This window comes from Syngnathoides biaculeatus, chromosome 2 (assembly GCF_019802595.1).
Source record: "Syngnathoides biaculeatus isolate LvHL_M chromosome 2, ASM1980259v1, whole genome shotgun sequence".
Taxonomy (NCBI): domain Eukaryota; kingdom Metazoa; phylum Chordata; class Actinopteri; order Syngnathiformes; family Syngnathidae; genus Syngnathoides; species Syngnathoides biaculeatus.
Genome location: NC_084641.1, coordinates 15,602,303 through 15,746,481, shown reverse-complemented (window position 1 = coordinate 15,746,481; position 144,179 = coordinate 15,602,303). Strand labels below are relative to the sequence as shown.

Sequence of the window (144,179 nt, the reverse complement as noted above, 5' to 3'; positions counted from 1 at the left end):
TTCTCCTCACTCGCGTTGCATCTGTGCTAGGGCTATCCCGGCTCACTCTGGGCGAGAGGCGGTGTACGCCATGAACTGGACGCGAGCCACTTCATTCTGAAAAAACAAAAAGTAATTTGCACTCACTTTCTCACCCATGTGCAATTTAGAGTCTTCAATTACTGCCCCAAATGCATGTTTTTGGGACAAACCTGAGTACCTTGAGAAAACTACACAAGCACGGGGGGAGAAGATGCAAACTCCACACAGGTGACGCTGGATTTGAACTCGGATCCTTATAAATGTGATGCAGAGGTGCCAACCGGTCATGCCGCGTGTCACTTGTGATCCATCTTTCCACTTTTGTCTTCCCTCAAGTGCAATTGATGAAAAGAGGATGCAATTTTATTGGAGGGCAAATGATGGCAAGTTATCCAAAGGTTCTCCCAATGCAAAGAATTTGCTACCGGTCGCAATCAAAGGCTATGCTCTCATTGTGACATTTTACACTCATCTTTGGAGTGCGGTTGGTCATGGGTTGGGAGTTTGGCTGTTAGGCAGTAGTGCCAGAGAGCCCTGCCTTCCCGCTCTCATCTCACCGCCCCCCTCAGACTTTTAATGCATCACACCACCCGAGGGGGGGGGGGGGGTCACTGATTCATGGAGTAGGGCCAATGACTGCGGGTCAGGGACCTGGCAGTCCTAGTAACGGGGGAGGTGCATTTTACACTCAGCTACATGGCGGCGCTCCAGAGGCCGGGACCCCGGGCTGGTTGGGTGCTTACCGTGAGGGCTCCCCTCTCATGGGCTGTGGATGCTCCCAAGGCCCCCCTCTACCCCCCCCCCCCCCGCCTCCCCATCATTCTCTTGTCGTGAGCCCCTATTCCTCCCCCTTCCAACAAATAAGGGAACTTCTCGTGCTCTTGGGCTGGGCTGGAACTGGACGCATCGTGGGCCCTGCGGGTTGCGTGGGGTGGCTTGGCGCCTGGTGCGGTGACAGTTGACTGTTGCCTGTGGTTTTTGGACATTCGATAGAACAACTCGTGAGCGTAGATAGAACGGCTTGATGTCATAATTTAGCAGCGAGATTTGAAGAATTAATAATAATATATATATTTTTTGTGTGTGTGTGTGTCTCTTACTGTGCCATACATTCAGTTACTTTCAAGGATCGTTCATACAAACTCCTCTGGTAAACTTCTCTTTGGACATTCATCACCTATCATTATACTGTCCTCTCAGGGGCTCCATCCTCCACTTGGGTCCCACCATTTTTGAAGGATTATCCCCTTCAAACTTCATGTCAATAAAAAGGTAATATTTCTGGTGGTGCTTGTCCAGCTTTTAAGTGCATACTCGCATTGTAATATTTTCTACATTTTTTACATCATAGTGGCTTTTTATATTGCACGTTGTATTACAAAGTTAATGTCAACAATATTCTACCATCACAAATGTCCTATAACAGCCCCCACTGCCGCACTGCTAATCGCAGGATCTTGAGAGGCTGCAAAAACACTTCTTTCACACGTGGAATAAAAATCACAAAAGGCAACTATTGGTGCTTGATTATAACGGAAAAAAAAATGCAAAAATGGGTACAAACTCGATTCTGCATGCATTGCTTCCAATAAGAACGCAGGTTTTAATGTGTGCTGTTCCAGTGTTTATGAATGGATCACGTCCGAAAAAGGAGTTTTAAGAGTTTTAAAGGCCTCATTCTTGGTTGTGAGCTGCATTGCTAAAAGACAAAAGGCCTTTGCCCATCGGGGTAGTGCATATTCTCCTCCCAAGGACTTTTGCAATGAATATTTTGTTGAGGCTGCGGTGAGAGTCTTAGCCAATGTCCCTTCTTTCGCCTTTCACCGTAGAGGACGTCGAGGTGCAGTTTTTAGAGAGGTTTAATGATTCACCATGGTAGGAAATTCAAGTGGGTGAATCTACTTATTTCTTTACAAGACAATAATGCTCGTTTTGTGCAATCCTTTTATCAGAATGATGTGGATGAGGATTTGTCGTTTTGTGTGACTGTATGTATGTTGTGCAGCCTGTTAAGTGTTGTGCAGATGCAATTCAGTGGCAGGTAGTCGCGATCTTACAAAATCAGACCCTTTGTGTTTCCCCAAGTTCATCACAGTAATACAAGTATTTGCAGCAAAGAACTGCAGAATCGGAGTCTATAATGTGTGCACTTGTTGCACGTAATGATAAACCTGTAGTCACACAAAGTATGCCGGCGGTGGGATAAAACAAGACGTTGCCATCATCCCTTATCTTTTTTTTTTTTCGACAGTTTCTCCCAGAAATATGCAAGAGCTCCTTGGTTATGGTGACCCTGATGTGATGCAAGAGAGGTAAAAGAAGTCCGGGACTTCGAGAAAAACCACAAGAGTCTGGGACTCGGGTCAGGGACCCACGTCCACACCAGGTGACGACCTGACAAAGGAGCCACGTGTCCGACCGTCTTTCCTCTTGGGCCCACAGTCAAACAAGGTAAGCAGACTCCTTTTCAAATTCTCCACATTGGCAACGCTAAATTATAAGAGGAAGGAGGAGCGGAACGGCGTAAAAGTGTAATAGTGTGGACATTAGTAGGGTATAAAATCTGGGATTTACCTACTAGAATAGTTTGGAACTATTCGTGGTTTCGATACGGTTTAAAATCTGGGATTTACGTATCAGTGTGGAAGCGGTGTGAATGTGAGTGTGAGTGTGAAAACTAACATTATTCTGGGTAAAAAGTGGTTGGGACACGCACGGGTGGATTTAAAGATGGCGAATGAGAGGAAATGTGAAAGGGGTCTCGGGTCCAGAACTTTAGACGAACGGACTGAAGTCTGGTCGGAGATTAATGGTCATTACGCTAAAATGGAATCACAGTTGATTAGTGGAATAGAAAGTAAGAAAATTAAGAAGTAAAAAGAACGGAGTCAGAAGTTGTTTCTGAAATTAAAGAGGGATGAATTGTTTCGCGGAGAACCCGGAACATGGGACATGGCGACGTTAGCGCGGCAGTTACAGAAAAAGGAAATCAGAATGTTGGCAGATATTCGAGATATGAAGGAGGATCAGAGCCAAGTCGGATGGCGACAGCGTAATAAACTTGAGAAGGAAGTGAAGAAATTGGAGAAAGATAGACGAGGCATTCACCAATTGGCAACTATTGCTACTGCGCTGGCGGTGATAAAAGAGGAAAAGAGTGAGAATGTGGTGAAGAAAGAGGATGAAGTGATTGAAAAAGTGGAAGAAAAGACGGAATGTCTGAGAGGCATTTATCCACAGTTGTCGGACTCGCGACAGTATGTGTTTGCGCCGCCACCGTATCCGACGGCGCCAGTCATGGCCCCCGTCGTCACCTTGGGGGGCAGAATGGTTTTAGATGTAGAAGATGAAGGTTCACGGAAGGCGCCAGCGACCATACAGTTGATTGAACAGGCTGTGAATAATGAGAGAAAGAGAGTGCGCGGGAAACAGCAGGGGAGTGTGGAGTCGCCCGTGCTGGCGCCAGGGGCGGAGCTAGCAGGAGACGGGGACACCACTCGTGCTGTGAGTAGGAGGACTCCGAAGCTGATGAAGAAGGAGGCATCGCGGAAGTTGTTTGAAGGACAAAGGGTGCAGAGTGAGGAAAGAGAGATGTTAGAGGAAGTGATGACGGGGACACGGAAACATGGGCAGGCAATGCCCAGCGACGCTGATCACAGCGAGAAGGAAATGGAAAGTGATGCGGAAGACGAGGTGGTGTTACGTGAAGAGCGGCAGATGCTCAGAGTGTTGAGTGAAGGACAGAGGCTGGGCGATAGTGAGGAGAGCATGTCCAGGGCGGAGCGAGGCTATAATACGCGTAGTAAAGGGAAAATGATGGCACAGCAGGAGCAGCCTCAAACAATGGCACCCCTAGTGGTGACTCATGCTGGCCGTCACTATGAGCCTTTGGTGCTTCGGGATGTGGCTGCATTGGTGGAAAAATTGCCCCCCCTGCATAAAGGGGCATGAGCCTGGATTACTAAATTCTTAGCTGCCATGTCAGGACAGGGAGTAGCATTGGGAGATTTTAGACAAGCCATTTTGGGATCATGTTCCCTGATTCAATTACAGAATATTGAGGGGGCAGCTGGCACCCGCCAGCTGGGGAGAGAAACGCCCCTGGCGGAGATCTCGGAGGCGTTGTTTCAGGAGCTGAGGGCGGCCTTTCCCTCCCCAGTGGATGTGGTGCCAACAATTTTTAATTATGGAAAAGATGTGACTCCCGAGCAACATTATGCTCAGGCATTGGAGCTGTGGATTGAGACCACAGGTAAAGACCCAGGCAGGTATCCTGAAGCTGAGATGATGTTCAGGACGGCGATGCTGAACGGCCTCTCAAATGAGGTGCAAGCGATTATGAGAATTGATCCGGACATTTTGGTCTGTCCGGAACCGAGATTTAAGAGGCATTTGATACACCATTGCCGCACCTACATGGAAAAAGCAAATAAAGATCAAAAGGAAACTGATGCTCTGGCGAGTAGTTTGGTTAAACTACAGTTGGCAAAGTTGCATGGTGAGGCGAAACAAGAAAAGGTTAAACAAAAACAGATGTATCAAACTCCAGTGGGGGCTGGACGGGGCCGAGGCCAAGGGTTCCGTGGTGGATACAGAGGGCGTGGTCGTGGCGCCCCCCCAGGTCGGGGCCGGAATGGGTTCGCTCCAGGGACTTGCTTCAACTGCGGGTCCCCTGATCACTGGGCACGTTATTGTCATGGCAACCCACCACCACCAGGGGTGGAGCAGCAGAACCAGCAAGCAGGGCCACCACACCAAGGGGGATTGCAGCAGCCCCGCCCGTGGCCACAGCCGAATCCACGGGGTCAGTATTACCAAGCCGACCCGTGGTACGGCCCGGACGAATAGGGGGGCCTGGGAAGCTCGGAAAGCACTGGCCAGGCAGAGCCAATGCTTCAGTTGACAGTGGCGGACACTCCGGTCCAGATGTTGGTGGACACTGGAGCAACACATTCATCAATCAACATGCCACTGCCAAGTACAGCGTTGTCGAGACAAGTTACAACGTTGGTCGGCTTCTCGGGACGTCCTCAGACTCTGCCCTTTACCCGGCCATTGAAAACGGAAATCACAAACACTGGACAAAAACTATATCATTCATATGTTCATGCAATGAAGACACCTATCAATTTAATGGGCAGAGACATGTTGTCAGCATCGAGAGCCCAGATATTGTGCGGCGAGAAGGGACTTACAGTGACATTTCCTGGCGGACAGGTTCTGGAATGCTCCCAGCCTGTGACACCTAGGGGTCAGTGGTTGATGGCACCACTCCCCACAGTACCTGAAACGGCACGGATCTACTGGGCTAGATTGAATCCTGAGACTCCACTTGGGGGAGGTGTCTACTCCACTTACCTCCTGTGGAAACCGTGGATCCAGGCATTGGCACCGTACCACCCCCCAGTGGACCCATTGCATTGCACTCTATATTACGATAGGGATTCGGATGAAGTATATAGAGATGCGTTTGAAGAAATTGAGGGAGTTGATTGGACATTACAGTCACCATGCATCTTTGTAGGCCCAGAAGGAGTGGCAGCGAATGTGCAGTTGTCGCCAGAGCAAGAACAATGGTTCAAAATGGGTGAGGAAGGTCTGCCCCATGTAACACTGGCTGTGTCGCCAGGCCATGAGCCCCGCCAATTGGGGCCCATGGTGAAACGATTAACACAACAACATGACTGGATGATGACTGAGATTCCAGATGTGTGGCATTCGGCTGCAACCAAAAGTTACAGGATAATGGCAAAAATGGTAGATGAGTCAGACCTTGAATTGGTCTTCCTGGACCGCCATCATGGGCGAGAACAGACGGACCATGAGTCTGCACAGGCGATGCTGGATCAAATGCCACAGACCTTGTGGTCACAGGGTCCATTTGATGTTGGTTTTTGTCATACGGTTCAACCGATCCAATTGGAAGTTGATTGCTCCATTCAGGTCCGCCGTCCTCAATATCGATGGCCGAAGGAAGCAGACAAAGGTATGGAGGACACAGTGGCAGGATTGTGGGATGCGGGGGTGTTGGAAACATCGGCGTCCTCTTGGAACACACCTCTGAGGCCGGTCCAGAAGGCTGATGGGGTGACATGGAGGATGGCGCACGATTTGCGGCCAGTGAATGACATAACTTTAACTCCAGTTTTGCCAGTTCCTGACCCCCATCGCATCCTGTCCTCCCTGGATCCTCAGAAACAGTGGTATATGGTAATTGATTTGGCGAATGCATATTTCTGTTTACCACTGGCTGAGTCAATACGACACGTGTTTGCATTTTCTTACAAAGGGGTGAAATTGCAGTACAAACGACTCCCACAGGGCTTCAAGAATTTGCCAGGAATCTTTAATCAGCTCTTGAAGGACTTGTTACTTTCATGTAAACTACCCCAAGGCTCAGTGCTCCTGCAGTATGTGGACGATCTCCTCATTGCGGCCGAAACATCCAACCAGTGTGTGGAAGCCACACGAGCAGTGCTGTTGAAGCTTGCTGACCTGGGCTTCAAAGTGTCAAGGAAAAAGTTACAGTGCTGTCGCAAGTCTGTGGTTTTTATGGGGCGTGTCATCACACCAGCCGGTTTGGCTATGGTCCCTAATCACCGCAGCTCCATCTTGCGACACCCACGTCCAGAGACAGTGCAAGATATGCTGTCTTTCTTGGGATTGTGTGGCTACAGCCGGCCTACATCCCATGTTATGTGGATAAAACAGCAGGCCTGCGGGCCCTGGTCAAACAACAAGAGGTCCGAAATTTAAGGCCACATTGCAGTGGACCCCTGAGGATGATTCATTGTTTGTGGAACTAATTCAGGAATTGGCATCAGCAGCAGCTTTGGCTACCCCAGATTACACTAAGGTGTTTCATTTAGATGTAGCCATTAGTGAGAAGACAGTGAATGCGGCATTGTACCAAAGTCATGGGACAAACAGGGCAGTTTTATTGTATTGTAGTGTGCCATTAGACGGAATTGAACAGAAACAAGCAGACTGCGTTAGGTACGCGGCGGGCCTGGCAAAGGTCCTACAGAAAACGGCACATGTGATCGTGGGGTATCCCGTCCAGGTGTTAACAGACCATGCGGTGTCAGCTTTTGTCGCATCGGCGGCATTACGTTGACACCCCTAAGACAAACACGGATGATGAAGACATTGGCGGCACCAAATGTTACGTATGTGCATGATGGTGTGAACATGGCTAATCACCTCCTGGAAGGGGCACATGAGTGTGCTCTGAAAGTCCAGAAAGATCAAAAGGTCCGTGAGGACTTGTATGCGGAACCATTGGAAGGTGGACGGGTTATGTTCACGGATGGGTGTTGTTGGCATGCCAAGGATGGGACACTCCACGCGGCAGCGGCAGTGGTGGAGTGGAAAGGTTCTTTCTTCCTCCCGGTGACAGCTCAGAAGTTGACAATAAAACCCTCCGCCCAGGCGGCTGAGGTGTTGGCTCTGGTGTTGGCCTAGGAACAGTGTCCAGGACAGCAATTAACTGTATATACTGATTCGGCATATGCAGCGTCGGCTGCCCTGATTGACCTAAAGGGGTGGCTGCACAATGGCTGGCTAACAGCGAAAGGCAAAGAAATTGCTCATAAAACTTTGATGGAGCGATTGTATGAAGCAATTAAGGGTCCCCACGAATTGGCGATTGTAAAGGTCCCGGGACACTCAAAGGCCAACACCATGATGGCAAAGGGTAATGAGAGGGCGGATGCTCTCGCGAAAGAAGTGGCTGGGTACACCCCTCAGGACGAGATGATGTTAGCAACCACGGCTGTGGTCTGGGATGGGGAACCCCCGGATCTTCCAGTGGCACCCGAGGTTACACTGGAGGACATTATGGATGCACAAGTGTGTCTACGCAGGTCACAGACAAGGCGGTTGCAGATTCGTCATCAGCATCACCGGAGTTGGACATCACTCCGTACGTCTACCTCCGGGTGCTTTCCCGGAAGTGGACTGAACCTCGCTGGAAAGGACCGTTTAGGGTTCTGGCTAGAACTTCACACGCCGTCCAATTGGAAACTAAAGGACAAAAGTGGTACCATTACTCACAGTTGCGCCCGGCCCCAGACTTTGTGCCTGCCAATGATGAGCTTAAAGGTTGACTGCCCGGACGGGCAGGTCAAGAGAGGGAATGTGAAGATGGCGAGAATTGGATCAAAGTCGGACTCGAAAGTGTCCGAACAAAGACGACGACGATGCAAATGTTTAACTTTATTGACTATTTTGCTTGCTGGCTTGTTTGTGTGGACTATGTTGGCGTTTGAACATATGGTGCAGGATGACAGAAGTGATGGAGCGAAAGGAGAACGAGTGATGGTGTATCATTCCTGTAATGGAACGGTATGGTATGAAGCAGAGCAAGATGGTGGTAAGACGCTGACAAAGACACAACAACTACTGCTAAATCTGAAGTGTAAACAACCCACACAGGTGAACGCTTGGGTGATAATTTTCAACTGGACTCAACAATGGCTTGATTTGTTAGATAAATTGGACAATTATCAACCACGGTACCAGGACTGGCCCTTGGTACGCCCACAGGAACGTAGAAGGAGAAGAGAGGTAAAGTCAGAAAATGAGTGGGAGAAAAAGGGCTACCAGCCTTGGATAATAAGGTGGGCATACAATAATTCGGTGAGAGTAACAGTGGCCCATAATACAACTACCCAAGTAAATATACCAATAAAGGCACTGAGAGGGTTTCGGGAAGCATGGTATACATCAGTGATGGCAGACATGTCATTAGTAACTGGAGACATGTTCCCTGGTTATTGGTGGTATATAACAGGACATGTGACAATGTGGGGGTGGGATTCCCTGGTTACCACACAGGCGGGTGATTATTGGACACCGTCAAAGAATAATATTGCTAAGTATTTCCATAATAAGATTCTCCTAAGAAAAGAAGGGGAGATATTGGAATTGACAATTGCAATGGGTAATAAGTCAATTGCGCCACCAAACCAAGAAGTGTTAGTGCTAAACACATCATGTTGGGGGTTTAAGTTGTGGGCATATTCGTCTGGAAAAGATCCATATTTTCCAATTATCATTTGTGAGAATGGGACTATGACAAAAGGGGAAGCACCAGTGTTAAATGATTATACCCGTCAAACGGGTGCCACGGCCAAAACAATGACGACAGTGGATGACTGGTTTATGAGTCACACAGGTATTTCTATGGTCACTAATAATTGGCTCCTGATGGCTGAACAGGCCGCTAACAATACTCACGACAATTGTTTGGTATGTTTAGGTGCAAGGCCAGTTTTGAAAATCATAGCAGCAACTGCCATATCTAAAACCTGCCTCATGGGTTTCCTGTATAATAAGACTCTCCAAGGAGAGTGCAGCCGATTGGACTTGGCCTTTCCACTGACAGGAATGGAAAAGAAAAAGCCTATTTTTGACACCCATGTTGCACAACAAAATTTCACCTGCCTAAAGTTAAATGGGACTGGCCCTGGGATTGGAAATATCCAGGAGTCATGGTGTAATGAAAGTGTGTCTTTGCCAGCAGGAATCCCTCTCGCTCGTGCTGATGTTTGGCTGTGGTGTGGAGCGAAAGTGTTGTATGATAGGCTTCCCACCAAGGCCTCAGGTAAGTGCGCCCTAGTAACTCTGATCATGCCAATTAGTGTGACAGCATTAGATTTGACCAGAATGGATTGGGAAGGCGTTGGACAGTGGGGAAGAATCCCCTTCCTTGGGAGGAAGAAAAGGGACATGCAAGAATGGTTGAATGCAGGAGACCCCACGTACATCGATGCAATTGGAGTTCCGAGAGGGGTCCCTGATGAATACAAATTGGTGGATCAAGTGGCGGCAGGATGGGAGAGTATTTTCCTGTTCGTTACAGTAAACAAAAATGTGGACCGAATTAATTATGTCCACTATAATGTCCAACGATTGGCGAACTTCACCACCTCAGCACTCCAGGCAGTGCATGAGCAATTGGCTGCTACGTCTCTTATGGCATTCCAAAACAGAATGGGCTTAGACTAGTTGTTAGCTGAAAGAGGAGGAGTGTGTGGTATTTTTGGGGATCAGTGCTGTACTCTGATTCCCAACAATACGTCTCCTGACGGTCGCCTTACCAAGGCTTTGGAGGGTCTGCGCACGCTAAGTAACAAAATGAAGGAGCACTCAGGTGTGGACACCAGTTGGTACTCTGACTGGTTAAACGTCTTTGGCAAATACAAAAGCTTGATTGCATCAGGACTGATTTATATCGCTGTGTTTGCTGCTATTATGGTGTTATGCGGATGTTGCTGTATTCCATGTATCAGATCATTAACTGTTAAGACAATTGAACGCACGTTGGGGCCACTCCCTCCGGGTGGCCAGTACATGATGATCCCTCAGAAGGACCCCCAGGAGGCGGAGACAGCTGTGGCCCTCCGGGACTCCGGGATGTGAGTATGTGAAGGTGGCCTCAGGGACCTGAGGCCATGAGGAGGGAATGAAATTTTCTACTGATTTTCTACTAGAATGAAATTTTTTACTGATTTTTAATTTTCTACTAATTTTTAATTTTTTTGCTGATTTTTAGCTTATGGTTATTGATTTTTAACTCGTGTTTAACAAAATAAGGCGTTCGAGTGATGACCTCAGTCGTCTGAGGTCATGAGAGGGACTAAAGGAATTAAGAGTTTGAGCTTAAAGTAGTTCATTAGATGTTGCTGCATCCTGTGTATGAAAGTGTGTGACTGTAAAGTGCTGAGTGTGTGACTGGTGAAACGAAACAGGGTATGTGGTGCAGGAATGGAATGTTTTAGAACAGACGGTGCTAAATGCAAGGAGGATGCGGACACGGGAGGAGTCGGAGGCAGTTGGTGGAAAAACTACTGTCAGGAAACCACCACCAGGACGCGATTCTGCAGGGGAGGAGTCGGGCCAACATCCAGCAGACCAAAGGAGACCAATGAGAGAGCGCCAAGGATACCTGCAGGAGACTCAGAACCAATAGTGAATCAGTAGATTGTACTTTAAAATTGTACGTCGGCTGAGGGAACAGAGACGTACAGGGTTGTAATGAGAGGGACCCGAGACCCAGGTGTGTGTTGAAGGAATAAATCCACTCGTGTGTGAAAATGCCGGCTTCCTGATACCTTTCTATTGCAGAACGAGCGCGCATATTGTTGGATGAGTGGCAGTTGGGTAAGTCACAAATTGGAGTCAGATTACTAACTTAAGTTTATGATGATTTAGAAATAAAATATCCAACATTGGTCAGTACTTTTCACTTCACACATATTCTAATCACAGCTCCTGTATTTTAAAACCATCCACACAAGCACACATGCAAATTGGCGAAAGCTTACTTGCATACTTATTGAAGCAATATTCATCCCGCGCTGCCAAAGTGTGTTTTCTTTTGTAGCTGATACACGCTTAAATTCTTTTAATCATATAAAGCACATTGATTTACCATGTGTAGGAGATGGCCTATATAAAAAAAGAGTGCTTTGTTTTTCTCTTCTGTTGTGGTGGTAGTGTGGGCATCCATATTTCATTTAAAGTATTCAAGGTCAGTTTAAATCCATTCTGGGATGCTTTTTGGGCCTCAGATTTCTTCATATTAAAAAAACTATACTACTTATAGGAAATAATGGAAAACAAATGACCACCTCCAGGGTCAACCTGTCCCGAATAAATTAATAAATAATCAATCAATCATAAAGCATGTATAAATTGGGAATAAAATGTAGAGAATAAAGGGAACACATTTTAAAATTTTGTTAATTGTAAAAAAACTATATATACATACATGTATATATATATATATATATATATATATATATATATATATATATATATATGTATATATATATATAAAGTGGAGTGAAATTACCAGTACATTTATATTTTTATTTTAATATTATTATTATTTTTTTTACCCAGGTAGAGAAAAGTTTCAATGTTAAAATGATACTGGGTGAAAGAGGAGAGTTTTATTAATTGTTCAATAAAGAGTTGTTGCTGTAGCTCAAAAATCACAGGAATTAATTATTGTTTGATATCAGAGCAAGAACCATCAGGATTTTGAATGACACCTCATCAGTGATTCTTAAGGTAGTTTGAGAGTATCAATATGAGGGGCAGTCCACTAAGCTGTAGGATGTGGCTATCACTGAGCCACCCCTCAGGGTGTACTTTTTTATTTTTTTACTTAATATTTTGAAAGCAAGGGGAAAGGTAGCGATGAGGAGTGATAATTCCTTCATGGCAGCTGGGCTCTCTGCAGATGACCAACAAAGTTTTGTTCCTGGCAGCTATAATTATCACTCAGCTAGACTCAATGATTCTGTTTGATATCTGCCAAGGTAATTTAGTGGGAAAGATTGGACCGATATTTTTATTTATTTATTTTTAACATTCCCTAAGCATCGAAAATGACCTTGTGCACGGAATGAAGATTTCAGCACCAGCGGTGTTCCACATCATGTCTTACTGCAGCAATATTTATTCAAAGGCTTTGGAACCGACAGAATACATAAGATCCTTCAGCAATATTTACCAGACTGGATTCGGCATTTAATAATGACAGTTTTAAAAAAAACACATTGAAGTACAATTTTAAGGTCGATGCAAAGATGTTTCTTGTCAGTTTAAGAGGCTTAAAGAGAACAGGAATAAACACACAATTGGATAAACGGTAGCTGTGCGCTGTAGATGCGCGACACTTCTGTGAGGAACCTTTTCAAAGATGGATGCGGTTACGCTGACACCGTCGCTGTTCCTACCAATCCATTTTTAAAAAACGAGTCAGATGAGTGCTTTTAGGAGGCAAAAAGTGCTACTGTGGTTCTGATGCCAAAGCCTTCCACGAGAGCAGCTCACAAAAAAACATAAAACTTTCAATAAAAAATATCATCCATACCAGAGATGGATATTATTAATAAAGAAACTCCATCCTCTTTTGCTAACTGTCTTGGGTCCGTTGTTGAAGTGGCTACTAAATCCCCGGTTTAAAGCCAAGCCAGCCAACTACAAGCATTGTTCAACTTATTGTCACAATGTTGTTTGTCTTGAAAAGTCTACCTTGAAAATGACTTTCTAACCATAATTTCCATTGTTTGTCATCTTACTCAGAGTGTGGAAAAATTCTAACATCAGAGTGGAAAAGAAAAAGAAAGAAAGAAGGAAAGGAAAGAAAGAAGGAAAGAGAAAAAAGAAAGAAAGAAAAGAAAGATAATCCAATTAACCCTTAAATGACAGCCAAGAGCTACTATTTTCTGACTTGCGCGGTTATTGGGACACGCCCTCACATCATGCTGGTCCAATCAGTATTAGTATGAGTAATATATACTGTAGACTATCACATGATTCGTCACTTTAAACTGCACCCTTCGCACAGTTGAAATTGCACTGGATATAAGGGTGAATCGTGAACGGGGAAGGGGACGCCGTACAATCTTAGCATAATGTGGGGGGCTTTGACACACTGGTTTAAATGCTGGACGACTCTGCATATTGCACAACTGTGACTCTTTTCAGGAGTCGTTCCCATTAATTGAACATTTATTGTTAATCATTCTTGTTAGTTTGTTCTTCTTCTCAGTCCTTAACATGAATGTCATACCAAGGCGGCACTGACTGCCGACTGCCGCAGTCAAATTCCTCGTGTGTTGTTACATACTTGGCCATTAAATCCAATTCTGATTCTGTTTCTGATTAAATGTATCCAAGAAACTGTTGGAAATAACATTTTATGGAAGCTGTGAATGAAGGTCAATGCTTTCTTTTGATCATGGTTAGGCCTGCAGAGAATTCTCTGAGGGCACCCATTGTACACCCAGTTGTGTACATGCATTTTAATGTGCTATGGTTTTCCATAGAAACATGTACAGCAGTCCAATTAACTGTTTCCGTCAAGCCATGGGGACAGCTTGACTAAAAGGTGCATGCAAAAAAATCTGACAGTATTGAATTTCTCATGTTCATGCATTGATTTTATTTGGGATTATGCCGTCCATATGAATGTAGTCAATAATACATCACAAAACATTTGTGTGAACTTATGTTTTTAAATTCATAACCACGATAAACAATACATTAGATGGGGATTTGTTTCCTGAGCACATCCTTTGGCAATGTTTATCATCCTCAGCCTGTAATCAACAGCCACAAGTCTGCCGCTGTTGCTTCTTTCCACAGTTGCACATTAATCATTTCCACATGGGCCACCCCGGCTGTCACTTGCGTCTGAAAATGACACCAGTGCTTCATTTTGCCGACATGTGACTAACTTTCACCTTCAGCTTAGTGTTGCACCTGAATAACATTTCATAAACTATGAATAATTCAATCAATAATTCAAAAAAATTCCCAAAACAAGTTAAAGGTTTAAAACCAAACAAACAAAAAAAGCAGCTTACAAACACACTATTAAAACTGTGTACTTTGCAAGAAACTTAATGTAAAGATGGAAATAATCAAATAAGCATGAGAAAAAGAAGAGCTTTTACCCTGGTTAAATACATTCACACATGGGCCAGACGTCACTTCTGTTGACAACTTACACCATTTTTGCGCAGCATAATAGGTAAATGTTGCTAAATTGATGAGTTAATTAACAATAACTTTCTTAACAATCTTAGCTATGAAAGGGAGTTTTGAGATGGTTCTGTAGCTTGGTAACATGGAAGCGTCCAGTATTGCTGAAACCATCAACGTGCTTTCTTGACTCAATATCATCCGACTTTTTCAAAACTATTATGAAATCAGTGCTAGCTGATTTGCAACAAATAATATGAAACAATAAATAATTGCTGTTCATAAATACCTGGAAAGCAAGCAAAGCAAAGATACATAGTCCGAGACATGATCGATTCCGAGAGTTTTTACCTGACCTTCGACAGTCATATCAAATCAATTACTAAACACGCCTTTAACCACCTGAAGAGCATATCTAGACCGAAGGCTTGCATATGTCAAGCAGACCAGGAGAAGCTCATCCATGCTTTTATCTTAAGTGGACTTGATTACTGCAATGGCCTTCTGATTGGGCACCCCAACAAAGGCTTGTTCAGAAAACTGCAGCTCCGGTTCTGACCAGAACAAACAGGTCAGAGCATATTTCTCCAATTCTAAAGTCTTCACACTGGCGTCCAGTCAGTGATACAATAGATGTTAAAGTTCTGCTAATGGTCTATAACTCACTAAATGGCTTCGGCCCTGAATACATGAAAGAAATGCTAATGGAATACAAATCCAGCAGGGCTCTGAGATCGACTGACTCAGATCTAATAATGGAGCGCAAAGTACAAAGCAAACATGGCAAAACAATATTTAGCTGTTATGTTACAAAAAATGGAATAAGTTACTGACAGAGGTTATTATGTCAGTCCCAAGTGTGAGTGTTTTCAAATCCAGATTAAAAACTCTTTTTTCCTCATTTGTTTTAGAGTATTTGCACTTTTCAGTGATAGTTCTTGGACTAAAAGATGTTTTAAGTGTACTTTTTAAATGTTTTTCTTCATTCTAATCATTTTAATCATGTAAAGCACATTGGGTTTACCTTGTGTATGAAATGTGCTTTCCTATGTCATCTGGTGGTGTTGTGTCCTCCCTTTTAGATTTTGTTCCATATGTTTAGGCTTTGCACCCAGTAAATTCCAGCAATAACTGTTATCCTTTTCTGTTTCCCCACAGTCCACATCCGTCCTTTTTGTGGATCTAAGAGGCTGTCTGTTAGCATGCTCTTGCTCACCATTTTGAGACATCAGTCGAGTGGGTTCATTACTCGACTGTCCATTTACATCCACGTACACTTCAAGATGGAGGATTTTCTTTTCCAGGACCACCATCATCTGCAGCAGTTTGTGAAAATCCTCAGTGAAATAGGAAAGCTTCTTGTTGCTAATAGCAGGCTTGTGCTAATTAACAGGCGCCGCTCACGTAATGGTAAGGTAGTGTAACCCACTTAAAAATTGCTATAGTTAAAAGTTAAAATAAATAGATTAGCAATGAGGTTATAGGTTTTCTTTATGCAATGTGGTGGAATATTTATATTTATTTATTTTCTGTATGGGCCCTGAAATTAAGTCAGATAACCTCACGTGTGCATTTGTGTACCTGTAATGTTGACTTTGTTTATTTGAATGAGTGTTTGTTTGGTATACATATTTGATTTTCCCTCCTTTATTTTGTTGTGAAATGTTCACACTTTTTGTTACATAACCAGGTTTATTATTTGACTATCTGCAAGACAGTTGAAAAAGTGGGGAGTTTATTTGGTATCTTGATTATTTAAATTAGGATTATGACAGGAAAAGCTCAGGAGTTAGTTGACATGATGATTAGGAGAAAGATTGATGTATTGTGCATCCAAGAGAGGAAGTGGAAAGGGAGTAAGGCAAGAAGCTTAGGAGCACGGTTTAAATTCTTTTACCATGGATTAGATGGGAAGAGAAATGGAGTCGGGGTTATTTTAAAGGAAGATCTGGCTAAGAATGTCTTGGAGGTGAAAAGAGTATCAGATCGAGTGATGGGGCTGAAAATCGAAATTGAGAGTATTGTGTATAATATGATTAGCGGCTATTCCCCACAGATAGGATGTGACCTTGAGTTGAAAGAGAAATTCTGGAAGGAACTAGCCAAAGTAGTCCTGAGCATCCCAGAGAGAGAGAGTTCTGATTGGTGCAGATTATAATGGACATTTTGGCGAAGGAAACAGGGGCGATGAAGAAGTGATGGGTAACTACGGCATCCAGAAAAGGAACTTTGAGGGACAGATGGTGGTGGAGTTCGCAAAAAGGTTGGAATTGGGAATGGTGAACATTTATTTCCAGAAGAGGGAGGAACATATAGTGACCTACAAGAGCAGAGGTAGAAGCACGCAGGTGGATTATATTTTATGCAGACGACGTAATCTGAAGGAGGCTACTGATTGTAAGGTTGTGGTGGGAGAGATTGTGGCTCAATAGCATAGGATGGCGGTTTGTAGGATGACTCTGGTAGCGGGTAGGAAGATTAAGAAGACAAAGGTAGAGCAGAGAATCAGGTGGTGGAAATTGAGGAATGAAGAATGTCATGTGACCTTTCTGAATGAGGTGAGACAGGCTCTAGATGGACAGGAACAGCTCCTGGAAGACTTGAATACTACTGCCAAGGTACTCAGAGAGGCAGGCAGGAAGAGTACTTGGGGTGCCTTCTGGTAGGAAAGGGGAGAAGGAGACTTGGTGGTGTAACCCCAAAATACAGGAAGTCATCCAAGGAAAGAGATTAGCGAAGAAGAAGTGGGACATGGAGAGTACTGAGGAGAGTTGGAAGGAATACATTGAGATGCGTCGTAGAGCAAAGGTAGAGGTGGCGAAGGCTAAACAAGAGGCATATGACGACGTGTTCACCAGGTTGGATACGAAAGAGGGAAAAAAGGTTCTCTACAGGTTGGCCAGACAGAGGGATAGAGATGGGAAGGATGTACAGCTAGTAAAGGTAATTAAGGATAGCAATGGAAATATGTTGACTGGTGCCAGTAGTGTGCTAAGTAGATGGAAAGAGTACTTTGAGAAGTTAATAAAGGAAGGGAATGGGAGAGAATGTAGAGTTGAGGCAAGCGTGAATGACCAGGAAGTGGCAATGATTAGTAAGGGGGAAGTTGGAAAGGCACTAAACAGAATGAAAAATGGAAAGACAGTTGGTCCTGATGACATACCAGTGGAGGTATGGAAACAATTTGGAGAGGTGGCTGTGGAGTTTTTGACCAACTTATTCAATAGAATACTAGCAGGAGAGAAGATGCCAGAAGAATGGCAGAAAAGTGTGCTGGTCCCTATTTTTTAAGAACAAAGGCGATGTTCAGAGCTGTGGAAACTATAGAGGAATACAGATGATGAGCCACACAATGAACTTATGGGAAAGAGTAGTCGAGGCTACATTCAGGACAGAAGTAAGTATCTGCGAGCAACAGTATGATTCCATGCCTAGAAAGAGTACCACAGACAGAATATTTGCCTTGAGAATGCTCGTGGAAAAGTCCAGAGAAGGCCAGAAGGAGCTACATTGTGTCTTTGTAGACCTAGAGAAAGCCTATGAGTAAGTACCAAGAGAGGAACTGTGGTACTGCATGCGCAAGTCCGGTGTGGTGGAGAAATATGTTAGAATAGTACAGGACATGTATGAGGGCAGCAGAACAGCGGTGATGTGTGCCGTTGGTGTGTCAGAAGAATTGTGGAGGTGGAGGTGGTAAATAGTACTTCTTCAGGTCTCTGAATCTTATTTGCTTACCGGAGAATGCGACAGCATGACCTTTCCACCCTTCCGATACTCAAACCACTTTGGATGGTTAAGAATGGCTAAGGGTTTCACATGTTTAGTCTATTATTGGACAGCGAGAACGGGCGAGCATGGCAATGGTTTTAACACAGTTGAGAAGAAGTTTCTTTTTCCTCTCACCTCATCATCTTATAGCTAAACTCTCCTGCGTCTCATTTCTCACCCATTATGTGTGCAGAGTGCTGTCACGATGACTGGATGGAAAGGAGACTCAATTATACCACATAATAGGAAGTGAGTTTGAGATTGAAGCGCATTAACACGCACATTCAGCACTCTAACCAAGCCTGAACCCAAATATCCATAGCAGTTAACCGTTCAATTTATTCACCTTGGTTGTTCACCTTAGGCCAGTTGACAGAGGGCTGAGGATCATGCAGTGGCATTTAAATGAAGGTCCTTTGGTGTCACAAGAGTAAATGAGCCTCGTGATTTTCTATTCCTTTCTACCTAAATATGACAGGCTGTTCAGGAACCCCAAGACCTTTACCCCTAAAGGCTATTATAAATCTACGTGGGCCAACATTTGATTGATGTTGGAAACAATAGATTCCGTCATCATTTATCGCCATCCTCATTTATGTACATCTATTCTTGGCTTGGTTTACCCGAAAGATGGAAGAGCACATTTATTAAAACAATGTACAATGGAAGATCTGAAACCCGACTTACACTGTAGGCTTTTGGCCTTCTTTAAAGGGTATGGAAGGACTGCAATGCACTTTTTTGCTAATATTATACAGTTTTAATGCTGAATACGAATCTTAAATCCGTTATGAAGGAAACATTTTTATTTTTCGATTATTTGCAACAAATGATCACACATTGCTGGATTCGCCAGATAAAGATGGAAACGAAGGGGAAACACCCGATCAGGGTTAGGTGTTAAAGGCGTTAAAGGTTATTAATTTGAGCCAGTTAGACAGCACACACGTTCGAATTCAGACGAAGTAGCTGGCGATGAAGATGGCGACACAGCAGTCAGACCCATCGTGAAGGATGTGCCTCGTGTTGGAAATATCGACTGGTAAGCGTTTGTGAAGTTCTTGTTTGCTTTAGTTAATCATAAACTTATAAATAGTAAAGGCTTCGATAGTCTGAATGTATATACAAAGTTTTCGGTCTTGTTTAGAAATTATGTGTATTTCGTGATTTGGTACGCGACAACTACTTTGCGTGTATAATGCTTATCATTGCACCAAAACACACAGAAGCCGATAACGTAGTCTAAGTTGGTATATTTTCGCAAATAAGTAATAATATTATAGTATAATGCTGCTTTCTTTCGGCTTGGCCTGTCAGGGGTCACCACAGCATCTCAGATGAACGCTCATATTTGTTTGGCACAGTTTTAATAATAATAATAAAATAAAATAAGAATCATTTTTACGGATTGGTTTTAGTTTACAATCACTGAGGAATTCTCAAAAGAAATGGGTTTTTCTTCGGCGTGAATACAAAAAACTCCCAGCTTATCGTTGTTCCAAAGACCCAGTTTTGGGAATTTTGTGGACTGGCCTACCACCAGCACATTTGAAAGTGGAGTAAAATTACCAGTACAATGATGTGATGTACAGTATATGTATCAAAGTTTAAAATGGAAATCTGATCTCTCAGAAACAAATTTTGGGTTTTTAACTACAATATACATTTGTAAATAAACTAAACTTGTAACCCAGATTTACAACAAAACAACAAATGTACACATGTAGGCAGTTTTAAATCTTCCTTTCTTCAATTTCATTTGGAGAAGTAATATTCATCATATTGTCAATAGTCTCCTACTTATTTACATACTGATCATTGCACAGTCACCGAATGGCCACGCTAGGCAGTCACATTTTCCATGGGTGCCCCGAAAGGAAACCCAACAAATACATCCTAAACGCAGTAATCCAAAAACTAAACAAGTCCTAAACAATAGGAGCTCTCAAACCATATATTAAACAATGAGTGGATTAAGGCATCTGCAGTGGAAAAACCCAACAAATAATCCTTCAGAACTACCGTGTCTGTTCTGATTACCGCAGCTCGGAAAGCACATCTGCTCTCGATCCAATCGATTTGATTTAATTAAGTTTGAAGGGAAGGCTTTGCAAGACTGCAAGTGGGTAAACCTCTTCACACCTGGCCTACATCAAGACACAAAAGCTGAGACCAATCCGAGACAGAGGAAAGAAAAATTCGCTTTTCACTCCACTGTCCAGGTCTGGAACTGTGAGTAAAAAAAAAAAAAAAAAATAATAATAATAATAATAATAAATAAATAAATAATTATATATATATTCGTGAAGAAAATAAGCATTTGATCACCCTGCTATATTGCAAGTTCTCCCACAAATCATGGAGGGGTCTGAAATTTTCATCGAAGGTGGATGTCCATTGTGAGAGAGATAATCTAAAAAGAAAAATTCAGAAATCACAATGTGATTTTTTTAATGATTTATTTGTGTGAATAAGTATTTGAACATCTGTCTATCAGCTAGAATTCTGACCCTCAAAGACCTGTTCGTCCGACTTTAAAAGGCCACCTCCACTCCATGTATTATCCTGAATCAGATGCACCTGTTTGAGGTCGTAAGCTTTATAAAGACACCTGTCCACCCCATTAATCAGTAAGACTCAAACGTGTAGCTTGGCCAAGACCAAAGAGCTGTCCAAAGACACCAGAAACAAAATTGTACAACTCCACACGGCTGGAAATGGCTGCGGAGAAATTGCCAAGCAACTTGATGAAAAAAGGTCCACTGTTGGATCAATCATTAGCTAAACATGATGGTCAATCTTAGTCAGAGTGGAGGCCCATGCAAGATATCACCTCGTGGGGTCACAATGATCCTTAGAAAGGTGAGGAATTAGCCCAGGACCTCACCACAGGACTTGGTCAATGACCTGAAAAGAGCTAGGATCACCGTTTCCAAGGTGACTGTTGGTAATACACTAAGACGTCATGGTTTGAAATCATGCATGGCACGGAATGTTCCCCTGCTGAAACCAGCGCGTGTCAAGGCAGGGCCCGTTTTAAGTTTGCCAATGACCATTTGGATGATACAGAGGAGTCATGGGAGAAGGTTTTGTGGTCAGATAAGACCAAAATGGAAATTTTTGGTCATAATTCCACTAACCGTGTTTGGAGGAGACGAATGATGAGTTCCATCCCAAGAACACCATCCCTACTGTGAAGCATGGGGGTGGTAGCATCATGCTTTGGGGTGGGGGTGGTGGGTGGGGGGCTTCTGCACATGGGACAGAACGACTGCACTGTATTAAGGAGAGGATGTGTTGTGAGATTTTGGGGAACAACCTCTTTGCCTCAGTCAGAGCATTGAAAATGGGTGGCTGGGTCTTTCAACATAACAATGACCCAAAGCACACAGGCAGGAAAACCAAGGAGTGGTTCCGTAGGAAGCATATCAAGGTTCTTTTGTGGCCTAGCCAGTCTCCAGACCTAAACCCAATAGAAAATCTTTGGAGGGAGCTGAAACTCTGTGTTTCTCACCGACAGCCCAGAAACCTGTCTGATCTAGAGAGGATCTGTGTGGAGGAGTGGGCCAAAATCCCTCTTGCAGTGTGTGCAAACCTGGTGAACAACTACAAGAAATGTTTGACTTCTGTAATTGCAAACAAAGGCTATTGTACAAGATATTAACAGGTGGTTTTCTCAGGTCTTCAAATACTTATTTGCAGCTGTATCACACAAATCGTTAAAAAATCATACATTGTGATTTCTGGATTTTTCTTTTTAGATTATTTCTCTCACAGTGGACATGCACCTATGGTGAAAATTTCAGACCCCTCCTTGATTTCTAAGTGGGAGAGCTTGCAATATAATGGGGTGTTCAAATATTTATTTTCTTCACTGTATATATACACACACGCACACACACACACACACACAACCACACACACACACACACACACACACACACACACACACACACACATATATATATATATATATATATATATATATATATATATATATATATATATATGCTCACATATATTTTTTAGCCGCTTATCCTCACAAGGGTCATCGGGCAGGAGGTGATTTACACCCTACACTGGTTGCCAGCCAATCGCAGCGCACATAGAACCAAACAACCACATGCATTCACTTTCACACTTAGGGGCAATTTAGATTCTCCGATGAATGCATGTTTTTGGGAAGTGGGTGGAAACCCGAGTGGCTGGAGAAAACCCACACAGGCAGATGGAGAACATAATTGTACTTGAAGATTGTGTTTCCTAATTGTGAGCAATGTCAATTTAAAAAAAAAAAAAGATACCATGATGTTGGGTACGGCTTTCAATATCTGCCATGTCAATGTTATATACAAAATAACCATTTTCAAAATTGTTCCAAACCAGAGTTTCATTCCAATCTGCTGTCTGGCATGCCGTTTTTTTTTCCTTTCCCCTTTTAGCAGAATGCATCATATCTGTTTCAAGCAATTAGTGTTCAAACAACATTGTAAACAAGCCTGCAGCACAGAGCCATGTGATTTTGTTTTAAATAATTATTTTTAAAACAAGCGTTTTTGAAAGTTCTGAGGGTAAAGTAATATTTTCTACAGGTCAAGGATGACGTTTAAATAAAGGTAACTATTCAGGTAAGAAATAAAAGAAAATTCAGCATTCAGATATAATTGGAAGGACTGGTGGGTCGAGTCCCTTTAGTTCTCCAAACTACGTCAATGCTTTTGAACTAAAATACATGCCCCCAGCAGCTTTGAGCAGCAAAGGGATGAATGAGACAAAACTTTTAAATATTTTATTCATTTTTATTGGTATCTCGACACAAAGCACCTGATCACTTTGACATATTTTCTGGCCTTGTGAGCCTGTGCCATGTTGGCTGCAAACTATATATATATTATATATATATATATGCTCACATATATTTTTTAGCCGCTTATCCTCACAAGGGTCATCGGGCAGGAGGTGATTTACACCCTACACTGGTTGCCAGCCAATCGCAGCGCACATAGAACCAAACAACCACATGCATTCACTTTCACACTTAGGGGCAATTTAGATTCTCCGATGAATGCATGTTTTTGGGAAGTGGGTGGAAACCCGAGTGGCTGGAGAAAACCCACACAGGCAGATGGAGAACATAATTGTACTTGAAGATTGTGTTTCCTAATTGTGAGCAATGTCAATTTAAAAAAAAAAAAAGATACCATGATGTTGGGTACGGCTTTCAATATCTGCCATGTCAATGTTATATACAAAATAACCATTTTCAAAATTGTTCCAAACCAGAGTTTCATTCCAATCTGCTGTCTGGAATGCCGTTTTTTTTTCCTTTCCCCTTTTAGCAGAATGCATCATATCTGTTTCAAGCAATTAGTGTTCAAACAACATTGTAAACAAGCCTGCAGCACAGAGCCATGTGATTTTGTTTTAAATAATTATTTTTAAAACAAGCGTTTTTGAAAGTTCTGAGGGTAAAGTAATATTTTCTACAGGTCAAGGATGACGTTTAAATAAAGGTAACTATTCAGGTAAGAAATAAAAGAAAATTCAGCATTCAGATATAATTGGAAGGACTGGTGGGTCGAGTCCCTTTAGTTCTCCAAACTACGTCAATGCTTTTGAACTAAAATACATGCCCCCAGCAGCTTTGAGCAGCAAAGGGATGAATGAGACAAAACTTTTAAATATTTTATTCATTTTTATTGGTATCTCGACACAAAGCACCTGATCACTTTGACATATTTTCTGGCCTTGTGAGCCTGTGCCATGTTGGCTGCAAACTATATATATATATATATATATATATATATATATATATATATATATATATATTATATTACATGCATTCTGGGAATGCATGTGATGTACAATCATTTGTGTAAGTGAAGACTATGAGATGGTGTTTTGTTAAACAATCACATAGTTTTGCCCAAGAAAATCATGTGAGCCTAATGCGAACAAACAGTGCACATTGGCATAGACGTGATGAATAATAGTTTCCCCATGGAGCTTTGATCAACAGATATTTATACACAAATATACAGGCACATTATGGCAACAGGAACATTATTCTTTACCCTATAGCACTATATTCCTCATCCAATTAAAGGAGTGATTTTTCCACATTCTACTGAGTCCCTAACAGTACTCTTTTTGTTCATTTTTGCATGACTGTATTATAATGTCCTCGCAGGCCAATTTGCGCACACTACAGGGAGCTGTAATTAATTAATAATGACCCAAAAGGTGTTCAATTTTTTAGAATTTATTTTATTGTCGGGTGGCACGGCTGGGTTTGTTGATCAGCTGGTAAAGCTTTGGCCTCACACTTCTGAGCATCCGGGTTCGATCCCCCCTGCCGGTGTGGAGTTTGCATGTTCTTCCCGTGCCTGCATGGGTTTTCTCAGGGCACTCCGGTTTCCTCCCACATCCCAAAAACATGCAACATTAATTGGACCCTCTAAATTGCCCATAGGTGTGATTGTGAGTGCGGCTGTTTGTCACAATGTGCCCTGCGATTGTCTGGCAACCAGTTCAGGGTGTACCCCGCCTCCTGCCCGTTCACAGCTCAGATAGGCTGCAGCACGCCCCGCGACTCTCATGAGGATAAGCAGTGAAGAAAATGGATGAATGGATATTTTATTATCATATGTTTTATGTACCATGTCATTGAGTACTATTATTCTTATCAAAAACAGATTAACTGCACTCTATTAATTTAAATGAGGATGACATAACATAACATATGAGTGTTTTGACATGAGTGTGGTCATGGAATGAATAAAACTCGTATCACAAGGCACCACTATAATTAAATAATCATGTTCACGAATTTATCTCATAGTTGTTGACTACTCCATGGCTATCAGATCTTGTATCCACTTAGTACTTTGGCAATCATGAGATACTAATCAAACACCAAATGCAGCCAAATGTTCATTATGGTTGTTATAGGACCGCATTCACATGAACTAATGCGCTTCAAACAGCTTCTCCAGATGGGTCGCTGAAGTGCTGGAACCAATCCCAGCTGTCATCGGGCTGAACTGGTTGCCAGCGAATCGCAGGGCACATGGAGACAGACAACAGTCGCACTCACAATCTCACCTAAGGGCAATTTAGAGTCTCCAATTATTGCATGTTTTGAGGATGTGGGAGGAACCCAGAGAAAACCCACACCAGCACGGGGAAAACATGCAAACTCCAGCCAGGCAGAGCAGAGATTTGAATCCCAGTCCTGAGAACTGTGAGGTCAGTGCTCTACAGTTGTTCCACTGTGCCGCTCCATGCATTAATTGGAGACTAAATTGTCCTTATGTGTGATTGTGGTGTGAGTGCTTGTTTGTTTCTATGCGCCCTGCGATTGGCTGGCAGCCAGTTCAGGGTGGACTCCGCCGCCTACCCGATGACAGTTGGGATAGGATCCAGCACTCCTGGAAACCCTGAGAGGATAAGCGGCTCAGAAAATGGATGGATTCTGATGTTTTTTGAAAATGCTGCTGGACAGAAAAAAAGTTTTAAGGGACAGACTGGACAAAGAGACTAGATCTGAAAACCAAATCAGAACTAAAGTGAGACACTCTAGACATTGCAACACAATTACGATAACATTTATTTGTAGATTCACCTGGTGAAGACAAGCAATAACTAAACAAGAAAACCAGATAAGAGAGGAAAGGAAAGGGCAGGACTGTAAAGAGGAACACCATTGACCACCCAGGACCCAAGGAGGTCCTGAGCCCTACCAAAGTGCCCTGACCACTCCCAAGGAGAGGGGCAAATGAACTGGATCACTGATCCCCAGGCTCACCCACCCCAACCCAGCGAGTCCCACTGTGTCCACCACCCCTTCATCCCTGGAGATCACAGGTGCGTAATGCAGGACCCTGGTTCACAGCCCACCAAAGCAAGCCTGATATTCCAGGTTTTCCACAGATGTTCAATAGAGCTCGTGCACCTACATCACCGAAGTCCATATTGACAACTAACAGAGCATTCTTCAATGCTAAGTCGGTTGGAGAAGGCACGAAAATATGTCTTACAGCACGACGCCCAGAGTTTTGTAAACATTTAGAAGGTGATAATAAATGAAGATACGTGGAAAAATGAGAGACACTTAGCGTAGAGGACCCATATTTAATGCCGAAGTCGATGTTTTCACCGATAAGAAAGTGGACTGCTTCCGCTCGTCTTGATCAACTGGATGTATCCGGTGAGTAAGTCATCGGGTTTTACACGGAACAGTTTGAAAGCGTAGAAAGGTCTGGATGCATATAAATACATTGTTGCTGGATCTGTTATCAATCAAGAATAAATCCTCCATAATGATGGAGCCACTCGGATTTTTTTTCAATGCAAACACATATATTTAAATAAATGACCCCTGGATTTACACAAACCTGGATTCATTAACTATGATCGGAAAAAAAAAAGACAAGGAGTCATCTCCTCCATAAACGAAGCGTGTTGCACTAACACATTAACCTACGTAAACATCACTGTGACCGACGGTTTATTTTCTTTTTTTTTAAATACGCGTAGGACTCATTTGAGAACAATGCATATTAAAAAAAAAAAAAAGTCTGTCAGAGAGAGGTTTACTGAAGTTTAACGTGTGGCATTTATGTTGGAGATGACTCCATGTCTTTTTTTTTTTTTTTTTAACGGATTCTTCTGAAATGAGCCAACTTGGCATGATAAATACTTTTTGGGAATTTGAAATTGAGAAGAATAATTCCTACCTGAAATGAAGCGATCGCTACACAGTTGTGTGTATTTGGTTGGGCACCACCCATCACGTTTATTTGCCGAAATCCATTGATCAATTCTGGACTTTTCAGCTGGCATTCCAGAGAATGATCTCTTTGAATATCTGTCCAGTCTGTTGTGACAACCAACAACACAACAAGTCTCGGGCATTGTGTATATTCAATGTCTCCCACACTGTCGAGCAGCTCTTTTGGACCGGCAAAATGGCGCCGTGAAAATGGTAATGTCACGTGCCCGGGCTCTATAGGATTTCGATCAAGGCTTTTTAGAATATTCCAATGATATGTTTAGCCATTGTTAGGTGTTGTAAGGTGTGTTATTGGGGCGGGCTGTTATCCTCTTGGATAACCCGCAGCTACGGGAAAGCTTTCTGAAACATGGCAGCACATTTTGCTCAAGGATACATTGAGCTTTCACGGGATATCAACGCACCCTGCAGAGATTCAAGACACCGTTTTTCAGATGTAGCAATTCCACAACATAAAATAACCTGTTGTATATTGCCTGTAAGTAAGGTGTCCTTTTCCGTTGAGAAGAAATGTCACCTTTTAAAAGTAAGTCAAACTAGCTTTATGTATATGGACATAACATGTAGCGCACAATGAGAAGTATACTGTACCTACTGTAAAATATGAAGTAAGTACAGTTATGTTCTGCTGCTGCCCCTTGTGTCTTCACTAATTATTTCCACATTTGCATGGTGTCCAGCTTTGCATTGGTGGGTCATGAGTCTTTGTTTCCAGCTTTTAGTTCAGTCTTGCTCAGGAAATAGTTGACTCTCCCCCCAGACACACACACACACACACACACACACACACACACACCACACACACACACACACACAACACCACACACACACACACACACACACACACACACACACTTTCACTTGGAAAGCTGTGAAGACAAACATTGCTAGATCTTTTGGTATGAAACTTGCACAGTACAACAAATGGTGTGCAGCATGTACCATAACTCATTTACCCTCACTGCGGGAATTAATTCTGTTAGAAGAACTGTATACCAGGCGGGATCATAGTTTGTCTCAATGAACAAAAAGTTAGTCTTTCTGTGGTGCTGACAGATGAGTTCATTGTCAGAAAACAGTATTTTCCTGAAAACACTAAGCCGAACACAACAAAAAAATGCACATAAAGAAAGCAAAGCGACCTCTTACTGGCATAACTACATGTCATTGATTACTGAAGTGTAAGAAGAAGAACAATTGTCTTTTTTTTTTTTTTTTTTTTGAGAAGTGTGTGGACACAAAATCTTTCCTCTGGATTTAACCCATCACAGTTGGGAACACTGCAAACACGCTGTTAATGACACACACTCGAGCAGGGCGTTAATGAAGTGCAGTACAGGGTATCAGTGTCTTGCTCAAGGACACAACAGTCATCAGTCCGTGGGATGTTGGGGGTGGATGGTCTGTTGCCGGATTCTCTCGAGTTCTGTTCATGAGTAACAGTACAACTGTTGACTGGGAGTCAAGCCAGTCAAGATTATGAATGTGTTTCTTTTCAGGTATGCCCATAGCTACATGACTCATAATCAGAATCAGAACCAGAATAATCCTCATGGGCCAAGTAGGGAACTTGTCTCTGGTAGTTAGAACCAGACTAAAGCAAACAAGGCACCACAACAAAGTACAGAGAGTCTTTAAGCAATATAGCTTCTTCAGTAGTGAGTAATACTAATTATGAACAGTTTTGCAAATGATGCAGAGTAACATATGTACGATGATGAATACATGAGTGATGGCAGTACAAAGATATGCAAAGGTAACGAGGTGTCACTATGAAATTCCAAGTCAAACATTTAAGAGGTTAATGGCAATGGTATGTTGCTTTTCGAGTATGTGCTCGTTTTTGTGTGCATTGTTTAACCGTGCCTACCAGAAGAAATAAGTGGGAAAAGGGGCTGTATAGGGTGGGGTGACTACAACAGAATTTTGCATGACCTTGTCTTACTTCTTGGAATATGCAAATCATGGGTAGAGGTTTACCGATTATCCTTCTTGCAGCACTGACTGTCCGTTGCTGTTGGATTATTTTTTCTCTGATGCAGCTGCACCGAACCAGAGTGTGATGGATGAACCGAGAACTGATTCAAGGACTCTTGTATAGAATATTTGCAACATAGGCTTTGCTTCCGCAGCAACCGCAGGAAGTACATCCTCGGCTCCGGTTTTGCGGGATGGAGGTGATGTTGGCTTCCAACTTCAGGTCCTGAGAAGGTGTAATTCCCAGGTACTCGAAGTGTGTGCCATCCAGGCGGTTGGTGATCACCTTGGACATCTACCTAACAATTCCGGACCCTGCCTGTAACGAGAGACACAAGCTGTTGGCTCTCTTCTTTAGCCACGTTACCCTGGTAGATGCAGTTCACTGTGGACTTTTAATTTTAACCCTATTCAAACCCAGAACCTTTGATCGTAAGGCACTCATGCTAATCAAATGCTCCACTGTCCTGTGAAGAAAACATCCTGTTATTCAATTCAGAAAACCGAATGCCATCCAACTTGGAATTTGTGTTACTTTCACCTTTTTTTGTTTGTTTTTTACTTTTCATCAATATTTAATTTTATAGACTAACACCATACCATTGAGTGTTCAGACTGGATATAGGTGAGTGTTTTGTTTGAAGCCAAGATTAAAACCCATCACTGGGTCAACTATTAAAGTGAAGGAAATTAAGACGAAATCATACCAAAGAGTACCATGTCAAAGAATGAAGACCATGATTAGATTTCAAAGTATGAGGCAGAGGCCTTTACGTTTGGAGAGCGAAACCCAATTTGTTGCCTCCCGCGTCTGGCAAATGAAAATGCTGCTTGCTGCTCTGTTGCGAGCCAGCCAACATTCATCAACTTGCATCATTTTTTCATTTGGCGATGCTGCAGCAGCAAAACGAAATAACATCTGGCAGTGACCAACAAGTCAGTGCTATAATGGTCACCATGTTCACATATGTGGGTTGGAGATTGTCTGCAGCTTGTGGAATAATACGGCCAATACTGTTTATTTGTTCCTTCTTTTGTTAGTCTTCTGGGGAAATGAGCACGAGTCCAAATTTAAAGTCTCACATCTGTCCACTCATCGGAGAGACAAAAGACTTTTGATTTGCTGTACCAAAAGCTAATGCTAATCAACATTAGCATTACTAATGGCTGAGAACTAAAAAATAAATGAATAAATTCAACAAAGCGACGGCTCGTAACTTGTAAAACTCAAAGATTGGGGCGTTAATATTTGTTTTTAATTATTTATATTTTTTGAAAATACAGCTGGAATGGGTATTTGGGTTACCGCAGCCAATCCCAGTTATCTTAGCCCTTCCTCTGTGTTCATGTGCATGTGAAAAATCAAGGGCTACGGGGTGAAAGAAGGGCTAATTGGTAGAATTGGGATTGGCCCAAACGAAACAATATGTCCACTCTGGCATAATGATGCTGGATGATGCTCCGTACTCTCTTAACATTATTAACATTATTGCTACTTTTAGAAGGCGTGTGTTATTAACAATCTTGCTTAACCAGATTGGCGAATAAGCATTTTACATAGCTCCTAAGTAATGATGACACAACTGATGCTGGGAAGTCTAGTCACCTCACCACTAACAGCTAAGACTATATGTGCTGGCATCAATGAGTGACAGGCTGTACTCATCATAATTGTACTATACTTATTTATTTTGGTTTCCACATAATCACTTAAGCGTTACTTCTTTGAATGAACAAACACACTGCTGCCTGTGGTTGAAGATGCTGACATAATTAGCACATCAGCTAGTTGAAAACATTGCTCCACGTCGCTTCAGAGAAGCCGCAACACAACCGACGGATGGGTAGTTGCCGCCTCCGTGGCCAGGGCAAGAACGAGTCACCGCTGATGCAGCAGGTTTCTTGGTATGATGGCAGAGTCGGCGTCTCAATCTCGCGCCAAGGTAGGTCAGCCGAAGAGGTGCCGTCTAATCCAACAGTTGTATCCCAAAATGGGTTATTTGAAATCATATTCATTGTGGCAAAACTGGAGTAGTTGGCAGGTATATTAATCCCGTTACTGCTCATAAGTCAAGGTACCACTGTACACGGATAAAACCCATTTTACTATTATGCCTACGCCATTTACTAGTAAATCTAAGTCTGAGTGTTTTGTATTATCTGTACATGGAAGGCTCCTTTAAAGTTGCCTGTTGAGTTAATACAGATTTTACGATGCCTGTTTTGGGGGTTAAAAGAAGCAAAGAAGGGAGGGGTGCTTGAATAACAGGCCTGGGTCTACGGTTGAGTGATGGAGCTCTGTTTTTATCTTAAGGAACACGAGCACAAATTGTTCCTCCTGCTCCCAACCTTCAGCCAAACAACTCACTTTAAATGGTTCCTGTTCTCTTGGGCACAATAAACAGATTTACATAAAAGGTTTCTAATTACAATTTGTCTCATCATCTTATCATGTTGTGTCAAAGCATTTTGTTAATAAACATTTTTCCTTTGTCCGGTATCCACACATAACCAACAGAAGAGCAGATTTTAGTTTTCCAACCTGGCACTTTAGTTTCAAGCTGAAAGTAATAATTACTGAACCTTTTCAAATACTATGTTGAGTGTATTGTTTTGAATAAATAAATATGACTTGTGTCTTTGGTGTCTTCATCAGAGTAACTCAGACATCATGAAAATGCAACAGAATAAGGAAAACTGTCACTGGACATAGAGGATTTTGGCATGTCCCTCACGTTGCATGCTAGGGTTGCTGCAAAAAGTGGTTCAATGACAATATTTTTTTCAATATAGTTTATAGTTTACAGTCCATAGCAAGTTATGTGAAAAAAACGTCATTTTGATCATCTGTATTCTGTTTTCATGATCACATTGAATATTTTGCCCGTCCAAAAATAGCCCAAAATGTCACATTTTTCTGTTTGCAGTTACTGACAATGACAATGCATTTCTAACGTAATACTGTAACATCTACTTATTTCAATGAATATAAATTTAATTGAAAAATGTTAACTTCATTTGGGGGTGAAATGGGTAAGTTTCAAATGCACCTTAAAGTGATATTACCTCAATATACTTAAATGTAAATGAGTAGACAGCCACCATTATGGTAATGCATTCATTCATATTAAGGTTTGAAGGTTCTGGTAAAGGAGCATGCGTGGTCAAGATAAATTGTGTGACTAATGTGAGTTCATACATGTTGACTGCTGTTATTGTTTTTTTTTAATCATTGGAGAGTTGACTCTTTTAACTTTTGACAGCCCTGGTTCCAGACATAAATTGAAGAGATTTATTCCTTCACCTGCCCGAGTTTGGCAAATGATGCAAAGCTTTGCACATGACTCAGCTGTGTGAGCACACAGCAACCCTGAAGTGGGCCAAGACTTAAATAACTTCCACATCACAAACTGACGGAAATACGATCAGTTCGTTCGCAAGTCCTGCCGTTTATCTGTCTTTTGCATTCAGTTGCTGCTTTAATTTGTGGGGAAATGGGATTCCTTGAAAGTATAAACCAGATCATACTCATTTGAGCCTTTGTTTTTTTTTCCGCTCTTCTCATAGAAAATACTTTGATATTTTATTAAAAACATTGCAGAAAAACTTTATACATGTGTCCAGCCAGAAATAGCATCTCTATTATCACTTAAGGCAAAATAGCACACAAACACTGTATAAGAAACCAACATTTTTAAAATGTCCTTATCTTAATTTTTTTTTCCTTCGATAAATAGATGTAGCAGATGTAGTGTTTTCCTATTCGTAGCATAGGAGATGCAAAACAAATTAACATTGAGTTATTCTGCTTTCATTTCATAATAAATAGACTATTTACATTCATTAACTTGCTTTTAACCCAAAATATATCACAAGCTTGACACAATACTTAACATATTGCTAGCACATGAGTAGAATTTGAAGTATGTAACATACAGTATGTTCCATCATTTATTCTTTTACAACTAATAGTGATGCTGCCTGGATGAATGTATTTCTATATTTCTGGCCACATTGTTGGTGCAGGCAGAAATAAACAGTATAAATACAGTTTTAAAAATCTACCCCAACACACACACACACACACACACACACACACACACACACACAATTTGAAGCAAAACCACCTGACAGCAGACCAAATTGCTCAGTGTTGGACGTTTGGAACAGAAAAAAAAAATCCTTGCAAACAACTAAAAAGGATCCCACAAAACAATATAACAATATTTACAACATGGCCTGGAGGCCCAAAATGCGCAACTCTCAAAGGCATAAATTGTTTTGGTTGTGCAGGTAAAAAAAAAATTGAATCATGGGAAACAGGATGTGCCATACAGTATTTACAGCTCAACAGAAATCTTGGAACAAAACAATCAAAAACAGCAATAGGATGAATCTCTTTTTCTTCTTTTTTAATGGTCACAGTTCTCTTTTGATAGTGATAATATTCATTACCTAGCGAGGAGTCTGAAACACTTATAATCAGTAAAAATGAGATTCCAGAGGATATTTTTGTATCTCAGTTATCGCAATGCATTAGGTTGCTTTTTTTATATGGTGAATAGCAACTCAGTCATTCACTGTTGTTGCTTTTGTGTTGATAGAGCTCCATGAAGCTTATCTCCATATTACTACATTGACATTCACAATTCATATTTTCTTTGTTGAAAAAGATATCTTTGTTTTTTTTTTTTTTTTTTTTTTAACTATGTATGCTTGTCAAGAAGGCAGCGTAGCAAAATAATTTCTCTGTGAAATTTTGGAGTCTGTGCTTCACATCACTACCATTTGTCTGTGTCAAATCAGTTCTCCCTCTCCGTGGGACTCTGGTGCGGTTCGATCCCAACAGAGCTATACCCGTGTGGTGGAGTGGCCGTGGGGCAGGTTGGTACTGTTTTGGCTGCCTCCAAAAGTATTGAAGTTGTGCAGAGGCTGCATGCCAGCCAGTGAGTTCGGGATCATGGTGATGGTGCTCGGCGTCATCAATGGTATGTCGTCGGGGGAGCGGCGCAACGTGAGGGTGTAGTCGGGTGGGCAGGTGAGGCGCAGGGTGTCGTGGACTTGCATGGACTCACGCTGTTGCTCGTGTTCCAGCTGCTGCTGCTTCATCTGGAGCGTCATCAATTCCTCGCTCTGCAGGTTGGCCACATCATTGGCGGTCGAGGGCGCGTTGACCGGCGTGGAATTGCGCTGCGGGGTGGCAGCGTGGCGGGTTGAGTCGGCACGTCGCTTGTCTTTTTTGTAATATAGCGCAGCGAAGGCCAGGATGTTTAAGAAGAGCAGCGAGGCGCCCACAGCAATGGTGACGCTAAGCTCGGTGGAATAGTCCCGCTTGGTCTCGATCAACACAGTTGACTCGTCAATGAAGTCGTCGCTTTTGCGCTGATCCGTGGTGTGCTTGGTATTGCTGGATGGCACCCCAGGATGGCGAGTGGTAGAGGGCCAATTGTTTTTGCCAGGAAAACGTTTGGTGTAAGGGTACGGTGTGGTGTCTTGTGGCGGTATTTTGGTTGTGGTTGACACGTACTGGAAGAATTCATTGATGTTGTGGAGATGCGGCACCAGCTCCAGCCAGAAGGCGACCTTGGTGGCACGATAGTGATCTCGGACCCTTGGTTTGAGACCAATGTGGAGGTAGAGCTGGTCCTTGGGATTATACTTTGTCCAGGCTACCTCCTCAAACCTGTTGGGCTTTGTGTGAATGAACTTTGTATCCTGTGGAACTGGTTGATTTGGGTCACTGAAAAACAAACAAACAAACAAACAAACAAACAACAAACAAACAGACAAACAAACAAAAAACAGAGGGACGATAGTCAAATGAAAAAAATCCAGATTTACACTTACTACTGTGGCAATACAAATTGACAGTGGTAAAAATAAAGGTACACTAGGGGGTAAGCAAAAAAGGGCAGAACATTAAGAAGCAAAATTAATCACTGTGTATGCTACTGTTCCAAATTATTAGATTGATGCTGTATTTGCCCACAAAATAAATGTGATTTACATTTCTTGCACTATTTCTCCCACACATTATTTAAAATACGGTGTTATCAATGATTCTGCACGACAGCTCAAAAGAAAATAAAGGGGCCGAAAAGAACTTTATGCATCAGAGTACATTTAGATCTTGAAATAATACTATTGGAATCCCCCCAAAAATCATTTATCAATATATTTACAAATTATTGGCATAATAAGGTATTCAATCTCACCCAACAACTTTCTCAACCATTAAAGGTTTCTGAATAGCACAGAAAGGTTCTGCCTGTATCTCATAGGATGCAAGAATGGCCTGTCAGAATTGTTGTTTGGAGGCAAACTGCCAAGTTCTGCTCGGCTTCTTGTCAATAGCATTGAGGTAAGGGGATGAGGGCGGCCACACCATGAGTTGAACTTGGTTTTACTCTAGCAACTATAGCCTGATTGGTAGCACAAGATGATTTGTTTTTTTTTTTTTTTTTATCAAAGAGTAATATTCTAGTTTGGAAGCCATGGTTGTTCCTTTAAAGCAATGCCAGGACACGCCACACATTTAAAAGAGGTCATTTTGAGATTCCTTGCCACCTTCTTGCTGACATTGCAACTTTGTCTTGACATGATGGCATCCCAGCTACTATTTAGAAGTCCATACATTTATGATCCAAAGTAGCACCCAATTTACTGGTGAATAAATATGAATCGTTATATAATTCTGAGCCAACTGTAGACATTTCACCTTGTGAGATCAGTTAGGGGTGGCGTTCCGAATAATCTCAGAAACTTTATATAACTGCTAGTAATTTGAATATACTCATTTTCTCTCTGAGTCATAGACAATTTAATGAGCTGATAATTTCCTTGAAATATCCTGTGGTTTCCTTCCTTTCACAGTGGATTGGACAATTCATCAGAAAGAATTTTCTGGTTTTGCTACTCCGTACCAAACCTCCTTCAGTAATTTCCCTGTAATTAGGCTCACCTGGAGAATTAATGATCCAAATGGATTGAGATTTGTGTATGAGCTAGCTAAAAGAGAGTCGAAACAGCATGCAAACCCTCCAGAAAAACTAAAACTATAATGCTCATTGAACTTTAATATTATATGCATAATTGGTTGTAATGCAGTTTATTAACTGTGGGTCGCAGTTTCTTTGATCCTGGAATTGCTAAAGTTGGATCACGTCGAGCCAATGGGCAGACAATTTGATGCATTTCTGGAAAATTTGCAGGTCTCTCAACGAAACAGTAATACAGTATTAATATGCTAGCACTCATGCATTGAGGATTGCTTGTTGTGTAGTGTTCAAGGTAGACTGCGTTGTCCTGGACAGCACTTGATCAAATAAATATAGATTATCTGAGGTCTGAAATTTGATTGCCCAGGACATGGACCTTAGTATTCTGAGTCCACAGACAGCTATAACGTCAAATTACGCTTGATTTGCTTCAGTTACGTGATCTACAGAAGAGGAAGAACACCATCTACCGTAATCACCTTTCCAGAATACACCACTAATATTATAGAATAAATAATCTGAGGTTATCTTGTGCAACAACAAGCCATTACATCATCCAAATGATTTGTTTAATTTTAAGATCAGACTGCCACTACTGTCGCTTTAAGATTAGAGTGAAGGGTTCCACATTACAGTGTCTGCTCTCTGAATGGTGACTACATTTGGGATCATACACACGCAGGGCTGCTAGCATGTGGTGGGATTCTACACAACGCCTGTCATGGCAGCCGTAACATATGCTGCGATAATATGGCACTCCTCTGCAGAAGAATTAGCAAACATTAACACAGCGCTAAAGACCTAGCCAGTAAACTGCAAACCTTTCTCACATAAGGTTCCAGAAACCTTTCAATCAAGTCTGCAATGCCACTGACATGACTATCATCGGTGTTTGTTATTGTGTTTTCTGTGAATGTATTAATGTGAAAATAATACTTACCCTGTTTTGGCAAAGTTTGTCCAGTAGGTCATGACGACAGCACTCAGCATCACATCATTCTTGGAGAAATTGCAGTTGAAGAGATCTGTCGGGCCAATCATTGGGATACCGAATACATAGGGTACTTCATCACCGTGGGCTGAGTCGGCCCAGCTGGGCTTCATGTCGCTCTGACAGTGGTGGTAAAAAGCATAAAAGTAGGTGGGGGACCCATATTGGGCATGGAGATCAGCTGTAGCCACTGCAGGCGCCACCCACTGGTGGTCTGTGAACAGTGCTACCAGGGTCTTGCGGCGGTTCTCTGGATTCTCCTTGTCTGCCCAGTCAGTGTACATGAACTTGATTGTCTCACGTAGAGTGTCCTTGCCCTCGGGGTAGCCATAAAGATGGTCCACAAAGTCAGACACAGCAAAGTCAAAATCATTTGCGGAGACCCCATCCTCACTGTCCACTATCCCGTCCACAAACTTGAATCCCTCGCCTTGATTGACACCCAACATAATGTCGTAGTTGAGAAACTCGCCTTGTTCCATGAGGATTTGAGGATCGTCAGGTATTACGTCGCCGTCGATCACAGGACCAAAGGCAATGTGGTACTTGGCAGGCGTCACATACTGCTCAATCAACTCCTTGTAGTTCTTGTTCTGGAGGCACCCCACCAGGTCTATGGTGTCCAGCATGTTGCAGCCCACCTTCTCAGCCAGGACTCGTGTGTACTTGGCAGGCTGGTAGTTGACTGCCCAACTAGAAAGTGCTGTGCCGCTCTGTATGATAGCTTTCTGGAACATATCTGAAAATGCATCAAAAATTAGTGCAACTCGTGCAGGTCACTCCTCAACATATACAGATCAAAGTACAATTATGTCATGTTTAAAGACTGACTACTAATGTCAGAGCGCTCCACTCTCCTAGGTGAGCTATGAAATGCCGCTTAAAGTTGGATTTAGTGTTGGCCTTGTAACGATTTCTGCTAAAGGATGATGTTTCCGGGATAGGTTCAGGGATTACACAAAAGGTTTTGGAATTTACAATAATGTGTTTGTACAAGCAAACTCAGCCACAGCAAGTTAAGTGAGGGATTAAATACAGTAGATGAGATAAATGCAATTTGTTCTGTCGGAATTATAAAAAAAAAAAAAAAACAGTTGTACATTCATTCATTCATTTTTGTACCGGTTGTCATAACATGGGTTGGGAGTGTGCAGGAGGCTATTCCAGCGCTCTTCAGGCAAGAGGCAGGGTACACCCTGGACTTGTCGCCAGCCAATCACAGAGCACATACAAGCAAACAATCATTCGCACTGACATTAACACCGACGGGTGATTCTGAGTACCCAATTCACCTACCATAGATGTTTTCGAGATGTGGGAGGAAACTGGAGTACCTAGACAAAACCCACGCAGGCACGGGGAGAACATTCAAACGGGCCAACAAGCTAAATTGAGAGTTTCAAATTTAATTGGAGATGCATGGTCGTAGATTACTATTGATGAGAAAAACTTGAAAAAAAGAATGCTACTCAGACACTTTAGATGTTATCTAAACAAAACTGACCTGAGCGCAGATTAAATCTCATACTACATAATCCAGGGTATGTGCTGTGTTAAATGAAATCACGAGATGAATAAATGCTCACAATACCACACCAATATCTACATTAACCGAATTCAGAAATCCTAAAATACTGGTCCATGTATCTCTATGATAAAATTGACAACAGCCTCACTATTGGGAAATTTATTTTTGCAGTATTTATACGCATGCAGACAAGTTAAGATGATGACTCAAACGAGGCTGACTTCAAAAGGTTTTGGCCTCACATTAGATATTCCCTGCCCCCCTCCCCTTACCGCCCCACCTTCAGGCTTGTTTAGCAGCATCCAAGCTTTTGCTACTGCCACAGTTAATTAAGATCTTGGGTATCGGCCAAATTTGGTCCCCTTTTGAGGATGAGGACCTATCAAAGCCCCTCATTTAGTCAGTCAAACGCAAAATGGAAATAACTAAAAGGAAGGATGTATGTGAGGGTACGTTTAATGAAAATGGTGCATGTACAGGACTGCATCTACTTCCTTTGAGGTCAAATCAATTGCCATTTAGTAAGCCCTTAACTACAGTTCCCTTCTGAAGTCATTGCAAAGGTATAGTTTTAGGCATACAGAGGGGTTAGCATCCTTTCATCCCAGCTAAAATTGCAGTCTTTTTTGTTTGAACTTAATTTACTGATTCCAAATGTTAGCCACAGACTGAGTAAAAGTAAGTTAAGTATATAACTTTAACTTTCTGTAACTCTGAATTCAACCAAAATCTCATTCCCCAAAACTGGGAGAAAACAATGGATGACCATTGTAGCACCATCTGGATGTAGCATAGCTTGTCATCAACTTTAGCAAAAAAAAAACAAAAAAAAAACGTCTTATTCTTTATCTTGACAACCTGTGAGAGTTTGTTACAAGGAAACATAAAGCAAATAAATACATCACCCTTATGAAACAATCAAAGGATCATTTTGAAAGACAAAAAAGAAAAAAGTTAATCCAAACAAAGACAAAACAAAACATAACAAAAAAGTTATTCAAACCTTGTGGGCTTCTTGGTCAAAGTTTGACATATCCCTTCTTCTTTTTAATCACTAATTACAAATTCTCTGGCTTCACAGTAGGACGTGTATACTCTATTTCATGCTGCATACGGCTGTCAAAGTGGCCAGCTAAATGCGGGCCGGCTGACAAATGCTCCAGTCGTTTTGATGGCATCGAGTAGACGCCTTCTCTCGGTTGTTAACAATTTGTTCCCATTAATAGCCCCACTCCCAGATGTTATAGGAGCAACGGGAATGACAAACATATCAATGAGGAACATAATGACAGAATCTAACAAACATAGAAAATATGATGCAGTCAAAACAAATCTTCCAGGTGGTCAAATCTTTTCCTTTCATTTCCTTCAACAAGAGGGAATAAATGAGACCTGTTTATGGTTGCTTACGGCTAAAATTTATTGTGATGACTTTATTAAACTTGTAAAGAAGACTACAAAAAAACCCATCCTAAAATAAGACCGGATATGACAAAATGATGAAACATGTTCATGTGTGGGCAAATCTTGTCAAAGTGAATGTGAGAGCAAAATTGTACCTTCCGAGTAATGCGAGAGAGTCAGCAGGCTGACACACGAGGCTCCAGCACCAGAGCCGAAAATGGTCACTCGTTTTGGGTCTCCTTTGAAGGCCTGGATGTTTTCCTTGATCCACCTGAGAGCCTGAATTTGATCAAGCAGGCCATAGTTGCCCTTGGCTGCCTGGTCTCCTGTGCTCAGGAACCCTGCAGTGATGAAGAAAAGCAGGCGATAAGCAGGCGCCACTTTCTCAACTGATAGTTTTGTATGAATTTGTGAAGCGGATATTTCCACTTTATAACTGAATGGCAAATCAGAGAAAATCACAGGGTTAGGTACCGCATCTAAATTTCAAGTGCCGATAGTTAAAGGTCAACTAACATTCACATATACGTTTTAAGATAAATATTGTTATGAAAAATACCTATAATATGATTCACTTCAAGATCTACAAGAACAAGACATTTTCAGATTTTTCTGACGCCTCTTCCGAGACTGAAACTCATTTCGAAGAAGAGAACATCTCAGAATCGAGTGAAGTGACTGGGGCAATATATCTTTTCGAGCCATATTTAGATGATATGCGGATGACTTCTAACTAACAACCAACTCCTTGACGAGGAACCCAATGAAATCTTCAAAATGACAGGTCCATAATTGTTCGATTTCCCAACTCTTTTACAAGTCTTGTGTATGGAGTGTATTCAGGAGGACCCCTGCCGAGTGAAGTAAGTACTTCAGGGGTGCCCAGACACCGGTGGCCGGTGGGAGGGGGGTGCTCCTCCCCTCACGTGGCCAAACTACTTCCCCGCTTGATCCTTCACCGTGTCGAGGCTAACGCCGGACTGGCGTACTTTACGAAAGTTATGATACGGCTCTTTTATCACTTTCTGAGAGAAGGACTATGTGGTCGGACGCAGACGAAGCTTTTTATTATTGCTGCTTTCGGAGAAGTTTTTCGAGTTTGGTGACTATACGTCTAGTTACCTACTTAGCTCGTGTTACACGGTACTAAACTGTCTTTGTACTTCTATTTTGTTATTGTTTTGTGTTGTATTGTGTGTGATTACATTTTATTAAACGCAATACAACTGCTTTGTTATATTTTGCCTGTTTGAGCAAGGTGATTTATTCTAAATTTACACACAACATATGCTATAAACTGGGAGATAAAATAGTCCTCCACAACTAATTTTTTTAAATAGCTCTGTACACACCTACCTGTCATTTAGAACCCACAAAGCCCTTGTCCTTTGCCCCTGTGCAATCCATTTTTCATGATGAACCGGTTGGTTTGGAAAAGTGTAAAGAGTGAATCCATCCTCCCGAGTGTTCGCGCAAAATCCATCAATACAACGAGCCAGCATTTTGGCTAACACGAGGAAAAAACCGAATACATTTTTGCCGGTACAATAGGTATAAACCAATACAAACACTCAACCCCGCTATTCCAAAAAACGTCACTTCCTAGTTCTTCCCCAACACAAATACCTCGAGAGGATTTTCATAGTGGGAGATTTAAAAATCCATATTTGACAACATCCCGATGTGTGGTGAAAAAACGGATGGGTCCATTCTGGCTGACTTTTTTTTTTTTAATAAAAACATACAAAAAATTATTCATTATGTATCAGTTGACCATTAAATAAAAATCATTATTGTGCTTTGTTGTTCTTTCTAAGAGTGTACTTCAATATTCATCCAAGTTGGGATTGGCTCAGGCTTTAAGTAACTGTTGATATGAAATATGCAACAGTAAACTTAATCACTGGCCATGCTAACAAAGATTTTAGTAAGAATCAAATGAAGGTAACACGTGGCTAGATAATTTTCATATAAGTCACTTGCTACAAATTTGTCCAATGACATACCTATGAAATCATCAGGTTGTCTGGCTGCATGCTCAAGCACAATGTTTCGGAACTGACTGACAAAAAAAAAAGCAAAGTTCCCTAAAAAGCGTGCCTGGGGATATCACCTAGCCCCTCCTTGCTAGGACTACAGCCTTGGCCGCCAATCCCTGACAACAAAAGTCTATGCCCATGAGCCACCCAGAATTACAGTGTCAATTAAAAATGAAAAGGCCACCGGGTTGGAGAAAAAGATGAAATAAGGGAGGAGAGATGAAGCCTGTGGCTCAGTGATCGAGAGCGGCCTTTAGGTTTCTCAAAGCAAGTTTCAGGGACGATAATAAATAGGTGGATCAGAATTACAGAGCTTCTGGCAGCTTTCTACAGACCGCGAGGTTACCACCAATCTTGGACGTGGTCTTGCTTTCCATCTCTACCCATTTGAAGATTATGCTGGTTTTGTAAATTCTATTGCTTACTTTCTCAAGTTCTTCTCAGCAGACATGCCCACAAGGCACTCCTGCAAATGTGTGAAGATTCTTTAAAAAAAAAAAAAAGATGACGGTTTAAGAGCTACTATAGTTTGGAGCCAATGTAGCACAGCAGGAGTCCATTGGTGAGTTGTACAGGTTCACTCTTCAGTCCTTCGCAAACATCATTACAAATCATTACGATTAGCTTGCTGGTCTAAATGATTTTCTTAGTGTTGTTAAAACACCATATGTTGAAGTAAATAAAGTTGGCTATAATCCTGTGGTTAACCTCTCATCAGTGCAACAAATTTAGGAATGCTGTTGCTCGGATAGGGACTGATGTTAATGCGGACAAACATAAAAAATGGATTGACAGAGAGAAACAAGAGTTCAGAAATTGTACACTTATTTCCCAGCAAATCAAATTTTAGTGAACTTGACACATATTAATACAGTGAAAGGAACTGAATGTTTCAGTGCACCAAGAGATTTTGAACAGTTTGGGGATTACCCCTTCCTATTCTAAGATCTCTGTGTAGAACGCAAGGTCCATAAAGACATGGATGAGGGAATTTGGTATGGATGTGCTTGACAGGTTTGCATTCAACCCAGGAGAACGCATTTGAGATGATCTCGAGTGGACAGTGAGCTAAGTGTAAATACAAAAGTTGTAAAACTTCACGAAATAATAATAATTTCTGAATGAAAATGTACCTAAAAGCTAAAATGTTTGCTTTAAGATATATGAATGTCTGGGACAGGCCTCAGGTTTCCTCGAAGGCAATCTAACAGACATGGGCTCGGCGAACAGAAAATTGCCTTTTGTTGTTATTCTAGGAATGATGAGGCCCATATCGTAAAAGCATGTCTTGTAAATAAGGAACCAAATGAACAAGCAATTATTTTTTATTAACAATTCTTGGTTAATTAATTAAAAATGTTCATTACAATTAATTAATCAAATGATATCAAAAGTGTCTTAAAATTGATTCTGAGGTATACAGGTAGCTGACACTGGTTCAATAGACAAGTCTACACTATTGGTTGACGAGTTGACTTTACAACTTTGCATTGACTTCTAGAACTTGAATTTGATTAATTGCAAACCAATTGTCTATGGCACCTTGTCTTGCAATTGGGACTGGCCAGAAGACTATTGACTTGCCTCTCTGGGACCATCACCAGACTATTAATGCTATGTGGAGGAGACGCAGCTTTCACGTCTGTGCAATTCAGAGTCAACTTCAACTTGTTGTCAATAAGCATGGTAGTTAGCCTCAGATTGCTAGCTTCAGTAGGCTATTACTCTGGAAAGAGTCATACAAGGAAGACCACGGGATTGGTGGCGAGATATTCGGGTAGCAGCGAGAAGTGAAGCTAAATCTTTCTTGTAGAGGCACAGGAAGAACAAACATACCCCACACAGGGAGCCCACAGCCTGGATTTGAACCTACAACCTCCATCTGTGAGGTGAATGTGCTAAGCAGTTGTCACCTGCGCTTCTACAGTGAAACAGAAAATTGCTTGGCTACGCTGGTGCTCCTTTTGTTTTTGTCCAGTTCAGCTGTCAGGTCAATCAAAACAGAGGATGTGTACCCCTTTTCTGCCAGAACAGTTTTACTGTGTCACATTGGAGTTTCAAAGCTTTCTTTGTGATTTTTAGGAAATATACTATAATTGATGCTTATTGAGAGTTGATTTGTAAAAAAGACAAAGCGCTAGTTATAAATCGAATGAAAGAAAAAATGAGAAAAATAAATAAATCATTACATATCTACAACTAAACAACATTAAATAGATCATCGATATAGCTACATTTTTTATATTATTTCTAGAAATTCTGAAATGATTTGTTGCAACAAGTGATTGGCCCCACACCCAATGAAAGAGCTCCAGGGGTGTGTTCCCGCGGAAACATGCGAGTGAATTGACACCGTTTTAGACTGACACCCCATAATTGCTGTGCCTGCCCAAGGGAGGCTGAGGATACCACCCAATCGTCAAGGAAGGGATCGGACCCAGGGGCTTGCCCGAGAGTCACCTAGTGGACGGGACGCGTCCCACACCGAGGGACCCAGGACGGTCTGCCATTACCCACGAGGTGCCCCATCAACTGGCCACCCAGCAGCCCCTGTGCCAACCGACAATAACCCCCCACTCCAGGGATGCCAGGTCCCCCACCAACCCAGAAGGTGCCACACCCACATCAGTCAGGGATAAAGAAAAACCCCACAGCAGGCCCCGCACACCCGACTTTTTTCAACCACAGCGTTGATTACAAAGATGACAGCACCCCGATCAGCACCTCGACTAGAACTAGACCCACAGCAGTGCATTAAAGTATTGACAGATATCACATTCATGTGAAAATGGGAATTGGAATAGGACAACAACAATCTGTGCTTCGTCCATCCTTCATTAACAGAACTAATTTCAAGCCAATTCCTTTTTTTGTAGTGGTGATAGTTAGTATTAACAATTTGCGAGAATTGGGTTCAGCATGTTCTGTGTACAGAAAAATAATAATGTTGCAACACAGCTCGAGTAGACGAGATTCAGAGCAATGTAAAATCCAGCCCATTTTACTGCTGGGGTTATTTATTCTCCCCAACGACCTGAGCTTCCCTATGACACTAATGAGATGTAAATAACATTGGAGATATGAGAGCTGTGCTTATGGTGTGACACCTATGATGGAACATCATTGTTAGTGTATTCTGGAACCCAGACAAAAAAAAATGCTTGCTCTTCATTTCGCACTAGTGATGAACAAAAAACAAAACAAAACTACAATTATCTGACAAAACTTTCTCCCTCCTCGCAGTACAAAATGTGATACAGAGTGGTGTATGCTTGTCAGTGTCAGAGTATCTCTGTCCTATCATCAATGACTTTGCTGAACAAATGTTTTGAGTCCATGTAAGCCAGAGTCCTTGATTTCTTTATTTTGTATTTCCTTCCAACAACATCATTAGAAAATAGCATATTCATTTTAGCATCATCCATACAGATGCCTTCATCCATCGCACTATTCAAGAGAGAGACAGTGGACGCTGACAACTTGACGGTTATACTAGTGAATTGTGCTCTGTGTCCAGAAGATATTTACCCCCTTAGCTGAAAGATGAAATGCTAATTAACAAAGGGAACAACAGGGAAGGAAGGGAAGTCTGAGATGTGCTGAGCAAAGCCAGCTCAGCTCCAGCAGTCACTTAGAATCCATGCCAGTGAGGAGCCAAATTGAGTTTCAGAATTTGGAAGTGTTGATACCTGCAAGACACTTCAGGACATGCCTTTATATATGGATATATGTACCTGTATATATGTATATATATATATATATATATATATATATATATATATATATATATTGGCCCCTCCCAGGATAAGGCAAGCAGACTTGGGCAACCGCGTTATCTCCGTGATTCATTTTTAGTTCCCCTTTGTAACATGTTGAAAAAGCTTTCATTGAATTGTACACGGGGTTGGGAAAGGTTGCAGCGTTGGCCTCACAGTTCTGAGGACCTAGGTTTAAACTTTGGCCCTCCGTTTGTGGAGTTTGCACGTTCTCCTCATGCCTGTGTTTTTTCTGGGCACTCCGGTTTCCTCCCATATCCCACAAACATGCAACGTGAATTGGAGACTCTGAATTGCCCCAAGGTGTGATTGTGAGTGCGACTGTTGTCTGTCTCTGTGTGCCCTGTGATTGGCTGGCAACTTGTTCAGGGTGTACCCCGCCTCCTGCTCGATGACAGCTGGGATTGGCTCCAGCACACCCACGACCCTCATTAGGATAAGCAGCTCAGAAAATGGATGGATGGATGAATTATATGGACTAGTGGTCAAAAAAATGGTGTAGAAATCATTAAAATTTTAGTTTCTTTTATTTCTATCACACAAATATGGCAGCTAAATACGGGTGTCTAGACATTTTATAGCCATTGTAGATTTGGTATCTATTTATTCATGTACACTTTTCGATTCTCATCAATGTATTTTGAATACATTTTCCACATACACAGCTCACTCTGCTCAGTTTGATTGTATAATCTTGTCAATATGCACGTATAGTGTAGATATTTTTAGGTCTCCCTAGGGTTTACCTGCTAGGCACCCGCCTCAGGGCACCTAACAAGATTTCAGAAATCCAGAGATCTGGTACAAGGAGAATGCTGACTGATTTGTGCAATTAATACAAAAATCCAAGCTTATCACAGATAAATACAATTATAGAAAATCATAAAGCATTGAATTATTTGTGTGTCACGTCAAAAGTAATGAAAGCGTACATGTAAATATTTCCGACTTTAATCGATTGGCTGTTCCTTTGAATAGATAATCAACACACAAAGCTCTTTTGGAAGTTTTGGTTTTAATGTGAACATCTTTGATGTATCACTTCTGTTCCAGTAACAAGGGGAAAGATGTTTGTTTACTTTCGAGAACGCTGGATGTTCTGCACCAGATCAGAGGAAACAACAAAAGTTCATCTGCTCATCTAGGACAAGCCTGTTTTTTAGAAACATACAAATATACAGTATGGATGAACACTGCATACATAAGAGACCAGGACCCTAAAATTGTTAATTTTTCTTGTTAAAATTTTTTTTTTATATCCTCCACAATAAAAGCCTCAAGAGTGAGATAACACATTGACATATTTGACACAACTACCACAAGTATGGCGGACTGAATATCATCCAAAATTGGTTATTGCTTCACTGGAAGTGTCACAGTACTTCATTGTCATGCTGAAGGCAGGTGGTCCCGAATGTTACAAAACACAGGAGTGCAGACAGGAGAATAAGAAAATAATTGAATTCTCCCAAAATAAGACATAAAACGGAACACGACAAAACCTTTCAGCAGCAGGGCACGGCATGACCATACTATGAGAAAAAAAGGATTACAGTACATGACCTGGGAGGTGATGCGCTGGTTCGGAAGGGTTAAAGCAAAAAAGGAAAAAAAAATCTCATCATTCTAACTTTTGTTGAAACAACATCCAGACCATTTATTTTATTTGCCGCTTATCCTCACGAGGGTCGCAGGGAGTGCTGGAGTCTATCCTAGCTGTCATCGGGCAGGAGGCGGGGTACACCCTGAGCTGGTTGCCGGCCAATCCCAGCGCACATGGAGACAAACAGCCGCACTCACAATCACACCTCGGGGCAATTTAGAGTCTCCAATTAATGTTGTATGTTTTTGGGATGTGGGAGGAAACCGGAGTGCCCGGAGATAACCCACGCAGGCACGAGGAGAACATGTAAACTCCACACGGGCGGGTCTGGGATTGAACCTGGGACCTTAGAACTGTCAGGCCAACTGTTTACCAGCTGCATCACCTTCCCACCGTCGTAACAACATTTCTTTGCAAAAAAAAAAAAAAAAAAAAAATCTCATGTTCTTGGAAAGCGTATTAACTGACCTAAATGGTGTCACACTTGTCGGGAGTGTGCATTTGAGAACACTGGGTTATGCGTGTTGCGTCATGAAAGATTTGACAAATCTTCGATGCCAATGCCAACTTGATTGTTTACTATTGACTGCTATTTGTTGGTTAAGATCATTGATGTTTGATGAAACAACACATTGACTACTAAACAATGTATTTATTTAACAAACAGGAGCCTCAGTAGACTGTGGAAGAACCACACACAGCCTCAACAGCCTGGCATCAACTCCTCATGCTGTTCACCAGCCTGACCACACACTGCGGTGGGATGCCATCCCATTCTTCAACCAGCGTTTCCGGCATATCATCCGGCGTGGCTGCGTTGGCCGCTCTGGCACAAACTACACGACCAAGCTGATCCCACAAATGTTCAGTCGGGTCGAGGTCAGGGCTGCTGGCAGGCAGAGCCATCCTCTCCGCTTCCAAATTCTGGCAGAAACCGCTGATGAACCCCTGATCTGCGGGGGTGAAGTGTTGTCATCTTGGAGGATAAAATTCATTCCCAGGCTTGGCAGACTGGTTGCAGAATCTCTTGAAGGAGATGTTTGGCATTATGAGAGAAGATTGGACAGATTTTCAAGGACGCCAGCTACAATTCACTTTTGGTGCACGTGACAAATGCATGTTCATTCTAATCTATGGTCCGACATTTGGACCATAGATTAGAATGGTCTCTATGTTAAATTTGGATTAGTTCGAGTAGCTCAAACGAACACACCCCTTCTGACACGGAAGCTCTTTTCGAAGACGAGAACATCACACAACCGAGTGAAGTTACTGGTGCAATATTGCCCCATTGTTTCGAGAAATATTCAGATGATATGTGATCACGGCCAAACCGCCTCTCCGTCCGATCCACTTCCGCGGCTGAGATGAGCAATCGTGGCCCGGCGCCGCGACGAGCCACCCCGGCCGCCGGCCTTGTCAGCCGGGGTGGCTCTTTTTCACCGCCGAGATGGCTTAGTACGAAGCCAAGTCGGGCCACCTTACAGCGTTGTTGTAGCACGCGGATGAGTGCGCCATTGCGGGCAGCGTTGTTCATAGCCGTTGCCGTCCGCGAGCCTGACGTGGCAGCCTTCACAGCGAGCCAACACGGCAGCCGTCCGATGCGCACATCGACACATTTAGGACCCCTGTCATACATACGCAGATCTTTTGTGACATTATGAGAGACGGATTACGTGGTCCGCCCCAAACTATTATTTTTTTTTAGTAGCTGTATACACACCTACCTGTCATCTGGGGCCCACGAAGCTTTGTCGTTTACACCCGTGGAATCCGTTTTTCATGACGAACAGGGTCTCTTGGAAGCTTATGAAGAGTAAATCCATCCTCCCGAGTGTTGGAGCAATATCCAGTAATGCAACAAGCCGGCATTTTGGCTAACACGAAGGAACAACGAGCTACCTTCCTGCAGGTAAAACTAATAGAAACAAACGAGTCCACTGGAGGGCGCTCCTGCCCCATATGTCACTTCCTGATTCTTTTCGAAAACAAATCCCTCAAGAGGATTTTAATGGTGGGAGTTACAAAAAGCCATATACGACAAAATCATGTTTTGTGGTGAAAAAACAGATGGGTCGATACCGGTACTGATACTAAAAAAATCATCCATTTCATGACACTTGACCTTTAAAAGTATTTTGTTACTTAATGTTTCCCAACTAACTTTGTGACTTTCAAAAGGAACCAATTAAATAAATGAAAGAAAATAAGTAACGCAAAAATGTGGACATGACATGGATCATTTTTTTCTAAACTGCAGGCGAAACAATAGTTAAAATGATTGTTGCTAACAATTAAAAAATAACATGTAAGGCATTGCTCAGTGTTCTTGCTTTGACAAACAGAGTTAAGTACTTGGAATAGAACATGTTATGTAAGGTTTGAACTCATATCGTGGTAATCTTGTGAGACATCAGCTTCCTAGTCACTCGGCGTCTTGCTTTGAGACATACAAGCAATCTGAAACATTTGGAGAGGGTTTAGTGCAAACTACACTATGGGTCGAATCCTGAAAAGCAGCACAAACTCAGCAACAGTCTTACGAATCCTTGGTTGAACTGCCTTCAAAATCGCTAGGCTTCTTGTAAGTAATCGCAGGTACAAATGGTTGGGTATTTCGATAAGAAACAGCATTGGCAGAATGAATTCATTAGGATTTCAAAGGGACTGCTGAGATATAAACATTGAGGGTCATTTAAATGATAGGAGGTGGGGGAGGGGATCAATTTCGATCAGATTCGGCTAGATGTAATGCATCTCTGAGAGGGGGCCTTCGTAAAGGTTGGCCTTATCTTTCCAATGTGAGTTAATTGGGTTGTGGACATAAAGAAATGCTTCAATTGACGTTGGTAGTTCATCCATTTTATGATCCATTCGGTGTTCCAACAATATGTGTGTGCAGTTCTTGAGAAGTGCTGAAAAAAATACAAAAATAACATAAGGTCATCCACACAAAAAAAAGAAAGAGGATTCATGTGCCAGGGACATATTTCTCTGCAGTGAACCGCACTCAACTGTGGAAAAGTGTGATTGGTTACACATTCATTCAGCCGGGACGCTACCCTAGCGATCCACCAGCGTATGGTAATTAAATTCTGCGGAGCTAATTAGAATCTATTTGACATCCGTAGGGAGACATTTGCACAGCTTGCAGAGCTGCACAAACAACTCACAGGCACAAGCAGCCTTGTGCACTGCAGCCATTTTAAATGGGCAAAGATGCTGTTACAGCAAACAATGCATATTATCGGCTTTAAGGAAATAAAGCATGTAATTACATTTTATCACGCAAAGGTATCACAGGACTATTGATAAATTGCCTGCGTTTCTACTATAGTAATTGGCACTGGGGGCTAATGATAAACATTTTTGCAATGCATACCCAATATATATATATTTTTTTAAATATCCATTCACCCTCTATATTATTTATGATTTTCGGGGCTTAGGGAGCTTCAAAAGAAAGAAAGAAAAACTGACTCAACATCTTTACTTATATTACAGTAACAGTCCTGCCGGACGCCTCCCTGGTGAGATGTTCCGGGCCCGTCAAACCGGAGAGAGACCCTAGGGACAACCCACGACACCCCGGAGAGACTACGTCTCTCGGTTGGCCTGGGAACGCCTCTGGATCCCCCTGGAAGAGTTGGATGATGTGGTGGGGGAAAGCAAAGTCTGGGCATCCCTGCTAAAGCTACTGCCACCGCGACCTGACCCGGAAAAGGAGTAGAAGATGGATGGATGGATGGATGGATAACACATTGGGCAAACAAATCGGAATCAACCTGTGGTGTGAACATCAACATGCTGCCTCCAGCGAAGTCAGACGAGTGAATCATGAATCAGTGACTGAAAGTCAAAATCAATGATGCTACAAAACATAAAATTAAGACTTTCAAAATGCAGTCAGAAATTAGCTTCAGTTGTAAAATGAATAAATACATAATTTAACTGTATTTCTTTTGTTTTAAATGAAAATAGTGCACAGTTGGACCACAATTGGAAACTGCTCATAGTGACTAAAAATTGTACAATGCAAGAAAGCTTATTTATAAAATAGAAATTTGGTGTTGCTGAAATCTTATTTTGTTGCTACATGGGGTATAGCGTTCATTTTCTGTGTGGAATTTTTCTATTTAATAATATTTTATGTTACAGAGTACCCAAGGACACTGAAGATTCAAGCTTTTTGAAAAAAATGAGGGAGGAAAAACACATTTTAAAACATGAAAGCATCGGTGTAAAAGGAAAACTACTGGCAGTATGAACAGATATATTTTTGAGTTAGGCTTAGAAGAGGGAATTACACTTTTTTGTTGCACAGGTCAAGTGTTACTGAGTTTCACAGGAGGGGAGCTGAGTGACTGAAAGCTCTGCTCCCACAGTCGTAATGTGGGCAGAAGGGACAGTGAGGTGGAAAGAGGTTGAACGGGTAGCGATCTGAATAAGGTTGGAAAGTTGGATGGGGCAGGGGGGCAAGGTTATGCACAGTCTTGAAAATAAGCAGAATAATTTTGCAATAGATTTCAAAGTGAACCAGTAACCAGAAGAACTCTCGGCCGTGCTGGTGGAAGGAGAATTTTTGTGTGAATGGAATTCAGAACCAATTGGAGTTTACAGAGTGATTTTTAGGGGGATCAAAAGAAAGCAATTGCAATATATCAATCTGAGGCGATGGGTCTGTGAACACGGATGGGAGGCAGGCAACGGCTGAGCAAAGAGCCAATGTGGTACATTTTTACGTAGATGGAAGCACGTCAGGGGCGGCACGGTGGTTCAGCTGGTAAAGGGTTGGCCTCACAGTTCTGAGGTCCTGGGTTCAATCCTAGACCGGCCCGTGCTTGCGTGGGTTTCCTCCAGGCACTCCGATTTCCTCCCACTTTCCAAAAACGTGCAACATTAATTGGATACTCCAAATTGCCCCTAGGCGTGATTGTGAGTGCGCTGGTTATCTCAATGTGGCCTGAGATTGGCTGGCAACCAGTTCAGGGTGTACCTCACCTCCTGCCCGTTGACAGCTGGGATAGGCTCCAGCACTTCCCGTGACCCTCGTGAGGATAAGCGGTGAAGAAAATGGATGGATGGATGGAAGCACATCAGTTGTGTGATGGTATTTAGAAGGACCTGAAAAATAAGGTACTGTCGAAGATGACACCTGGGCAGTGGTGTACATGAAGGAGTTGACTAAGGTAACGGAGAAACTCAACCCAAAAAGAAGGACTTCAGGTTTGTCACTGGTAAATTGGACAAAAATGTCCCTGAAGTTGAACTTAAGTTAAAAAACAAAAAAACGTTGATGGGAATGAAAAAGTGTCTACGATGAAGAGGACTGGCCGTAGCACAGAGTCCTGGGGTCCAAAATTGTTGTGGACCGGACCATTACTTGAGCAATTTTTACATTGGGAACCATTCCAGCTGTGAGATAGAAATGTATGATGGCAGTTAAAACATGAGGGAGCCGAATGAGGAGGCAGGTTTGACCCAATGCTGTCAAAAGGCTGCCGAGCTGACAGTTGGAAGTTTTTGCTTTAGTGTGTCAGACTTTTCCGAGGTAGAGGAAAGAGAGTGACAGTGAGTGACAGCGGAGAGCGTTGAGTATCAGAGCCCGAAAGAGGAGATTTGCTGGAAGGGAGTTGCTGATAGATCCTACAGATGTTTGCAGTGTGAGTTTGTGAGTGGAGGTTGTGGTGTCGAGACTCATCTGACTTTTTTGTTGAGCGGTGACAAGAAGGATATGAGGTTGCATTCACGGCTCTTGTTTCATTGATGCTTCATCATTTCACCGATAGGAAACTTATTATCGAAACTCTCTGAGATTGATATCAATAATCTATAGAGATAACATGTACAGTAGTTCTTTTCAAAAGCCTGGTTTTTGTGATGTAAAAAGTGAGACTAAGAGAAATTATTTCAAAACCCATTTCATTAATAGTATGCACCCAAATGTGCACACCCTCTTAAAAGTGAGAACATTCGGCTGTGTTTGGAATTGACCAATCCCAATAACCCCAATTATTTATTTATTTAGATTCAACCTTCATTTAGCCACACAAGGAAATTGAGAGCAGATTCTTATTTCTGATGCCAACCTGACGACGGACAGCACAGTTAAAAAAGAAAAAGAAAAAGAAAAGCAAATGCATAGAGACAGCTCGAATGATTAAGTTCAATATTCCAGCATTTCTTGACCTTTTCTATCTCGCTGAAGCCTGAAGGTTTTGTGCTGTAACGGACTGTGCTATTTCGAATTGTTCGCATTGCTTTCACCTTGTCTAAGGAACAAGAAAGTGATTATGCCACCAGCATGCTTCACTGGAGGTATGTTGTTCTTTTGGTGATGAGCAGTGTTGTTTTTGCGGCAAACGTCATACGTACCTTTTGGAATTACAGCAAAAAGCTGAACCTTGGTTTACTCGAATCATAACAGAATCTCCCAGATGCGTGAAAATGTGGTATGGTATGTAACAAACACTTTGCATTGTAAACAGGGTTGTGCAGACTTTTTATCCTGTGCTTAGTGAAGTCACCTTTCGCTATTCTGGTGGTTAAAAGAGTGGATAAATGAATAAGAGAAGCAATCAAGGAAAAATGTTCATTCTACACTGTCAAACAATTAACTTTGCAAATAGCGTACATATTATTGACAAGAGTAAAGGAGGCTCAGCTCCTGAGGCATTGAATTCAGCGAGTGCCCATTAACGTCAGAGCAGTTGTCAGATCTGACCATGTGTCATTCTCAAATAGCGTCTTCCGCCTCCGCTCTTTCATTTGCAACCGTGATGGGCCGGCCCGGGGCAGGCCTGCTGCTTCTCCAACACCCACATCATTAAAGTGTTATCATCATGGACATGTGATGGCACGCATTCTAACACAGCCTGTTAGGAACTGATAAGTCTGGCATAGAATATCTGACAAAGCGCCTACTAAATATTCAGAATGAAGGAATCACAAGCAGGCCTGGAAGTCTGTCTTGCCCTGCTCTCTCTACCCCCACATAGCCTTTCTCCATCACTGAGTAGAGCCGGAATGGCAGCCCCCTACTTACATTTCCAAATTGCTTCCGAAACTTAGCCAGCCATGGCAGCTCAGCACTGGGCAGAGGACGGAATGAGGGCAAACGCAGAGGTATAGGTTTCCCGAAATAAAATGTTTCGGTGAATCATGTCTTCTGAAAGTAAAGCTCTTGCAACAGAGTCTTGGCAATGGCTACACACCAACGGTGAGGTCGCCCCTGCAAGGACAGGAACTATATTTGATTACAAGTCTACATGCATTTATTGTTGTCCATTTTTTATTTCACCCGTATTTCATTTTACCCCTCCTTCCTTTTCCATCCATCCATTTTCTTTGCCACTTATCCTCACAAGGGGCGCGGGGAGTGCTGGAGCCTATCGCACCTGTCAATGGGGAGGACGTGGGGTACACCCTGAACTGATAACCAGCCAATCGCAGGGCACATAGAGACAAGCAGCCGCACAATCACAACTAGGGGCCCTTTAGAGTGCCCAATTAATGTTGCATGTTTTTGGGATTTGGGGGGGGACCAGAGTGCCCGGAGAAAACCCACGCCGGCACGGAGAGAACATGCAAACTCCACACAGGCGGGTTCAGGATTGAACTAGGGACCTCAGAACTGTGAGGCCAAGGCTTTCCAGCTGCTCCACTGTGGCGCCTCATCTTCCTTTACCCATCCATAAATGTATCTTTTTGTACTGGTTATCATGATCAGGGGGCGCGGGCTGACACAACCACTCACACCTACTGATAATTTGGAGTCATGTGTTGGGACCTTAGAAAGGAGCTAGTGTAGAACTCACCATTAGGCTTCCTGCCTCTGCTCCTTTAACTCCACCCCATGTTTGTGTGTGTGTGTGTGTGTGTGTGTGTGTGTGTGTGTGTGTGTGTGTGTGTGTGTGTGTGTGTGTCCTTGTGCAGGATTGGTGAGATGACTAGAGCAGGCACATTAGATGCATGCGATTCTCATCTAGAATAAACATTAAGCCAAACCCGAATGCCCCCTCATTGCCAGATCTACCACTTTCAAACTGTTATGCATACAGCTATGTATGTAAAGTATTCCAAGTGTATGTAGTATCTTTTGCATTTTTGTCTCTGCCTCGTTCCCTTGGCCCCAGACTATTTCACGAGCACTCCTTGCGCGCCTGCCTTGGACCCTGCGCTTGTTGAATTGGAACACAGCCACACAGAGGCCACTGACCACCCGGAACTTCACACCCCCGGATCACTACAATGTCCATGACAACCGCAGAAAATAAACTTCTCCCACCTTCCCTACAGCCTCTGCATTTGGATCCTCCACATCCCTCAGTCGTAACACTCACAAATTATGACCAAAATAAACAAAAACAAAAAACAAAATAACAATCAAGATTACTAGGCTCAATGATTACTTCTAATTTTAAGGAAAACTCATTCATTTTATTGCACTACTTTGTAACAAGCGGTACGGTGGATGACTGGTTAGCACATTTACCTCACAGTTCTGAGGACCTGGGTTCAAATCCAGCCCCGCCTGTGTAAAGTTTGCACATGTTCCCAATGCCTGTGTTGCTTTTCTCTGGCTTCTCCAGTTTCATCAAACATCCGAAAAATATGCAAGGTGGGTTAGTTAAAGAGTTTAAATTGTCCGTAGATGTGAATGTGAGCGCAAATGGTTGTGTGGTGACCACTTCAAGGTGTACTTCACCTCTTGCCCATAGTCAGCGGGAAAAGGATCCAGCACTGTATGTTGTTCTACTTGAGCACGGCTCACTTGTGGGAAGTGTGGGCAAAGCCCTCTGCAGTTGTTTTTCCCCTCTCTATTTACTTGCAGCATTTTTTTTTTAAATTGGGGTCAGGCCGACGGAAAAGTTGAAGTCAAGGCAGCCGCAACAATAATTGTAAATACTGTCTTAACATGACATGCTGGCTCTCCGCCAATGTGCTGAGAAGGCCATCTTCAAAGTAAAAGCTTCATATATTATGACTTTGGACTTTCAGGACATTTAAAGTGTTAAGCCTTAATGATGCATTAACCACTCGTCCGGCCTTTGTTACAGGCACTGGTTCAAATGAAACACTTTTTATATGCAGGAGTGCCCACATTTTAAATGTAAAAAAAAACTCACCGACAATCAGGCTTATGCAATCGCGGCAGCAAAAATCACGATTAAAATTCGATTTAACTGTGCAGCGCTCCTACTTGCTGCAAGACAGCAGTGCTCACCACTTGTCCACTTTTCTGCCCTATTTCCTTGATTTCTGGACTCAACTGTCATGATACTTTGAAGCACTCATTAACTAAACACAAATTTAGCTCCATCTTGTGTCTTTTTGTGTGATGTCGATTGACTTTTTTGGCAATGACTGATATTGGGGGGAGGGGGAAAGACAGTGACTCAAAAATGAAGAGAAACTGCAAGGCATCACAATCACTGGCACGATGCTATCCTGTGATGCATAGAACATATTTCCATAGAAATGTAGTTTGCAAGTGTTTGTGTGACAGATTCAGCCCACAGAGATCCCAACTTGGTGACGTTGTATTTTGCCTTTTCCAAACCAGCGCGGCATCCAAAGGATTTAGAAGCTGTTAGCTTCAGGTGACAATAGTACACAGGTTAGTTTGGGAGGGGGCTCTCAGGAGTGACACTTGGTCTTTGTAGGGAACAGCTAGCGGACATTGATGGAGTGCAGGCAGCTTCGACACACATTGCTGTCACGTCCTGACCGTCATTTGTATTCGGGCCAGATTTCCTGTTGCAAACCCAGGAGTGTTTGCAGATTTGTGCTGCAACAAGCGATAACACAGTACTGTGGATGGGAAGAATCGCTATACCCTCATTTACTCTTGGAAATGAAATGGTACGAGCATTTCATCGCATGACTCTGCTGATCAAAATTACCACAATATTATCACAATATTGCAGATACATGCACCTAAAGTATGGCAACAAGTTTGAATTTGGGTGCAAAAAGGATGAAGACAGCGACGTAATGCACTTTTGTGTACATTAGAAACTGTAAATGGCAACAAACTTGCATTTTAATTAAAAGAGGACCTCACAATATCAACTTAAAATTTCAAAGACAACAAAGAGAGTGATCACCAAAATGACCCCCCACTCTCCCCATAAAAGATCTGTTGCCCACCCAAATTTTTTTCACCTTCCTCTTTGTTTATGTGTTCACACCGGATGAAAGGAACTCAAAATACACAGCGAGAGAAATAAAAGGTATTCTCGGTTAATAAAAATGAAGGAGTTAAGATGCTAATTGGGGATGAAGAATGTAACTTTTATTGAAAGTCTTTTCAGATCTCTTTCATGTAACTTCATCCCAAAACCACACAATTCCAAGAGATTTTTTTTTTTATTCAGAAATGCAAGTGCAAAATATTCACGATAAGAGCATTACGCCCAAATCAGTTTGGTGCTTTATAAATGAAAAACAATATCATAACAGGTGAGAGTACCAGAACTACAGTAGCTTTAGCTTGCCCTAGACTTAAATTAAGCCTTAATCCTAAACTTTTAAAGGAAGGCACCACCACAATGATTGTGTTATTGTTTTTGTTACATGTGAATTTAGACTAAAATGCCCAAGCTCAAACCAGCAAAATATGACAAAGTTTAAGACAATTTAATCACACACACAAGAACACAACACAAAAATAATAAAACAACAGACACAGAATAGAAGTTCAAAGACCGAGTAGTTGAGCCAAGCTATGAATAGTCACCAGAGTTGAAGAACAAGGCAAATGTTTTTTCCAGCGAATATTCCAAGTCAACAAATGTCCAGAAATGTCCAGGAATGAAAGGCAGAATGCAGTGTGGCGTGTACTTGTCTACTTGTTCAAAGAGTGTTGGCCCAATTGTTTGGGTCCAACATCGATAGGCAATATGATAGTAGGTGTGGCACTTTGCAGGATTTTTTTGTCAGAATTCCTCAACTGTCCCTCTACCATATGAAGCATTCTTAAAACGTGATAGATATATTCTATCACAGTTCATCTGTCAATGTGTTTCATCCCTATTCACTCTGATACAACGGCATTTGAGCGAAACTGCTTAGGCTAGATTTAGGTCACAAGGCATTATTAAATCCTCTTGTTCAACAGCTGCCCTTACACACATGCAGCCACAAGACACACTCTTACACAAAATAAGCCACCACTGTCACTCTCACCGCGTACCATCTGTCCTCCAAACGCCATTTTATCAAATGTTTTGGAGGTCAAAAAGGATGTACTTGATGCGGCCAGCCCCCAACCTGTTTTGAACACAAATGGGACATTCATTATGGTTGCTCATCACTGTAAATAAACAGCAAGAAGTCGCTAGCTTTAATGCAGTACGCAAGAATGCTATCTTAACTGCATCTATCTTGGTCATTTATTTTCTTGATAGTCTTAAAACTATCAGGGATGGTTTTGCTTTGATTCAAAGTGGATAAACTGGCAGATACCCGATTGTCCAACTGAGTGTGGCATATGTCGGCCAAGTACAGACAAACCGGGGTGGACATACCATGTGTGCTATTCCAGTCAGGATCAAGCTACAAAATGTATTGTTTCCTTTCCCATTTACGTTGTAGTTGGTGCATGTGATTCCGGAGGTGTGTAGACAACAGCAATGACTTTGCATCTGCTGTGATTAACTTTGTAATAGTACTGTAATGCAGTAGCATAACGCTGCCAAACAGCATAGCCCGTTTATTTTTACTAAAATGAACGTTATCCACATAGCCACCTTATCCATTTCTCAATCCCTCTATCCTACCTTCATGTGGCAGACAACACAGGAGCATCGCGGCCACAGCGAGACATAAAAGACCTTCACACGCTGTCAGACTGCAGAACAAATGACAACACAATTTGTGAACCACACTGTGCAATAGTTTTTCATTCGTAATCCTGCTTACTTGAATTGTTACACTGCAACCGCCTATACTTGAAGTCAATACCTCCATCTTTGCACGTTATATATGTATCATTTCTTCATCTATCATTATTTAAAATCTTTCTTTTTCATCTTTCATACTCTTTGTATAAGTGGACAGAGACTAGCTAAGTAAGAATTTCATTGGTCCTAGCTATTGTTGTGTTATTACTCTCCATATGAAGACAAATATCTTGGATTTCTTTCTTCTTCTTCTCTCTCTCTCTGTCTCTGTCTCTGTCTCTCTCTCTCTCTCTCTCTCTCTCTCTCTCTCTCTCTCTCTCTCAATCTCTCTCTCTCTCTCTTCCTGTCCCAACTCAACCGATCAAGCCAGCTGCGTCTCGGGTGTGTTTGAGGTTTTTCTCAAGAGTTTTTCATTGCCTGTTCATGCAGCGTGGATCTGCTGCACCTAAAGTACTATATGCAACTTCCTTTGTCAAGTAGCTGAATCCTGTGATATTTTTGCCTTCTTTGTAAATTAATATAACTAAGCAAATGTGGGATTACAGTATTCAGTAATAGTACACTGACATTATGCACAGTATGTCACACTGACAGTGCACTGTCTTCTTCAGAGCGGCATCTGCATGCTAGCATTACCATTCTTGGCTATGACTGCCCACGGAGTCATGCAAATGAAAGTTACCATAAAAGAACAGAAACCAGAGGAAGACAAAAGGAAGGAGATGAGGTGAGGTACGGAATGCTATGCCAACAATTTTTTCAGATTAAATCTCAGTTCACTGATCCCCCATCAGATTGAAGGCTAAAACTCATTCACTGTTATCCTTAGCTTTTTTTTAATATTGCCATGTTTGTGACCTTGTAAAACATCTGCAAAAGTGCATGTGTCAATTTGCTGCTAATTGATGGTGGGTGGACATTTGTCTTTATTACAGTCTTTATCCTAGTGTACTAATGCAACCCAGTCTTAGTAGACTTGTCTCTTTGAGAGTAGAATTTCTGGTGTGAAAGAGACAAGACAAGCCGGTATTTGTCATCCCAATCAGCAGGATTTTATGGATGATGAACCAATATGAGAAACAAATATGATTTTAAGGCTAAAATTATATAACTATATCACAATAATGATCATACAGGGAGTCCTTGGGTTAAGATGGTCATGACCTATGACGTTTCGACTTTCCAATGCCCGTCCCTCATTGGCCATTTTGTCTGGCTAATGCTTGTACGTGTTTGTGCGCTGGGAGTATCTTTGCATTTTTTGCCCTCCTTTTCAGACATTATCGCCCCAAAGACAAAAGCTGTGTCTTTTCGCAATGCTTCTGCAGCCAAAAGAAAATCCGTTAACATGGAAACGAAGCTCAAGATCATAAAAAGATAGGTGAAAGGAGAGACACCAACACCACCAAGGCTTCAGTCGGTCGACCGCGGTGACAATTATTATCACAAAACAAGGTTCTTTCGAGATGGGGAGCATTGAGGACCAGGCTCCTTTGCGATAGCTAAGCACAGCCTCCCCTTCTTGTTCCCCATCCACCTCTCAGCAGTTAATGCTAAATACATCATCTTGTTTATTTCAATGTACAGTGTTTGTTTTTTATACAAAGTATTTTGATGTAAATTCTGACTTTGAAAGGTGGAATCCGACTTAAGTCGAAATTTGTGTAAAGTCACTACTGTAGGAACAGATCTCAGCCGTATACCGAGGACTCCCTGTAATTTAAAAAGAAATTACCAGCAGACTTTTAAACCATCCATTCTCCTCTGATGAGATGTTGATGCCTCATTCAAAAAGATGTATGAACTGACAGCACAGGGCAAGCAATGTCACCAAAAGAATCAGTCATGCCCACGGGAATAACTCTCATAACAGATGCTAACGTGACTCTCTTGGGCTTAACCACCGTGACGCTAACTGATAAAAGTAAAGGTGGTGGGCTAATTCCCTATGTTAAGAAGAGATGGCACAACCCCAGACATTTGACGGTAAAACCTGAGAGACGCTGTCGCAATGCGGATATACGGGCTGTTGGCGACAAGCCATATCAAATACGTAACCAGTGAAGTTCTCACATGCTATCGACATCCGTATTTATATTCCAACAAGGGATAAGTATTTCTACACCTTCAGTGCGGCACGACAAACTGAGCACCATGAAGCATTTATTGCAAACCCTAAGGATGTCAAACCATGTTAACCATGGAGTACACACGTGCTGCTCTCCACCAAAACGTAAAAAGTTCAACAAGACATAACTGGACTACTACTTTTCTCTGTGATTATGCGAAGGAGGATATTCAACCCTTCACCCTCCTTTTGGCAAAACCAAACTCAACCATGCTAAACCCAAATGTGAGATAACCTGTTGCAACCTGGTGATTCAGGAGATGGTTTTGATAACTTATTGACCTGCCACTTCTTGCCCACTCCACCGTCCTCACCATCACCACCTCACCCCCCTCCGTGATTCATCTCTTTTAATTGACTTTCATGGCACCTTAATTAACATTGTACAGCACTATACAAAGTGATAAATGTTTCCCACTTGCCATCCATTGCAGGCTGGTCATCCTGAAAGGGGGATCCTTCCATCTGCCCCTTCTTGAAGTTTCCTATTTCTCCTAAAATGGGATTTTCAGTTCTTCCTTGCCTGATTGGGGGATTTAGAGTGGCGATATCATCAGTCTTTGTCCCTATGGCTCTGTGAAGCCATTTGAGACTATTGTGATGAAAGGATATACAAATAAACTTGACTTGGCAATATAGACTTTATCATGAAGCGATTCAAGCTTATGGTATCACAATCACATCGGACAACATCATCAACATCAGCAATTCTAATACAACATAGGCTAGGTTGTCCCAGTGATTGGATGAAAGTCAAGAAGAGGATTTTCTGAGGCTTATGGGTTTATTGTCTAAAAAGAAAACAGAGTGGCCACCCACACTACCACCATTTTTTTTTTAGCTGACTATATGTGGCTCATGTGATTGTCAATGTTGTCCATCCCTAATCTAGATGCATTTGACATCTGATGGAGTAAAACTTTTTCCTTCTGTTTAGTTATTCTGTGCATCCATATCCATTGAGGTATTCTGTACATCCCTTCATCTTCTACTGCTTATTTGAAATTGGGTCCCATGGGCAGTGGCTTTAGCAGGGACACCCAGACTTCCCTTTCCCCAGCCACCTCATCGAGCTCTTCCGGGGGGAACAAGAGGCATTCCCAAGCCAACCACCTTAAGGCCACAGTTATACTCAGCCGCCTCAGCAATTAAGGTACACAACATTGATGTCCATCACCTTCCCCGGAACATGTGCAAAGTTCTTTAAGAGGTGGGAGTGGAAACTTCTTCTGACAGGGGATTCTGATAGCAATTCCATGGAGACCATCACAATATGTTTGAACCTGCCACGTCAGACCAGCATCTTCCCCCTCCATTGGAGCCAACTCACCACCAGATGGTGATCAGTTGCCAGCTCCACCCTTTTCCTCACACGAGTGTCCAATATATATGGCCACAAGTCCAATGACAATCCCGCAAAGTTGATCATTGAACTGCGACCTGGGGTGTCCTGGTGCCAAGTGCACATCTGGACCCCTTTATGCTTGAACATGCCAACTCCTGTGGCCAAGGATTGGATCGCCAACGTCTTTTCCCCAGCTTGTACTGCTTCATTATTCCATTTACATTGTGCACTGCACCAGTACAACAACAAAGGTTCTGTGGCAAAGCAGCCCCAGAGCATGATGCTACCATCAACATGCTTGACAGTTGATGCTGTGGTCAAGGCTTGAAAAAGTTTACGCTGACTCTTCCAGACATGTCTATTGGCCTTGTGGCCAAATTTGTGTCTGGTCTGACTAAAACTTTTATCCAGCAGAAATTTGTTTGTCCTTTTGGCCAGCTGTAAATTTCAGACATGCTTGAAGATGTCAGTATCTTAGCAGTGGCTTCATTACTCATTGGCTTGCTCTCAAATCCATGGGGATGGAAAACTCGCAGCACTGTAAATGGTGACATTGGTTTTTCAGCTTTTTCCAGTTCATGACACGCTGAGCCTTGGGGCTCTTCCTTTGATAGATTATGCAACATGAGCTAGAAAACAAATGGTGGTGTATCTTTATTTTCCTGCAAGCGTAAGGCTCAATAGCCTGATTGCAAATTTGACTGACCGGTTCTGCACCAAGTATGGTGGATCAGACGTACTTCATTCATACACTATATGAACAGCAGATATCAAACACTCTGAATCATAAATGGAAACCAATTCATCAAATTGTTATTGTTAGTTTTATTGTGATTATTTTTTAACCATCTCATTTACTTTCATAATTTAGATTGAATGATCAATGGATGGTTTCTTTCGGCTTGTCCCTTTCGGGGTCGCCACAGCGTGTCATCTCAGACGAACGCACATATATGTTTGGCACAATTTTTATGCCGGATGCCCTTCCTGACGCAACCAGGGAGTGGAGGCAGCAGTGGGATACGAACCCACAACCCCTGGTTTACCAAACCTGTGCTCTAGTGGAAAATGAATATATAATTTAAAGTGAAGATTTATTCTAACATGAGTGTCATGGGTTTGCGTGAATCTGACCACAGCTGTAGTTTTGAGTTTTTTTTCTTAATCCCACATGAAAGGGTAAAGTACTGCATGGTTACAGATTGCATGGCAGGTTGCAATACTGAGGCAGGATTTAATTAAAGATGTATGCTGTTGGTTATGGGCCAACTGAGATACAGTGCCTTGTGAAAGCGTTCGGTCCACTTGAACTTTTCAACCTTTTTCCACATTTCAGGCTTCAAACATTGAGATATAAGATTAAAATCTGTTGTCAAGAATCAACAAGTGCGACGCAATCAATGGAACGAAATTTATTGGATATTTTCAACTTTTTTAACAAATAAAAACCTGAAAAGTGGGCCATGCAATATTATACGGCCCCCTTGTAATAATACTTTGTAGCGCCACCTTTTGGTGTAATTTCAGTTGCAAGTGGCTTGGGGTATGTCTCTATAGGGTTTTGCACATCGGAAGACTGAAATTCTTGCCCAGTCTTCCTTGCAAAACAGCTCGACTTCAGTCAGGTGAGATGGAGATTGTTTGTGAACAGCAGTTTTCAGCTCTGCCCACAGATTCTCGATTGGATTCAGGTCTGGACTTCGACTTGGCCATTCTAACCCCTGGATACGTTGATTTGTGAACCTTTCCATTGTAGATTTGACTTTGACTTTATATTTTGGATCATTGTGTTGTTGGATGACAAATCTCCGTGCCAGTCTCAGGTCTTTTGCAGACTTTAACAGGTTTTCTTCAAGAATGGCCCTATAATTGGCTGCATTCATCTTCTCATCAATTTTAACCATCTTCCCTGTCCCTGCTGAAGAAAAGCATGCCCAAACCATGAGGCTGCCACCACCATGTTTGACAGTGGGGATGGTGTGTTCAGGGTGATGAGCTGTGTTGCTTTTACGCCAAACATATCATTTTGCATTGTGGCTAAAAAGTTCGATTTTGGTTTCATCTGACCAGAGCACCTTCTTCCACATGTTTGGTGTATCTCCCAGGTGGCTTGTGATAAACTTAAACGAGACATTTTATGGATATCTTTGAGAAATGGCTCCTCCTTGTTGGAGGTGCAAATTTAGAGGGACGACCGGATCTTCGTAGATTTGCAGTGGTCTGATACGCCTTCCATTTCAATATGATTGCATGCTTGAGATGTTTAAAGCTTGGGAAATCTTTTTGCATCCAAATCTGGCTTCAAACCTCTCCACAACAGTACCTTTGACCTGCCTGGTGTGTTCCTTGGTCTTCATGATGCTCTCTGCACTTAAAACAGACCCCTGAGACAATCACAGAGCTTGTGGATTTATGCACACAGGTGGATTCTATTTATCATCATCAGTGAACACAGGATCATTCAGAGATCCTCACTGAAGTTCTGGAGTGAGATTGCTGCACTGAAAGTAAAGGGGCCGAAAAATATTGCACGCCCGACCTTTCAGTTTTTTATTTGTTAAAAAAGTATAAAATATCCAATAAATTTCATTCACCTTCATGATTGTGTCCCACTTGTTGTTGATTCTTGACAAAAAAAATATTTTATATCTTTACATTTAAAGCCTGAAATGTGGCGAAAGGTTGAAAAGTTCAAGGGGGAATGTTTTCACAAGGCACTGTACTACTGTATTTGCTTTTTCCGACTGTGTAAGAAAAGTGGATTGTTTAGAAAAAGAATGTGTGACAGCATTGAGACAAAAATGTTTGGAACATCCTCACATGCGAGACGTTCTTTTCAAGTGAAAAGGCCTGGCTGTGTTGATGTACTGTACTGTCTTGTCTGTGGGAAGTCCATTGTGCACACAGACCCGTGTGCTCTCCAGCCATAACTGAAGTGCAATTTCCACCCTCGAGCCACACAATCACATCTGTATATTCACAGGCACGCTTGAGTCCCTGCGACTTAAGTCCCTAAGCCAGTCATCTTCCCCTGCTACTGTTTAGTGTTTCATATTACCACTTCTACCTCAGCTGTCATTGAAGATTGCCCACCAGGCTATCATCTGAAGTGCCACAGATGAGTGTCTGTAAAACAATAAAATGCTAATGTTGTCTTTCCAGGGTTGTGTAGTTAATGGCAAAATGACAACACAAAAAGATGGAAAAATGATTCCAAGAACACTATGATGAGTTGTGTTTGGGTTGAGTCCGTTTTTTCCACAATTGCACATAATTTGAGGATATGGCTTGAAAGGAATACCGTGAAGGCACAAACAGACAGCACACCAATGATATGGGCTTTCAAAAGTATTTTGAGCTGAGTCACTGGCTAGCTACAGACGAGAGCTGAGATACAGCTTAATCTAACTGACAGAGAAATCAATGACTTGAGGAACACAAAACATCTTAATACATCGCAGCCTATTATAACAAAACCCAGAACCCATGCAAATGTCACACCACGGAAGGACTTTAAAGTCATTCACACTTGTGTGCATGCACACACGCACAAACAAACAATCTCCCCCCAAAATTTTGGTGCAGTGATGCTAATCCCTTTGTTTTTCTGTAGATTGAAAAGATTGAGAAAAGATCAACATCTCTGATTTAATTTCTAGGTAATATCTTAGAGCAGCTTTTGTGTCAATTCACCCATTCTTGAATTGTCCAATACTTTTGTGTCAATTCACCCATTCTTGAATTGACACAAAAGTATTGGACCGTGTGACTGTGTGTGATTTCCTCGGGTTAGCGTGGGGTTCATATTGATAATGTAACCAACAAGATACCAAAGAGATGAAATTCAATTAAGAGTCATCACGCAAATAGTGGTCATATAACGTCTTGGAATATCAGTATGAAAGAAGAACGAAGAGATTTTGATCAGGTAGATCAAGAATAACTGGAGCAGTCAATAACAGAAACTTTGTTAGAGCTGCAAACAAGGCCTCAAAACAATGCTGACTGACATCAGGAACCACGTCCAAAGGACAGGAGTTACATATCGACATATGATTTCATGAACAAGATCCGGCGGCCTCAGCAGAAACATTCATCAGTTTATGCAAGACGTGTATAAAAAAAAAAAAATGAATGGGGGATCATCAATCATGTAATAAATAAAAAATGTGCAAGTTTGTGGAACGTGGTAGCAAACTGCAGTACACACAGCATAGGATAACAACGCAAACTCAATACAGACTGAAACCCAGAACTTTTGATTATTAGCCTGAAATCTTATCCACATGTCTACCATGTCCATGTTTAATCAATAATAATACAAGTTGTGGTACAAATGGGAAATCAGCTGTCGGACTATTATTTGGACTCTGTGTGCTGACATGTTTTGAGGAGTAGGAATATGCCCAAATAATGCAAACCATGCTTTTTGTCTTTCGCCCGTTGTGTTAAAGATTCCATTTGTGAAGCCATTTGTTGTTTGCGTTCATTATCCTCCACACATGATGAGCCTCTTTCACTTGTGGAAATAGATGAGCTTGCCACACTTCCATGCTGCAATTGCTTGAAATTCATTTGCAACAGCAATTTTCTAAACTATCCTTTCAGCAGAACTTTGTTTATGCTGAATGAAGGCTTCAGAAAAACCAACAAAAACAAGAAAAGGGTTCTGTCAGAGGTCTGAACCACGATTTAGCACACATAGTCTAAGGCACAGACTGAGACCCATTTGTCCAAGTATTGATTGTCTTGTCAAAGCCACAGAAGCTGTCCCAATCATGTGTGGCAGTCCTGTTTTTCCAGTCCTCTGAAGTGCAGCTGCAGCCTCGCTGTGTCATGTCAGAAGACATCACCTCATCATCTGAGTCATGACCACAGTGGATAGTCGCCTGTGACAATTGTCATGAGACAGCGGCTGCACATTTCCTGCTCTTGTCACTCCATCACCGGGAGGCAGAGGCAATGTTGGAGCGGTCATGACCTCCTGCCAGCCATTTTTGTCCTTGCGGAGTCAGAAGAGCTATGAACGAAGAGAAAGGGGAGGCTGCGGGAAGGCCGACTACCTGCCCTCCGGTGAATGAAGATGCTCAGAAAAAGAAAACAATATCATAAGAAGACAAAATACTTGTTTAGCTAGATAGAAGCATGGTACAAGAAACCACATCTCTCTCAAAATATTGATAAAGGAAAATATATCGGGACCATATCAATGATTAATACAATGCTGTATACAGAAGAGAGTACACAAGAACATCTGAGCTAAATCCCTTGTCTGCTTTTCACCTATGTTTGGACTTTGAAAGGTAATCAAAAGCCTTTTTGTGCTGTTAAAATATTCAGACATTGATGAGTCTTCTTCTTTTCAGACTTGACCAACTCCGCCAAAAAGAGTCTATAACTCTCCTGTGGCTCTCTACATTGAGCCAACCGCTCAAGATATGTATCACGAGTTTGAACTCATTTTGTGGTTACTTCCCTTTTACAAAGGGGTTTTGTTTGGTTAGAGGGTCTTTAATGTACGGGGAGTGTTATCCTGCACCTGTTCCATATAGGAAGTTACTCGATATACTGTAAATAAAACTGAGTTTTATCCAAGTGAATTGATAGATCTGATGACTGTATTTCACTTTTCGAGTGGGCAGCCAGAGAGTCACCTGACATGCCGTGATGGTGACGGTCACGCTCGTGACCATTCCCCAGCACTTCGAGAATGTTTAGTGCATATTGAGTACAGCTATCATACACTCAAACGCAGAACAGATTTAAAATGGTGTAGTGCACAGTTCAAAAGCACATGAAAGAGCAGCCTGCATTTTGATGATTGAGTTTTTCTGTCTGTACACATCAGTTTCAGATGGGACACTTTTTTTTTCCCTTTTCAGTCGCCATCTAAGCTATTACAGTTTTCATTTTCTTTGAGTTGAGTGCTGCTCACAGCAGTACAGTACACAATACAGAATAGTACTAGACACACTGCCATCCATTGATTAGGAGGACTCCATATTCTGTTTTCTTTGGACATGGCCGTAAAATTGAATTATACCACTGCTGGACTGCGGTGTATGTTTCTGTTCAGTCCCACCTTCCTGACTGGAGAGAGGTCATTTGCTGAATTTTCAGTCTCGCCAGTCTTCATTCACTGGTTGACAAATCAATCACTTTTCAGTTTCAGTTTCAGAGTTCATATACTGTAGACAACCGTTCACCATTCAAACTGTGTGAATTACTGTAAAGAGGAGTAAAGTGTTCCTGCCACTGCACTGTACTATATATTATACCTTCTGTGTTGACTAAATTAGACGTTTAAGTCTGCTGTCCTTCTACGAGAGCCACAGTGAAGAAAATAAGTATTTGAACACCCTGGTATATGTCAAGTTCTCCCACTTAGAAATCATGTAGGGGGCTGAAATTTTCATCGTGGGTGCATGTCCACTGTGAGAGAGATCATCTAAAAAGAAAAATCCAGAAATCACAATGTATGATTTTTTTAACAATTTGTGTGATACAGCTGCAAATAAGTATTTGAACATCTGTCTATCAGCTAGAATTCTGACCCTCGAAGACCTGTCAATCCACCTTTAAAAGTCCACCTCCACTCAATGTATTATCCTGAATCAGATGCACCTATGTGAGGTCGGTAGCTGCATAAAGACACCTGTCCACCCTATACAATCAGTAAGACTCAAACTTGTAACATGGCCAAGACCAAAGAGCTGTCCAAAGACACCGGAGACAAAATTGTACAATTCCACACAGCTGGAAAAGGCTACGGAGAAATTGGCGAGCAGTTTGGTGAAAAAACGTCCACTGTTGAAGCAATCATTAGAAAATGGACGAAGCTAAACTTGACGATCAATCGGAGTGGAGCCCCATGCAAGATATCACCTCGTGGGGTCTCAATGATCCTTAGAAAGGTGAGGAATCAGCCCAGGACTACACAACAGGACTTGGTCAATGACCTGAAAGGAGCTGGGACCACCGTTTCCAAGGTGACTGTTGGTAATTCACTAAGACGTCATGGTTTGAAATCATGCATGGCACGGAATGTTCCCCTGCTTAAACCAGCACATGTCAAGGCCCGTTTTAAGTTTGCCAATGACCATTTAGATGATACACAGGAGTCATGGGAGAAAGTTTTGTGGCCGGATGAGACCAAAATGGAACTTTTGGGTCATAATTTCACTAACCGTGTTTGGAGGAAGACGAAAGATGAGTTCCATCCCAAGAACACCATCCCTCCTGTGAAGCATGGGGGTGGTAGAATCATGCTTTCGGGGTGGTTTTCTGCACATGGGACAGGACAACTACACTTTATTAACGAGAGGATGACCGCGGCCATATATTGTGAGATTTTGGGGAACAACCTATTTCCCTCAGTCAGAGCATTGAAGATAGGTCTTGGCTGGGTCTTTCAACATGACAAAGACACGAAGCAGAAAGCCAGAAAAACCAAGGAGTGGCTCCGTAATAAGCACAACAAAATTTTGGGGTGGCCTAGCCAGTCTCCAGACCTAAACCCAATAGGAAATCTTTGGAGGGAGCTAAAACTATCTGTCATATTGATACAACCAATATGTAACAGAGATGATCATCTCAAGGGCAAATAAAGGTGTAGAAATACAGTATGTGAAGAATGTAATGAGCTCTTAGAATAAAAATGGGTAGGTTTGACGATCAAGAGCGCCACAAATATTTGAAGGGGCAAACCTGTCTGCAATAGAATTATTTATGAAACATTTTATGCCAGCATGTACAGATAAATTTTGCCGTCCTGTTCTACATGCTGTATAGCTATTCATGAATTCATTTGAGCAGACAGAACTCAAACTTTCCACATTTATGATATTCCACAGCAAGACTATTAACAGTGACAGAAATATGCGTGCCCTTGGTAGTGCCATGCAAAGACACCCATTTTAATATCTACTCATGCACTTCAAATGAACTGTCAGAAGTGCTTGTGAATATAAGTAGGTGGATGACATCCATCACAACTGCAGCCTCATCCAGAGCTAAGACAAAGTACTACTCATGCATGACTAGTTTCAGGTTCCTGTGCGCCGGGACAGAGAGGCCGTTTCAAAGATTGGAGCCTTACTATAATCTTTAGAAGCATTAGCAAGCTCTATGGTGCACTACTTCTTCAATGTCTGCCAAGGGATTTTTTTTTTTTTTTTTTTTTGGGGGGGGGGGGCATGCTTAATTTCAACTGTATAAGTCACCAAAGCAAAGCAACTAGACGAGCAACAGGGCTCTGTAGTCGGAATATTATCTCATTGTAAGTAAGCAATGGTAGCGGCACGCCCGGATTTGTCTTTGTAGTGAGAACCTGAGCAATCACATGCAAAACCCCATTAGAGGAGGCAACATTTCCCACATCCTCCACTTCATTTTATGAAGACTCTTTGGAAGACAAAAAAGGAAACATAACTCAATGTTTGGTTCCTAAAAGACTCAAGAACCAGTGAGCATAACCCTATATAACACCGTGACATCACTTCTTATGCAATGCTACATACATTATCTGGACAAAGGATGTGTCACCTCTGAGCGGGCGTGCAGTCACCATTTACAAAGAGGGAGGCATAAATTGTTTGGGAGCAAGACAACTTTTATGAGCAAATGACCATCTTCTCGCGTTCAACTGCACCTCTCCTTAGCGGCCAAAGAATTAAGTAATCAAACTGTCAAACTCGGGTTGAGTTAAAGTACAATGACAGTAAAGCATGCATAAGTAGTCAGATAATGAAATGCCCAATGGCAACACTGAACATAAATCACGTAGTAAAAACATCACTCTTGTTCGACTAGGTTCAATAATACCCAAATATAGTTTCCATAACCATTGAACCCATGATAAAAAAATAATAATATTTAATCAGCCAATGTATTTCCTCATCTTTCAAAACGTGGATTTTTCCACGGCTTTTGTAGCGATTACTGCAATCAATCACAGCTCTGCGATTCCTTATTGATTATTTGAATTTGGGATTTTTGGGAATCATAGCTCAACCTGACTACTCAATTCATTAAGCCTACAGATTGATGGACGATTATGACAATAATCATTAGCTCCTTTCGGTGGATCCGTCGCATGGGAATAAGGAAGCCACTCGCAACATTTATAAGCGTAAAGCATTATAAAGCGAAGTGACAGATGAAGTACAGCATGTTCATCACTTCTCGTTGATGACGCTAACCTACCAGAAACACACTCAGTGACTCAATTGACCATCAATTAAGTCGGTAAAGAGGCCTCCGATCTTCTCAGTTGCCTTCATCGTGTCTAAGCGGCAGGTTATTCAAAGCCTCACATTATCCTTCAACATTCCATCTTCTGCTCTGCTTTTTTTTTCCCCCTCAGTGGTTTTTGTCAGTCTTCTTATCTGCACTCCCCCTCTTTTTACCCCTTTCCACATGGCACCCCTCTCACAGAACACCTTCTCCCCTGTGCTCACAAGGAACTAAATATAGTGAGTGGGGCAGACAGTCTTGGTCTTGTAATGAATGGCAAATAAAGCGGAGCGGATCGGCACCGGCATGCGCGCAGAGATTCAGACGTGCGCCACTGTGACAGGAAAACCTGTGCGTCAACAACACTGAAGGATAAATTCCAGGCAACGAAAAAGAAAAGAGGATTTATATGTACGCAAAGCGCATCTCCCAATTGAAAACAAAATAAAAAAAGAAAGAATACACATTTTAAACTTTAAAGTGAAAATAGCATTGCAGTCAGTAAATTATATATATAAACCTAGCGTATAGTGAATTGGATTTATGAAACCAGTGACTTGCTACAAAGAACACATTTTATTTCTGCAAGTAACAAAAATATTTTGCGCTCGAAAAAAAAATGCTTGGTTGAAGCTTACTTTCCCAAAATAGTCTTTTTGAGTCTTCCTTGTATTTGTGAAATTAAAGCCAGAGTTAAATTATCTTTCTGCAGTTCACCCAAAATGCAACCAATTACATTCGAAAAATGAACCAACTGATTTAAATTGAAATTAAATACTCATTATTTATTTTCCTCTCTCACAAAGAGCGACTTTGGAGCTGTGGGTTGCTGACCCCAGCAAAAGTTAGCCCGGGTAACACATGATTTAGTGCTCACTTTTCCTAATCCAAGATCGTAATCTTGTTCTTGAGCGGCATGCGCAATCTCTTCAAGGGAACATGCAATCTAGCATTCATTGTTTGGGATCTCAGTTTATCAGGCATTTACATTGTTGTGCAGAATTAGTATGAATGCATACATTTGCAAATATTCTTGATCAAAAAACTTGCTTCGTCCCATTTACTAAGCAAGCTTTGTAAATTTGCCTGCACGACGCTAAACCCAGTGTGCCACTTTTGGGAGCACATGAGCGGCGCTAACGTGTGGGTGATGCAGAGTTGCCATGGCCACGTAACAGAGATGTTACTCTCCCTAATGCAGCAAAATGAGTTCAAAATTGGAATTAGGCTAAAATGATCAAATGTTGTTTGTTTAACAAATGAAACTGCGGCATATTTGCACTCACACAAACAGCAAACGTATGAGCTGTCGCTCTCAAAGCATTCAAATCCATGAAAGGTGCATCCGATGTCTGGGAATAATTCAAATGAGGGACATTGATTCACAAGTAACACACACATTCACACACTATTCCTGACTTAAGCCATTAAATATGTGAAAAATGTAATTAAAGGCAGCTTAACAGGGGGCTTGAGTGTCTGTCTGTACTGCCTGGATTTATACCCATATACAGTAGCAAATGTGCTCCTACTTTATGATCAGCTCATTGGTAAGTTGATCATCCAATGTCACGTTAAGACTCAATCAGCCATAAGTAAAATAATTAAAAGGTCCCATTGGGGCACTCACCCAGAACGCCGAGGCGATAGTTGATTGTGATGACAATGACGTTGCCGTAGCTTGCCAGGATGCTGCCATCAATCATGTTGCCGGTTCCCTCCATAAAGGAGCCCCCATGAATGTAAACCATCACCGGCTTTAAGCCATTCTCGTCGTGAATATCTGCAAATAAGAGGCACGTTTAGGATTTTAAGTTTGAAAATTGACTTTGACATTGATGTCACTGGTACATCATCCAGACTGGTCCGTGGTACGTTTACGAAGAGCTGTGTCATTCATCTTCCACGCTGCTTATCCTCACTAGCGTCACAGGCGTGTGGCATCTTACTCCAGCTGACTCCTTGCGAGAGGGGGGGCACGCCCTGAAAGGGTCTCGGGCCAATCGCGGGACACATACAAACAAATAACCATTCACACTCGCATTGACACCTACGGGCAATTTAGCGTCTTCAATAAACCAACCATGCATGTTTTTGGCATGTGGGAGGAAACCGGACCACCCGGAGAAGTCCCACTCAGGGACGGGGAGAACATGCGGTCTCTACCCCATTGGGGATTTGAATCCAGGTCCTCAGAACTATGAGGTAAATGTGCTACGCACTCGTGCTGCCGAGGTACGTTCGTTTTGGCTAAAAATTGTTAAGCTATGGAAAATAAGACACTGATTGATTTGTAAAAGTAATATACATAATGTCCCTAATTGACTTGACACTTTCATACACATATACCTACAAATTCCCTATATATTCATTTTTCATTACAAAATAAAACAGATTTCATGCACCATTCCAAAGAGCAGAAGATTTAGGTAGCGTTTAAACGCCCTTTCATTTCTCTCCTCATTAATTTACATCAATTAACTCATGAAGACACAGACAAATTTAATGTTCAAAGTTTACAAAATTATTTAAAAGAAATGGCGTGCGTTCAATTTCATGTCTTATTTTTGGTCTGAAAAGCTCTGTTCGCTATGATTACCCCGGTCAAGGACAAATTGTCCAAGTTTTTTTTTTTTTTTAGCTGAATCCAAATATCACATTGGTTTTGCTCAGTCAGATCGACTTTTACACACATGTCCATGTGTATTTTATTTTATTTTACAATTTTGATGATATGTAGAGGGTTTTTTTTCGCTTGATATGAAGGTTTCTTAAACTGGAAGTGTGGCTCCATAGGTGGGTGTGAACCTTTCATTGTCAGGAATGAAATGCGCTGTAAACTGAGATTTTTTTTTCTCTGACAAACCGATCTCACATGAGAAATATTCACAAATATCTATTTAATCTGAAAATTAGATTTAAAAAAAATCTACTTAGCATCGAAACAGATGTCATTTGCTGATTCAGGAATGCAAAATCGTGGTCAATCAGGTGCAAAACACACAACGTAACCCCTTGTTTGTAACCCATTGTTACTATTATTCACGCCACAGCATTCTAAAAGTTGCCTTTATGAAGGTGTTGTGTACTTGTATATGATAAATAACGTCTGCAAACCTTTGTCTCACCCAAGATGTAGCTTTGGCGCTACACAACCTTCTGCAGAGTGATAGGAAATTCCCAACCGGTTTAAGCCGACAATCACAACATCTGTCTGCTCTGCAGCTCGGCCCATTTGTTCCTGTAGTTTAATTTGCAGTTAGGCCAGTTGTGATTAAACCTGCCGATTAGTCGCTCGGTTGTTGGGGATTATAAATGAAGCAGCATGTCTTTGGCATTAAACAGCACAAAATGAGTCATCATCTTCTCTAACTGATCCAGTGCATGCCACGGTGACGTTAAGGAAAGGCTCTTCCATTTGCTAAATGAATATATAAATAAGGCAGCACGGTGGCGCGACTGGTTAGAGAGTTGGTCTCACAGCTCTTGTGATATGTGGTGAAAATCAAGCCCCGGCTGTGTGGAATTAGCATGTTCTCCCCGTGCCTTTGTGACTTTTCTCCAGGGACTCCACTTTCCTCCCACATCCCAAAAAACGTGCATAGATGGGACACTCTAAATTGCCCCTAGGTGTGATTGTGAGAGTGAATGCTTGTTTGTTTGTTTTGGCACATGCCCTGCGATTGGCTGACGACCAGTTCTGGGGGTACCCCGCCTCCTGCCCGAGAAGCTGATAGCTGGGATAGGCTCCAGCATTCCTGTGACCCTTGTGAAAATAAGGGACTCAGAAAATGGATGGATAGACAAGGCTAAAAGACATTACTCTGCTTGTGTTGTTATGTAGTAAAACAGGTTGTCAGAAATCTGCAGTGGTTTAACTGATCCAAAGGCGTGTTGATGACTATGATAAAGAAGGGGGAACGTCATGTTCTAATCTAGTCAGTGTGACCTTCATTGTCAAGCAAATAAGGGCCCACTAGACAATCCAAATGTCTCTATAAAAGGCTACCCTTTATCGGACTTAATAAATATGAAATAAATGTGATATACACACTACTCACAAAAAGTTACCGACATTCTTCTTCTTATTCTTTCGGCTTGTCGCCACAGCATGTCATCTTTTTCCATCCAAGCCTATTATGTGCATCTTCCTCTCGAATACCCACTGTCCTCATGTCCTCCCTCACCAGATCCATCAACCTTTTCTTTGGTTTTCCTCTCGCTCTTTTGCCTAGCAGCTCCATCCTCAGCACCCTTCTACCAACATACTAAGTCTCTCGCCTCTGAACATGTCTAAACCGAAGTCTAGTCTCTCTAACCTTGTCTCTGAAACATCCAACTTTGACTGTCCCTCTAATGAGCTCATTTCCAGTCTTATCCAACCTTTTCCTTCCAAGCGAGAACCTCAACATCTTCATTTCTGCTACCTCAGGTTCTGCTTCCTGTTGTTTCTTCAATGCCACTGTGTCTAATCTGTACATCATAGGTGGCCTCACCACTGTTTTATAGACTTTGCCCTTCATCCTAGCGGAGACTCTTCTGTCACAGAAAACACCAGACACCTTCCGGCAACTGTTCCACCCTGCTTGGACCCGTTTCTTCACTTCCTTACCACACTCTCCATTGCTCTGCATTGTTGACCCCAAGTATTTGAAGTCGTCCACCTTCGCTATCTCTTCTTGCTGGAGCTTCGCTCTTCCTCCTCCGCCCCTCTCATTCACGCACATATATTCTGTTTTACTACGACGAATCTTCATTCGTCTCCTTTCCAGTGCGTACCATCATCTTTCTAACCGTTCCCCCGCCTGTTCCCTGCTTTCACTGCCGATCGCAATAGTTAAAGTTACAGATATGAAGCTTTCAAATGACATTTCATGAAGAATATAATATGGTAGAACCTGAACTTATTTTTTTTACATCACTTATCTTCTCAAGGCCCATCCTTTTTCTACAATCAATAATATTCTAAGGACATCCAAAAGTATGCCTTCCTCTCACTCTTTCAATGGTTTTTGATATCTTGCAACCTGATGATGACAAGCTAGCACTCTCAGCTCAGTGGTCACTTCCCTGTTAGGAACACCTAACCTGTTTGAAGCATCACAGCGACGAGGTGCTGTTGATCATTCGTTAGGTGTCGTCTCGGTTTGATGATATCAAGATGTGGACAGCATAATCAAGAGGACTGTTTAAATAGAATTTTTAACTCAACCAGAAGACACGTTGATCCTATCATGGCCCAAAAGCACCTGTTGTAAAATTCTCCTTGTTGACATCAAGTTGTGCAAAAAAGAGGATCCATGAATTTACCCCTTAAGTGAAAGATCCCAACATTTTTGTGAGTAGTTTAAATAAATATCACAGACCTGTAGGCTACCATTTTTATTTGGTGCAATGCACCAAGGGTTTCAGAGTTCACTGGTGGACTAGTTTTGTTTGGATATTACTAAATACATGATTTAGGTTCAATTTTGGTTTTTGTTTTGCCCTGGATTGCTTGTGCTCTTTCTTTTGTTGCCTAATCAGCCAATAGTTTTTAAATGTCCCCTCTGTATATAATATCTATCCCTTCTCAAGTCTTATCTTATTGTTGTAAATTTTGATGTACAGCATTTAGTTACCTTGTTTTAGTATAGTTGTTCTTTGTTCATTGTCATTTTTACCCTGTGCTAAGATTTTACATTTTGGAAATGTAATATACCGTTGATGGAGTTTTTCTGCCAGAACCTTTGCATTTGGTCCACCAAGCCTCAACGCCACAGCAACCATAACAGAATGAACCAACTAACAAACTGCATATCAATTCCAGAAACTATGATTTTTATTGACCGATTTACTGTAGGTGTGTCAAGGCAATTACTTTTCCAAGAGCCGAAAATCCTGGAAGAGCAAAGCTAAGATTGTGAGGTAGGTGGCCAAGGCCCAGGGACAGGTTTCAATATGCCAACCTTCATTCGATCAGCCTGCTCACAATTATTCAAGTGCCTTTGATTCAGTAAGGCCTCTTTTCCTTGCCTTTTACTATTTTTTGCTGTGCGTGTCTGGTGCTACTGCTTCTGTTCTTTCTCCTGTGTAACCTTCTAGGTGGGAAATGGAGAGAATCAGGACAATTCCTGGTGGGCCATTTCACTTTCACTTCACTTGAGGGCAATTGGGGGAGAAAAAAAAGACACTTGTCCCATAAGTTAAACTGATAGTGCAATGCAATACATCGGACGGATTTTACCATTGGTATGTGTTCTGCCATCTCAAATAGAGTTGGTTAGCTCTCCTCAGCTTGCTTTTCTAATTAGTTACCTTCGCCCCCTTCTGGGACTATAGTGTCACAATAAAAACAGTGAGGATGGACAGATAGAGGAGTCCAAGATGGGTTGAAAAGGTCAGGCTGAAGATAAAAAGGCCAGTAAGGAGGACGATGTCAAATATGCCACAGACCTTTTGTTTTCAACAGGCCCAAAGAAGTGTTGCCAAACTCTTTACAAGCTAAACATCAAATGAATTGACCCTTCTAATATTTTTTTCTGTAGCTCCTGAGCAACAGTTAGCCCAGCCCACTGCTGAAAAGGAAACCACAAATGCAAAAAGGAAAGATAGGGAGATATTTATGTGTGTGTGTGTGTGTGTGTGTGTGTGTGCGTATGCACGGTATGTGTGTGTGTGTGTGTGCGTGCGTGTGTTCATGTGCGTGCACGTGCCAGAAGAAACAGTACAATGTCAACTGAACTGAATTTGTTGGTATTGCAAGTGAGATTCCGTTCTCAAATGCCTAACCTGGATAAATAAGGGGTTGTGTTTTAAAGATATCAAAAAATAATTAAAACTTAGATTATGAAATACAATAAGACATTAACATGAAACACCAGCCTTTTTTTTGTCTGTCAATATAATGTAAAATCAGATGTCAGTACACAGCAGTCATCGAATCAGTACCGTGTACCTCCATCACAGTCTGCTTTGGTGTTGCTACAAAAGAGGAAAAACTTCGACTGACATGGACAATCAAAACTGCTGAAAGGATTGTTGGAGCCCCCCTACCTACCCTCGAGGGGTTGCACGCTGCTGGAACTAAGACAAATGAATCCAAAATGCTTCTGGACCCTCCATATCCTGGTCATCGGTTTTCCAGGTCCTTCCCTCAGGTAAGCGTTACCAATGCAAACTAAAAGCAGCAGACATTTTAACAGCTTCTTCCCTCTTGCAATCAACATCATAAACAGCTCAACTATTCTTTGTGTGTCTTTGACACACTTGGAAAAATCTGAATCAGAATCGGCTTTTTTTGCCAAGTATGTAACAACACACAAGGAATTTGTCTCCGGTAGTTGGTGCCACCCTATTACGACAAACGTTGACTACGGAGAACAGAACAAGCGAACTTGCAAGAACGAAGGACATTACACAGTCATTTGATATGGAATTTTTTTCCTTTTTAAGAAATCAGAATGACTAAGATTCTCATTGGCACCATCCCCCTCATTTGCTTAAACTACCCCCCGAACTAATAGGTGCAGTGTAACCACAAATCAGATGAGGGGCAGAAGCCTTTTGTGATCAGGAACTGCTACTCGCAGGAACTCAAAGTTCCTGGGCTGGTTGGTGGAAAAGCCCCTAATGGTTGAGTGGATGGGGGTCTTGTCTTCTTTGTGCCTCCTGAACTAAGCACTGTTAACTTCAGGACTGTGAGCAAAGGAATCTCATTGCCATTGGAGATGTGGCCCATCATGGTCATGTCCTCTGCAACTATTATTATATTTGACGGATGGACAGGGGCACTGTTGTATTTTTAGACAGAAGAGCAATGTACTTGGTACAGAACGTTGTGGTGCACTGATCCAGAGAATAGATATGGGCTGTTAGAAAAATACACTTCATTGCACAAATGTGTTGTATTGTTAATTAAAACCTCTTGGAATCTCGTGTCTTTGTTTGAGCATAAAAAAGTAGACCTTCATGCTTTTGCTCTCTCTGACATCTCAGTGAAAGATTCCTGTGGGTGGTGGTGGGGGGAGGCGGGCGCCAGTTGCACGAAGCAGATGATGAAGAAATGTCTGTTCATGTGTGTCTGTACAGTATGACCTTGCCTAAGGAGAAATAGATAAACACTTATAAAAGCAGCCTTTAGGCTGAATTTGAAGTGCATTCTTGAATACAAGTTTTTTCTAAATTGTTTCGCTCACTATCCTCAAAGTGCTGGTCGTGGCTCTCGACAGGGTTGAGGTTGAATTTGAATAGGAAGGACCAAACATCCCACTTTCATTTTCACAGAGAGATTTCTAATTACTGGAACAGCTCTGCCAGTTTTGGAGGGGCAAATCAAAGAATGAGAGGTTGGTGGCCCAGGCCAGGTGGCAGTGGAGAATTCCTGTGGAGCTTTCAAGATGTCAACCACTAACATTCAACTGCCCTACATTCAGTAAGTCAACTTCTGCTTCCTCTTTTAGCAGTTTTTCTTGTGTAGCCAATGCTACAGGATTTTTTGTCCAGTTTTTCCTTCCAGCGGTTGCGAAATGGTGAAAATAAGGGGAATTCCTGCTGGCCCACTTAAATTTCACATCACTTTAGGGTGGATTGGAAAAAGAAAAAAAGTAGTAATTGTCTTGTTAGACTGGCCCTCCACATCATTTTATGCTGCCTTTGAACGTTTGACAGGATTTTTCCTTGAGTTTTGCTGAAATACAGAATACATGAAATACAGGGGCAAACATTATATATGATGGGGCACCTCATATTTTCTAAACAAAACATAATGGGCAAAGGAAAAGAAGTCTAAATGCCAACATGCTTCCGTAAACAAACACAGTGCGTCTTAGCTTCTGGCTGGAAGATTTTATGACAAGCAATATGATTTTGGCAGTACATCAAATTTGTGACCTCATTTGAAACGACATCACACCAATGTGAATATCAAAACATCCAAAATAAAAACCATCACAGTGCACAAGGAATTTCCTGTGGAATTTCAACAGCCTCTCCCGGGCTCCTTTGATGGAGAGCAAATATCGATGCTATTACTGTAAAATGCCCGTTGAAATGTTCTGATAGGAAACATGGCAGACACCCAGTGTGTACCCAACTGGTCACTCACAAACATCTTTGTGACGTCCTTCAGATAAAGCAAGTTAGCTGCAAATTACCTACTGATACATCCCCCCCCAGTTTTTCCAGTTGAGTCAATGTCTCCCTGTTGTGAATAAAGTGATACGTTCACCGGAAACTAATTTTCCAATCACTTGCAAGGTTGGAAGTACATCACAGATCTGATGCAAGTTGTCCATAGTTTAGCTCTCTCCAAACTCACTGCGTTGTGGAAACATATTGTTGGTAATCATCCCTATGGCCATTATTTATCAAGGAATGCAAAGAACAGATTCTAAATTCATTTGTACAACTAAAATTTACAATGTCTGCACATACAAAATGTCAGTACGTATCAATGATATGTATGAATGTAAGATTTTTCTCTATAGTGAGTACATAGAAGAGTCGCCAAAAGGTCTCCAATGGAATCGAGCATGTTCAATTTCACCGCAACTCTCTGGCAGGTCGCCAATTAGTCTCCAGGTGAGTGAAACGGGCTTTTCAATGCAGGTGTTACCAACAATGGGAAAAAAGGATCTCAGATCAGAGGGAAAATTAGCCGCTGCTATTAATTCTATCAATCAGTGAAAAGAGTCACTCTTGGAAATAAAAATAAAATGGTTCAACATCAAACTCAATGCCATAAAAAGATGTCATGGCCCACACATGAGAATTATGTTTAGTCAATTAGGGAAAGTACACGTAAGTATGGATTTATTCCCGTATTGCAAGCACTACTGGGCATACGTCGTTATATGTCTCCAATATGTTTATTTAATTTCAGTTTGTTGGTGATGGTGCCTTAAATGTCTCCAATCTACCGCGAAAATGGCCTGCTGACCAAAGGTACGGCAAGGATGTGCACTTGGATTGTTTTTGTGATCTAGATTCACCGTTCTCCCACAATATTTTGTGTGTACGCACGGCCAGAGCTGTGTAAATGTATGCGCGCTCCCAAGCATAAATCCAAGCTGATAAACCCCATACTTTGCTTGGAAATGTTCATACATACGCTTTATGTACACTTCTACGCATAAATGAGGCCCGGGTTTTTCTGACCCATTGCAGTTAGTCTCTCTAAGAAGAAGGGGTCATAATGTGAATTAAAAGTCTTATAAGTGTGAAAATGAAATCAAATGCTGTTGATTGCAATTTAATCAATGTACTTGAAATATTGCACTCATCTTGTTTTTTTCTGCTTTTTTCCACACTCTGTATTGTAGCGGAACATTTCATGTCATCAATAAGACAAAAATGTACTGCATCTTCCAATCGGTACAAAGCCCTTCGGACTATAAAGGATCAGAATTTCCCAACATAATCATTATATAAAGTATTTGTTGTCATTTTGTGTGACATGCTTGTATAATCACACACGGACATCACTCAATTTTTTTTCTCTCCCTCTCCTCAGACACAGGCTCAATTTATCGTCCTAAATCCCTTATCTGATGACAGGCTGGAGGCTATAACATCAACATTATGCCCTGCCTGTGTCAGATGCATGAGTATTTCAATAAGTGAGATTTCTATTTATGCTCATTTTGTTTTTCTACCACTGACAGGCAATAAAACATGCACAGCTGAATGGGCATCGGGCGTAACACACCAGTCATACATGAATCTTCGCTATTGAAGCCGTTGTGTACTTAATGGATGCAAGATAAAACGGCATCTGAATATGGACCGTTTGTGGATTAATATGTTTATTACTACTGCATTTTGCTTTGTACCGTAAATACCCATAATCACAATTAAAAAAGCATGGGTTCACCTTTAATCACAACCGTAAAAGGCATGGTAATGGAAAAACATCTGCAAAAACTTCGTTCTTCACTTTCAGCAATTGGACAGAAACAATAATGCAGAGTTTTGTTTTGTCTGCCACGTGATCTTAAATACAGTACGAGCACCTCATTAAACAGTGGAAGTACTCAGATTCTTCTCAGAAGCATTGTCCACATTTTTTTGCTCAGCACGACTCAGTGTTTCGGCGCCACATCATTCGGAGACAATCTATTGTGCGGCAGAACAATAAACAGAACTCTTTGGGGCTGTTACAGGTTTTATTTAGGTAGCAGGATATTCTGAGATACTTTACACACGTTTTAGTCCTATCTGCGCTGTTTGTCAAAAAAGAACACAACTGTGGATGTAAAAAGTTTCCACAAAACTGATTCAAATGCCACATAAGTTCCCATTTTTTTTGTACCATTAATGTGATGTAAACGTGCACAACTTAATTGTTAAATATAAATCAGTTTTCAAAAGGAAAAAAAATATATAACTCTTATAATGGGGACACATGTTCGCATTTAAACTCATGCGAAATGGGAATCTGCACACAACTGCCGCCATTTCAAATGGCTCTGATTGACACCAAATGAAATTCAGATGCTGCTATAAGTTCTTCCTGACATCAAAAGGTGAACACTGACTGGTCTTTGGAGGTCTCACCCTCGTGAGTTGTATTCTCGGCGTGGACAGCCTGAGTTTGCGACCCACAGGCTCTTTCACTGATAATACCTGTATTTACAAAGCAATTTCCCTCCTATTGATGTTTTTTTTTTTTTTTTTTTTTTTTTATCAGAGAGAGCAGTACTGGACAGTATTGCATGTGTTCTGAGGACCTTTTTATGCTTTCTGTGGCAAACATTAAGACGGAAATTGGGAGCAGGGCTTTGGGGTACGCTGCACCCTCAGCCTGGAATCTGTTGCAGAATGAACACAAGCTCAAAGAAAGGCTTGAATATCAGTGATAAAAAAGAAACAAAAAGGTTGAGCACAAATTTAAAGTTAGACCACTTGATAAATCCCACCAATTATGTCGGAGCACCTGTTGCAGCTGAAGATAAACCGCCTCAAAGCCTGATCTGCCGCCATGATGTTTCACTGTTGTTATCGTGTCGTACTGCTCATCACGGCGGCTGTTTCATGCTTTGTTGCGCTTTATCTTCAGATAAAACGCGGGCCTTGGTCAAAGTGGAGAGAATTATGTGGGGTTCTAATTTTAAATTTGATTCAGCCTTGCGTCAAACAAACACTTTGGAAAATAGGACCAAAATCTTCAATTTTGGGTTTTTGCATTCATTACACATTTTACGACTTGTTTGGTAAATTTCAAATGTGTTTCTTTTTCCTTTGCAAGATTGAGGCTTCCATCTTGCTACCCTATCCCATAGCTCAGACTTGTGAAAAAGACAGGAAAGCTTGTTATGTTTTACTGTATATTACATTAGTGTTTGCGTTTATTTTACAACTGTAGGACAGTTAATGTGGATATTATGAAAAATTGACTCGATCTCTTGTATATTAATAATTTGGTTTTCTGGCCGCTTGCTGACCAGTCACAAGTAGAACTACACAACAACACAAGCAATGGCAGTATACCCCCACTTAGAATTTGATGCGAAGAGAGAGATTTTTTTTTTTTATGTCAGCTGTGCAGCGTGTTCAACCACCTCACAAAGTTGAGGGTTCTCACTTTTCATTGTAAATTATTATTTAAGCTAAGTATTGTAGTTCCTTCAATGAGTCAGTCCCAAACCTCCATGATCAAGTGATGATGGCGCACTTGGTATGAATAATCAACCCACAATGCATGACGGGTTCAACACGCCAGTAAAACTATTCCTAATGTGTCAATAAAAAAATAACAGCTTTTAAATATGCTTTTTAGAAAGGAAAATAACAAAAATAGTGTGGCGGCAGTGAAACCTTGCATTTCTTTGCACTTTTATGGTACTCCACAATCAATGTGAATAAACAAATGTGCGGGCTACATCAAAGCAGATGTGTTTAAAGCCGACTTCATTTGCTACCAATCAAAATGGCTCTTCTCATTCCCTTTAAATGCGGTGCTAAGACAGACATATTGTGCATATTGTGACAGCGGCTCATAACCATATGAAACGTACTTTTTCAGAATTAAGCCTCTTTCTCGTTTTTTGATGAACACTTTACTATAACTGTATTTGAATGTTGGTCATCATGGTGGTATTTGGCAAGCTAAGTATTTTTTTGACGTGGTATTCGATGTAAAAAGAATAAAAACCCCTTCTCTCGTCTGTATAATAAGAGATGCCCTTATTTCCAGAAGTGTAATAACAAACTGCCTCCATACTTATGTCCAAATGGTGATGCACAAAAAGGCTTTGGGACATGAGATTCCAAGATGGCTTCCTAGATTCATTGTTTAGCACAACAAAAGTAAATAAATGAATAAATAATTAAATGAGCCAAGTTGAGTAACTAATATACCACTGCTAGAATGAAAGAAAGAAAGAAATGAACAACTGTCCATAATAAAGTGAAGCAGAAATGTTTTCTTTTTCTAAGGATTTGCCCATCTCCCGACTGACCTTTGACTAAAGACCCTTTAACTAAAAATATCCCTTTTCTTCCCAAACAATAAAAAAATAAACACCTATGTATTTTGTGTTATTATCATGCAGGGTGGAGTAGGGTTAGAAAATGAGCATTATTTTTTTCCATTTTAATCTGACAATGCAAAATAACATGCAGAGCTGCTGTTTTTAGTCTATATTTTACTCAGGAGAAAAAGGTCAAATGTTATTAGTGCGATGTCGTTTTGAAGTTAAGCGTGGAAAACCAACTTGAAGTAGGAAAAGGGTTTTCCAACCATGCAATGAAGTTAGGCTTTTATTTTGGAGGGCAAAAGTATAAAAGAAAAATACCTTGATCACTGCCACCATCATTACTGTTGAAATCTGCACCTTTTCTGTGATAGTTCGCTCCTAGTGTTGAGGAAAAACATAAAAGAATAAAAAAAAAATGCAAGAAGACATCTATAATTTGGAAAAAATTAGCTGTGATGTTATTTGGAAATGCAATTACATTTATTGATTAAAGCTGAACGTGCAGTGCATGGAGAGAGCAGTCTTGTGCAAATCAAAATTGCCCATTTTGTTTTTCCCTTGCTTTCTTAAATATGAAACTAAAATGAGAAACAAAACTTGTCTTTTCTCCTTTCTTGTTTCATTTCTCCAGTGTTTAAAGGTTACAACTGTCGTGGCTGCACGCCAAGCCTGCAAGTAGATTTTGCCTCCTGAAAAGAGCAACAAGGCCTGTCAGTGCCCATGCTTACTGTACATGGGCAACATTATTCAAATATGAACAGCAATTGCTATTATGAGTTCTGTGAAAAAACCTTCAAATTAAGTCAGTGCTTTATGTCCAAGACAATGATCAAAATTCTTCAGCAGCATCGTATATTCTATTAATGAAGCAATCAGAGGCAGGGCTCGATGGAACACTTAACTAGATTCTTCCACAATTACAGCATTTTCTTCTGCTTCCTCTGACAATTTTTTTATGCTAGTTGTCATTTTATGGTCCAGCTATATCACTCTAAAGTTCTTACAACACCAACAGGGTCACCAGATGTATTCATACTGTATGTACACTTGGATGATCCGGTTCGACTCTCTTTTTAATAGCATCAAATTTGTGACCTGAACATTGTCGGAAGGATTCTTCTGGTCCACCGCATCCCAGAAGTCAATACCACAGAAGGTGGTTTTTGGTGCTTGCGACATTAAGGCCATACATATGAAAGTCAGTCGGTCAGTCAAAAAAAGAAAAAAGAAGATGAGAAATGAAACCTTTTGGGAGAAATTCAACAAATCATCTTGCATATATGTAGTGAGAAGTAATCACCATGAGCTTGAGAATGAGCAATTAAAAGTAAAATGAAAAATGAAATGAACATGAAAGAAAAGAAAAGAAAAGGAAAACGCAGCGCAGTATATAACACAAACTGGCCATTTGCTCACCTGGTGATCCTGTTGGGTTTTATCTCAAGCCCATAAAGTGCAAGAAGGTTGGTGGTTTTTAATGAAAAGAACAGCTTGCTTCAATACCTGACATTTTTTTTTTTTTTGGGGGGGGGTGTTGGGAGCTTTCATTGAATAAATCATGAGCACAGCTGGAACATGATTCTGCTTGTGAAGCGGCAAGCCAGGCCAAAATTGTGTTAATATTTAAACACACATTTTAAACACATTATAAACATTGGAAACCACAAAAAAAAAAAAAAAAAAAAAAAAAAGGCTGTTTTGATGCTTGTGCCTGCTGCGTGACTCCTGGCGGTCTGTGTGAGTGTCTGGGGGCGAGCCGTGGTAAACAGAAGCTCCGGCATGTTTTGGTCAAGTGTGGTTTACTCTTTCCCTGTCGCTCAGTAAACGGGTAAAAGGTGCGCCGCATCTGCCACTCAAAAATAGTACTGATAGCTCAAAAATAAATGACCACTTTTCATTCTTTTCCTTCTTTCGACAGCTGCTGTCGATCTGAGCCACAATGGAATAATAGATATTAAATATCGTCTGAATAGGATATTCTCTGCTTTGTACTGTAAAGCACTTTGTTGTTGTGATTGTTTTAGTAAGATGCCATATAAATGTCGTATTATTTGTTGGTACACTCGAGATGCATAAAACATTCACTCAAATGCCAATCTTGCCGAGGTTACCCTTGTTTCAATCAGTGGCGCAAAGGGTGATTCCAGGGAAACTAAACAGTCTCCAACATTTAATATTTGTAATATTATGTATTGTTGGTTGCTTAATACAACCTGTGTGGTGCAGTCGCATTTTGAATGTCTGCATGCATGGTTTGTTGGATATAGGTCATTTGGCATGTGCAATACAGATTATAAACAGAAAGTAAGAATGGGTCTTGGGAGGTATTTTTGCCTTTTAATGTGACAGCCTGTGATAGCATTGGCACTGGCGTTGGCTGTAAAATGGACTATAGGTTTCAAATCTCCACTCAAGGAAAAAAAAAAAAAAAGAATGTATGTCACTTATCTGTCAGTCCACTTGAGATGTGGCAGAATAAGAGCCCCCACCCTGATCTGACTGACAGGCGATTACAGAAGGCCAAATCTCAGGTTGGGTTAGGTGAATAAAAGATGATGTGAAGAGAAGGGAGCACTTCCTGTACAAGGATGGACATGTCGTTGCTGCTGATCTTAAAAACATTGCTTAGACCAAGTCCCTGACACAATAACAGCAAAATAAAGAGAAAAATGATAGTTCGGGATATTTACAGAGCAGACCAATATTAAAACTAGGCATGCTTCCTTCTTTTTACAAATAAGTCTCAGGCCCTCTTCGAACTGCCAGCTCCCGAAACTTCCACCCACACGAAGTTATGCGCACCTGCAACTACATAAGCCAACAAAGGTGACTGAATTTCAGGCAGAGAATTAGTCATCTGTGGCGTGTGATGATAACAAAATGGATAACAACACATGCAGGTTGTAGTTGCTTAAGATAATTTCATAAAGAATGTTGACACTCCTGGGCACAATTGTCTGCTCTACATCATTCCTGTTTTTGCCTCGGTAAAGTTAAATTTATCGATGCAAGCATGAAAACACGATCCATCTGTAAAAATTCTTCCTACCGTCCTCAGTGGGCACGTAGACGTTCAGATAAAGGCAGTCTTCACTCTGCTCTTGCACGTATGTTACCAGTGTATCCAAATTGGCCGTGAACCACACAGGGAGCATATCATTGTGCAGGAAGCGATCTTCCAAAAACTGAGGACAAACGGGACCAAACTGAGTTGCATTCCTGATGCCCGGCCAGGACATCGGGGGCTCCGGGGCCTGAAACCGCCGTTCACCCGTTGGGGCCAATGCATATGGAATCCCCAAATATTGTTCCACTGGTCCCAGGATCTCATTGGGTAACGTGACTTTCACTCCTCGCAACTTCCCATAGTTGGTGGTGACAACAGGGTTCTGTTGACTCTGGATTGTGAGTGCAGAGATGGACATGGACCCCATCCAGAGCAGCAGCCCAGCTATGGTGGAACACATCCATGGGGGGACTGTGCAAGCAGACATGATCCTGCTGTCTTGAGTCTAGTCTGTAGTGGTTTAAGTCCACACTCGGGTTCCTCACTGCTGCTCTGTCTCCTTCTTTTCTCAGGCAAAAAGCTTGGAGACAGCGGCCTGACAAAACAACATGGCTTGCTTAGAATTTCCCATCCTGGGTTCCTCGGGTCCGAACATCCAGCAAAGAAGATGATCTTAGACACAGCTGCCTTTGCACCAGCTTGATGGGAACCTGAAATACACAGTAAAAACATGAGTGACATTAGTTTTAATTGTAACCACTCTCAATGCTAAGAAACAAATATGTATATGATATCTCACACAAATCTAACAATACTAGTAGCCCTCAATGCTGGAGAATGTGTCAAAAAGGAAGCCAAACAGAATTGACCTGGGAATCCTCTGACAGACGCAGGGATGGTGTTCTTGCTTCCTTTGTTCAAAGAAAAAAAAAACAAAAAAAACAAATGAACTAAGTAACAACCCCTCAAACTCACACACGCACACACACAGCGGCGGCTCACGCGACAGGCAAGCTAGGCGATGGGTCAGAGCTCTCTGGCTTCAGGGAGCGCCTCAAAATGGGGGGGAATAAAATAAGCCTTTAATACACTGTGATTAATTCAAACTAATATTATTTACTCTTACAAATGGAAACACTAATTTCCAGTTTATATTACGACCCGGCGGCACGGTGGTGCAGCTGGAAAGCGTTGGCCTCACAGTCCTGAGGTCCAGGGTTCAATCCCAGGCCCTCCTGTGTATAGTTTGCATGTTCTCCCCATGCTTGCGTGGGTTTTCTCCGGGCACTCTGGTTTTGTCCCACATCCCAAAAACATGCAACATTAATTGAAAGACTCTAAATTGCCTGTCGGTGTGATTGTGAGTGCGAATGTTGTCTGTCTCCATGTGGCCTGTGAATGGCTGGCAACCAGTTCAGGGTGTACCCTGCCTTCTGCCCGTTGACAGCTGGCATAGGCTCCAGCACTCCCGCGACCCTTGTGAGGATAAGCAACTAAGAAAATGGATGGATGGGTGGATGGATGGATAATGCTACCCTTAAAAATAGACCATATCTGAGAGTGTGAGCGTTGTTTTTGAAAGTTATTTTCTGAGTCATACATGCTGCTAACCTGGCAACAGGTAACTACGCTATGAGGCCACCTCGGGAAGCAGCCGTCACGCAGTGAGATGCTGACATGACTATGTTTCAATTCAACATTCAAAGATCATGCTCTGGATCAAATCAGGAAAGTGACAATGGCATCACGTGGCAAGGGAGACACAACTTTATGCGTCAATGCAGACAGACGCAAGTGATGCAAACTTCACAATTGAACTCATAAACAGTTGGTCAAATGAACAAATATCCATGTCTGTTATACACCGAATTGATACGATATAAAAATGGTAAGATTTGAAGACTTTAATGGGAAACTAAGTCATTAAAAAAATATGTTTGTGACCATGTTAGCGAAGACATGCCCATATAAGGCTTTAACTTGTTGCTGTGCAGGGCGTCCACCATCTTTAATGAGGCAGATGGGCTCGTAAAGTAATGCAAAACGGAACAGAACCGACAGAATTTCATAATGGGGAAACTTACATCATGAATCAAGTAAATAACTCAATTGGCCCTTCAAATTCACAAATATATTTGGGGTAACAAATAGGCACCCAAAATTGATTTTTTTTTTTTTTAAATCTAATGATTACATGGGTTTACTCCTATAGGCGGATTTCAAATGTAGGGTTTTCATTTCATATTTTAAATTATGATAATGAAATATTGAATATGTTACTTTATTTTTAAATGGGCTATTATTTTATGCATCAAAGAAAATGTGAAGAAAAATGCCATTTGATTTATTATGCAAGCCCGTGCGCACACAAACATTCACACACCAAAGACCATTGACTTCTTAATGAAATGTATCACGCGTGGTCTTCAAGGTCGGTTCAGGACATCGCTTAAGTAGGCAGGACACAATTAACATCAGACTTCATTTAAGGACAAGCCTGTACCTTTTCAAAGGTGATCTAAACCTGATTTTTGCCCGAAAAAGAACCCAGTACAACAGGGCCATTCATCTGGGTTGGGTTAATCATTCTGGATCTGGCATCAGATCAGACACCAGGAACTGACCATGCCCAATCTCAACAATGACTGAGATTCCGCATACTGTGATGCCTTTTCAAAAAAAAAAAAAATTCCAGAAGCCCTCCCCTTCTGCACTAAAAATATGCAGGTGGACTATTTTTGACAGACACCAAGTCAATCTGTACAGGGCATACTGGGTATGCACTAAAGCTTTTTTTTTTTTTTTTTTTTTTAAATTATAACCCCGCAGACCATTAATGGGCAGACAAAATGCTCCACTTCTGAAAGCCTCCCAGAAGGATTTAAAGCAGTGAGGAAGGCAAGAACAAAGCCACCGCATCATCAGGGGCTAAAGGGTTCCACATGCTTTAACTCGGGTTGATGGAATATCATGTCTGAAGAGTGTCCTCAAGCTCACAGGGCAAACTTCTGTCTCTTACATCGTGATAGACAATGTATTCGCCGAGTATAGAATTTACTCACTTCTTGTAGTACCTGATCTGAGGTCCAATCCACTGCAGCCTCGCAAGATGTTTTGGTTGGAAACCATAAAAGGTATGCAGTGTTTATAATCAAGACATGTTCATTTTTGTCATTTTAGGCACATGTGCCACACAGGCACAGGGAGAACATGCGAACTCCACACAGGCGGGGCTGAGATTGAACCCGGGTCCTCAGAAGTGTGAGGCCAACGCTTTACCAGCTGATCCACCGTGCCGCCATCAGCTATAGATATTAAGGTAAAATAATAGCGTGGACACAATAGAAAATGGAAAATAATCTACACTATCACAGTGGCCAAAGCGCTTCACAAAGCCTCACGCTCACCAATTCACACACGCATTCACACACAATGGGCGACTGCTGCCCTGCATGGCGCTGCCAGCGCAAGAGGGGTCGAGAAGTACTGTATAAGAAAGCCTTAAAGTAAGCCATTTGGAGTCACCAGGGCAACAATCGACGACAATCTGGTACTTATGACAGCCATTTAAAAGCATTTGAAGAAAGAAGAATAGGTACATACAGTATGTGACCTGCCTGGAAGCACACATTTTAGTTTATCAGTCAATATAACTTAAAGTGCAAGACAGTTGGATGAGTTTTGCCCTATATTTACAGTAATATATCATTTTCCTTAAGCATTTTGAGTGCAACCACAGGGGTATCCATCATTTGCTGCGGCTGTGAATGATTATGTAATGACAACATTAACCGCTATACAGGAGAATAATAGCAGCCACATCTGTGGGCACCTCACACGTTCAAGCAAACACATCAAAAGGTAAAAAGGATGAATGCAGCAGGCGACACTTCCCTCGGTTGCAATTGTTGCTCATCGTTTCAACCGAGGAGAAAAGCTTTTTGTTTTTTCATGAACCAACTCTGGACATTACTTATGTATGTTTACATAGTGATAAATTATTCTTTATGGTGAGTTAGGGGGCTCTGAATGCGAGGTGTGCAGTCCGCCACCGCTGCCAGTCTCCACAAACGAGGACGGCCTACATTGTTCTCACTCCTGCTGATTATAACGGCAAAGTCTTATGAATACCAATGAAGGATTTCACTGTCATTTGCATTCCAATCACAACATCATCCAGCCCGAGCCTCAGGTCTTATCTGGAAAATGACTGACACTTTGAACTACAGCTGCTTACAATTATTCACATATGCACTTCACGATATACAGTACGACTACATGCAAGGTGTGTCAGAAAAATTGCAGGACAGGTTTCAAAAGACTGAAATCCACTCTGAGTGTACTTCTGTGTGATTTATTTCTGTTGAAAGAGGATGACAAAGACTATTTTGGAAAAATGTACCAGCTGTGGTTTGACTTTGTTAAGAACGCTCAGTAACTTACAGTGAAGAAAATGAGTATTTGAACACCTTGCTATATTTCTAGGTTCTCCCACTAAGAAATCGTGGAGGGGTCTGGAATTTTCATCGTAGGTGCATGTCCGGTTTGAGCGAGACCATCTAAAAAGAAAAATCCAGAAATCACAATGTATGACTTTTGTTACCGATTTATTTGTGTGATACAGCTGCAAGTAAGTATTTGAACACCTGAGAGAACCAAATGCAAACAAAAGCTACTGTACCAAATATTAACATTGGTTTTACTTATTATACTTATTTGTGTCATGATCCTGGATTCCAGTCAGGGCTGGGCGTGGCCGTCTAATCGGAAGGGTCACACCTGCGCCTCATGACCTCCGATTAGACCCAGTACATATAGGACCCGGGGGACGACAGAGACTCTGCTAGATCGTTGCCTCTCATGCCTCGTTCCCGCACTACCGTACTCCTGACGTCTACCTCCCGTGTACCGACCAACGCCTGTCTCCCGACCTACCCCGTAAGCCTGCCGTTACTGATCTTGCTGCTTGTTTGGACTGACTCCCTGGTAACCGACATTGGAACGAATAAAGGCTTATTCCGCACTGCTTACCTCTCACCTGAGTCGTGCATTTGGGTCCACCCCCGAGTCTCGTCCGTGACAGAACGATCTAGCCAAGAACATGGACCCAGCCGACTCTGAAGCCATTCGCCGTGCGCTGCAAGTGCAGGGCAAACGCCTGGGTGAGCAAGAGGCTGCTCTCCAGGGTATGACTCACCAGATCCAGGAGCTCTGCACCCAGCTGCAACCGTGGCTAGCCTCCCAAGCTAGCGCGGCCGCTCCTGTGCCTCCCCGTGCCACCATCACTCCGCTCTCTCGACCAGAGCGGTTCTCAGGCAACTCCGGTAACGTCAAACCCTTCCTGGCGCAGTGCGATCTCCACTTTGAGCTGCAAGCTTCCGCGTTTCCCACGGACCGCTCCCGGATCGCCTTCGTCATTGAAGTCCTGCCAGGCACCTTTCCTACCAGAGGGAAACTGTTCTCTTTAACGGGACCAGAGCATCAAGCCATGAGGGACTACATCGAGGACTCGCTGGCAGCCGGACTCATTCGCCCCTCATCCTCACCAGCCGGTGCGGGGTTTTTTTTTGTCAAGAAGAAGGACTCCACGCTGCGACCCTGCATCGACTACCGAGGCCTGAACGACATCACAGTCAAGAACAGGTACCCTTTGCCGCTTATCTCTACAGCATTCGAACTCCTCCAGGGAGCCCGGATCTTCACCAAGCTCGACTTGCGCAGCGCTTACCATCTGGTGCGGATTCGGGAAGGGGATGAGTGGAAGACGGCGTTCAACACCCCCACAGGGCACTATGAGTATCTTGTGATGCCCTTTGGACTGACAAACGCTCCGGCCCTCTTCAGAACTTCATTAACGACGTGCTCTGGGAGTTCCTGAACAGATCTGTCTTTGTTTACCTGGATGACATTCTCATCTTTTCAGCAGACCTAGCCTCTCACATTCAACAAGTCCGAGAGGTGCTCCGGCGTCTGCAGCAGCACCAATTATACGTGAATATGGATAAGTGTGAGTTCCATCAGGCATCCGTGTCCTTCCTGGGCTTCGTCCTGGCTGAGGGAGAGCTACGGATGGATCCCGTGAAGGTCGACGCGGTGCTGCGGTGGCCTACCCCCACCAACAGGAGGGACGTGCAGAGGTTCTTGGGATTTGCCAATTTCTATAGGAAATTCATAAGGAACTTCAGCTCCGTGGCCACTCCTCTGCATTCGCTCACTTCGCCAAATACCACCTTCGACTGGTCCGGGACCTGCCAGAAGGCCTTCGGCAGGCTCAAGGCAAGTTTCACTACTGCGCCCGTTCTCATTATTCCAGATCCCGATAACCAGTTTGTGGTGGAGGTGGATGCATCGAATTCAGGAATCGGAGCAGTCTTGTCACAGAGGAGTCCCAGGGATGGAAGGATTCACCCGTGCGCGTTCCTGTCTAGAAAGTTGACCCCGGCAGAGAGGAACTACGACGTGGGAGATAAGGAACTGCTGGCGGTCAAGAGCGCGTTGGAGGAGTGGCGGCACTGGCTGGAGGGCTCGCAAGTACCGTTCGTTGTCTTCACGGACCATAAGAACCTTGAATACCTGAAGTCCGCGAAGAGGTTGAACGCCCGTCAGGCCAGGTGGGCTCTATTTTTCACCCGTTTCCACTTTAAGGTGTTTTACCGCCCAGGCTCCAAAAACGGCAAGCCGGATGCACTCTCGCGGATCCACGAGGGAGGGCGCACTGATTCAGACGCCGCTACTATCCTGCCAGCGGGGTGCTTCGTGTCCGGGTTCACCTGGTCGATCGAGTCGCGGGTGAAGGAGGCCCTGGAAGAGACACCGCCACCCGCGGATTGTCCGTCGGGCCGTCTTTTTGTCATCCCATCTCTGCGGGGAGACGTCATCAACTGGGCCCATACCAACAAGACGGTCTGCCACCCGGGTATGGCGAAGACACGGTCAGTGGTCGAACAAAGGTTCTGGTGGCCTAACCTCAGCAAGGATGTAAGGGAGTTCGTCAACGCCTGCCCGGTGTGTGCTGCCAATAAAACTTCCCGCCTACGGCCCGTTGGTGAGTTGCAACCCCTGTCCATCCCCTTTCGTCCGTGGTCACACATCGCGATGGACTTCGTCACCGGCCTGCCGCCTTCACAAGGGAACACAGTGGTGCTGTCCATAGTGGACCGTTTCTCCAAGATGGTCCACTTCGTGTCGCTCCCGAAGATCCCGTCGGCCAAGCAGACAGCCCAGTTGGTATTAGACGAGGTCGTCCGTTACCACGGTCTACCCCAGGATATCGTTTCGGACAGGGGTCCGCAATTCAGCGCCCGTTTCTGGAAGGAGTTCTGCAACCTCATCGGCGCTTCAGCAAGTCGCACATCGGGTCATCACCCAGAGTCTAATGGCCAGACTGAAAGGATTAACCAGGAATTAGAGACCGGTCTTCGATGTCTGGTATCCAGGGACCAGAGCACGTGGAGCCAGCACATCAAGTGGGTGGAGTATGCCCACAATTCCCTACCCTCCGCTTCAACAGGTATGGCTCCACTCCATGTCGTGCATGGGTATCCTCCGTCCCTGTTTCCTCCACTGGTCACAGAATCCACAGTTCCGTCGGCCCTGGCCGTGGTGCGACGCTGCAAACGGACCTGGCAAGCAGCTCGGAGGACACTGCTGCGCATGAGCAGCGCCTACAAGGCCGCAGCAGACCGCAAGAGGAGGGCCGCACCAGAGCTCAGAGTGGGACAGCGAGTGTGGCTCTCCACCAAAGATCTCCCGCTGCGGACGGAATCCCGCAAACTTGCTCCCAGGTTCGTTGGCCCGTTCCCTGTTTCCAAGGTTATTAACCCGGTCGCCGTCTCGTTGAAACTGCCCAGGTCGATGAGGGTGCACCCTACGTTCCACGTCAGCAGACTTCGCCCGAATCGCACGTCGTCGCTGGCTCCTCCGCTCAAGTCCCCCCCGCCCCCCCGCATGGTCGACGGTGGGTTGGTGTACACCGTGCGCCGGTTGCTGTCTTCCCGCCGCAGAGGGAGGGGGGTCCAGTACCTGGTGGACTGGGAGGAATATGGCCCGGAGGAGCGCTCTCGGATCCCCTCCCGCTTCGTCGTGGACCGCTCCCTCATCAGGGACTTTCACGCGGCTCACCCTGATGCGCCTGGGCCGTCCAGAGCTGGCCGTTGAGGGGGGGGTACTGTCATGATCCTGGATTCCAGCCAGGGCTGGGCGTGGCCGTCTAATCGGAAGGGTCACACCTGCGCCTCATGACCTCGGATTAGACCCAGTACATATAGGACCCGGGGGACGACAGAGACTCTGCTAGATCGTTGCCTCTCATGCCTCGTTCCCGCACTACCGTACTCCTGATGTCTACCTCCCGTGTACCGACCAACGCCTGTCTCCCGACCTACCCCGTAAGCCTGCCGTTACTGATCTTGCTGCTTGTTTGGACTGACTCCCTGGTAACCGACATTGGAACGAATAAAGGCTTATTCCGCACTGCTTACCTCTCACCTGAGTCGTGCATTTGGGTCCACCCCCGAGTCTCGTCCGTGACAATTTGCAGCTGTATCACACAAATAAATCTTTAAAAAAAAATCATACATTGTGATTTCTGGATATTTCCTTTTTGATTATCTCTCTCACAGTGGACATGCACCTCCGATGAAGATTTCAGATCCCTCCATGATTTCTAAGTGGCAGAACTTGCAATATTGCAGGGTGTTCAAATACTTTTTTTCTTCACTGTAATGAGCATGGGAAGATGTGGTTCCAGGTTGGGATCATCTGAAAAGCCACGTTGAAATTTATCGTAGCTCAAAAGTTAATGGACTGCAGTGAAACTGTTTTTTAGTTTTCCCAGAACCCCAAAAATGTGGTACATTGTTTCCAGGTGTCAGGCTAGATGTCTTGGTTTCCATAACATTTCACCTCTTTTACGTGTAACCAATTAATTTACAGAGGCGGGAGGACTTGAGTCAATTGACTTGACTCGAGTCGACCTTTGTTGCCAGTTTTATGATTTAGGACTTGCTTGCCAAATACTGAAGACTTGACATTAGACCCGGTAGCCAAAAGCCGACTTTACTTTGACTTGAACTATCTAATGGGACAATTCATCTTGTTATGAATTGAAAATCTGCATTTTAACCAAGACAGCTTGCTTTTTGTTGTTGTTGTTGTAAGAAACGCTTTGGAGTGGTCATTTGGGCCAACCTGGGAGCCCAGTCTGCATTGCTGCGCAATTGTTAGTGTGATGGAGGCACCTGCGTGGACAACAATGGAAGGAGTTCCAAAGATAATGCAATTTGCTTTCAAGGATTACGTTTTCGATGAAGTCTGCAGAAAGAGGACGGCAACCTGCATAGCTTGCAACTCCCTTATTAATTAAAATATGATGCAATTGTGAACGTTTTAGTACAGCTAAACAACATAAGTAAGGATGGGATGTTTTTTGATAATTGTTGGAACATTTAACTTCAGTTCCCAGGCACGTAAAACTCCTCTTTTTCTCTTTTGCGCTCATTTACTAACAAGGTGAGAGCAGAGCAGAAAGAAGCACTGAAAAAATAATTCTAACTGCTGAATGCATAAAAAGTGAAGCTGCAGTTGTGGAGAAAAAAAGCAAAGAAAGAAAAAAGACTGCGCAGATGTTTGTGGCTGTGAAGAAAGTGTCGGCGCTAGAAGATTACGCTTGAGCTATTTTCTGTTGTACTGGATCCCCTTGCATTATGATCATGGAGATAAAAAAAAAGTTGTTGACAGAAGTGCGTTCTACTATTAGTAAGTTCACTACAAATTGTGTGAATATAATTTTCATACGACTGAACATGTTCATTGAAGCTTCAATATTAAAATGTCGTCTGTTGTGTTGGCTCCATGATGAAGTCGTTTGCACAGTCTTTAAAATTGAGACCACAGCACATGAAACATAACCTCCTTTTGTCAATTCTACAGAATCAGAGCTTCTAAATTATCCATCCATCCATCCCTTTTCCAGGCCGCTTATCCTCGCAAGGGTCACGGGAGTGCTGGCACCTATCCCAGCTAACGTCGAGACAGACAACTTACAATCACACCTGGGGACAATTTAGAGTGTCCAATTAATGTTGCATATTTTTGGGATGTGGGAGGAAACTGGTGTGCCTGGAGAAAACCCACGCAGGCACGGGGAAAACATCCAGACTACACACAAGAGAGGCGGGATTTGAACCCCGATCCTCAGAACTGTGAGGCCAACGCTCTAGCCAGTTGGCTCACCGTGCTGCCGCTTTTAAATTATCTTAATTTTAAACCCACACACCCAAGTCATGAGAATATGATTGTGCACACATATTGTAAGTAACCACAGTCTCCATGTTTACTTGTATTACTTTTACTTACTTTTTCAAATGACTTGTACAAGTTATGTGTTTCATTCGAACATGCGCCTCACAGTTCTAAGGATGGAAGAGTTTCAAATCTGGCTCCGCCTCTGTGGATTTTGCATGTACATGCGGTGTTTGTTTTTTTCCCAGGTAGTGTACTCCGATTTTCTCTCGCATCCCAAAAACGTGGATGGTAGGTTAACTGAAGACTCTAGATTGCCCATAGGTGTGAATGTGAGTGGAAATGGTTGTTTGTGTGTGCCCCACAGTTGGCTGGCGACCAGTGTGTCCTGTCTCTCGACTGAGGTTGGCTCAGATGGGCTGCAGTGGAACAGTGAGGATAAGCTGTACAGAAAATAGCTGGCTGGATGGATGGGTTTTGTTTAATGATGTTCTCATACGAACGTGGGAGTTCAAAGGCTGTCAGGCTCAGAAGTTACTTTGAACTAAATGGAGTTTAAAGTAAAACTTTGAAACAATTCAGTACAACAAATTCAACAGATCATAATCTCCGTTGTTTTTTAAGGTGTTAATACCTTTTTGGTGTTATGATTTGCGGAAAAACATGCTATTACCACTTGAAGATAAACTGGAGCAAGATTGTATGACTTTTTTTTTTTTTTACAAGATTGAAGATTGTATGAAGAGACTTGCAACTTGCTTAAAACAAGTAAAGACTTGACTCAACTTGCTTGAACCTTCAGGTGATTTGACTTGACTTTTTTTCCCCAGTGCAGTGACTTCGGACTTGAAGATTATGACATGAGACCCGCTTGCGACTTGCCCTATAAGTGACTTACTCCCTCCCACCTCTGCTTATTTTCTATACAAGATTAGAAAACACTCGGGAGTCAGATCCAGTTAGTACAAACTCGAGATAGGATGTTTTATTTATGTGCAATTATTAATGCATATAGAAAGTTTAGAGTGTGTAGACATTTAGCTTTTGTTCTTGTCTTAAAAACCAATGGAAAATAATATGGGTGCATATACAGTAAGATGCATTCAACTGAATTCTGTCTTGTTTCAAATTCTGAGACCAGCTGGTGTTTGCAACACTTCTTGTTCCTGACTCAGCAATATAAAGCCAAGAATGTGTGCTTTGCTGCTTGACAAACACAGTGTTGCTATGGGTGATTTTGCTGCCAATATTTTCTTTGAGAATATCATAGAAATTGACTTTGCTTTGAATAATGTGGTATAATGGCAATTTACTGTGATAAGCCCTTTCTCAAATGTGTGTCTGAATTCATGCCATGTGAGATAAATGCCTTGGCATTTAGTTCTATTTGTACATCCAATAACTCTTTTTATTTTAACTGTTACAAATATTTCTCATGAAACCTACAAGTGTCTTCGCCTGAAGAGATTTTCTTTGCAGCTGGTTGACTTTTGACCAAACTGATCTTGACATTTTTGCTTTTATGCTACTTTTCTTTGTTTTGACATTTTCATTTTTTATTCTTTTGTTTTTGCTCTGGAAACTATTGTATTGTATTCTAATAAATGTTGTATTTACTATAACCATTTCATTTTTAATCAGTGCATGCATAGCTTCCATTGGTCTTTCACAGCCCAAAGAGCAATGAACTTTTTGTGTGATTATAAACAACATTGACCCAAACTAATATTTATGTTCAATATATTTGCGCTTACTTATAAAAATAACAAAAGGACAATCCGTGACATGACACATGAGCTTCTGTCCATACTTTCTGGGAACAGATAACACAAATTTCAAGACCACTACTTTGCCCCCTTGCATGTTTTAGGGTCAATTTTAAGATTCTGTTAGTCTCAGAGGTCTGGGGCCAGCATATATGCTATTATCATCTTAACCTTTGCAGGTCCTGATCCTAATTATTCTTACGGGTTGAACAAAAGCTTCTAAAGAGTCTGAATTCTGAAGTCACGATGGCCCACACTTTTGGAACAGTCTGTCAGAGGGCATCAGGACTACAGAGACTAAACATGCTTTAAAAGGAGGCTCAATACTCACTTGTTTGGTTTAGTTTTTAATGGATTTCTTAATTTTTTTTAGACATGTATTTGTTACTTATTTATTAATCTATCTATCAATTAAATATTAGTATGTCATTTAATTGCATTGCATATTGATTCTGTCCTACTGTCTTTTTAAGTTTTTAAGTTTAACTTCTCCTAATGGGAGCCTCCATACTGGGAGATGTGTTCGGCCCCGCAGTGTCCCTGGCCTCGGGTGACTCAGGGCTCTGCACAATGCGGAGAGTCCATCCCACAGCTTGTCTTTCCTCACCTTCATCCTCGGTGCCTTGCCATGCTTCTACAATACCAATCAATAGGTACTCTTTGTATTTCTGTATCTATATGTGTGTGGTTTATTGATAAGTGGAGAAGGGAGGGGTGAGTTTTTCTTGTTTTTTCTTGAGTAATTTTCTTGCTATTTTAATTGTCTGTTTTTATATCTGTAAAGCACTTTGTGTTGCATTTTAATGTATGAAAAGTGCTGCACCAACTAACTTGACATGATGTGAGTCTTTGCTAAAATGCTGTGTTGACTTGCTATCATAAGGGAGCACCACAATGTAAAAAAATAAAAATAAAAATCCCACCAAATCTGGGAACACAATTACAAATGGCTAGACAGATGTGCCATGGATGAGTCAAGGGTTTGTTGTTCTTTTTTACAATTACATGCTGCATTCAGAAAGATCGGAGGCATGATTTAAAAAGCCCTATAATCTTGAAAGCAAGTCTCATGCAATCACAATCACAAAGCCACTAAAGCAGAAAAAAAATATTTTTATGACTCCGTCCTTTTCCCCTTTTATAACTGAACATGTTTTGAGTTCGAACACACCTTAAAATACTGTGGCGCACTCAAACATGCACAAGCCATGCATTGTTACACTAGTGTGAATACTGATCTGGGTCTTATTGTTCGGGGAGGTAAATCAAAAGGCAGGTCAAATTCTTTTCAATTTTAGTTCTCTCGTGTGTGTTTTTAATTGATTTGTTTTTTTGTTTTTTACTTCTGATCCAATAATATACTTAAAATTCCTGAGTTTGCATATTTGCTGCTCAAAGACATGGGTGAGATGGGAAGTGCGGCAGCAAACAGCCCAACGTCACTTCGGAATGTGCAATCCCAAGTGCGCCGGTTCAGGCTTGAATTTGGCACATGCCAGTTTGTGTGCATCTTGATGTCTCCGATATAATGTTTTCAGCCACTTCAGATTTTCACTCTGGTTTACCATAGTCAGGATATTGTATTTAGTGTTTGTGTTACAGGTATATATTCTGGGCGGCATATGGTTAGCACATTTCGCTCTTCACATAAAACTGCAAATAAAAAGGGAGGTGTGAGGAAGAAAGTACTCTGCCCTACTTACAGGGTCATATGAGTGCACAAACATTCTTGTTGATGCCGTTTTTCTTCTAAGAAAATGTAACGTGGTAAAATGTGCTGTGTTATTTTATGACGGAAGTGTGGAAATAATGTCTTTGCCGCAGGAATCACAGAGCTGTGAGGAACGTGTCATGATCCATACTCTGCAGTTCCTCCTTTGGAGCTTGGATGATGCCTTGCTTCTCCCTCTCTCCCAGGATTCAGCAACACCTAACCCGCACACCATCCTTCAAGCAAAACTCATTACTGCCTGCATTTAAAGCCTGTCAAACCTATCAGCAGCCTTCACCTGAGTATTGACACTTGTTGGTGAATCACCAGCCAACTCTCGTACTTCCAGGTTTTGGGGTATCCAAGCAGCTACCCGACGACCCGCATCTGTTACTCACCTGATTGTGTTCCTCTCCATCATGTTCCTTCTGTGCCTTTCCCGTCTTTCCCGCTTCTTGCTCGCTCCTTGTCCCGACGGTCCATCTCGCCTTGCCTATTCTTACACTGAACCAACCCGCAATAAACCATTCGAAATTATAGTCCTTCTGCCTCAGTCTGCTTTTGGGCCCAATCCAATTCACATACAATTTTGAAATGTGACAGAACGTCCACAGTGGTAAGGACAATCTTGAACGATCTATCTGAAGTGTCTATCAAGGGTTCATACTTTGTTCATATTTTGTATTCTTGCAGTTTAACGTACTAATAAAACGCAATGCTAACTGATATTACCCAAGACAGGTTGACATCATTGGTCAGGTCAGGTAAGTTTCGAACAACAACAACCTATTAGAGTATATCGATTGAGTACGTAAAGGATTGGGATGGCTAATTCTGTCACTTTAAAACCCTGAAAATCCTGATGCCCAGATTTTATTTCCTTATTTTCACCAGTTGGGCTGTGACCTCACTGTATTGTGCTCATAAATGGAAACATCAATCAGAGTAATGTTTCTGCTTCACTAGCCATGAACTTCACCGTATGTGATTTAGGCTGTCCCTTTTTTTGTTCGTTTCCATCCATACAATATCTGAGCCGCTTATTCTCACAAGGGTCACAGGAGTGCTGGAGGTGGTGTACAGCCTGAACTGGTTGCCATCCAATCGCAGTGTTTGTTTGTTAATTAAGCCATTTTTAACCAACTTCATCTTGTTGAAATATTATTTATTTCTAAGTGCTATGTGTGGAGAAAACGGCGGCACGGTGGAGCAGCTGGTAAAGCGTTGGCCTCACAGTTCTGAGGTCCCAGGTTCAATCCCGGACTCGCCTGTGTGGAGTTTGCATGTTCTCCCCGTGCCTGCGTGGGTTTTCTCTGGGCGCTCCGGTTTCCTCCCACATCCCAAAAACATGCAACATTATATGGACACTCTAAATTACCCCTGGGTCTTATTGTGAGTGCAGCCGTTTGTCTCCATGTGCCCTGCGATTGGCTGGCAACCAGTTCAGGGTGTACCTTGCCTCCTGCCCATTGACAGTTGGGATAGGCTCCAGCACTCCCCGCGACCCTCGTGAGGATAAGCGGCAAAGTAAATGGATGGATGGATGGATGGATGGATGTGTGGAGAAAACCAGGAACTGCTCATTCCCTGTACAATACAGGTTGGTGGTGACAGAATCACCTGGTGGGGGGGATTTTCAGCTGCAGTAACACAACGATGGTTCCAATGGAAGGAAAGATGAATGCGGCCAAGTACAAGGACATCCTGGATGAAAACCTTCTCCAGACTGCTCAGGACCTCTGACTGGGCTAAAGGTTCACCTTCCAACAAGACAATGACTCTACGCACACAGCTAAAATAACAAAGCAGTTGTTTCAGAACAACTCTGTGATTGTTCTTGAATGGCCCAGCCAGAGCTCTGACTTAAACCTAATCGAGCATGTCTGGCGAAAGTTGAAAATGGTTGTCCACCAACATTCAGCATCCAGCCTTACAGAGATGGAGAAGATCTGCAAGGAGGAATGGCAGAGACTCCCAAATTCAGGTGTGAAAAACTTGTTGCATCATTCCCAAAAAGACTCAAAAAGACTGGAATATTTTAAAAGGGTGCTTCTACTAAATACTGAGCAAATGGTCTCAATACTTATGGCTGTGCGATATTTCAGCACAGACAGCCCATTTGGTTAAATACGGAAACTGCGCACATCTGCGACATTGCTACAACCTGGTCACAGAGTAATGCCACATGTCGAGCCAGATTTCCACTAGTAAAGAAAATGAGCCAAAAATATGAAGATTATACTTAGTTACTTCTGAGGCTTGTATCGACAAGGGAGTCAATTTCAGCTACTATTTGCCACCCAGTAACTTAAGAATGCCAAAGAAGTGCATTTGAGTGTGACGTAAGACCTCTATTTATAAGTGTACTGGCAGAGGTATGACCATAAAAACATTGTGTTATAGTTTCTTGCAAAAGGTGCGCTCCATTTGCTTATTGAGACATCCAAGATGTTGATGAAAATAATTAAGTCCACAAATAAGTATTTTGTGTGCTCGTTGCATCTTTTTCTTTTTCTCTGTTCAAATCCTGTATTTTGTGCACGTATTACCTCTATATTGGATGCTCTCTACCGCTATGTCATGTCTCAGCCTCCCTACTACAAGCAACCAAAACACCCACGGGCAGGTCTCGATTCATGTATGAGATTTCACTTGAAGGTGGGGCATCTTATCTGAAAGGACTTGAGCCATGCGATTTGAGGGTTCAAATTCTGCTGTAGACAAAATGTCAAGAACAAGAAAAACACAAGAATGGCACCCAGTTGTTAGAGAGATGCTATGCTTCTTCTTGGCTACTGTCAAGGTGCCCTTGAGCAAGGCACCGACACCACCTCAAGAGGTGAAGCACTTTTTGCACTCTGATTTTCCTTGCATTCTTGCATGTATGTGATGTGGTTCTACGTGTGTGGTGTGCAACATGAAATGGGCCTATTGCGTAAATTCAATTTACCTGTGAGACATTATCATGAGAATAAAAAATAAATTTAAAAGAAAGTGGTGATGCGAGGCTGCACTCCTATATTCCAACAACTTAAAAGTTTAAGCAGGAGTGCCAGAGAACATCATTACCCACCCAACAAAACCAAACCCCCAACCCTAAAAAAAAAAAAATAAATAAATAAAAATAATCAAACCCCCTTCTCACACCACCATCTTGTGGTTGCTTAGCAAAGAGAGTGCGTGCAGACGATGGGATGCCAGCCTGCATTTTGATGACACACTTTAGGGGGATGTCATTAATGTGCTTCTGACTCTGTCCAATGCAATAAAGAAATATATATATATATATATATATATTATATATATATATATATATATATATATATATATATATATTTCATAAAAGTGAACGCGCTGTTGCGTTGGCCCAGTTCAAACAGAACATGACGCACGCGGAGACGCACAAACAAAAAATGTGCGCGCCCACGTGACGATCGAGTCTCCTCCACTGCGCCGCCATTCAATCATTCGGCCGATGCGCCGATTCTTGGACGCATCGAGCGCAACCGCAACTGGGTCCAGAGCAAAGTGCTCCAACGAAGCCTTAAAGCCTTGGAGAAAACTGTTCCGTTTTCCCTTTCAAAGGGCGATTAATCAGTCATATGCCTGCCGTAAATAGATCATTTGGAGAGCAGTATAAAGAAGAGAAAGAGCGCCGAAAATGACGCCGTGCGCTGGTCCGGGTCCATAACAGAATATTCTTACCTCAGCCCTTTTAACTCCCTTGTGCAGCTCCAGACAGACGTGCATTTAAATCCAGGTCTACAAAACCGCTGCTGTCGGAATCCAGATCGGCAAAGCGCGCACACGATGCAGCAAAACTCTTGGAAATCCTGTAGTGTGCTGCTTGCGCGGAGAGAGGACACACGCGCTTTTCTGAACACAGTTGATGTTTCAGTGAGCCACTGCAGCCGCACTGCAAACTGATGGAGCCAAGTGAGGTGCCAGAAAGCCAGTGCATCGGTGGGACAAGATGGGAGCGATAAAGAAAGCAGGAGAGACACTCTCTCTCTCTCTCTCTCTCTCTCTCTCTCTCTCTCTCTCTCGCGCGCGCTCTCTCTCTCTCCGTCGCTCTCTCTCTCTCCCTGCCCCCCCCCCCTGCATGGGTCTGTTTTACTTTTTATTTTTTCGAGAATGGTCACAGCGAAAGACCAACCAACGGAAGCCCGTTCTGTGGGAATTTATGTAAATTGGTGGGAACAAGCGATGTCCCATTAAAAATATATACATACTTCACATGGACAGTGAAGAAAATGCGTATTTGAACACCCTGCCATATTGCAAGTTCTCCCATTTAGAAATCATGGAGGGGTTTGACAGTTTCATCGTAGGTGCATGTCCACTGTGAGAGAGATAATCTAAAAAGAAAAATCCAGAAATCACAAAGTATGACTTTTTTTTAACGATTTATTTGTGTGATACAGCTGGAAACAAGTATTTGAACACCTGAGAAAACCAATGTTAATATTTGGTACAGTAGCCTTTGTTTGCAATTACAGAGGTCACACATTTCCTGTAGTTGTTCACCAGGTTTTCACACACTGCAGGAGGGATTTTGGCCCACTCCTCCACACAGATCTTCTCTAGATCAGACAGGTTTCTGCGCTGTTGCCGAGAAACACGGAGTTTCAGGTCCCTCCAAAGATTTTCTATTGGGTTTAGGTCTGGAGACTGGCTAGGCCACGCCAGAACCTTGATATGCTTCTTACGGAGACACTCCTTGGTTTTCCTGGCTGTGTGCTTCGGGTCTTTGTCATGTTGGAAGACCAGCCACAACCCATCTTCAATGCTCTGACTGAGGGAAAGAGGTTGTTCCCCAAAATCTCACAATACATGGCCGCGGTCATCCTCTCCCTAATACAGTGCAGTCGTCCTGTCCCGTGTGGAGAAAAACACCCTCAAAACATGATGCTACCACCCCCATGTTTCACAGGAGGGACGGTGTTCTTGGGATGGAACTCATCTTTCTTCTTCCTCCAAACACGGTTAGTGGAACTATGACCAAAAAGTTCCAATTTGGTCTCATCTGACCACAAAACCTTCTCCCATGACTCCTCTGTATCATCCAAATGGTCATTGGCAAATAAGGGGATATCTTGCATGGGGCTCCACTCCGATTGATCGTTAAGTTTAGCTTCTTCCATTTTCTGATGATTGCTCCAACAGTGGACCTTTTTTTCACCAAGCTACTTGGTAATTTCTCCGTAGCTCTTTCCAGCCGTGTGGAGTTTTACAATTTTGTCTCTGGTGTCTTTGCACAGCTCTTTGGTCTTGGCCATGTTAAAGGTTTGAGTCTTACTGATTATATGGGGTGTACAGGTGCCTTTATGCAGCTAACGACCTCACACAGATGCAACTGATTCAAAATAATACATGGAGTGGAGGTGGACTTTTAAAGGTGGACTAACAGGTCTTTGAGAGTCAGAATTCTAGCTGATAGACAGGTGATCAAATTATTATTTGCAGCTATATCACACAAATTAATCATTTAAAAAAAATCATACATTGTGGTTTCTGGATTTTTTTTTTAGATGATCTCTCTCACAGTGGACATGCAGCTACGATGAAAATTTCAGACCCCTCCATGATTTCTAAGTAAGAGAACTTGTAATATGGCGGGGTGTTCAAATACTCATTTTCTTCACTGTATTTATAGCCTGTACAGTTTCAAGGGTGCCAACATTACCACTATTTGATCAGGAAGAACCTCAGTGTACAGTCCACAGGTGTCAAACTCGACATTTATGTGGCCCGTGAAAGCAAGCCATTTGCGTTAATGTCCATTATTCTTGCTAAAATCTATACCAAAGTGTCAGATCGTCATAAGTAAAATAAATAAATAAATAAATACATAAATGAAATTGACAGATTGCAAACAATTTTTAACAAATTCATTTTTTACGGAAACTCGATGGGGGTGGGAGGGTTTAAGAGTAACCCTGTTTAATATTAAAGGGTGCTGGAATCCGACATCTACCTCAGCAATATCTTATCTTTTCTTATCTCATCTTATCAAGAGATAAATGAATAAATTTTCCTAATCACTAACTGTGTAGTCCTACTCCTCGTCTAAACGTAGATATACAAATAATTTCCATTATCCATCCATCAATCCATCCATTTCAATTTTCCATAGCCATTTTCTTAGCCGCTTATCCTCACAAGGGTCGCGGGGAGTGCTAGAGCTTATCCCAGGGCAGAAGGCGGCGTACACCATAAACTGGTTGCCAGCCAATCGCAGGGCACATAGAGACAAACAGCCGCACTCACAATCACACCTATGCAATTTACAGTGTCCAATTAATGTTGCGTGTTTTGGCATGTGGGAGGAAACCGGAGTGCCCATAGAAAACTCACGCAGGCGGGTCCGGGTTTGAACCCGGAGCTTCAGAACTGTGAGGCCAACGCTTTACCAGTTGAGTCACTGTGCCACCTAATTTCCACCAGAATATTTTATTTTTATTTTCATTATTGCACTTTTGTCTTCTTCAAGGTTACTCAGCAGGAATTGGAGCCGGGAGGTGGGGGGCACCTTAGCACTTGGTATTGATTAGCCACCACTGAATACTAGTTGTTGAAGGAATACTACACAGCCCTCTGGGGGAGGCAATGGAGCCCATGACAAAAATGCGTGTGACACATCTGGACTGTACATAAATGTGGCAGCACCTTTATAAAGCGATGACATTTTTAAATATTTACATCTTTGTGGAGTTGGGGTCACTTTAGAAAAAGTCAAACTTTCAGAGTGAAAGAATGACATTTAGAGTATTTTACTGCTGTCAAATGTCAAAACCAAAAGTAGGCGTGGCTTTTAAGTCAATGCCCCTTGCTGTTTTCTCTGCATCAGCCTTGTGATTGGAAGCATATACCTAGAAACCCGTCCATCCGTCCATTCATCCATCCATCCATCTATTTTCAATCACATCTTGGGGCAATTTAGAGTGTCCAATTAATGCATGTTTTTTGGCATCTGTGAGGACAATGGTCTACAGCTTCCCCATCATGCCACCCCATATACAGTATGTAGAAATGCGTCATGTCATGTCATGTAATTATCCAAGGCGCTTATCCTCACAAGGGTTCCGGGAAAGGCTGGAGCCTATGCCAGCTAGCTTCGGGCGAAAAGCGGACCACACCCTGAAATGGTCGGCAGTCAGTCGCAGGGCAGATATCAACACCATCACTGAGCGGGAATCAATCCCACACTGCCCGCACCACAGGCAGGCGTGTGTACCACTACACCATCAGTGACTCTCGTAGAAATGCGTTTGAACATTAATTCAATGCCCTACTGGTGCACTGTCCATGTTCTAGTCCACTATACACCAGGGGTGCTCAATGCGTAGATCGCGATCGACCAGTCGAGGCAGTGTCGGTCGATCACGACGGCATGCCGAGAAAAAAAAAAGACATCAGCCGTATTTTTTTTAACTTTAGCTCACCACGCATGTGCAAACAATGAGAGCACTGGAAAGCACGCTGTCAGTGAGTCCCCCACCCCCCATTTTGAGCTCTCGCTTAAGAAATCGTAACAAATATGAGTATGGACGTTGCAGTAAAGAAGACAAAAACATATCACTTTTATACGGAATTTTTTTCACATTGTCATTTTCGAAGTGCACTTGCCTCATCTGCCAGTGTAGTGAAATGTGTTGCGAGATTTTTGAACTGTTTATGGAAAATACGAGACATTCCACCAAAAAGCAAGCTGAGAATGAGAAAAGTGAACAAACTAAAATCCTAATTGGCTGCACACCAGTCACTTTTCACACAATATAGTTCAACGGCGAAAGCCGCCACCGAGGGCATCGTTCCGGGCTCGTCACATCATCGTTAATAAAGATGGAGAGATGGTAAAAGAGGCATAGCTTAGTCATTGTTGCGATATTTTAAAAATAAGATGGAAATATTATCTTCAATAAAATCTCTGTAGTCGTAAAGGCGCTGTGAAGCCATGGCTGATTTGTGGAAGGACATCTCAGATTGTGAGTGTTTCTCACTGCAGTTAGACGAATCCGCTGACGTGAGTGACACACCCCAGGTGTGCATTTTCATTCGTGTGCTGTTTAGTGATCATCAACGTGAACTCAGATAGTTACAAAAAATGTTTAAAGTTAATTATGTTGTGTAATATTGCCTCTTGTGGTTATGCAAGGCACACAAGCATACATTTACACGTAAAGAATCCTCAGTGTACTTTCAAATAAATGTGTTTTGCATTTTTGTAGCGGGTAGATCTTTGTGACTTGGTCATTCTATTTTGTCATTGGTCATTCTAAAAAAAAAAAAAAAAAAACATACGCCCCCTCCGTACCCGTCGATCGCAAGAGGCGGATGCTTGAGAAGTAGATCTTGGGGTAAAAAAAAAAAAAATTCTGGGTACCCCTGCTGTACGCTTTGTCTTCAATACTAAGACATTTCATTACAACGAATATGTCTAACAAGAGACAATTTTTTTCACAACTTTCTTCCACAAATGTATGACATTTTTCAATAATTGTAAAACAAAAACAGTTCATTTACAGTACTGTATGTGTTAGTAGTCATGTTTTCCATGACTGCATGGCATTTCTGAGCAATGGTAGAGGTGTGGCACATTAGTACAACAAATTTCTCTTGTTGGGGACCCAATGTCCACTACTGTATCATATTTCTGGTATTTCAGCAATTGCGATGGAGTAAAAGTATCGACACTTCTTCACATAAATACTCACGTAAAAGTAAAAGGTACGGTGCATTTAAAGTACCGTGAGTAGAGTTTTTTGGAAAATGTTACTTGAGCAAATGTAATGGTGGAAATATAACGTGTAACTACCCACCACTGCTTAATCACATTATTCTGCTACTGCGCTCCAGTTGCTCTACTCGTGAATCTATTGAATAGTCTTACTAGTGAGGACAAACCGCATTCTAGTATAAGGACAATTTAGGACACTAATAGGATTTCAAATAAATACTCAAACAACTTGCCTTAGAGGCAGTTGCTTCAGAATTAAGAACACCATATACTGTTTCCAACGTGTGAGGACTTGAGTACAGATGCAGAATCGATGGATATTGTGCCTTTAAACCTCATATTTCTAGAGAGAGAGCTCAGTGATATCCATGGACAGGATATGAATCTGAAAAGTTAATGAAGAATCGAGATGGGCTTGTTGCGTCACAGAAGATCCCCTGGTAGTCTTGGCCTATGGCTGCATAACTAAGTGATGACAAGCCTGAGTCATCCCTGACAATAAGTTTTATGAAACAGCAAGGTTTTCAGTCTGCTTAAATAGTCAGAGTGTCTTACCCCTGGACCAAATCGGGAATATGGTTCCACAGGAGAGGACCCAAATGACGGTGCCGCTTGTCACTCTACTTTGAGAGAGTCTGGTACTAAATGTGACCTTTGGGAGGATCCGGCATTGGTAGATTGATTGTAACCACAAACTGCTTCAGCTACAACGCCGACTACTCATTTTTCCCTTCTCGATGTGGAACCGCTCTGACACTAATGTGATTTTTTTTTTTAAATAATTCTGCACTGTTGGGCAGTTTGGTAAGCTATCACTTGACCTTTGCTTGTTTATGTTCTTATAAACCATCCTTTTCCATTCATCCATTTTCTTAGCCGCTTATCCTCACGGGGGTCGCGAGGAGTGCTGGAGCCTATCCCAGCTGTCAACGAGCAGGAGGCAGGCTACACCCTGAACTGGTTGCCAGCCAATCGCAGGGCACATAGAGACAAACAGCCGCACTCACAATCACACCTACATGCAATTTAGAGTGTCCAATTAATGTTGCATGTTTTTGGGATGTGGGAGGAAACCGAAGTGCCCACGGAATACCCACGCAGGTACGGGGAGAACATGCAAAGTCCACACGGGCAGGTCCGGGATCGAACTCAGGACCTCAGACCTGTGAGGCCAACATTTTCCAGCATTCCATCTGAGCAACCATGCAGCCTCTTTTGATAATGAGAATGGTGATAATATTTATCTGAGGAGCTTTCTTCCAAAACATGATAAAAAAAACCTAAAAATCAATCTTGCCAAGGCGTTCTCTCTCTCTCTCTTTTTTTTTTTATGTTTTGCATCAAGCTGCAAAATAGCCCAATTTAAAAGCTGCTGTACATGGCAGTTTCATTCCAGTCCATGATAAGCTTCTTGCCTGTGCTAAATTATAGAGTGAAATCAAAATGTTAATCATTGCTTTTAATTTTTACAATTATCAGGAGAAAGTCATATTTTTAGATGGTGTACCGTAGGATGATTATGTCATTGTGAGAAAAATATCACATTGAGAAGGTAGGTGGACTCTCGAGATGGGGTGTGGAATGAAAAGATTCCACTTCTTCGAGTTGTGTAATTCGCTTTAAATGCTGCACCTTAGCCTTGACAGTCAGCTTGTCATGATATTGACTCACTCGGTGGCCCTTTACCAATTCCATTCTATTTCTTTTTTATTTTACAAGACAGTAACAAGTTTGTAGAACCAGTGAAAGTGCACACTCAACACCCTTTGCGCTGAATCACTACATCCATTATTTGTGATGGGCCAATTACTGTATCAGCCGGGCCGATTGGAACGGTCCCTTATTGAATTAAAAATGCCAAATTCAGTGTCAAGAAGGCAGGGTTACTTCAGGTCTTCTTAACACTGAACACTGAATTTAGACGGTGAATTTCAGACAGCGAATTGTAGCCAGTTGAATCTCAGGGGACTGAAAATATTGCATTTGAATTTTGAAGGATGGACTTTTTTATATGGCGAATTTGTTGTCATTGAAATTTTTAACTGTAATACAGGTATTGAAAATGTGATCACTATGGAATAACAATGTGAATTTTACAACATGAAATTTTCAGTGGCATTTTTAATTCAAATCCCGGTAGCACATATTTATTTCCATAGTCCCTTATTTGGGATTGTGGCGGATACTGGAATCAGCCTTTTTTTAATACGACATCCGATACATTAATACTGGGATATTTGGCCGCCGACGCAGTTGCCAATCAGCTCAAAGCAAAAGCCGTGCAATGGAGGCAAAATGCTCTCAGTCTCTCACACACCAAAGAAAAACTTTTACCAAATGGATGTAGTCAAGGGAGCAAAATAATGTACATGTTTCAAAGCTAAGTCAAGGCAGCAGAGTCTACATACAGTAAAGTGTAATAAATCGTAGTCCTCTAAAACGTACAACTACTTACACACTACAACATTACCAGGAGCTCATTAAGTTTACATGTGAATTTGCGTACAGTAAAATGTGTCTCCCAAGGGACCGGAATGTATTTGCGGCAGTGGGTATCCTGCTTTTGTGAGTGGGCTTTAAGTTAAACAAACACTTAATCGAACATTCTGTTATTTCTATTAAAAAAAAAATCAAAAATCAGCCTAAATAAAATTACAAAAATTATAAATGTCACTTCAATTACATTTGTTTTGTATAATTTTACAAGACATAGGGGAAACATGCATGTTCAGATGAAAGCAAAGCATAATAAAAGGCATGCATGTGTTTACATACATTCAGGGTTTTGGGGGGGTGGAAATGCTGTACTTAAATTATCGTAACTGCATCATAACAAGGGAGTTTCGATTCATGAGGGAAAAACAATGACTGTAATGTGAATATAAAATGTGTATTTGTTATCAAACCAGGAGAACTTTATTTTTTGTGAACAATGTGGTTGTGTTCTAAGCATGCAGTACTGTACATCAAATTAAAGCTAATACATTTGTTGGAAGTTTTTCAAAATAATTTTACTGAAGAGCTTGCGTTTATGCAATTCATACACAAAGTAACTCAATATGCTCTACAAGATTAAAAGGATTTGAATACAAAAAGATAAAACATTTAAAATAGGGAAAATAAACAATGACAATTATATATATATATATATATATATATATATATATAAGGGAAAAAAGACAATGGGAAGAGTTTAGCTCACAAGGCAAACACAAAACTGCCTGACAAATTGCGTTCCGGGCAAAAGATTTAACCACTTGAAACATAGATGCTTATAATATTCATAAGGAAATAGGCAGTGATAAAAGTAAGAAGTGTATACGTGTGTTTGTGTGTGCATGTGTGTGCGTGTGTGCGTGTGTGTGTGTGTGTGTGTAAGTGAGAAGAAAGAGGGAGAGTGAAATTAATTTAGATTTATTGCAGGGAAGTACGCATGTTGAGGGGATGGTTAGAGAATGGTGTGTGTGTGCGCAACAGCACAGCATTCATATCTTAAACTGTAGGGAAATAAGGGCTGACTATTTCTGCCGCTACAAGGGGAGGAGGGGGCAACAAGAATGACGGAAACGCCATCAATAAGCAACCAAGAGAGCACGCATCCTTCTGCAGCCACGTTGATGAGACGTTCATCGCACTGGTGACCAGCGGGCCAGAGGCTGCGCTGACGATGAACTACATCTGTACCTCAAAGAGGAGTCATCTTCTTCTTCTTCTTCTTTTCCTTTCGGCTTGTCCCGTTAGGGGTCGCCACAGCGTGTCATCTTTTGCCATCTTAGCCTATCTCCTGCATCTTCCTCTCCAACCCCAACTGCCCTCATGTCTTCCCTCACCACATCCATCAACCTTCTCTTTGGTCTTCCTCTCGTTCTTTTGCCTGGGAGCTCCATCCTCAGCATCCTTCTACCAATATACCCACTCTCTCGCCTCTGAACATGTCCAAACCATCGAAGTCTGCTCTCTCGAATCTTGTCTCCAAAACATCCAGCTTTGGCCGTCCCTCGAATGAGCTCATTTCTAATCCTATCCAACCTGGTCACTCCGAGCGAGAACCTCAACATCTTCATTTCTGCTACCTCCAGTTCAGCTTCCTGTTGTTTCTTCAGTGCCACCGTCTCTAATCCGTACATCATGGCCCGCCTCACCACTGTTTTGTAAACTTTGCCCTTCATCCTAGCAGACACTCTTCTGTCACATAACACACCAGACACCTTTCGCCAGCTGTTCCAACCTGCTTGGACCCGTTTCTTCACTTCCTTACCACACTCACCATTGCTCTGGATTGTTGACCCTAAATATTTGAAGTCATCCACTGTCACTATCTCTTCTCCCTGTAGCCTCACTCTTCCCCCTCCACTTTCTCATTCACGCGCAAATATTCTGTTTTACTTCGGCTAATCTTCATTCCTCTCCTTTCCAGTGCATGTCTCCATCTTTCCAATTGTTCCTCTGCGTGCTCCCTGCTTTCACTGCATATGACAATATCATCTGCGAACATCATGGTCCAAGGGGATTCCAGTCTAACCTCATCTGTCAGCCTATCCATTACCACTGCAAACAGGAAGGGGCTCAGAGCTGATCCCTGATGCAGTCCCACCTCCACCTTAAATTCCTCTGTCACACCTAAGGCACACCTCACCATTGTTCTGCTGCCATCATACATGTCCTGTACTATTTTAACATACTTCTCTGCCACACCAGACTTACGCATGCAGTACCACAGTTCCTCTCTTGGTACTCTGTCATAGGCTTTCTCTAGATCCACAAAGACACAATGTAGCTCCTTCTGACCTTCTCTGTACTTTTCCACGAGCATCCTCAAGGCAAATAATGCATCTGTGGTACTCTTTCTAGGCATGAAACCATACTGTTGCTCGCAGATACTTACTTCTGTCCTGAGTCTAGCCTCCACTACTCTTTCCCATAACTTCATTGTGTGGCTCATCAACTTTATTCCTCTATAGTTCCCACAGCTCTGAACATCCCCTTTGTTCTTAAAAATGGGAACTAGAACACTTTTCCTCCATTCTTCAGGCATCTTTTCGCCCGCTAGTATTCTGTTGAATAAGTTGGTCAAAAACTCCACAGCCATCTCTCCAAATTGCTTCCATACCTCTACCGGTATGTCATCAGGACCAACTGCCTTTCCATTTTTCATCCTTTGTAGTGCCTTTCTGACTTCCCCCTTAGTAATCATTTCCACTTCCTGGTCCTTCACTCTTGCCTCTTCAACTCTTCCTTCTCTCTCATTTTCTTCATTCATCAACTTCTCAAAGTATTCTTTCCATCTATTTAGCACACTACCGGCACCAGTCAACAAATTTCCATCTCTATCCTTAATCACCCTAACCTTCTGCACATCCTTCCCATCTCTATCCCTCTGTCTGGCCAACCTGTAGAGATCCTTTTCTCCTTCTTTCGTGTCCAACCTGGTGTACATGTCTTCATATGCCTCTTGTTTAGCCTTTGCCACCTCTACCTTTGCCCTACGTCGCATCTCGATGTACTCCTTTCGCCTCTCCTCCGTCCTCTCAGTATCCCACTTCTTCTTCGCTAATCTCTTTCCTTGTATGACTCCCTGTATTTTGGGGTTCCACCACCAAGTCTCCTTCTCCCCTTTCCTACCAGATGACACACCAAGTACTTTCCTGCCTGTCTCTCTGATCACCTTGGCTGTCGTCGTCCAGTCTTCCGGGAGCTTCGGTTGTCCATCGAGAGCCTGTCTCACCTCTTTCCGGAAGGCCGCACAACATTCTTCCTTTCTCAGCTTCCACCACATGGTTCTCTGCTCTACCTTTGTCTTCTTAATCTTCCTACCCACCACCAGAATCAGCTGTCGAGCTACACTCTCCCCTACCACTACTTTACAGTCAGTAACCTCCTTCAGATTACATCGTCTGCACAAAATATAATCTACCTGCGTGGTTCTACCTCCGCTCTTGTAGGTCACTATATGTTCCTCCCTCTTCTGGAAATAAGTGTTCACTACAGCCATCTCCATCCTTTTTGCAAAGTCCACCACCATCTGCCCTTCAAAGTTCCTTTCCTGGATGCCGTACTTACCCATCACTTCTTCATCGCCCCTGTTTCCTTTACCAATATGTCCATTACAATCTGCACCAATCACAACTCTCTCCCTGTCTGGGATGCTCAGAACTACTTCATCTAGTTCCTTCCAGAATTTCTCTTTCAACTCTAGGTCACATCCTACCTGTGGTGCATAGCCGCTAACCACATTATACATAACACCCTCAATTTCAAATTTTAGTCTCATCACTCGATCTGATACTCTTTTCACCTCCAAGACATTCTTAGCCAGCTCTTCCTTTAAAATAACCCCTACTCCATTTCTCTTCCCATCTACTCCGTAGTAGAATAATTTAAACCCTGCTCCCAAACTTCTAGCCTTACTACCTTTCCATCTGCTCTCTTGGATGCACAGAATATCAACCTTTCTCCTAATCATCATGTCAACCAACTCCTGTGCTTTTCCTGTCATAGTCCCAACATTCAAAGTCCCTACACTCAGTTGTAGGCTCTGTGCATTCCTCTTTTTCTTCTGACGCTGGATCCGGTTTCCTCCTCTTCTTTGTCTTCAAAGAGGAGTCATCCACGGGTGGAAATGGGACCGAAAGTCGGACAACACGCCAAACCTGTCACCAGTCAGTCGGAAAGGACACGTACAAACACGGACGACCATCCACGCGGTCACTGGCTGGGAACTGAAACCACGCTGCCCGCACCAAAGTCAGTCAACTGCACCACTGCACCATCAGGGACATTATTATTATTATTATTATTATTATTATTATTATTATGTAAAACATTTTAGACACTTTATTTACTGTAGAAAACGTTTGAGAAATTTAGACGCCAATATTTTCCTTTTTACTCCAATTATTGGTTATCGGCCTCCATGACTTCTTTTCGGTATCGGCCTTGAAAAAAAAAAAACGTCTATAACTACCCATTATGGATATCATTTTGATCACATGGGTTGGGAAACTATACTGATGTTTGTTTAAAAAGAATATGGATTCCTATTATTCAAATATATGATGAACATTTGCCATCAGAAACCATTTCACCAATCTTTGTTTACGATGTTTTAGCCAATTAGCAGTAATTCTTTTAACTAGATTAATTAGTGGTACGATATAATTTTTTTAACAAGTAGATATTTTTCTCTGGATAATCAAAATCTGCATTTGATTTTGAACAATTCTGATCACCCAAGATTTTTGCAGAATGCTAGCGTTTGATGGGTACACTTCAAGCGACCAAAGGAAACACTTGTTAAAAACAATCTGGGGATTATTTGAGCACTTACTATTTAAAAAAAAAAAATTACTGTCATGATGAGGACTTGCATGCAAGTTCAAATGGTTCGCTTACATGTGTGCAGCATGGAGCCAAAGTGGAAGCCGCAGGTGAACCCAGCAGCTGTGAAATAATGGACTGGGGAAGGATGGAGGATGCAGCCATGTGCTTCCTGGCTGAGTGAATAGGCTGTCACACCTGTAGACTTACAGCGTTGCCTGGGGAGGAGGCGAGTGTGGCTTTAAATACTTCACCAGTGACAAGCTTGCCTCTGACGATTAAGACGAACAGTGGCAGTAAGCGAAGAAGGGAGTTTTTTTTCCCTCTCCCATCGTGTTTGGGCACAGACGATTCCCAGCGCCGCAGGGCTGTGAAAAGACGCAAAAAGGCAGTAAAGGACCGATGAGGCACGATGACGGGATTATTCAAGAGCGTAATATTGACACATGAATGAGAAGGCTTCAGACCACTTGGCAACAAGTGCAAATTGTCTTTTCCTACAAGATTTTTTTTTCTGACAAATTGTAGTTCAAGTGTTGACTACTTATTTGGGGGACAAAAAAATCAGCATGATTTAATTTCACTGCTGAGAGGAAAGACAAAAAAAAGTCCCCGTTCAGTGATTTGTGTTTACAGTGCTCAGACGAGACAGAACTACAGAAGGGAGCTTCAAAGCAAGTTAAGAACAATAACATCAAATGCGTAAATGGAGCTCAGAGGACTTTAACAGTCTCCTCATTCACCTACAGATGACGTAGCATCAGGAGCAACTGGGGATTTAGAATCTTGATCAAAAAGACTTTGGCATGGTCCAGATTAAACCCACAACCTTCGGGTTGGGCAATGACGGCGCGACCACCAGTGACTGCCAAAATTTCACACCTGTATTCTCCCAAGCAGAGTCCCCTCTCTGAGGTTCAAGGAAAAGACTGATGGCACTACGCTTAAAACTCGCCAATGCATTTGAAGTTGACATGTCATTTCTTATTCTGGATGCCCTTTCATCTGTTATGTGACTCCAGTTCACTCGGCAGAAACTGTTTTATGTCTTAGTGGCCCCTGAATTTCATTGAATATATGCCCCCACGACGTCCTCAAGATAACCCTTTCATGGTGGTGGGGTGGGAGGGATGGTGGGGGGTTTGCAGCCATGCTTCAGACCAAAGTAAATACCAATCAAATTTTGCATTGTCAAAGCAAGGGCAAAACCTAAATTATGGATGGATGGATCGTCAACAACCAAATATACAGCAATACAGGCTGACTGCATGGACACTTAATATGTCTTGTTGCCTCACGCATTTGTCTGTCCAACTTCAACACCAATATATTTATTGTAAACATCAGTCTAAGTGAGCTATCCTTTATTTCTTTTTATATATATATATTATTGAGGGGCAGCACAGTGGATCAGCTGGTAAAGCGTTGGCCTCACAGTTCTGAGGTCTCGGGTTCAATCCCGGACCCACCTGTGTGGAGTTTGCATGTTTTCCGTGAGTGGCTTTTCTCCGGGCACTCCGGTTTCCTCCCACATTCCAAAAACATGCAACATTAATTTGACACTCTTAAATTGCCCCTAGGTGTGTTTGTGAGTGCGGGTGTTTGTCTCAATGTTCCCTGTGATTGGCTGGCAAACAGTTCAGGGTGTACCCCGCCTCCTGCCCGTTGACAGCTGGGATAGGCTCCAGCACTCCCTGTGACCCTTGTGAGGATAAGCAGCAAAGAAAATGGATGGATGGATGGATGGATGGATGGATGGATGATGGATGGATGGATGGATGGATGGATGGATGGATATATTATTGGGAAAACTCTTCGAAGGAAGGTGACTGCATTGCAGGTAGACGCCCTACTGATGTTCTGGATTGTTTACTACGTGTCAGGCACATCCATCTACTGTACATCTGCAGAAAAATGTCAGACACTTACTCTAAGTTAGCAACACTAGGACAGTCCTGCTTTCATTTCACATTCTGCACCACAGACTTCAGCAGTCAAAGTCCTCCTGCCTTTACAGGTTTTCTATTGTCTCTGCCATCGTTGGATGTATCACCAAGAATCAGGAAACGAAGTTCCTTGTTACACGGTGTGAGCAAAACCATCAATAAATCATTGTGAGAAGACAAAGTAGGTGGTTGACTAAAGTACCATCAGCTCCTATGGTTATGCAAGGGACTAGTCCACACATGAAGGCCTATATATATATATAAAACATAACCCAGACTGGTTTATGAAAGAAGCAGTCTACAAGAAATGTTAGTGTTGTCTCCACTTCTGGAGAAGGCCTGATCTTCAACATTTGGAGGACTGCGCTAAGATTTGTGGCCTGGGAAGCATATTATGAGCAGGAGATGCCAATGAAATCAAATCTCATGCCGAGCCAAAAGATCAGCAGTCTTTTTTGGGGTTACAGTGGACTCAGTGACATACATGTGTGAGGGCCGGACTCTGCCCAACAAGATATTTGAAATTATCTATCTATCATTCACTCCACGAGAAACTCTCTCAACACAAGAGCAGAGGTCGCAATTGATTGAAGTACACCACATGAGGTCTTTCCTTCCTACAAAACTCAGTTTCATTTATCCCTAGGAACGTGTCAAAGCTATGTCACTAGTACTACTATCAGGTACTGGAGTGGATGTTGGGAAAGTTTTGGATGATAATAGCAGTTGCTCTCACAATCACACCTGGGGGCAATTTAGAGTGTCCAATGAGTGTTAATGTTGCATGTTTTTTTGGGATTTGGGAGGAAACCGGAATATCCAGAGAAAACCCACACAGGCACGGGGAAAACATGCAAACTCCACACAGGCGGGCCCGGGATTGAAAATGCCAATAGAGCAATTGGTATCTTTGAAATTCTAGGGTAGGTCCCCTCAATTTTTCAAATCAATATTTAAAAACAAAAGCTTCAAATAGGTCACTCCTCAGGTGCTGGAATGTGAATATGTAGGTGTCCACTGTACCATAAATAGATATATTGTAAATAATTGAACTTTTGAATTTGTGCATCATAACTAATTCATTCCCTTCTTCTGGTGTGAAGGACCTGGCTACCAGGGGCAATATAACTCGGTCATGCAGAAACAAATGAGTAAGCGTTTCACAACTATAGTCAGCAACTTTTTAAACTGCAGTAAAATTTGTCTTTCACAGAAGATAAATAATATATGCCTGTGAATATTGTAATATTGTTTGTCCACATGTGTTGCTGCATCATTTGTGTTTAAATATCCATCACTTAAAGTGTTATAACAACATCACATAAAAGTTTTGGTTTTTTTGCCAGTCTATGACATTTCCTGTAGGTGTTAGCATTAAGCCAGCAAATTTATGTTGTTTTTTTTTTTTAATGTCCAGGGATTTTGTTTGTTGTGCGTAATAATAATAGCAATATAATATAATAACAAATTATTTCACAAGCCTTGAGCACTTTTAGCTGCATGACGTGGTCTTGATAATCTCTCACATACACAGTTGGCACGGCTTATGGAGAAGCAAAACGGAAAGTCTTTGACCTTGACATGTAAAAATCAGGGCATGCACGTGAGGGCTCAGCTCTCTGGCGATGGTCACTGAGACCCCATTAGCGGCTGGCAGGTTGCGACGAGCAGCGCACTTCTCACTGGCTGGTTTTAGGAATTCTGTTTAATCACATAAAATCATAAGCTGCATTAGTGTATGTAATCACGCATGTCTCCAGGCCGTGTGAGTCAGCAGCGTGAGGAAACAAACTATGCCTAATGTTCATTAGCGTAGCATTAGAACTCGATCTGTTGGATGGCAAACGGCAAGGTGGGAGGCCAGAGTCGCACAGCTGCCGTGCCGGATTAACATGCATTAGTTGTTATTTGTCTGGGGGTGTAATCTTGTGCTTGTTGATTGTGATAGTAACACTAAAGATAGGTAAGGATCTTGCAACACTCACCAAAATGTGGGCAATTATCTTTCAATCCCTATTTTTAATTCCACCCCAGTTATCATCCAAAATTTCAATCCATTTGCTTCATTTTGGCTTGAAAATCAAAGTATTTCAACACCTGCTGTTGCCCCTCCTGTAGTCAGAAAACTAGGTCTGTTTATTTCTTTGTCTCGTGAAAACACACTGAAACATTTGATTATGTGTGTAGTGATGTTAAGCTGTCTTTTTTGTAGTATTAACATGAATGAAAACTTTTTCCCATTTTTTTGAATAAATATTAAATACGCTGCTCAAAAAGATAAAAAGAAGACTAAAACAACACAATGTACTTCCAGGTCTCAAATTTCTGTGATAACAGAAATGGAAGGAAGGAAGGAAGGAAGGAAGGAAGGAAGGAAGGCTGATTGTGAATCAGTTTTGCCTGCTGCTATACAAATGACACAGTCCACACGTGATTCTATAAAGGAATTATTCTGCAAGTGGTGCCCAAAGGACATTTCCCTGTCCTCATAATGCCTGGCTGATTTTTATTTTTTCTTTATTTGGCACTTTTGCGTTTTGCAGAAGTTACTCAGGTATTGCAGCTCATTCAGGATGACACATCAATGCATACTGTGGCAAGAAGGTTTGCTCTGTCTCCAAGTACAGTGACGAGAACTTGCCGGAGAGACCAGAGACAATCTGCCTGACCAGGTGATGTGGAAGGGGCTGAAGGAGCACAGCAACCTGGCAGCACGACTGCTGTCTGCTCCTTTGTACACTGCCAGAGCCCTACAAAATGACCTCTAGCAAGCCACTATTGTACATGTTTCTGCTCAAATGGGTAAAAACCGACTTCTTGAAGGTAACATAAGAGCCCAACGTCCACAAGTGGTGCCTGTCCTCCAAGTCAAACACTGTGCAGTCCGATTGGCATTTGCTAGAGAACACCAGGAGTGGCAGATTTTCCAGTGTCACACCGTGCTTTTCACAGATGAGAACAGGTTCACACTGATCATGTGACAAATACAACAGAGTCTATCAAAGTCATGTATAATGCTCTCCTGATTACAACACCCTCCAGCATGACCCTCCATGTACTATCCAGACGTACCCTGATTGCCGTTAGACCCCCTAAGGAGATCCTCAGACCCTTTGTGAAACAATGTGTATGTGTTGGTGCAGTGGACCTTGGGTTCCTTCTGATGCATGACAATGCTAGGCCTTATGTGACTGCAGTGTGTCGCGAGTTCCTGCATGATGAATGCATTGATGTTACATGCTGCACTTTCCCCAGACCTGAATCCTGTTGAGCACATCTGGGCCGTTATTTCTTGTTGCATCCACCAATGCCACACCGCACCACGGACTGTTCAGGAGTTGGCTGATGCTCTGATCTCGGTTTATGGGATTAGCTCAGAATTTGCATCAGCCTGTGTTATGATTTTCTGCTTTGATTTTGAGTACAATGCTCAATACAGACCTCCATGAAAATTTTGATTTCTATTAATGACTGTAATATTATTTTTTGCTCTCAACACATTCCACAATGTAAAAAATGAAGATTTTCAACTGCAATATCTAATTTACTGGGATCTAGGATGTATTGTTTAATTGTTCCCTTTATCAGATTGATACAACCAGTCAAGTGAACTTTGCTGCAACTAATGCATCTCAGTTGGCTTGTGGCAAAATCAGTTGCGCATCAGCTCTGACAGGCATATTAAATCCCTTAGGTGGTGGTAGAAGGTAGGAAAAAGTAACCATGCTACTTAGACCTAATTAGAATTATATCAAATGACACAGCGACAGTATTGTGTTTCGTATCTTGTGAGGCCACAGGAAATCCAGACGGTTCAATAATCTTTGAATCATTTTTTTGCTCACGCAATATAACCATTGACCTTGCAAATCGCAGAACTTCTGCATCACATGTTAGCATTTTTATGCATTCTTGTAAAACTGTATGCTTTTTTTTTTATGTTTCACTGACAGAAAAATATATATGAAATGTAGCCAATCTTGCTGAACTCAATACAGATTGTGAATTTTATATTGGGTGGTGAGAAATGTGTTGCTTTTAGTAACAATAGCCTCACAGGAAAGAGGTCACTTCTAATGAATCACACATGTTGTCATGGAAAATGTCTTAATCCATCCTCTGGGAAGTATTTCAGGAAGATAACTTCAACCTGAGTAAAAGAAGGATGATCGGTTGCTCTTGAAAAAAATAAAAGCAGCTTTTGGTCAGTTAAAACATTTATGTTCTCCAAATGACTAAACTTTTCTCAGTGCTCTAATTCTCAGCACACCGATAACACCAATGCACATGATGCTTTGAGTTTATGTCAACACACTTTGCCCTAACCTTAGGCTCGTGACATGATAGAAGATGAAACCTCATTGATTGGCCAGCTACATAAATTTGTATGTATTTAATTTACTAATGGAAGCATGGAGAAGAACATGCCAATGTGCGTTTGGAGAAACAAAGATTTGATCACTGAAGCCTTCAGTGTCAAGTACGTGCAAAAAATGTAGTGTGGAATGACACCAGAAAAAAATGATTGTGTGTTGTGCGACATGTTGCGAGGCCCACACTGGGTTAAGTGTTGAGCTCTTAGTTTGTTTCAATGTTGTTGTGTAGTTCCCTTTTGATATTTGTTTATTGATTCAGTTGTTGACCAGAGCCCATTCACTTCTATATTTTCATTTTGTCAAATCTTGGTATGCAATGAAAATATGATAAAGATGACAGTTTGAAATGAAGGAGAGCTGGTGTTTTTTGTCCCAGTACTACTTCAACTGTTCAGAATTTGCAAATAATAGGAAAACATTCATTCTGACCCTCATCTGACCAAAGGGAAGCAAGTACATTGAAAAAGTAGGGTCCAAGTCCAGACCTTTGTTGTACACCTTGGCTGATTTGAGTTTGAGTTCTCTGGAGCTATGGATGGTGAGTTCGAGAGGTATAGGTGAATTTTCTGCATTTCACTTTTTTTGCACTCCACATATTTTGGCTTGACAAATTTCTAAAATGTTGGGATTATTGCCAATGATATCTTCTTCTTTTCCTTTTGGCTTGTCCCATTAGGGGGTCAGCAAAGCAGCTCATCCTATTTCATGGAAGCCTATCTCCAGCATCTTCATGTCTAACACCAAGTGCGCTCATTTATTCACTCTATCTTCTCTATGGTCTTCCTCTAACTGTGTTGACTGGCAACTCCATCCCCATCACACTTCTACCAACATAACATACTACTCAGACTCATCTGTCACAAACCACACCTGAGAGCTTCTTCAAATTGTTCCAATCTGATTGGAGCCGTTTGTACACTTCTGTATCCAACTCACGATTGCTCTGGACAGTGACGCCAGGTATTTGAAGTCCTCAACACTTGCTATCTCTTCTCCATCAAGCCTCACTCTTCCCCCTCAAACCCTCTCATTCATGCCGTATATTCTTTTTTACTCAGGCTAATCCTCTTTCCTCTCCATTCCAGTGTGTGCATCCATCTTTCTAATTGTTCTCCCACCGGATCTCTACTTTTACTGCAGATCACAATGTCATCTGCAAACATCATGGTTCAGGGGAATTTCAGTCTAACGTCATCTGTTAGCCTATCAATTCACCACTGCAAAAGGAAGGAGCTTATGGATGATCCCTGATGCAGTCCCATCTCCACCTTAAACTCTTCTTTCACACCTCACCACTGTTGTGCACACTACTGTTCAACAGTGTTCCTTCCTCCGCTTCCACCCCATGGTTCTCAGTTCTGCCTTTGTCTTCCTAATCTTCCTCCCCACTACCAGAGTCATCTCACACACTGGCATTCTATACCGTCCAGGCAGACTTTCCCCTATCACGACCTTATGGTCAGTAACCTCCTTCAGATTACATCATCTAAATAAGATGTAATCCATCTGCGTGCTTTGACCACAACTCTTGTACATCACCCTATGTTCCTACGTCATCTGGAAGAAAGTATTCACTACAACCATTTCCATCCTTTTTATAAGGTCTAGCAACATCTGTCCTTTCAAGTTCCATCCTGGACGCTGTACTTACTCATCAATTCTTCATCATTCCCGTTTCCTTCACCAATGCTAGGCGGTCAACCCATCATAACCTTTACAATCTGCACAAATCACGACTGTCTTATGCTGAATGCTCAGAAGTACTGCGTCAAGCTCCTTCCAAAATTTCTCTTTCACCGCTAGTCTATATCCTACTTGTGTAACCACTAATTATCCATCCATCCATTTTCTTCCCCGCTTATCCTCCCGAGGGTCATGGGGAGTGCTGGAGCCTATCCCAGTTGTCAACGGGCAGGAGGCAGGGTAAACCCTGAACTGGTTACCAGCCAATCACAGGGCAGGTTGAGACAAACAGTCGCACTCACAATCACACATAGGGGCAATTTAGAGTGTCCAAAGAATGTTGCATATTTTTGGAATGTGGGAGGAAACCGGAGTGCCCGAAGAAATGCTGGCACGGGGAGAACATGCAAAAACCAACGTTAATATTTGGAACAGGAGCCTTTGTTTGCATTTGGTTTTCTCAGGTGTTCAAATACTTATTTGGAGCTGTATCACACAAATAAATTGATGAAAAAAATCCTACATTGTGATTTCTGAATTTTTATTTTTAGATTATCTCTCTCACAGTGGACATGCAACTACGATGAAAACTTCAGACCCCTCCATGATTTCTAAGTGGGAGAACTTGCAGCAAAAAGTTACCAGTAATGTAGTAATTCCAGAATAATATATTTTTTCTGACAATTGTGCAAAATGATGGTGAACCCTCTTGTAATTCGAGCTGTTTCAAATGACTAACGGAACAATAGTTTGGTACAATGACCATTGGAAAGGCGCTAAGACTTCAAGAAATGTATGCAGTGTAAAGTGAATAGTGAAGAAGAAGTAGTGAAATAATGCAAATGCTGCAAATACTTCTTCAGCACATGAGTGGTCGGTACTTGTCAACAACAGCTATACAAGTAATGCAGCGTGGCAAGACTACTACACTGAGTGCAGTATTAATGCATAATTGGCCCAACAGAGATGTGACAACAATTTCAAGACAAAATTGGCACCATCTTACAATGTACTGTAATTGTAAATTAACTGTTTAAGAAGGTGAGGGCAGGAAGGAAAAGGCTGTTGCAATGTTTGCATTGATTGATAGTGTCTACCTGAGGGAAGGAGCTGGAAGAGGTGGTGAGCGGGATGTGGAAGGTCCAAGAGGATTTTGCATGCTCTTGTCTTAGTTCTGGCAGAATACAAGTCCTCAAGAGTTGGTAGGAGAGTGATGGCAAACTTTTCAGCAGCTGTGATTGTCTGTTGCAGTCGGAATTTGTACTTTTTTGTAGCAGCACCGAACCAGAATGTGATGAATGAACACAGGACTCATGCAATGTCTGCTGTGTAGAACAACCTCAATACCTCTTGTTGTTCGCCATGCCTCTTCATAAGCGGTAGGAAGTACATCCTGTGCTGGGGATGGAATTAATGTTAGTCTCCCACTTTAGGTCCAGGGAGACAGTCGTTGCCAGGAACCTGAAGGTCTCGACAGTTGACAAAAGGCCAATGGACAGCGTGATGGGCAGCTGTGGCGAAGGAGGCCTCATGAAGTCCACAATCATACGGTCTTGAGCGTGTTCAGCTCCACCTTGTCGGCTGCTCCACAGCTCCAGTCACTCCACTTCCTGTCGATACGCAGACTCATCATCATCTTTAATGAGGCCCGTGTCCATCGTATCATCTGTAAACTTGAGAAGTTTGATAATCGGGTGAGTTGAGGTGCAGTTATTCGTGTTGAGAGAAGAGCAGCGGCCAGAAGAAACAAATTTGGGGTACCCCGGTGCTCATGGTGCATGTAGATGAGAGGGTGTCCTCCAGCCTCACTTGCTGTGTCCTGCCCATCAGGAAGCTATAAATCCACTGGCAGACGGCAGGTGAGACATTGAGTTGGAGAAGCTTGGAGGAGAAGGAAGATGGTGTTGAATGCAGACCTGAAGTTCATAAACCACATCCTCGCGTAGGTCGCAGAGTTGTGGAGGCCTTCTAGGATTAAGTGCAATCCCCTGTTGACTGTGTCATCTTGTTTATCTTGTTTGCTAGGCAAACTGCAGTAGATCCATCATGTCAACCAACTCCCAAATGTTTGTCATAGTCTCAACATTCAAAGTTCCCACATTCAGTTATTGGCGCTCTGCTTTCCTCTTCTCTTTCTGCCTAATAACGTACTTTCCAGCTCGCCTTCATCTTCGAAGCCAAAGATATAAATGAAGATATTCTGATATATATATATTACTGTCATGTGTCAAATCACCTATTGTTTTTAAATGATATCAGAGACAAGAGGTAAATCTCCATGCGAAATAAATATTTTTCATTTTCAACCTCATGGATGGTAGACTCTGTGCAAACATTATCGCAGTGTTTTGACACACAAGAGTGTCTAGGATCCATGAGTAGCTCTCTCTAATGCCCAACTAAAGATAAGAGGCCTGTGTATTTTTGGCAGTTGGTAAATGAAATATGTGCAAAGTCATGTGAGTGAAACAGACATCAGAAACAGGAAATTCCAAGTCTGTTAATTTTCAAAATAAAGCATAGTGTCAGTATTGGATCTTAGAGCAAAGCTCATGACAGGATCCTTTTTCTACGAAATTACCCGAGTGCTTTGGCAGTGAATTTGAGTCAAAAGAACGTAAAGGAAATGGCTTAAAATATAGTGAAAAGTGGTTGCTTTACTTTGATCGTCACCATTTGAAATTTAAATCATGATTTTAAATTGTGCTTGCAGAGAGTCACTGATGGTGTAGTTGTACACACGGCTGGCTTTGGTGCAGGCAGCGGGGGATCCATTCCCGTTCAGTGATGTTGTCAATATCTGCCCTGCGACTGGCTGGCAACCATTTCTGGGTGTAGTCTGCCTTCAGCCAAAGTTAGCTGGGATAGGCTCCAGCTCTCTCCCCGGATACAAATGTAGAGGGGTTGCGTTAGGAAGGGCATTCGGCGTAAAAACTGTGCCAAAACAAATATGAGCGTTCATCTGAGATGACACGCAGTGGCGACCACTAACAGCACAGGCCGAAAGAAATGCATGCAATTGTGCTTGCAGTTGAAAAGACCTGGGATTAGCCACTCTAGCCTACTTATCATACACTGAGGCTAGAAACAATTTTCCTTTCAAAGCTAGCAAGAGTGCTTACTTGGAAAACGGGGGAAATTCTTCTGTCTACTGCACAGAGTTGCACTTTTAAGAACAACTATGCAGGGTGGTTGTTCATAGGCTGAGAATATTATGAGTCAATAAAAGCACTAGCATTATGATGAGCACCTGCTGATCGGACCTGAACTGATGGGATCTGGCCAGGCGCAGCCTGAAGAAGTTATGTGGGTCCCATGGTTCCACAACCGTGGTTGTGGCTAAGGCAGTGTTTGTACCAGATCCCAGGGACAAGGTAGAGTCGGGTCACCTCAAGACATATGTTAGGCTTCCCAACCTTCTAAGAAGGGTTGCACTGTATTCAACTCTGGAGTTGCCACCAGTGAAAGTGGACAAGTATGATTTATTCATGTCCCCCCAGCTCAGTGTCTGTACATTGTGAATCATCCAAGTGTAGGGCCAAAAAGCTTTCATTTGCCTTCAGGTGGGGGGGATGACTATTGTTCGTGTTTGTACCCAAAAACAAATAAATACAACAATAATATCCATCCATCCATTTTCTGAGCCGCTTATCCTCACAAGGGTCACAAGAGTGCTGGAGCCAATCCCAGCTATCATCGGGCAGGAGGTGGGGTACATCCTGAACTGTTTGCCAGCCAATTGCAGTGAAATAATAATAATAAAATAACTTATGAGAACCCAGACTTTTTAAATCCTGTAATGAAGAGCACTCCTGCTGAAAACACCCGCATCCTGCTGGGGGACTTCCTGTGCATCTAGGTCAGTGAGACCTAAAAGGACGTGGTAAGGAGGAATGCTAAAGTAGTGTATGGGTCCAATGGAGACATCCAGTCGAGCTCCCTGTCAGAAGGGTCTCAACTGTTGTGTCTTGCGGGTCAAAAGTGACCTATTATCATGTTTAGCTATAGAAAAAAACACCTTAAACTATCTTTTGCCAACTTGAAATTCAATGGCTTTACCTAAAGGGACCCCATCATTAGAAAAAGTGATCCCTCACATCACACAACCTCCAAAACAAAGCAAAAAACAATGTGAGACCTAACAATAACAAATTCAGTATATAGAGGATATAAAAGGTACCCCAAATTGAAGGACCCTCGGTTGGATCCTTGCTGTAGCCATGAGTAAACGTTTCCCTGTCCAACAGGTCCTGAATGAGATATTTTCAGGCGCTCAAGAGGAACAAAATGATGAAGATGTACAGTATCTGAAGAGGAAGATGGGATAGGAATACAACCCAAAGGATGATTCATCTTCAGATGAAGCAGAAGAGGAATTCCCTCGTGCTGACTGTGAGACTGTCAAACGAATGTCAAAGAATACCAAAATTGCATTGACTTGATCAAATCCAGACAGCAACCAGGGAAAAACAGCCGCACCAAACATCGTAAGGATGACTCCAGGGTCAACAATGTATTCAGGTGTCCATGTCCATGACATTTCGTCCACCTCTCTCTCATCATACCAGTCATCAAAAAAAAAAAAAATCACTCTGGAGAATACAAATTTGGAGGGTTACCGGAAATGTGGAGAAAAACTAATCAACAATAACTAATCTCCCAAAAGGGGGTGTTGAAAACCACTGGCTTATGAGGTCATTTCACCTTGTGGCTGAGCTCATAACTCAAATTGTGAGTGAGAAGCAGTGAGCTGGACAGATTTTGTGGCATTCTCTGTCATTATTATTACATTCTCTATATTATATTCTCATTATATAAATTCTCTGCTTCAACATCTGGGATTAGAGTAAAGTAGAGTATCTGAAATGTAACTACTAGACGTTAACTAAACTAAAGAGATGTTATGGTCTTTGTTACAAGCTATTGAAGCATTTAGTTTGACCTTTAAGGTAAAATTCTTACTTGCTTTTCACTATAGATTTCAGAAGGAACAAATGAAAAAAAAACCTTTGCAGGCACTATTTTTGTATGAACAACTGGGTTGTTGACTCCCTCTCCCAATTCAAATGACAATAGTGATTGACTTGTTCTTGTTTGCGTTGGGTTATCACCAGCTGGAAGGAACACCTGCTGTCACAACTGTGCCCTACCAGCTATCTTGCAGTAACATTTCTATGTCCACCTGCTTAACCAGAACAATTTTTTAAACCAATATGCATCAGCAATATGATGATTTCTATTGTGTACCTGTATTTGCATTATAGTTGTGTAGTTTCGTGTATCAGCTTCATCTCCACACAAGGACCAGTTAAAACATTTCACCTTCTACCACACTCTGCTTCACAGAGTCTTTGCTTAGTGAATGCATCCCTTACGGCGTGTTACAACTGCCCGGCTTCCACCGTCATCAAGCTGACCATGACACGGAGCTCTCGGAGAAAACAAAAGGTGATGGGATATGCTTTTACATCAATGAAAAATGGTGTACTGGTGTCACAAAGCTCAGCATACTCTGTAGCCCATACTTCACTGCGCAAATGTGTTTCCTTTCTTTATACTTGGCAGTTTTTACATTTCACCCCTGGCTAAAGGATTCTTTATACTCCCACGCTCACGCAGCTGACAGCACGAGCATTGCCTCATGTGACAGACACATTGGGCCACAGAGCCTCTACGAAGCCCCTATGCATCACTTGACATGCACACGGCACATATTGTTGCTGCACCCAAAATGCCGCGGTGATCATCTGTCATGTTTGGTCCATTTTAGTCACATGCTGTGATGATGTATTCAGCTTTCCCCTTCCATCCACCTACCACCAACGCCGCTGCCTTCTTGATCGATTTTTTAGAATAACAAAACATATCATGTGGTCAGCTAAGTCCATTTGCTCGACCAGACACTGTTCCAAGGTTGCCATTGTTGTTGCTTTGTTCCTTGTTACGGAAAGGAAAGTAAAAACGGATACTGGAAAGGGCCAAAAAATGCAGAGGAAACTACTACTACTCTGAACTGTCCTAACCAACGCATTATTAGCAGTGGGGGTTTCTAGATAGATCCTCTCTCTGTTCCTCTTTTTTCTTTACATTAATGACTCCACCTCAACACACCAAGCTGCCAAACTCCTGATGTGTAAAGACAACACCACAGTCATTGGCCTCATCAAAGAAGGTGATGAATCAACGTATCGACAGGCAGTGGAGCAGCTGGAGCTGAACACAGTCAAGATTGTAGAGATGATGGTGGACTTAGGAAACATCCTCACCACAATTGCCCCTCATGCCAATCATTCTGTGTCAACCTTTGATACCTTCAGGTTTCTGGGAATTACAGTCTCTCAGGACCTAAAACGGGAGACCAACATCAAAGTCATCCTGCCAAACCCCAGCAAAGGATGCACTTTCTGCAGCTGCTGAGGACTTGCATGCTGCTACAACAAGAGCATGGCAATCCCTCTTCGTAATACGAGCCCAAAGTAAGCCACTCATTTAAGTCACAGGCAGAGCAGAGCTTCAACACTGTCTGTCCACTATAATGATTTAACTTTTGAGTGCCCGGGTTATTTGCTGTATATTTCTAGAATTTATGATGGGCTTTAAATGGTATATGAAAATAAAATGATTCCATAATTGAGGAAGACATTTTCAATAATCCATCTCCTTTGTATCTGTTGCTGATGATGATAGTGGATTAAGATTTAAGAGGATTTAGGACTGTTAATAGTGTTATTCCCATCATTTCATGGCATAGTCTGATTAGTTTGTGTACTCATTCACTGTCAGCAATTGTAGCGTCAGCATGAAGCAAACTTGTCTTAATTTTTGACACTGCTTGGTATTTGCAACTCGTCAATGACCGCATAGCGGCTATATCATTAACTTACCGTGTACTCCTGTCTCACTGTGAGATGGATGCATCACCACCATTTCTGAGCTATGATGTCAGATTCTTCCCATGCGAGCACTTTTGCACATGATGGCGAAAAGTGTAGTATAGAACAGGCTTGGCATAGTACTGTTTAATTGGACAGGGTTGTTTCCTAAGCAACTTTTCAAAGAAGTGAGTTAATATGGTTAACAAAAAAAATTACAGTATTTGTCAGTTACGTAACAACGAAAACATTTCTTTAATGATTATTATATTTATAATTATCCATCAATTTTCCGAGCTACTTATCTTCACAAGCGTCGCGGGACTGCTGGAGCTTATCCCAGCTAGCAACAGGCAAAAGTCGGGGTACACCCTGAACTGGTTGCCAGAACAATTGCAGGGCACATGGAGACAGACAACAGTCGCACTCACAATCACACGTAGGGGCAATCTCGATTTGCCAATGAATGCATGTTTTTGGGATGTGGGAGGAAACTGGTTTGCCCGGAGAAAACCCACGCAGGGACTAAAAAAAAATAAATAAATACTTTCACAGGCGCCAGAAAGACCACATTCCCAACTAAGTCCGTCATGCAGAAATAAGTCCACGTTCACTCAAAATGTGACTAGTTCATGAACTTTCATTCACTGAAGTCGTTCGGGTACAACACTGTGAATAGAATGCTTAAATCGAGTTGGAAAAGAATTTGGAAGAGAAGAATGTGTCATACCCCATCGTTTGTTAAGATCGCAGTTTTTCATCCTGTGCTTCATGTTTTTATGCCTGCGGTTATTTTCGAGTGTTTCCTCTTGTTTTAGAAGCTTCAATGTATGCTCTTGATTTTCATCATTTGTCCTGTTTAATTAGATTGCACTTACCCAATCCTTTGACATATCCTCTTCTGTCATGTCCTGAACCACCCATTGTCAGATGTCTGTTTTATGTTACTCAAGTCACTGCTTTTATTTCTTGCCTTTCCTGAGTATATTTTTAGCTTTGCTGCTGAGAACTTGTGTTTAACTTCATGTTAATTTTTTAGATTTGTCTTTCCTGCTTCACTGTGATGTTTTATTACTCCCGCGAGAGACCTGTTTCCAATGTTGTAGTGATTTTTGGTTGCAAACAAATGCTGGCATAAGGATAATTGCCTGACAGCTGAAGCAAGATCAGAAGATATCCTCATGAGGGTAATGGTAACAAAATGAAACAAAAGTAGATATTAGAACTTTACACAGTATAGTGAACCCAGGCTCAGGAGGGGTTAGAAACTGTTAGCAATTAGCAAACCTCCGCTCGTAATTATTAGGACTACCACTCATGTTCTAGGGAAGACACACCCCACTGCAACATGATTGGCTCCTGCCTCACAGGTAGGACAACACACACAGATGCTACGTGATAAAATAAAACCTAAGCGGTGGAACGGTGGAATGACTGGTTAGATTGTCTCCCTCACAGTTCTGAGGACCAGGGTTGAAATCTCGACTCCAGCTGTGTGGAAGATTTCATGTTCTCACCGTGCCTGTGTGGGTTTTCTCCGGCAACTCCTCCCACATCCCAAAAATATGCATTCATTGAAGACTCTAAATTGCCCAGAGGTATGATTGTGAGTGTGAATGGTTGTTTGTTTCTATGTGCTACTGTCCTGTACTGTACTGTATTGTACTGTTCTATTGGCAACAAGTTCAGGGTGTACCCCGCCTACTATCCGAAAATAGGTGGGATAGGCCCCAGCACTCCCGCGACCCTTGTGAAGATAAGCGACTCAGAAAATGGATGGATAGATACAAACAAGTTTGTTATGGTTAGGTTTAGGGCTAGGGTTAGCGTGGTTTAGGATGGGTTACATTCCTATTAACACTGCCACATACTTCAGAATTAGAATCAATCTGATTTATTGGTCAAGAATGTAAACAACACACAAGGTTTTTGTCTCTGGTATCTGTAGCCACCCGAGTACGGCAAACATGTTGAGTACACAGACAGTCAATTGACTGAGTACATTTTTTTTTTTTTAACTCACAGTTTGCCAAGTATGTGGAGTCTAACATTTAGAGCAGTGAGAATGCCGATTTAAATGGCATTCCTGTGCAATTACCTCTGGGCAAAGGGTGTCAAGACTTGGACTTCAAGGAGTGTATGCAGTTTAAAGGGACATGTCATGTGATAGTCTTGGAAAATGTAAATTGTGCAAATGTTACAGCTACTCCTCAATCAATTGTGCAAGTGGTGCAGATGCTACTCGGGTAGGAGAGGCTAGTATTGGTCAACAACATGTGGAGATGATGCAAAATGGTCAGACTACCACAGTGAGTACACAAATCTATAATACATAATGCTAATTGACCCAGCAGGATGTGACAAACTCAAGGGAGAAAATTGGCAGCTTGTTGCAGATGAATTTTACGTTAGTTGTTCAAGAATTTCATTCAATTTCATCATTTCAAGGGAAGAACCGGTTTGAATGCCCATTAGTTTTGGTTTGGATTGTTCAGTAGCGCCTATCCGAGGGAAGGAGCTGGAGGAGCTGGTGGCCATGAAGTGGAAGGTCCAATAGGATCCTGCCGGCTCTTGTCCTCGTTCAGATGGTGCGCAAGTCCTCAGGCGCGGGTAGGGCGGGGGCAACAATCCATTCAGCAGTTTTGATTGTCCGTTGCAGTAGCAGTTTGTTGTTGGGGTTTTTTTTTTGGTCTAGCCCAAACCTGATTATGATGGATACACAGTACTGATTCAATGACCGCTGTGCAGAACTGTCTCAGTAACTCTCGTGGCAGGCCGTGCTTCCTCAGAACCCACAGGAAGTACATCCTTTGCTGGGCTTTTTTGAGGATGGAGCTGATCTTTGTCTTACACTTCAGGTCCTGTGACAGTGTAATTCCCAGGAACTTTAAGGTCTCGACGGTTGACAAGACAATTGGACAGCGTGAGGGGTAGCTGTGGTGAAGGATGCATACTGAAGTCCACATACATCTCACACAGTCTTTAGTGCATACAGCTCCAACTTGTCGGCCACACCAAAACTCCAGTCTCTCCTCTTCCCGTCGATGCGCAGAGTTGTTGCAGTCTTTAATGATCCCGATTACTGTGTATCATCTACAAATTTCAATAGTCTGACACACGGGTGTGTAAAGGTGCAGTCGTTGTAGAGTGAGAAGAGCAGCAGGGAGAGGACACAACATTGGGGTGCCCTGGTGCTGATGGTGTGCTTGGGTTACATGGTGTCCCCCGGCCTCACCTGCTGTGTCCTGCCCATCAGCAAGTTGTAGATCCACTGGCAGATATCAGGCAAGAAGCAGTGCTGGAGAAGCTTGGAGGAGAGGAGTTTGGAGATGATGGTGTTGAATGCAGAGCTTAAGTCCATGAACAGGAGCCTCGCGTAGGTTCCCACACTGTCCTGGTGTTCAAGGATGAGGCACGAAACCATGTTGACCGCATCATATGCAGACCTAGTAGCTCGGTAAGATAACTGCCGTGGGTCCAGCCAGGGACCTGTGACACTTTTGAGGTGGTTCAAAACAAAGTGTTCAAAGGATTTCACAGATGTTATGGCAAGGCAGTCTGCGCAGTGGAAACAGCTTTGAAGTTCTATTTTTGCCTCATTGGTCCGCTTTTTCACTGATTTTACCGAAGACTTTGCACATTTAAATTCTTCCCTGTATGTAGGTATTAAGTACAATAAGCAGTGATCAGAGGAGCATAGGGCAGTGCGAGGAATGGCACACTGTGCATTATTCACTAAGGTATAGCAGTGGTCTAAAGTCTTAATTTTCCTGGTCAAATAGTTGATTTGTTGCTTACACTTTGAGAGTTCGTGGATTTAGCTTTAGTTTACCTTTGTTAAAATGTGGAATAATGAGGGCTGAGTCTGGATATTTTTTTTTTCTCAATCTCATTTACTTGTTCAGTAAGTGTTAGCAGTGCTGTATTCATGCTATCTTGAGGCAGAATTTAGACACTGACAAATATGAACGAGGTAAACTCACATAGCGATTAAAATGCCTTGCAGTTCAAGAACAGCGACTCTAAAAGCCGGCTGCAGTGTCTCCTGAGCTGCCTGACATCCATGCACCATTTTTCATTGCTGTAGAAGCATTTTCCACCGCCTTTTGTTTTCCTCGGCAATCTGTATCCTCTCTTACGAAGTCTCAATTGGACCCCAGCACGAGTCCCCCTGTGGCGTCGTCGCCTCCATGCTCCAGAGACCGCAGTCGCTGCTCCAGTGAATAATTAAAGAGAAAAAAATTTGCAAGAGTTGTTGGAAAAAAAAGTCTAGGGAAGACTCCTTGATGGTTAGCAAGTCATCCCATGTGTACTTCAGTCCAGAGGCGACCAAAAAAACACAAAAACATAGACAATACTATGGAGCACCATACCAAGGCGACAACACTATTAGGCAATATCTCGTATCTTTTACTGTCTGTAAGCAGTAGAGTGTTTTACCAGGGGACGGCACCCAATCATAATGCAGTAGCCTGTGTCCTGCAGGCAGTATAATAACAATGGAGGAAGGCTTGTCATTTGACAACATGGTAGACAACTGGTTTGTATATCCGTCTCACAGTTCTGAGGACCTGGATACAAATCCGGCCTCACCTGTGTGGCGTTTGCATTTTCTCCCCATGCCTGCATAGGTTTTCTCCAATTACTCTGGTTTTCTCCCACATCCCCAAAACATGCATGTTAGGTTAATTGAAGACTCTAAATTGCCCGTAGGTGTGAATGTGAATGTTGACGATTGGTTGCTTGTATGTGCCCCGGCATTGCCTGGCGAGAAGTTCAGGGTGTACTCTGCCTCTTGCCTAAAGATAGCTTGGAGAAGCTCCAGCGCACCCGGGACCCTAGTGAGGATAAGCAGTACGGCAAATAGATAAATGGACGCCTTTTCCTGCCTACAAGAGTGGGATTCCTAATAATGCATAATTGATGGAAACACAGCAAAGTTACTAATTGCCTTTAAGTACCACAAGATGGAGGCAAAACCTTTTTCTTATTTGAAAAATCTATGGCCTGACCGAATGAAGCTCCTCCACATAGTTCAACATAGTTGCATGGCACCAAGATACCAATTGACCAAAGCAATGTTTGTTTTGACATGGTCTTAGCCTCAACAAAAAAAATGACAAAAGATTACCTTTTCTTAACAAAACAAAACAAAAAAAAAAAGTGATATGGCAAATACTCAAATACAGTGAAGAAAATGAGTATTTGAACATCCTGCTATATTGCAAGTTGGTGTGGCCGGCACAACTTGGAGCTGTATGCACTAAAGACTGTAGAGATGTTTGTGGACTTCCGGAGGGATCCTTCCCAACAGCTACCCATCACACAGTCCAATTGTCTTGTCAACCGTCGAGACCTTAAAATTCCTGGGAATTACACTGTCACAGGACCTGAAGTGGAAGACAAAGATCAGCTCCATCCTCAAAAAAGCCCAGCAAAGGATGTACAGTGAAGAAAATAAGTATTTGAACACCCTGCTATATGCAAGTTCTCCCACTTAGAAATCATGGAGGGGTCTGAAATTTTCATCATAGGTGCATGTCCACTGTGAGAGAGATGATGTAAAAAGAAAAATCCAGAAATCACAAGGTATGATTTTTTTAACAATTTATTTGTGTGGTACAGCTGCAAATAAGTATTTGAACACCTGGGAAAACCAATATTAATATTTGGTACAGTCGACTTTGTTTGCAATTACAGAGGTCAAACAAAAGTTTCCTGTAGTTGTTCACCAGGTTTGCACACACTGCAGGAGGGATTTTGGCCCACCCCTCCACACAGATCTTCTCTAGATCAGACAGGTTTCTGGGATGTCGCTGAGAAACATGGAGTTTCAGCTCCCTCCAAATATTTTCGATTGGATTTAGGTCTGGAGACTGTCTAGGCTACGCCAGAACCTTTATATTCTTCTTACAGAGCCATTCCTCGGTTTTGCTGGCTGTGTGCTTCGGGTCATTGTCATGTTGAAAGACCCAGCAACGACCCATCTTCAATGCTCTGACTGAGGGAAAGAGGTTGTTCCCCAAAATCTCACAATACATGGCCCCGGTCATCCTCTCCTTAATACAGTGCAGTCGTCCTGTCCCATGTCCAAAACAACACCCCCAAAGCATGATGCTGCCACCATCATACCCATACTTCACAGCAGGGATGGTGTTCTTGGGATGGAACTCATCATTCGTCTCCTCCAACCACAGTTAGTGGAATTATGACCAAAAAGTTCAATTTTGGTCTCATCTGACCACAAACATTTCTCCCATTTCTCCCTCGGTATCATCCAAAGGGTCATTGGCAAAATTAAGATGGGCCTTGAGATGTGCTGGTTTAAGCAGGGGAACCTTCTGTGCCAGACATGATTTCAAACCATGACGTCTTAGTGTATTACCAACAGTCACCTTGGAAACAGTGGTCCCAGCTCTGTTCAGGTCATTGACCAAGTCCTGTGGTGAAGTTCTGGGGTGATTCCTCACCTTTCTAAGGATCATTGAGACACCACGAGGTGATATCTTGCATGGGGCTCCACTCCGATTGAGATTGACCGTCACCTTTAACTTCTTCCATTTTCTAATGATTGCTCCAACAGTGGACCTTTTTTCACCAAGCAGCTTGGCAATTTCTCCGTAGCCCTTTCCAGCCTTGTGGAGTTGTACAATTTTGTGTCCGGTGTCTTTGGACAGCTTTTTGGTCTTGGCCGTGTTACAAGTTTGAGTCTTATTGATTGTATCGGGTGGACGAGTGTCTTTATGCAGCTAACGACCTCACACAAATGCATCTGATTCAGGATAATACATGAGTGGAGGTGGACTTTTAAAGGCGCACTAACAGGTCTTTGAGGATCAGAGTTGTAGCTGATAGACAGGTGTTCAAATACTTATTTGCAGCTGTATCACACAAATAAATCGTAAAAAAAAATCATACATTGTTATTTCTGGATTTTCTTTTTATATTATCTCTCTAACAGTGGATATGCACCTATGATGAAAATTTCAGACCCCTCCATGATTTCTAAGTGGGAGAACTTGCAATATAGCAGGGTGTTCAAATACATATTTTCTTCACTGTATATAGACGTTCACTGTAATTCATAGACCTGAAGAAAATGGGTATGACTCAGTTTGTCTGGCTGGTGGTTTCAAAACTACAGCAAAAGATAGTTAACTAACGGCATTAATGATTTTAAGAAAGCAGTTTCCCACATAATGCATATACTTTCCATACTATTCCTCTACAGTCACATTATGTTCATTTCAACAGGTTCAGAGTGAATAATCAGCCACATTTGGTGATGCACATAGAGCGCTGTCAGTTCCATTCAGCTGGCTGGCGCTTCCCATGTGAGTGACACACAGGAGCCTGGCCCACTTCTCCTCACCGAGAGACCATTTATGGGCATTGTGACTGGGAAAGGACATGCATAAAACAAGGCTTCACTCCTGGGATTAGTGTGTGGACTGGAAGCACACGGAATTCACTGACACAGAAAGCCTCTTATGAAACAAGGGAGAGCAACGGCAGAAGAGGCTGGCCGCATGGACCATGACACATCTAACAATGGTTGGAATGTAATTGAAAGTAAAGACACTTTATGGAAAAAGTCTAAACATTTTCGACAGACATTACGTTTGAGGACCAAGTGTCGATTTATGAATAAGTCAGCCATAAGTAGAGCAGCCCTATGGGGCACAAACCACTGCAATCTGTAGCCCGGTCCCAAGCCCGGATAAATGCAGAGGGTTGCGTCAGGAAGGGCATCCGGCGTAAAAACTGTGCCAAACAAATATGAGCGTTCATCTAAAGAATCCCAGACCGGATCGGTCGTGGCCCGGGTTAACTACACCCGCCCGCCCCTGGCACTGCTAACCTGCAGGGCGTCGGTGGAAATTCAGCTACTGTGGGTCGAAGACAAAGAATGGATAGGCTGACACATGAGGTTAGACTGGAATCCCCTTGGACCATGATATTGTGATATGCAGTGAAAGCAGGGAGCATGCAGAGGAATAATTAGATTGAGACATGCACTGGAAAGTAGAGGAATGAAGATTGGCCGAAGTAAAACAGAATATATGTGTGTGAATGAGAAAAGTGGAGGGGGAAGAGTGAAGATACAGGGAGAAGAGATAGTGAGGGTGAACAACTTCAAATATTTAGGGTCAACAATCCAGAGCAAAGGTGAGTGTGGTAAGGAAGTGAAGGAACGGGTACAAGCGGGGTGGAACAGCTGGCGGAAGGTGTCTGGTGTGTTATGTGACAGAAGAGTCTCTGCTAGGTTGAAGGGCAAAGTTTACAAAACAGTGGTGAGGCCGGCCATGATGTACGGATTAGAGACAGTGGCACTGAAGAAACAACAGGAAGCTGAACTGGAGGTGGCAGAAATGAAGATGTTGAGGTTCTCGCTCGGAGTGACCAGGTTGGATAGGATTAGAAATGAGCTCATTAGAGGGACAGCCAAAGTTGGATGTTTTGCTGACAAGATTCAAGAGAGCAAACTTCGATGGTTTGGACATGTACAGAGGCGAGAGAGTGAGTATATTGGTGGTAGGGTGCTGAGGATGGAGCTGCCAGGCAAAAGGGCGAGAGGAAGACCAAAGAGAAGGTTTATGGATGTGGTGAGGGAAGACATGAGGGCAGTTGGGGTTAGAGAGGAAGATGCAGGAGATAGGCTAAGATGGCAAAAGATGCCATCGTCAGAAGAAAAAGAGGAATGCACAGAGCCTACAACTGAGTGTAGGGACTTTGAATGTTGGGACTATGACAGGAAAAGCTCAGGAGTTGGTTGACATGATGATTAGGAGAAAGGTTGATATTCTGTGCATCCAAGAGAGCAGGTGGAAAAGTAGTAAGGCTAGAAGTTTAGGAGCAGGGTTTAAATTATTCTACCACGGAGTAGATGGGAAGAGAAATGGAGTAGGGGTTATTTGAAAGGAAGAGCTGGCTAAGAATGTCTTGGAGGTGAAAAGAGTATCAGATCGAGTGATGAGACTAAAATTTGAAATTGAGGGTGTTATGTATAATGTGGTTAGCGGCTATGCCCCACAGGTAGGATATGACCTAGAGTTGAAAGAGAAATTCTGGAGAAGACAAAGGTAGAGCAGAGAACCAGGTGGTGGAAGCTGAGAAAGGAAGAATGTTGTGCGACCTTTTGGAAAGAGGTAAGACAGGCTCTCGATGGACAGCAGAAGCTCCCGGAAGACTGGACAACGACAGCCAAGGTAATCAGAGAGAGAGGCAGGAGAGTACTTGCAGGCCGAAAGGAAAAGAAGAAGAAGAAGAAGTAGAGCTTCTTCCATAGTGCATGATTTGGACCATCTCAGATGGAATATGGACAATCGTTGGGAAATCGGGCCATACACCTCACATACAAAGCGATGTCAAAAACCATCGCACAGGTTTGACTCTTACAGATGGTATGATTGCTGGAGGTAAACCAAGCAGACTAAAAGACCACCAAGTGACGTAAACATCACTACAATGCATCACAACCACTCTCAACAGCGTGGAATACAAAAGCGATGAGGAGAAACAGAAAAAGACATGTTCGAGGTGGACTTCTACAGAGGCAGAAAGCTCTCAAAAGTTATAGCACACTTACAACAGCTATATCATCTTCGACAACATTGGCATATCACAAATTGCCACCTTACCCCGGCCTATTTCTAGTTATTTATTTTCTTTACAATACACACAAAGACAAGGTCAAATATACACTACGACGAGGAAAATTCAGCTTTTATCTGAAATTTCATTATCAACCGTGAATGCACTATAATCAAATATTTGGCTTTTTCGGAATTAAAGGAATGTATCAATGTATTTATATATTACCGCTTTTAATTGTGATGCACTCACTGTAAAAAAAAAAAAAAAAAACAATTCATTACAAAATGAAAAGCCAACATAGCGATTAATAAAATAAAGTACTGTAGCAAGAATAATATAACCTGTCCAACACTGATTCAAAATCATTCTTCTGTAGTGCAACTATAGCCCTTGGCTGTCTTTGCCAAATCTTATTTTAATGACCCTTTTTCACAGTAGTCATTTTGAAAGCGTGCAACAGTAAATAAGAGGAAAGACAAGGCTTCAACATGAATGTTGGACTGGATCCCAGATGACTTAACGGGAGTAGGAGGGCACACAGGACTGATCGCCAGTCAATCACAGGCCTGACACATTGAGACAATCAATCAAACTCACGTTCACACCTCTGAATCGCTAATAACAACATAGTGGTGTGATACTGTAATGAGACTAGCGCTATAAAATTAACCCTGATCCTAAAGGACAGCCAGGAAACATTGCATGTTCTAGTCAGCATTTATTGGTTCCTCTACTGTATCAGTATTCAAATGCTGAATATAAATTGCATGAACTTTACTTTCTGCATCAGTTTTTTTCCCCCATTCTATAATTGCTATGTGACAAAGTTTACAGCCTTAAAATGTCAAGTCCCCACGGGAGAGTGAAACTGTTGCTTTCTTGGGTTTGTAAAAAATGTTAAAGTTGCCCAAATGCGGAATAATTTGTCCGTCCAACCACTGGGGAACCTGCCTGTCCCTGCTCGAGCATACACATGCACACTACTTTGACGTACTGATTTACGGTAGGGGTTGTACAGACCGGTCGATTTGTGAACTTAACTATCCCACTATGATTTTGAGTGTGACATCGATTAGTCACTAAGGACCTGGCTTGAGAAGGCAGAGCTACTTGCTGAGTGCACGGAATTTGTCACCTTAATTGATTAAAATGTACTTTTACAGGTTGTCACAAAAGTCACCGATTGTAATTAATCACCGCCATTTATGGCCGTCAACGCTGCCACAGCACATAGTACACTTCACAATATCTATGGCAAGTTTCACAATGGCAACTGCCACCGCTGATGAAAATTACCCAATTCCTATACTAGCGGTCCTTTCAAGCAAAGCGGTGGAAAGTTTATGCAGAGGGCTGTGCTTAGCTCAGTTCAGTGGATGCTCCAACTAGTGATAAAACTGATTTCACGTTGTTGATTATGATTCTGGAAATGGCTTGCGTTAAACAGC

The 144,179-nt window shown here is 42.3% G+C and overlaps 1 protein-coding gene and 1 long non-coding RNA gene across 4 annotated transcripts; one reads left to right on the top strand and one right to left on the bottom strand.

Moving 5' to 3' along the window:
• Nucleotides 1-32,653: 32,653 nt before the first annotated feature.
• Nucleotides 32,654-106,158, bottom strand: nlgn4xa (neuroligin 4 X-linked a). 3 transcript variants are annotated; one of them, XM_061836605.1, is made up of 7 exons: nucleotides 105,906-106,158; nucleotides 88,524-89,191; nucleotides 85,793-85,852; nucleotides 73,648-73,800; nucleotides 40,142-40,327; nucleotides 37,004-37,793; nucleotides 32,654-34,805 (listed from the first exon to the last, which is right to left on the bottom strand). In XM_061836605.1, the coding sequence occupies exons 2-7, from the start codon at nucleotides 88,966-88,968 to the stop codon at nucleotides 33,917-33,919; spliced, it is 2,523 nt and encodes an 840-aa protein (XP_061692589.1). In that variant the 5' UTR covers nucleotides 88,969-89,191; nucleotides 105,906-106,158; the 3' UTR covers nucleotides 32,654-33,916. The 3 variants fall into 3 exon arrangements, with proteins under 3 accessions (XP_061692589.1, XP_061692598.1, XP_061692608.1); XM_061836614.1 differs by lacking the exon at nucleotides 85,793-85,852; XM_061836624.1 differs by lacking the exons at nucleotides 88,524-89,191; nucleotides 105,906-106,158 and adding an exon at nucleotides 85,953-86,511.
• LOC133509532 (uncharacterized) lies at nucleotides 100,971-102,739 on the top strand. The gene is made up of 2 exons (XR_009797362.1): nucleotides 100,971-101,142; nucleotides 102,314-102,739. It is a non-coding gene; the product is annotated as an uncharacterized LOC133509532 (long non-coding RNA).
• Nucleotides 106,159-144,179: the final 38,021 nt, after the last annotated feature.

Excerpts from the sequence above, each read along its gene's own strand:
- nlgn4xa (XM_061836605.1), bottom strand. The coding sequence starts at position 88,968 with ATGTCTGCTTGCACAGTCCCCCCATGGATGTGTTCCACCATAGCTGGG. Across the intron at positions 73,801-85,792 it reads TGATGGTGGCAGTGATCAAG|ATATTCACGACGAGAATGGC; the intron begins GTATTTTTCTTT and ends TCTTATTTGCAG. Across the intron at positions 34,806-37,003 it reads ACAAACTTTGCCAAAACAGG|TGACCCAAATCAACCAGTTC; the intron begins GTAAGTATTATT and ends TTTGTTTTTCAG.